Raw genomic sequence first — 137,787 nt, 5'->3', positions numbered from 1 at the left:
CCTAACACAGGGCTGAGAGGGCCACTGTGGGGCAGGGCCAGAGCCTGTCATGTTGTTATCCCAGGTACCAGAAGGAATGAGGGCTGAGGATTACGCAGATGAAGGGCAAGGGCATAAGAAGCTTCTGGAGCCCTGAGGAAGGAGACCAGTGGCTCCCAAGTCAATGCCCAAATTCCAAGTTTCTTTCCCAGGTAGACTGCAGGTATGGGTGGTGGGGCCAGTGGGCGGGGGACACTGGTCTCCCCATAGCAATTGCTCGGGTGAGGTACTCACACCTTATTAGGGACACAGGGGTGCCAACATCTGGCAACTAAAGGGGCTTCTGTGTCTGCTGAAGGAGACCAGGACAACCCCGTGGGGTTTGGAAACAGCTGGGTAACCGCCTTGGGATTGGAATCCAGGTGTTGGGGCCCAGGGTAAAGTTGTAGTTCAGCCCCGCTGAAAGGACCAAAAAGAAACCCCCAGAGTGAGGCTTCTTCCAGAGATGGAAACCCTGAGCACCTCAGGCTCCCCTCCTCCCAAATCCGAACAAACAAGGGCTCATCCCAAGTGACAGCAGAAGCGGGAATGGTGGCCGCTCATGGGCGAGGCTGTCCAGCGGGCAGTGTGAGATAACACTGGGAGAATGTGGCCCCCGGTGGCCTCAAACCATCCAGGGCCTGGTGTGAACACGCTCTGCTGATGACATGGAGGCCGAGGTATGCGCTGCTGTCCGTGCCACCAAAACAGGATATGGTCCTCGGGGCTCCAGACCGAGCTGCCGCCGGGGAGGCTGAGTCGCTAATTACCACATCAAACCCGGGAATGGCCGGCACCGGTTCAAGAGGGCAGGGTGGACACCTGTTGGAGATCTCTGCCAGGGCAGAGTCCCTTTCCGTCAGCCAAGGGCCAGCGATGACTTCATCTAACTCCTGTGAAGGAGTGACCCCAATGAGGGCTGCTGCACCAGGCCCCTCGTGTGGCCCTCGAAGAGCCCCAAGCCCTGCGGACTGGCGTGAAGCAGGCACCCGGCCAAGCGACAGGTAAACAGAGAGCAAACACAACACAGCCCGGCCTCAAAAGGGCACCTCTGGTCCCCGGGGACCAGCAGCCTGGAATGTGAGCTGCGAGGCTGGAGGAGCGAAGTCCCAGGACCTGCCTTTTCAGAACCACCTCACCTTCAGCCTCTTTCCCTTCTAGTTCATTCAAATAAAGTTTAAGGAACATCTTCGTTAAAAATAGCAGGTGAGGGAGTAAGTTCCCATTTTATAAAAGCAAGTCTACCTTCCATCTCTGAACAAAGAGAGGCGTCTCGTCTGTAATACTCGTCACCAAACGTGAATGGTTTTTTTTTTTTACTTAGTTGGAGGAAGTTTGGGTAATTTTCAACTTTCTTCTTTGTACTTTCTTTCATTGCTTGAATTATTTATGGGGATCTTGTTTTATTTTTGTAAGAACAAAAAAGCCATTCTTATAAAAAAAAAATAAAAGGCAGGCAGGCAGAAAAGGCAGCCTGGATGACAGCAGTCCTTTGCAGGGCAATCCTCTCTGCCGAGACAATCACTAGTCTCGAAATCAGGAAGCCTCCTCGTTTGCTTGGAATTATTTCCTAAAAATAGTATTCTCTGTCTCACTGTATCCATCTGTGTCCACACGCCTGCACGGCTTCTCGAAGACACGTGTATGCCCATGGACCTGCAGCGGCTCCCTGCATGTGCTGGCGTGCCTGCGTGGATGTATGTGTTTGTGTGTGCACGCACACAAGCTTGCACCTGCATATGCATCTGTTCAAGGAAAGGTGTTTCGAAAATGTGTTCTGAAGTCAGCTATTTGTGCAGATTGGTGCACATATCCTAAGAGTACAGGTGGATGAATTTCCACAGAGTGGAAACACCTGGTAACCAGCACTCAGGTCAGACACTCAGGTCAGACACTCACTGCCTTCCCCTGCCAAAGGTAACCCGTCTCCTGACTGCTCACAGCATAGATGATTCTGTCTGAGTAGTTTAAGGGCTCCTAACAAGTCTCTTAAGGGAAAGAATTTGGGGAAAATTGCATCTCATTCTCATTAACTGCTGAAATTTAGCATTTCCTTCCACGATGAATGGAGGCAGCAAAATGGAAGTTGTCGTGGAGATGACCAGTATTTCCTGTCCCATCACAGCTACTACAGGTGTGATGGGATGAACTCCGATATCATGATTTCCTCACCATTTCAAAACTGCAATACTTACCAACATCCGCCCCCTCCCCCAGACCTTCTCATTTAATACATTAATAAAGTAACCCTGACAATGGGGCCCTGGGTCCCAAAGAGGTCTTGTCCTGGCCGGTTTCCAGCCGTGCACCCAAACTGTTGGGGCTTGGTGGTTTCTGAAACCAGATTCCAGATGAGTCCCCAGCGCCCCAGCAGCTAGGCAGCCTCAGGTTCCAAAGTAAACTGGGCAGGAGGGCTCTTTGTCTCTGGGCCCCACAGGCGGCTCATGGCCGGTGGCAAGATCCCTTCCCTCCCTTGTTCTCCTGCTGCCTGCACCTGGTCTGGGCCCTGCCCTTCCTGCAGCAGCTCGGGGCCCACACCCTGCAGGGGATGAGAATGGCTGAGCCCTGCCTGCAAGGTATCTGGTGATGCTGGGGTAAGGAGGGTCAGGGGTAGCTGGAGGATACTATGGGCTCAGGCCCAGCCCATAACTCTCAGACCTAGAAGGTCAGGCCCCCAGGCTCCTCCGGAGGAGGCCCTTCCAGCTGGAGAAGGCAATAGGGGAAGTGGGGGGGGGGTGTCTTCCAGCACAAGGGGAAGCTCGACCTGACTTCACTCTAAGACCATCGCTGTCTAGATACTGGTGACTCCACTGGTCCCAGCTCCTGTATCCACAGCAGCCCACACCTGCTCCGGGAGGGGACAGCTTCTTCCCACTGTCCACTCTTGCCGGGCCAGTTCCCCTCACCTGTCAGCTTCACCTGAGCTCTAGGGACCCTCTTCTCCATCCTGTCCCAAGTTCAGCTCCAGTCACCAGGTGCCTCTCTCCCTAAGTTCCACTGGCTCCTGAGAGTCCACGTAAGCAAACTATGAACCTTCTTTTCAAATTGGGCCTCCTGCGATCCTTTGTGACACTGGCCATGATCCACCCCCACCAAACAGCGTGGCTTCCGTCCCAATGCACTGCTCCGGGACAGGCCTCCTCTCTCATCCACCCTGGCTGGGTCAGACAGGTCCCGCTGCCTTTCCCTCCCCTTTTCCTTCCACCCCAAATGCAGCTCCCACCCCTCCCTGGCTCAGACATTCTCAAACACTCCCCTGTGTCATGACAGAGCTACCCCTGCTCCTAAAGACCCTTCCTCCCCTAGACCCCTCCTCTGCCTGCCTGCCCACACTGACCGCCCTTCTCTGGGCCCAACCCCACCCTTCCTGGCCTCGTATGCTCTTCGACAGTCCGTGGGGTGAGTCTGGTCTCCCCAAACAACCTGAAAACCTCTTCCTAAGGCAGAGCTGGATACCCCTCCCCCTCCACTGTGTCAATGCCTATATGTGTGGGTATTCACATAAGGACAGAGATGGGGTGTGTGTGTGTGTGTGTGTGTGTGTGTGTGAGAGAGAGAGAGAGAGAGAGAGAGAGAGAGAGAGAGAGAAACTGCACCTCCTTTTGTCTCTTCAATTGGCCTTCCTGAAAGATTTTCCTGAACATACAGGCACACAGCTGGTGCTCAATCAAAGGTGGTTACGATGCCATGACACGGAGCACGACAGCCTGGCGCCCGGAGCGCAGTCGTGGGTACAGTTCCCGGCAGGGGAGCGATGCTCGGACTAAAATTCCTGCCTCCCGAGATATCCTTCAGTCCTGGAGGACGCTGGTCATGCCAGGGGCGGAGGGGTCCTACCTTTAGCCTAGTCCCTCCTTGAAGCCCCTTCCTGCCCACTTTGCACCCGATCCTAAGGCAGGCACACACCAGCGTCCTGAGTCATGTCTGGCATTTTGGTCGCCTTGGAATCGGAGCCTCTGGAACATAGCATGCAAAGAATATTCTTTGCCATGTAAATTTATGCAAAGCGCTCTGTGGAAGTGTTTCCCAGGCTTCCTAGAAAATCTCTGCTGGCTTCCTCTGCTCTGTGTTCCCATCTCCTGCGAGGTCGGGGATGACCTCAGCGGGTATACCCAGTGTCCTGGGTACTTGGTCACTTGTGCCCTGGCCCCATGGCACTTCCTTTCACTGCTCCTTGGACCTCTAGCAGGATGCTGAGGAGAGGGAGTGGGCCCCTGAAGCAGGGACTTGCGCCCCACATCTGGAGGTGAAGGCAGCAAGAACGACTGCATTTCTTCCTGGAGGACATGTGGGAAAAAATTAACACCTCAACTATAGACTCCCTGTACTAACTGAAAGACTCAGTGAACACTTAATCAGCACCCTCTGTGCACATGGTCCTACAGATGAAATAAGGTATTTTCCTCCCCAAGGTGATGGATCCCAAATCAACAGGTGAGCTTGGGAAAATGAGGGAAAGTCATCAGCAGAGACACTCCATGGTGGCTTGCAAGGAAATTTCCACTCAGTCTTGCTGAGACTGGCAGCGAGGAAATGCTCCGGGCCAGGGTGGCCAAGCTCTGCCTCCTCTCTGCCCTTTCGCCGTCCTCTCTAGAGTTCCTGTTCCTAAGTGGGGTGGGGACAAGGGCTTAGCGATGGCCTGTGTGGATCTGGGTCCTGGCCACTTACTTGTATGTGTTTTGGGGCAAGTTAGTTGATTTTTCTCTACCTCAGTTTTCCCATCTGTAAATTGGGATGAAGAACAGCACTTATTTCACAGGGCTGTTTTGAGACCTGAGTGTGTTAATACATGTGCATGCTTTGCACACAAAAGACCCTCAGTGAATGCCAGTTTTTATTATCTTTGTGGTTATTGTTGTCACTATTTTTCTCCTAAGAGATGCAGCTCAAAGGGAGCATGCCTCAAAGAGAGCCTTCTCTGAAAATCCTCCTTGCTGTCCATGCCAGTCCTCCTTACCCAGCTGGCTTTTCCTTTCTTCTCTGTGTCCCAGTGCACACTTCCACTTCTGCTTCCCCCTTCGCCTGTTTTCCTGACCCTCCCCGCCCCCCTCCGCACCCCAAGCACAGGCCAGCTCAGCAGCAGAGACCTCTAAGGGCCTGGTGCATGAAGGAATGAGCGAAAGAAGGAATTCGCCCCAGATGCACGTTCCTATTGCCCGTCACCACACTGCGACCCTGGGCAACATCATACAACATCCCTGGACCTCAGTTTTCTCACCCACGAGCTGGGGTGGAGCATGGCAGTAGCACCACACACTCCTTACAGGCCCCAGCCTACTAGAGTGCTCTGTGGACACCTCACTTCAATCCTGCCACAGTCCAAGGAAGGGGGAGGTTACTGTCCCTGTTTCCAGAGAGGAAATCTGATTCTTAGTAAGTAAGCCCACCTAGGCTATCAACAGGCAGGCCTGTGAGCCTCACCACTGCCCCACACTGCCCTCCACCTCTGAGGGTAGAGAGCTGGGAGGAAGGGCCAGGGCCTGCGGCCGGCCAGCTGGACTGAGCATGTCTGTGAGCCCCACTCCAAAGCTAAGAGTTGGCCACGTTGGCCTCCTCATGGCTGTCCGAAGCCTGGCCAGGCAGATCCCCTCCATGCACACAATGTCGGAGGCTCCCAGAGAAATCTCACCAGTTTCCACCCTAGACTAGAGAGGCAACAGTTTCCCCAAAAGAAATAATCCCCCAGCATTCTTTCTCTCCAGCTCAGGCACCACCCGGCTGTTCCAGAGGGGAGTCCCTCAGCACAGGCGGCAGGGGACATGGGGGATGTAGCTAGTGCTATATAGAAGTGTTGTAAATCCCACACTGGGTTTGGAGGCTTAGAATGATAAAGGATGTTATTATTTAAATTTTTTTAAAGTAAATGGTCTATCTTCTTCTTTTTTTTTTTTAAGATTTATTTCTTTATTTATACAAGTACTGGGTACAGTCAGAAGTGCGGGAGGGTGAGAGAATTCACCAGGGCCAGAGCAGGGAGCAGAACAGGCAGACTTGACGAAGCACACTGCTGAGCAGTAGGAGAGGTCTGCGCGCCACGTGGGACCTCACCCCGCGGCCGCAGGGGATGGAACCGGCGCTGCAAAGGCCGCGGGCAGCTTCGCAACCCAGCGCTCAACCGCTGCGCCACCGGGGAGGCTCTGTTATTATTTATATCTAATGAAATAGCTAATGAAAGATATCTCATTATTAACTTTTTAATATTGCTTACAGTCTAAAGTGATAATGTACTGGACATACTGGGAGATATAAAACATGTTCAACATCACCTATTTGTTTTTACTGTTGAAGATGTGGCCACTAGAACATGGAGAATGGCACAGGTAACTTGCATCTGCAGCTGGCATTATACCTGCGGGATGGGCTGCTTACAGAACTCCACCTGCTTTGGGGCTGGGCCTGAAGGCTGGCCTGGGGGGATGGGGTAGGGGTGGGAGGGAAGGGAGAGGGAAACAGAGGGGCAGGGAAGGTGGGGGATGGGTACAGAGAGCAGTCCCCAGCAGGCCACCACCCTGGTTCCTGGCAGAAGCTGTGGTGGCTGTGGAGGCTCAAGCCACAGGTTGGGGTAGTAGGGGGAAGGGAGAAGAGGGAGGGGTCGACAGCTTGTTTCAGGCCACCCCTCCCGCCCCTGCAATTATCTGCACAGTCCGGGCTGTCCCGGGTAAGGGCCCGGACAAAGGCTCGGCGGGGGTGCCAGCTGGTGCGTGGCCTGTGCATTCAGGTCCTTGCTCCCAGATCAAAGGCACATTGGCTTGTCCTTGCTTGGGCCTCCCCTCCGCTAACCAGCTCCCTGTAGGCTCCTCTCCTTTGAGGCTGTACCGCATTAACCCTGTCTAGTCCAGAGTCTGGTCCTCCAAGACGGGGGATCCAGAGGGGCTTTCATGCCCTAGTCCCCATCCCTACCCCCAGCAATCTGGGGAAGTCCTGCAGAATCACCCCCATCTCTTCCGCCCACCCCAGAAGCTGGGGATGCCCTAATTTGCATACATTTGCATCTCATTTATTCCAACACACTGTCTGCAGCGAGGCTAATTCAGCTGACAGGAAAACCCCATGCACTTGCTCTGCTGAAGTGATTTCCCAGACAGGGATGAAATGGGGGGTCCCTGAGACCAGCTCCCCTCCAGAGTGGGAGCTGAGGAAAGAGTCAGTTGGGGGGAGATTAAGTGCACCTTTGATCGGGCCCCTGGATTCAATCAAAGGGATGCCTCTGCTTTTTCCTTCCCCCTTCTCCACTGTGAGGTCAAGTTATGTTCATCAGTGTTTGGGTACCAGGCCAGGGGAGCTGCAAACTCCCCAGGTCCTTCAGGATACCCTCCACAGAGCACATGCACCCCCACCCTCTTCCCCTGGGTCTCTCCTCTCAGGTCCTTAACTGCTCCAGGCAGAGGAGAGCACTAATGTGCTAGAGTGCTAATGTGTGTCAGTCCAGGCCCAGTGCCTCCAGGGGGGGCCTCCATGGGGGAATACTCTGGGGCCAGAGTGCCCACACGGTCAAGAGCTGACTTGGTTGCTCTGGGGAACTTCTGCCTTGGACCTCGACTGTCTACCCACACCGAGCACACACAATCAAGTCAGAAAGGTGCCCATTGTGGCCCAGGAACACCCTCCTGGCACACAGGTACCTATGAAAAGCAATCAGCATCCTAAGTCTGTCTCTAGCCAGTTCCTTCCAATTTCATTTTATCTGGGCTGAGAAAAGGTTTTGCAGGGAAACTGTGCACCGATGCCATGGCAACGGAGGCATTTATGGGGCACCTACTGTGTACACTGAGGGAGACAGAAATGCCCCCAGAGAAACCAGGAGTCTACACTGTAGGGTGTGAGCCCCTGGAGGGAGATAAGTCACTCCACCAATACACAAAATCCATGCCACAAGGGTCCATGACACGTGAGGGACAATGTGCAGGCCTCTTCCCCTCATATTTTAAAATTGAGGTTTTACATATACAAGAAAATGCACAAATTTCAGGTGTACAGTTGGGTGAATTTTAAGTATATACCCGTGTAACCATCATCCCAATGAAGACATCAGTACCAGAAAGTTCCCTACTGTCCTCTCCAGTCAATTCTTCTGATTCCTATCGCAGCAGCTCAGTTTTGTCTGTCCTAGAACTTCGCCCATATGGGGAAGGGTGGGCTCTGGTGCCTCAGCTGCTCTTGCTCAACATAATGCTTTGGAGAGCTTGACTTTGTATCTGTTGGTAAGTGAGTGCCTTTCGCGTTGCCGCTGCAAAGCTCTGTGAACACGAGTGACCCATCTGGGGACATGTCCTTAATTCAATCATAAAAGGCCAGAGCTGGAAGGGACCCAAAGTCCAGCTATCTCTGGGGACAGTTGGCCCCCGGGGGTTCCTGAGGGAGGCTTTCCAACCCCCTCTTCTTCCCTCAGACATTTCCTGAAACGGAAACTCAGCAATTATATCTCTAACAAGCATCCTAGCCCAGCAAACAAGTGGGGGCTTCCCTGGGTTTCCAGTTTGGTTAGCAACTGGCTTGTCGCTTTATTTAACTGGCAGTCTGGACAGCATCCGACCCAGCGCGGTGACAGGGTGGGCACTGCCGATGGCTGGCTGTGCTCCCACGCCCTCTTCCGCTCTAGTCTGGCTGTGCCGGGCTGGCCTCTGTCCTTTGGCCTCCTGCACCCTAACACCAGTGGTGATCCCTTAGGTGGGGCCGGGGCCCTGCAGGGGATGAACCCAAGGGTGGCAACACCTCCCTGGAACAAGCCCAGAGGTAGGCAGGAGCACTGTGCAGCAGAGACGGGCCCCTGGGTTCTGAGGGGCTCTTTGGACCACTTTCCTGCTGTAGGCCCCGGTCAATGAGGCTGGGGCTTTGATGGCCATGCAGTTAGCATTGATTGGGCTGGGCTGGTTCCTCCCATGGCCTGATTTTTCCCTGTTTTTGATTGTCGTGAGCACCTCCCGGCCTGACTGGGATGGGGAGGAAGTTAGGCTAATGTAGCCTGAGAACTGATTTGGTGCCTCAAGCCAGATTACCTCTGCCAGCCCTGCTGTCCCTTTGAAAACCTCCTCTTAAGTCAGGCCCTTCCTTTACACAGGCCTTCGAGGAATCAATACCCGCCAGAAAGGCATTTTCAACCCTCCTGATGCCAGGAAGAGCCTCTCTACTGTTCAAGACCTATTCCCAGAAAGCATAGGGACTGCTTGGGCAAGGCCCAGCGCTTGGGGGCAAGGAGGCCCGGCCCTGGGCATAGCTCTGCCTACATGTCCCTGCGACCTCAGCCTAGGGGGTGACCAGCACCAGCCCTTGGCTTCTAGGGCCTTAAGGAGGGGAGAGAAAGCTCTGGGAGGGATCACCAAGAGGGCGAGGGACCTCCCGGGCCCACACAGACGCTGTAAGAGCAGCGGTGTCCTTCCACTAGGTTAATGCCCCTGTGGGGACTCGACTTTCCACTGCTTCCCTGGGAGATTTAACCAGGAGAAGAAACTGAAGAGGAGGGAAAGAGAAAGAACTCCAGCCTTAGAGCATCAACGTTCTCTTCCGACAATAGATCCAGAGACATGACCTGATCCCTTTTATCTCGACAAATTCTGTGACTTCCCTGACTGGATACCAATCCCCCCTCCTGCAGGCAGCTTCTCCTGGCTGCTCTGGGCTACACTGACTTCCCACGGGGGAGGTGGAGCTCCCAACTCAACCTTCCCTTCTCCCTGTCCTGGTATCCTCCAGGCCTATCTGGACTAGTAAACACAGCCAGAGATGGTCGAGAGTGATTAACTGTTCCAATGGACTCTGGCTTCACCCATTTCAGCTAAGTTTTCTGCTGGGCTTGGGGCACACTGATAGCCCCCAGGAAATGGAGGTGGAAGGCTGTGGCTGCAGCTGCCCGGCCCAAGGCTTGTGACTCTGCAGCAACGGGGTGAGGGCAGATCTGGTGGGGAGGTGACATAGTTTCAGAGTCCCTGAGTCAGATGGGCTCCTGCCTCTTCAAAGCATGGTCCTGTATTCCCTCCCCCATCTGAGGGTCCGAGGCCCCAGAAATTGACGTGGGGTCTCTATAAATAGCACCCATTCCATATTGATCATCTTAAAAAGACACGGTATGTTCTAGGCCCATGAAGAGGAGAGTTGTGTCTAAAAATAGCCTCATCCCCAGGAACCGCTGCCAGCCTGAGGTGAGTGGTGTAAGCTGCGCATAACGGAAGGGGCAGCCTGAAGGGACAGGCAACTGAGAGTGTGGGGGTTGGAAATGGAGGCTAGGGGTCTCTAAATTCCTACCCCATTCCTTCTGCTTCAGTCAGCAGCAAATCGTGCCTCAGGAGTCGGCCCCTGCCTCAGGGCCTTTGCACGTACAGTTTCCTCTTTAAATAGAGATATTCTTTCTCCAGATTTCCTAAGGATTGGTTCTTTCTTATTCAGTTCAATGTCTTCTTTCAAGAGGCCTTCCCTGATCAACCAGTCTAGAGTCACTTCTTTCCACCACAGTGTTGTTTTATCTCCTTCATCATAGCCCTACTGAAAGTTATCTTCTGTGTCTGTTTTTTAGTGATATCTAGTCTGTGGTTCCCTGATTGTATGGAAACTTAATAAGAGCAGCTATTGTAGCTGAGTCACACACCTTCTAGAATCTTCCATGGCCCAGAGTAGTGGCTGAATGTCCTAACTAGGTTGTCCTCCACCACCCCAGGCAGACCTCTGCCTCAGGCCAGGCTGAGCTGGCAGAAGGCAGAGGGTCTAGCCCCAGGATCTCTTCACATTCCCAGCACGCCTGTGACTGCACTGCTCCATGCAGCGTCTGGACTGGTCTTTGACAACAGGCTGCGGGCTGGCTATACTGTGTCCTCTCGCAGAAGTTAGCCACAGAACTTTTGCCCCAGTTCCTCTATTCCTGTATAGCTGCTCTAGACGACTTCATCTTGTCCCCAAATTCTGCTTGCTGGAACACTTTCTCTCCTCTCTCCGCTACCTCCTCTTTCTGCTCCCAGCAGGAACCACAGGTGATGCCATCCAAGTCTCTCCCAGATTCATAACAAGAGTCACTTCACCCCGGGCCTTCCTGACCAGCCCACTGGACAAACCAGAACAACTGAGACCCTGTGGGCACAATTTTAACTCACAAACCCCTGGTCCTCACTGTGGGGAAGGCATTTTCCCCCAGCAGGGACACACAGTGGTGCCCACTGCAGGTTCTCCTGACAACACTCCTTCGATCTCACCCCTCATAAGCTCCCTTGCATCTCTTCCTTCCTCAAACCATCAAACTCCTTGAAAAGTTGTCTACATGTGTCATCTCCATGTCCTCACCTCCTGCTCACTGCTCATCCCCCTCTAAACTGGTTTGCATTCTCACCAGTTCATTTATTCATTCACTCATTCATTCATACAAGGATGATCCAGCTATGCCGGGCACCACATTCTCCAGGTGCCGAGGGAAATTTCTGTTGTCAAGGTCACCAGCATCCTGACTGTTGCTCACTCTAATGGGCCCTAGTTTTTACATCATGCATTTTTAAAAACCCAGCCATAATTTTCTCAGAACGTATCTTCTTAGCTCTTTCGGCAGAAGGAAACAGGGGACTTCCCTTTCTTCCGGGAAGTGCACCCCCCCTTACTTTCTGTGACACCTCCCACTCCTGGCTCTCCTCCCACCATCCTACCCTGGCTGCTCTTTCCCAGCGTCCTCTGCAGACTTCCCCTGCCTTGACTATTGGACAGCCTCTGGGCTCCAGACTCAACCCTCTTCACCACATGAGGATCACCTGAGTGTTTTCAAAACTGCTGATTCCCAGGCCTCACTGGCAAGTCAAATGAGACCTAGGGATGCAGTAAGGACAGAGTTGTTTTTTTTTTTTTTTAAGCTTTCCAAGTGATGCCAACATCGCCATGACTGAGAACAACCGGTCTGTACCTTCCTGGACAATCTAACTCACAGCCATGAGCCTTGTGGCCAGCCTCCGCCTCCGCTGAATCCCACCTCCCGCCTACCTCTCTTCCCTGGACGCCGGGTCCTTCCGCTCCCCTGCAGCTCTCCTTGGAGCACTGAAACGTCTAGCTCTTCTCCTTTATTCTTCACCAAGCTCGCCAACCCAAACTTCACCTGCCCACTCCCCCCGTCACGGTGTGACAGGGTGCAGTGAACCTCACTCAGAGAGCAATCTGAGTGAGCCATAGCAGAGTGGCAGATCTCTTCACAGAGAAGGAAGGTGGGATGCCTGCGGTTCTATGCCCTATAGTAACCTGTCTGCCCCTGTCCTTTAGCAGAAAGACTTGACGGCACTGTGGTCTGCACTGGAGAGATGGTACAGCTCACAGCAGGTGTATTGACACCTGGGCTCAAATCCAAGTCCTGCTACTTATGGTACAATAGATGTGTGACAGAGAGCAAGTTACTTAACTTTTCGGAGCCTTCGATTTCACCATCTGCAAAATGGTCGTCATTATGGTCCCTACCTCCAGGGCTAATGCATGGAATCAGTGAGAAGAACTTTAATAAAGTGAGTGTTAGCACTGTGCCTGGCTGGCAAAAAACACTCTGTGAATGCTAGCTGTTTTCAGTACTGTTACTGAGGATAAACCCACAATTCCTACACAAGGACTCTTGTGACTGTGACTTGGGCTTTAACTTTGGCTCTTCCCTCTCTTATATCATGGGATCTGAAGGATCACTGAACAAATGTTGTGCTGTGTCACATTTCTGAGCCATCTCTGTGCTTTTGCGCATGCTGATCCCAATGGCTAACTGCATTTCCTTTATCTAAAAATCTTCTACTCATCCTTCAAAACCCAGGTGGAAGGTTATTTTTTTTGTGTGTAGTGTTCTTGAGTCTCCTGGTCAAAGGTAATCACTTTTCTTCCGAGTGGGTTTGGGGATACACTTCTATCATTGCACACCCTTCCAATAATTTTCCCAAGGGTCAGCAGGAATGAGCCTTCTGTGAGCAGAACAGACATTTACCACTATCTCAGGGTGCCCCAGGGCTCCCATCTCCTTGGGTTGCCTGGGCACCAGCCCCCTACCCCTGCCCCCAGCTCCCTACCTCCCAGCTGTCTCTGGGGCTTCCCACCACTCCTGGGCTCCATTCTCATGCTGAGTGAGTCAATCCTGGAATTTTTCCAGAGGAGCTTTGATCACCACACAGAGAAGGGGCCAAACACCCCCGAGACAGCAGCTGCCCACACCATGATGGGCTGAATGAAGGTGCGTATAGCCCAGGGCCTGTCCCCTTTCTGCTCAGATCCTCTTGGGTCAACCCTAGGCCAATCTGACCCCCAGGAAACTTCATCCAGAGTAATGTCTCAAATCCACTATCTAGATGACCTTGGATAAGTCCTTGACCAGCTCTTGGTCTCAGTTCCCCCCTGTGCAATGTGGTGGTGGTGATAGGGTTGGATTAAAAGTCCAACGAGGTGCATTCCAGCACAAGTGTGCACATTCTAGCATAAAATCTCTTCCATATTCTGTCCCCTGGTCTGGTGCGTCCCAGACGCCGGTGACCACAGCATGGCTTCTGCTACCAGCCCGTACCACCCTCATGACACCTTCCAGCTCCACTACCACCTATTCAAGGGCACCTGCCCACTCCTAAGGGGGAAGAGTTGAGGGCCTGGAGATGGAGTTGAGGGGAGCAGCAAGTGCCTAGACTGTTGGTGGCCTGGTTTGGCCCATGTTGCTCAGGGTCCTTCTTGATCCTGAGGGGAGGGGAGGGTGGAGACCAGGGAGAGGTATGAGCGGCAGTGGCATGGTGGCCTCATGTGGTGTGCCTGTCTGGAAGGTGCTGTCTAGGCTGAGACCCAAAGAAGGGCTTGGGGTCTCAGAAGGAGGTGGGGAGACAGCTGGGGGAAAGGAATGCCAGCCCAGTATCTCAGGAGGAGAGAAGGCCATCACCCTAGGCTGTTCTCAAGGCACCGAGGAGAAGAGAGTGGCGCCAGTCACAACCTCAGCCTGATTCAGCTCTGAGCTGGCCTCCAACAGGTGTCTGCAAGGCGGGCCCAAGGCCAGGGCCTAGTCCCCAGCGCAGCCCCCACCGCTCCCACCCTCCACACCTCCGGCCCCCACAAGCCTAGGCACCCCCACTTCCTCCCCGGGCGCCACTGACTCGGCTCAAATAACACAGCGAGGAGAACCACCTCCCGTCTGGGTGTGGGATCAGCCCGGGTCAGAGCCGGGGAGGCAGAGAACTCCCCCCAGTGCCAGCGCAGAGATCTCCCCGGCGGAGAGGACATGGAGATCTCGCTTCCAGGGAACGCAGAGACCAGACGCGGCGGGGCTCGGGCGTCAGCGGGCACGAGCGGCGGGCAGGACACACGGCTCGCACCCCGTCAGGGGACGGGGACCTGCCGGCGGTCGGGATGGGCAGAGACCTGGTCCCCCGGAGGGCGGCCCCAGCAGACGGCTCCGCAGGCCCGGAGAAAAGGGGTGCTTGGCCCCCTCCCCCACGGCCCTCCCGCCCGGCCCGCCCCCGCCCCTCACCGCGCGCCGGGTCGCCGCTCTGACCTTGGGGTCTCCGGTCTCCGGAATCCGGGTCCGAATCCCAGACCTCCCGAGTCTGCGCCGGGTCGACCGCGGAGCCGGGGCCGCAGCCCCCTCCCCGGCCTCGACAGCGCACGGGGGACCCGGAAGGGGAGGGGAGGGGAGGGGGCGCGCGGCGACGAGCGACGCCCCCCTCGGGGGATCCCTCCAGCGGGGCGCGCCCGCGCCCCTTCTCCCGCGCCCCTCCTCGGGGCAGCGGTGGGGGAGGGAGCTCCCGGGCGCAGCCGGGGCCGGGGAGGGGGTGCGCAGGGCTGGAGGCTCCGGCCCTCGGGGAGAAAAGTTGGGCGGCGGCGGGCGGAGGGGGCCCGGCCGGGCCGGGCTGCCCGGCGCCGGGGCGCGCGCTCACCTGCGGGTCCCGCGGCCGGGTCCCGGGATGGGCGCCTGCGGCCGGGCGCGGGCTCGGCTGGGCGCGGGGCTCCGGGCGGCGGGCTCGGGCTCAGCGGCCCCGGGGGCGCGATCCCCGCATCCCACGGGCGCCGCCGCCGCCGTCTCGGCTCCGCCGCGGGGCTGGGGCGCCGGGGCTCCGCGGGCGGCGCGGGCTCGGGCTGGGGGCGGGGTCGGGGGCGGGCCCCGCCTGGGCTCGGCCTGGGGCTCGGGGCCCCGGGCTGGCTCCGCCCCAGAGCGACGCGGCCCGGCCCCGCACGTGGCGCTGCGCCCGCCCTGGGGGTGAGCACCTCGGCGCCCGCCGGGGCGCACACCCCCACGCGCGCCCGGGGGCGCCCCGCCGCGGACAGCCGCCCACGCCGCCCCGGGCGGACGGATGCGCGCAGACACCCGCTCGCGCCGGGGTCCGCACGCCCGGCCCGGGGGCGCCTCGCCACGGAGAGCCACCCACGCGGACGCGGACGGGCACACGCCGGCACGCGCGGGCGCCCACCCCGGCACACTCCGGGGTACGCACACTCGCCGCACACACTTCCTCGCGCGCGGGGGACCGTCCCCCGAGCCCCCGCCCTGGGCACAGGGACTCAGTGACGATCGCACACAGACGCCCATGCCCGGACACACAGACTCGACATGCGCACACGCGCGTGGACGCAGACCCGTGCCTGCACACGGAGGGACACTCGCTGCCACACACCCCCACGCAGACACGGGCAGACACATCATTGACACATACCGACACCGAGGCAGGTATGAGAAACTCAGGGACACCCCCATGACGCTGACATACATCCTCTGACATAGTGACACACACACACACTCCCACAGAACCTTTCTCCTAACACACACACACACACAGGACAAGTCTACACTGGACACGGGACATACATGTGCTGGCAGAAACAGGACACAACCAAGCCCAGAGACACCCACCCTGAAACGGACACAGGTGCTCACATACCTGCACCCTGTTAGCCACAAGCTCCACCTTGACACACAGAGACTCTGACAGGCTGACACTGCGAGGGGCGGATGGACACTGTCTTTCACACGCCAGCACAGAGACCTGAACACTCACAAGCCCACTCACTCAAACACCCAATCTGACTTGTGGGGAGACCTACCCAGGAGCACACCTCCTTGTTTGGCATTCACTGGGGCATCCTAAAACAGACCGCTAGCTGTCTACAGGCCACTAACTTCATGAAAGGGACAGTATGCAGGGGAGTCCGTGCATGTACACACACACACACACACACACACACACACACGCACGCACATGCACACACACCCTGCCTTTGTCTTCTTTCCCAGCAGCATACTGCTTTTAGTCCTGACATTTTCAGGACTCCTAGAAGCAGGATTTGCTCGTGAAGGGCAAAAGGCTTGCTGGGGTCTCAGAGGGCACTGAGGGGCGGGTTTGGGAGCCCAGAGGCTGTGGCTTGTCTCTCTACTTTTGGAATCTCAGATTGGTTAGCAGGGGACCATCGTCCTTTGGGAGCAGGGTGTGGGGCTCCAGGTGTCACTGAAGGATGCAGCGGTGCTTGAAGGAGGGACCAGGCTGGAAGACACAGTAAGAAAGTCAGTCTGCGGGATGCCGGACCCTTTCTGACACGGTCTGGTAGAGTGGCTAGCGGCTGGTGAACCCAAGCAGCTCCTGCTCCCCGCCTCTAGCCCCCCACTGGCCTCAGGTTGGCCAGCATCTCCCACTAGTGTCCAGAGCAGGAAGTGCAGGCAATGTCAGGGGGTGGCCCAGAGCGTGGACCTCCTTCCCCTGAGCTTACACCTCCTAAAGGGAGACTCAGAAAGCAGAACTGCGCTCCTTTTTTGAGGTCTTCCACCCCTGCCTTCTGTGCCCAAGAATGAAGATTCAAACTTGCAAATGGACATTGCACCCAGCAGGACACAGCGCTAGCAAGAAGGCAGGGGTGGGCGTTAGAGCACCGCCCCCCTTCATTTACATCTCACAGAGGGGGCTCTTCGCATTCCTCCTTAGTGCTGAGGATTTGGATGTTATGGGCAGGAGAGGTGGGCTAGCCGTGTGATCCTACGTGAACCCTGATTTAAAGGAGGGCCAAGAACTCTTTGGGAAGGAGGGGCAGGAGGCCCGATGGGGGCAGACACAGCCAGCATCCCTGGCCGTCTGAAAGAAGCCACAGGTGCAGGAAGGGGCAAGGGACCCTTGCTAGCATCTGGGAAACTCCTTGCGTTGCGCCAGGCTCCACCGGATGAAAGCACAAGTCAGGCAGCAGTCAGACGGCAGTCAAAGGCTTTCAAAAAAACCGAATTTCCTTTATTCTACCCTTCCCGCCACCTCAGGTTCAAAGTTGGGTTAAGTATGTTTTCTTGGTGTATCCATTCAAGACTCATTTCTTATATTACTTAATTTTACTCTCCCCCTCACTGCCATTTTGGTGCCCACATGGGCGCCCTCACCAGATCCTTAAATATGTACACGGCTTAGTAAAATAGGTAATCTGTTTTTACAGCCTCGGATTTTTCCTTTTATGTTTTTCTTCTCCTGAACTATAACTTACTTAGGGAAAAGTGCCCAAACACTCAGAATTCAGCTGGAGGATTGTTACAAACTGAACAATTTGTAAATCCAGCTCACAGATCAAGAGAGGAAACATCACCAGCCCCCAGCAACCCTGTCCTGCCCTCTACCGGGCTCTACCACCTCTCCCCCAGGCCTAACACCCTAGTGACATCCAGGCCCCTACTGGTTTTGCCCTGGTTTTGATATTTAAGTGGAATCACAGAGTAGGGACAAGTATCTGGCTGCTTTTGATCAGCTTCAGGTTTGTGAGATGTGTCCATCTGCTTGTCGGCAGAGCTAGTTCTCATCTCTCTATAGAATTTCCACTGGAGGAATATGGCACAACTGACTTACCCATTCTACAGTTGATGGGGTCTGGTAGTGTCTCCTTTGGCCTGATGTGAACATTCCAGTACATGGGAATTGGTGAGTGCATATGTGCATTCCTGCCAGGTACATATTGGGAATGGAATTGCTGCGTCATGGGAAGGAAGGGGTTTACTTTAGAAGACACTGCCCACCCGTTTTCCATAGTGGTTCTACCACTTTGTACAATAGACATCCCACCAACAGTGAACGTATGAAAATTCTGGCTCATCTGCATCCTCCAGCACTTGATATTTTTATCTTTTTCATTTTAGCCACCTGAGTGGGTGTGCAGAGGTTTCACATTGTGGTTTTAATTGGCATTTCCTTGATGACTAATGAAATTGAGCACTTTTTCATGATTTATTGGCCACTGTGCGTATGTGCTTATCATTAGTAGGGATGGGCCTGGCTCTGACCTTCACTCTCTTCTGTTTCTTCCTCAACACTCTGCTTTTTGAGCTCTGCGCCAGTTGGGGTATAGGTAGCTAGTGCCCCGCTTCTGATGGCTATAGGGTGTTCCTGGTTATGAACCCATAGATCTTTCTTTACTCACTTCCCTAGAGATGGATGGTGGGTAGGACTGAATATGGTGCATGAATGACACATACTGACTGGCTTGAGTGTCCTTTTTCTTCCCTCTGCTAATGTCTGTGGTGGGGACAGGCAAAGATGCAAGCTGATTTGGGGCTCAGAACCCATCAACACTCAGGACGAAGCATCTTAGATGGCAGAGGTGTGGGATGGACCTGGCAACAGGAGGCCGGGGGAGAACTCACACGAAGGCCAGAGAATCCAGAGATGCCTCTCCCAGCCAGCTGTCCCTGGTCCAGCTGCCTGCATCTGGCTCTGGGAAGGGACATCTGGCCCAATGGAAGCAGGAAGGAGGACTCTTACGAAGGGTAAAGGGATCAAGTGAGGCCCCTGTCTCCCACACCTCTGCTAGGCACCAGAATTCTGGCAAGGGATTAGGGCATACCACGTGGAGAAAATGACTAGGCCAAGAGAAAAGATCCCCGATCCTGGGCACCCACCTAACCCCCGACTGTAGAGCCCACCTGTCTCCAGCACTCCTCTCTCAGTTCTCCCTGGGCACAGCCCTGGTACACGACTTGACAGTGGCCACGAGTCCTGAGCAAAGCTGATCAGGGGACAGGGTGGTTTCTGAGACAGCATCACAGGAGCCACTGGGTCAGCTTCTTCCCTTTCCCCCATTTTCCTGCCTTGAAGGCAGCTTGGCGCTTGGAGTCGCGGAGGCCATTGCACAGCCACGAAGGGCAGGCCAGGAGACTTGCAGATGCTGGCCCAGACGGCGGGGAGCCGCGGAACCCAATCTCCCCGCTGCTCTTCCACTCCTGTGTGAATGGATGAGACCGGGTTTGCTGTAGTTTGCAGGCATGTTGGGATGGTGGGCAGGCTCTGAAGCCTAGCTGCTCTTCACACATGCTGTTTGCCAGCCCGCTTGCCCTTTAGCCACACCCCGCTCCCCGCTTTCACAGGTATCCATCTAGTGCCTGAGTCCCAGAAACTCTGCTAAGTCAGTTCCCACTCACACTTCCCGAAAGCTGCCCTCAAATCTGCTATTGTTTCCTCATCCTTCCTTTTGGTCTTTATAGTGTTGATGCTTCTAGGACCGTTTCACTTTCATTTTAGGGAAATCTTAAGAGATGTCTTCAATCAAGTCCTCTGCGTCAGTTTTTACCCCAGATAAATGTAAGGAGTAATTCGATGTTAGTCTTGTGGGCTGCCCACACCCTCCTCTGAAGAGACTTTGCTTTATTTAGAAAACCTCAACAGTGGAGCCCCTCTGTCTCAGGAAGGGCAGAGAAAGGGGAAAATGCATTCATGGTCAAGGGCAAAGACATGACCTGCTCCAAAGGGATGGTGACCTGGTGCCACACTTTATACTGACACAATGGACAGGCAGCACTCTCATCTGCGGGACCATTGCCAGGTGGGGTCTGCCATCTCCCACATGTCCCCTAATCCTATTCAGATAACAAACCACCCCTCGCTCAGTGGGCTCCCCACTAGCCCAAATAATGTTTGACTCCAAAAGAGGAAGCGCTACCCCATCCTCAAGACGCCTGACTGCCATCTGCTGGAGAGTCGAGAGAAGAAGAGACAGGAAGCTGAGGACGAGGCGTGTGCATTGTGTCCCAGATCCTGTGAAGCACTGATCTGGCAGCATGCTCCTGCCTCCACCACGCCCATCTCCTCCTTACAAAATTCTCTCACGCCTCAGCCTGGCCATCGTAGTAATTAGAGACCAGGGCTTGGAGGGTTGGAAACTTAGATCCACTTTGTCACTGCTGTCATGGCCTTGGGTTAGACCATCACCTTTCCAGACATGACTCTGCTCCTATGTAAAATGGGATGACTGTGCCCGTCCCTCATTGTGTTATTGGGAGGATCAAATGAAATAACAGCTGGAAAAGTGTTTGAGAAATGGGACACTTCACTATCATACTAAAACCTATTCACCCTCAGGCCCTGGCCTTCAGTTGGGTTCTTCAGAGAAAGACTCTAAGATGGAGACTGGCACGCAGGGTGTGCACTGGGGAACAACATGGGTGAGGCTGTAAGGGCAGTGGGGCTGGGCAGAGAGAGTAGATGATTCCCAGTTGCAACGAAGGCCTCCGTCAAGGCTGCAGGAAGCTGTGGAGCTAGAGGACCCCGGAGCTGTCTGAAACCAAGGCCATGGGACAGTGAGCAAGCTTTTCTACTTTTCCCCTAGGCTGTCATCGGCGATGGCTCGGATCTGCCAAGGGGCCATGACCTTGGGCAGGCAGTACCCTTGAGGCCAGGGCAATGCTCAGAAGAGGGCATTGAGCCAAGGGGCTGTGCACCATCGGCAGCCACCCTGCAGGCAAGTGAAGGGACAATAGCACCACGTTCATTAGAGGGGTTCTGGGCAGCTCACCACAACACTCCCCTACCCTTGGTTGTGTATATCAGGGGAGGTGTTCTTGGTGGATGTGATGCGGGTATAAGAAAGACCCAAAGACTGATTCTGTACCCTGAAGAACCTTCCCGGTTTGAGGTTTTGTGGAGTAAGGAGCATCAGACGGCTGTGCCTGGTGCAGGGACTCCCAGACATTACCCCTTTCACTCAGCTGGCCTGACAGCTTTGCCTTCAGGAAACAGATTCCACAGACGTATCTCCAGTCCACACAGGGCAATCTGCTTCCCATGTTCACTGCACCCGTGGCCACCTGAGTCCTGTCACCTTCAAAGCCAGGTGGCAAGGTTATCCTGCCATAGCTCATAGCAGTGCAGAGCCGAGGAAGAGGTTTAACGCCAGAGATTGAGAGACTGCAAACCAGAGTTTCCTGCCTGAATGCAGCCCACAGATGTCAGTGTGTGTGTGGGGAGGGGGCAGGCACCATGGCCTGCAGCGTGTGACACTGTGACCGTCTTTAGCTGGGTATGTGCTCTCCAGTTTGGTTCCCATCGTCCTTTGTTGCATTATGTCCATTAACATTCCCTGCCTGGCCCTGCAGACATTTGAGGTTTTCTAGGTAGGATTAGGGCTGAGCAGCCCCATGAGGACTCAGGAGCGCCCAACGTGGTCACGTGAACTGGGGCCAGAATCAGAAGTAGGTAGGCGTACGTGGGAGGCCTGGGCATTCCGTGCTCTGGTCAGGCTGCGTGTGGTGAGCAAGCAGATCAGGGTAGAAATACATTGATTGCTGGGAGGGTGATGCTGGTTTTGGAGCTGGTGGTGAGCTGTGCCCAGGCCTGGAGACCCTGCGACACGGCATTGTCCCTGGGCCCTGAGTTTTCACTGGTTTTATTTTTAGACTTTTAGAAGCATTTTTATTGATACACATAACATGGATGAATCTCCAATGTGGTGTGCTGGGTGAAGGAAGCCAGTCTCAAAACATTACGCAGACGTTATCATTCCATTTATATGACATTCTGGAGAAAGCAAAATTAAAGGGACAGGAAACAGATCAGTGGTTGCCAGTGGGCGGGGGTGGAGGGATGTGCGGGGGTTTCTCCTGAAGGCGTGGCAGGAGGGAGGGCGGTGGAGCTGTTCTGTCTCAGCCGTGGTGCTGACCCTGCATTGTCAAAACTCGTGCACCTGCCCACCAAAAAGGACGCGTTTACCGAATATAAATTAAAATGTAAATAAATAATTTGAAAATGAAAAAGACGGCATCTTACCTTTTTTGAAGGGAAGTGGTGCTGCCTTCAGGAATGTGACTGTGTGGGTGTGCAAGAGGAGAGAAACAAGAGGTGTATGTGCTTCTGGAAGAGACTGTGGTCAGAGCTGCTAATCTGTGCCCCCACTAGCTAGAGCAGTCCGTGGACTTCAGGTATTCAAGCTCCCCTGCTCTGTCCATGAGCTTGAACTAGAGGTTCTTGTTGCCCAGAAACAGAGGCCAGAGACTCCGAGACAAGAGGCTGCTGACTGTGTTTTGGTTCTGCTGTGGGCAGATGTTTCCCCCCCTGCGGTGGTGGGAGAGGAGCCGGGAGAGCGCCCCGTGAAGGCGTCCCCGCCCCACACTCCGGGAGCCTCCTGGCCACACAAGCACCAACCCCTGCTCCTTCTTCTCAGCTTCCTAAAAACAAAGACATCATGGATACAGAAAGAGCCCGGATGTGGGGTCAGCAGCTCCGATGCATGGAGCCCTAGTTCTGGGCAGAGTAACTCAGTTTCCCCATCTCCAAGCGACAAGCTCGGGATCTGAAATCTCAGATCCTGAGATCTGCCTGCCATCACCATCCTGCCTGTGATGGTCGCAGTGGTGAATGCCATGGTAATGAAGGAAGGAAGCACCCCAATCTGCGCATACCCCAGGGGAACCCTGCCTGGGGCTAGTTCCCTCCTCTCTGTGGGCAAACACTGACACAAGTTCTGGGTGGCCCTGGATGCCAAACCCCGCTCCCTGCACGCTCCCGAGAGAGGCGGATGAACAAAGGTGCCAGACCTGACAAGAGGATTCAGAAGACTTTGTAGGAAAATTGTTTTTTTTTTTTTTTTCCCCATTGGAAGTCAGTGCTTCGGGCCAGAAAATGCTCAGAACTGGCAGCAACTGACAAAAGCTGCCTCTTGTCTGCAAGTGTATCAGCTTCTGAAGAGATAAGAGGCAGGGGCTGGAGTGCAGGCTTCTCAAGTGAACGCTGACAGGAGAACAGAAGAGCTGCCTCCCACTCCCTACAGTGCGGCGCATCCGGGCTGCCAGGGAGAGCCGGCAACCACTCCAGCCTCCTCACCGCTCTCATGGGGCTGGGGGCCCAGGCCAGGGCTGACCTGCCCAGGTCTGTGAGTGGCAGCGGCCATGGCCGGGGGAGCCTGGGGACCTGGCATCCCTGATATTCACCTAGGGGCTGCTGGGCAGGGGTTGGCTGCTGAATAGGGGCAGCCTGAGAGTCTCTGAGGGCTCAGAGAATAGGATCCCTAGGGCCTCAATGCTGGGAAGAGAGTGTTGGGAACTGGATCAACCACACTTCCAGGTAGTTTGGCTTCAGCCTGGCCAACACGAGGGTCACAATTTTATCAAGGGACTTTTTTCAGGGAAAGCTAAGGGTGAACAGTGGCAAGGCTTTTGTTCTTTCAGAAGTCTCCACTGCATGGCTTTCAGCCATTCCCAGGGTCTAGATATCAGCTATTTTTCCTTTACCTCCAATTCCCAGGTCCAAGCTGGGATAAACAGGCAGATAAACATCCTATAGGAATGCTTTCTTCTGTAATTGCATCTAGGTGTCTGGGAGTAGATGGCAGGGAGCTGGCCTCCATCAGCCTCCTGGCTCACTTGCCTGGTACACACCTGTTGGACCACACCAAAGAGCAAATTGCAGCTTCTTGATGCTTCTGATGCCATCAGGGGGCTCTAGCTGTAACGGTCACTGCTGTGATGGGCTCAGTGGGTCAGGCACTCAGTTGCCACCTTCACATCCTTCTAGTGCACCTTTCTGTACCAAGCCAGGTTAGCAGTAAGATTTCCCAGACTCCTTTGCAGATAGAGTTCTGGAGTAGATGTAGGTTCCACCAACTAGATGTGCTGGCATGAGATTTGAGCAGGAGAAACCATCTTCCTAATGCTTTGGCTGTTGCTCCTGGCAAGCGAGGTCAGGAGATATTGGGCTTTCCTCTAACAGCACTTCAGTGTCTTGTGACTAGATTTATGGGTATAAAAAAGCAATGTGCAGTCACTGCAGTGGCCTCCTGATTGTGGTGGATTAAAAATATCTGCAAATTCTTTGCAAAACCCCTTCAAGGGATGGAATATATTTTACTTCCTCTGACATCTGGGCTGCCTGTGACTCACTGGGATCCATGGGGTGATGCTTTGGCGCTCCACAGGGCTGTAATGTAAGAGGTCTGCAGCTTCTAACTTCATTTTTTGGGGAAGGCTCCCTGGGAAGCCAAGCACCATGTAAAAAGCCTGACCACCATGCTGCAAGGAAGCCCAGATCCTGACCCATAAACTCAGGAGCAAGTTGAACAGTAATTGTTTTACACCCATTATGTTTTGGGTACATTGTTACATACCCAAGATACATGGTTTTCAACGTACCTGTATGTATTTCATTCTACTTAGACCAAATATTTAACATTGCTGCTATTGTTAACTATTTAAAAATTTTTACCTTTCATTTCACTGAGTGCTTTGGAGGGAAGATCTCAACATTGCGGCAGATGCCTTGGAAACTTGATAGAGGTTACTTGCCCTTGCATTTTAATAAGTTTTATCTCCCAGCCTCTGGTTCACACCTTACTAAGGCAACTAAAGAACTTGCTATTTCTTACTCATCAGATCCAATCAGTGTAATATCTAGAGTGAAACGTGCTATGTAGAACATCAGCCTGATGAAGATTTGGTTGCAACAGAGTTTGTACACATAGCCCTGTGGCTAAACCATGCAGGCATATTGTTAGCCACGCCAGGTGAAAGTAAGCTGCTTCTGGGGATGTTTGCAAATTGATATGGAGGAAAAATATCTGAAAGGTCAATAACTATGTATGGGTATATGAGGCTATGATGGTTTTTGCCAGAAAAGAAACTATATCTGAAATACCAGCTGCAATTAGAGTCTCCACCTCATCAGGGTTGCAGAGCTTCATAGTCATTTTCTAATACACATCTGCCTCCCACATAGGTGAAACCAGGACTTCAGTGAATGTGCTAGAGTTCAGGGCCTCCGCATCTTTAAAGTCTTTGTTGGTGGGACCAGCTCTGGAATCCCCCCAGGTGTAGATACCGCTTTTAGTTATAGCTCCTGAAAAACCTAGCAAGTTCAAAAAGCTTCTACTTGGCCCTTTCCATAATAAGGGCCTGATTGCCACATGTTAGAGAGCCAATGTGGGGATTCCGCCTGTTGCCAAGTGAGCCATTGTGATTGCAGGGGTCAGCCAACGTTTTCTGTAAAAGGCCACACGCTAAATGTTTTAGGTTTTGTGGACCAAAGAACCTCACATTGGTCTTAATAAAATACCATCACAGTTAGTTGTTGTCTCACCCTTTTCCTTCTGCTCTTCCTCCTTCTGTACCCTTCAAAAAGGCAAAAGGCTACAAGAGAGTTAACTCATAAGTCATGGTTTGCCAACCTCTGGTCTAGAACAGCACTGTCTAATAAAACTTACAGTGATGATGACGGGAATTTAAATGTAACTAGACACATGTAGTTACTACTGACTATATTGTACTATGCAGGTCTAGCCTCAGTAACCACAGAGTGGTCAGTGGACCTATTGGTGCCACTATTACTTGAACTTGGACCAAGCTGCAAGAAAATATTACTAAATAAAATTTTTACATACCATTGCCAAGTGAGACTTATTCACCTGCACATCCCATACCTGCCTAAGAACCTCACATTGGTCTTAATAAAATACCATCACAAAGCTCTTTTTCTCCCTTAATCTTTACAAAGCATTTTTAAAGAAGATTTATTTATATGCATACAAGAACTGGGGTACAGGCCAGAGGTGCAAGGAGTGAGAGGATTCACCAGAGGCAGAGTGGGGAACAGAACAGGCAGATCTACCGAAATACACTGCTGCAGGGAGCAGTGGGAGAGACAGGAGAGGTCTGCTGTGCCATGTGGGTGACCCCCCTGGCCTGGGATGGAACTCATGCTGCAGGGGCTGGCAATAGCTTCATAGTGCTAAATAAGGGCAGGGAGCACTGGAGACTGGCTGGAGAAGGCAGAATAAATTGGGGTTACTTGGGGGCACTCAGGTGGAGGTGGCCAAGAGGTGTTGGAGACAGCAGCGAGGAAGGGTGACTTTGAAATCTAGGGGACACTTAACCCCTGTGCTTAACCCCTTGTGCCACCAGGGAGGCCCTCTGCCAAGCATTTTTATCTGTAGTAAACACCCTCCATGGGTTTGGCAGGGCAGGAAAGGGAAGGGCCCAGAGCAGTTGGGCTGTGTGAGTGACACAGGTCTGGAGTCCAATCAGAAGCTCCTGCTCTCCTCCAGAGCCAGGTGTCGAGCGCCAAACTGCTCAGCTGATGAGTGGAGTGTTTCCGTGTGGATCTTTGCTGACATGTTCAGCTCCCAAGTGATTCTGAAGCTCCCTGTTCTAGCTACAAGCAACCTCATCACTCAGCAGGCACGCACACTTGCCTTTATTGTGCTCTCTAATGTGATTATATCTGTAAGCAGGAGCAGCCCCGTTCCTACTAATCAATTAACTCAGATCTGGTCAGGAAGAAATAGGAGTCCTCTTCATGCACACCCTTTCGAATTTGTCATCTTTGCACAATGAATCCCCTTGACCAAGTTTTGATGTTGTGATTGGTTCTACTGTTAGAAATGGTGTTTTATGGCCTCCCCGGTGGTGAAGCGGTTGAGCGCTGGGTTGCAAAGCTGCCAGCAGCTTCTGCAGCACCAGTTCGATCCCGGCTGCTCCCCGGCCACCGGAGGGGGGGTCCCATATGGTGCGCAGACCTCTCCTGCCGCCCGCTGCTCCCCTCAGCAGTGTACTTCGTCAGTCTGCCTGTTCTGCTCCCCGCTCTGGCTCTGGTGAATCCTCTCACCCTCCCGTGCTTCTGACTGTACCCACCGCTTGTATAAATAAATAAAAAATAAATCTTTAAAAAAAAAATGGTGTTTTAAAGCATCAGCAGTAGACGTGAACTTTCTTGGTTCAGACTCGATGCCCACAGGCAATTCCTGCCTTTCTCTCCCTGAATCACTTGGATGCTGATTCATCTGGGGCTCCTGAGGAGAACACACGTCAAACATATTTCCACTTAGAGGAATATATGAGACAGGGTGTGGTGCAGATATTAGGGTCCTGGGGAGCATTTTTAGCAGGAGAAAGACTGGGATCTGTCATTGCACTGAAGACTGGAGCGGCATCCTAGTCCATTCTGGGGCAAGGGGTGTCTATCTGAGAAGACTTAGTTACTTTTAGTCGGTTTGCTTGACAGACTAAAAACACCCAAACTTCAGTTTCCCATTTGGCCCAATTTACTCCCTAATTTCTCTGCCCCCAAACTCAGTTTCTCCTTATTTGGTTATTGTGGCCAGAGGGAACTTCATAAAACATGAATCCAGCTGGAAACTTTTATCTCTTGTGCCCATCTAGCCTCCTCTTCCTTCTGGTAGCAGTGCCTGAACTTTTAAGGCAGAGTTGTTGGCGGTAGAAGGGGTGGGAGGTGGTACTTGACAGGGAGCTTGCTGAAGCTTTCAATCAAAATGCTCTTCCCATCCCTTGCTGGGGGTTGGCCAATCAAATGCCCTTTCTTTGCAGTTTGAAACCTGACTGCACACCCACAAAAAGTTGGAGAAAAGCTGGAACTGATTGGTTCAGGCTCCACAAAGAGCTTGTGTGTTGGTGCCTGTGGCCCAGGAACCTACCCAGCTTTGGCTGCTGCCTCACTGATTTACTTCTAGTCTGTGCTTCCCCACTGCCTTTCAGTAAATTCTTTTTTGTTGTTGAAACTGGTTTCTGATAGCTTGTAATCAACTCTGACTGACATTGAAATGGATACCTGGAGATGGATGTTACTATTAATAAAACTTGAAGTGTGGCTTTGGCCAGGTATGAGGTGGAGTGAGACCCTGACACTCTTCCCTCACCAGGTCTGAACCTGGAAATTTCTATTATGCTTTAGTTGTAGCCTGCGGCGCCTGGAGGCTCAGACACCTGCTTCTTGCAGCAGGAGTTTAAAGACCTTGATAGAAAAACTCAAGGATTTGGAAAGACGTGGGCTACTTCTTGCAGGTTTAATAAAGTCACACAAAGAAAGACAAACTTTGTCCAAATTGGCCCATATGAAAACAGAAAAGGGAGTCTGTTTCTGTGATCAGTAACCTGCAGTCTTACAATCTTGTGACTTAGAAGTTGGGGGAAGAAATCAAACTTTTGTCCCAAGCTAATATTGATGGAGAAAAGGCAGGGGGTTGGAAACAGTGGTGTGCTGGAGGCTGCTCAGACTGGTTCAAGTCATCTGTGCTCATTTCTTCCCAATTCTGCCTCCATTGGGCCATGTGGGATTATTTACACCAGATAAATCAGAAACAAACAAATCAGGGAATTTTTTTCCTCATAAAGAGCTAATTGTCAAATGTTTATCAGCACATCACTGATTGGAAACACATAGAAGGGGGTAGAATGGAAGCTGGAAGAAGCTTGCTGCCTAACTATGACCCCAAATACTCCCATGCTTTCCCCAAAACAGCCTGTCTCAGCACTTCTTGAGGGACAAAGGTGAGATCACTCCAATCGAAAGAGCTAGGGAAGCGGGTGGGGAGTGCAGTTTTATGTGGGCTAACTACGTTTGGAATTTTTGATAAGCCATGTCTGGAAAGAAGAGCGTGTGTGGCTATCAGGCAGCTCAGGGGCAGGAGGTGGGCAGCTGTTGTTTTAGTCTCTTCTTAGGATGTGTTTCCTCTTCTTATGATCACAGAACTTTTCTACTTGGGGACTGCTCTCAGCTTAGTTCCGGTTCTCAGGGTGAGCCCTGGTCCAGCAATGCCCAGGACTCCGTGATCTGTTACTTAGGGAACGGAATATGACATGGGTCCGTGGCACTCCCTGGGAATTTTACTGGAATTATTGGCAAAGAGTCATGTATCCCCTCTGAGATCACAGATGTAGAGGATTTGCAGTGTAATCTTTACCACCACACTGAGTGAGCCTGCCTGAGAATGGAGCCAATTCAGAGAAAGCAGAGCCAAGAGGGAGAGAGATGGGATCCCAATGGCGTCATTTGAGCTCTTGAATTCACTTAAGCCTGAATCCAGCAGCATCTCTGGGCTCCTGTTTAATAGATGAAAGTATTTTCTCTCCTTTTTCCCATGAAAGAATTTGGGTTGGATTTCTATCACTTGCAATCTGGACTAATACCAGGTGAGTATGTAGAGATACAGTGAAATATTTCTGTACCAATTGGTAAAGAGTGTTGCCTCAAGTGCTCTCCAACTTTGTGCCCCTCTAATCTCTCTTTTGGGACATTCCTCTCAATTTCTCCACAATCCAGTAACTAGAGGGTTAGCGCCCAGCACAGCGAGGAGCGTTCAGCAGCCTGCTGTAGCAACATGGTTAGTGCTGCTTGTTTCCTGTGCCTGGCAGGTTGTTAAATGCTTAGTTAGCATCCATGATACCATCCAGAGGAATCCAGAGGGATACAAACTTTGTCCCCTTTGTGATCACATTCTACTCACTCCCCCACTGCCTGCCAACTATTGCTTTACAATAGTTTGATTACATTTTCTCAAACTCTTTGCCCACTCGCTACCTACTGTGACTTTCACAGGTGATATTCCCTTTCTTTAGAATTTCCTTCTCAGTTGCCTGCATTGAACTTCTACTCCTCCGTTTCCAAGTTAGCTCAGGTCCTAGATATAAATGCTAAGGCACAGTTCAGAGTGGCAAATAGTAATTACTTGTGCAAAAGAGGAGAATCGAAGCTAAGTCATTGAAATTTTAAAAAATTCTATGTGCAACATACTGAAAAATGCATTAGACGTATATGTTGAACTCAACACTTAGGTACAAACACAACACTCAGAAGGAGAACCACCTGGGTGAGGAATTACAACATTGCCATAGACCCAGACACACATGCCTCCTCCCTACTGATAGCCTTTGTCCTGGTTATGATAACCAGCTCATGCATTCCTTAATAACATATTTAATTTTGCCTGTTTTAACCTCATGTAATCATGTAGTATATATTGTTTTGTGTTTGACTTCTTTCACTTAATATTATCCTTCTAAGATTCATCTTTAGACTTATATGAGGCTAAACAGCATCCATTCTCATTACTGCATAAAATTACATTAAAAAATACACTACATGTGGATGTAAATTTCTGAAGTTTTCCACTTTGGAAAACAGCATGGAAATTCCTCCAAAAATTAGAAATAAAACTACCCTCTGGTCCAGTAAATTTACTTCTGGGTATTTACCCAAAGAACATGAAAGCACTAATTAAAAAAGATATATGCACACCTATATTCATAGAGGCATGCCAAGTTATAGAAACAACCCCAGTGCCTGACAATGGATAAGTGGGCTAAGGTGATATCATATATATATATATACATAATAGAATATTACTTGGTCACAAAGAATGAAACCATTTTGGTAACATGGATGGACTTTTGCGGGATATGCTAAAAAAATAAGTCAGAAAGTAAAAGACAAATAACATGATTTCACTCATTGTGGAATATAAAGAAAAGCAAAAACCAACAAAAATGCAACAAAAACAAACCCTTAGACTTTGACAACAATGTGGTGGTTACGAGAAGGCAGAGGGGAAAGGGAGGTGGATGATGACTGGGTATTTAGTGGTGGTGGTGGTGAAATGTCATTGCTGAGGTGAGAAACTGCACCCCTGAAACCTACATAGAATTGTAAACTAATGTTACCTCAATTTTAAAAAAGTCACAGCACATATTATTAATACATTCTACAGCTGATGTTCATTGGGTTGCTTCTAGTTTGGGTCTATTATGAACAAAGTTGATAAGAATTCTTGTCCGTGTCTACTGGTCTGTGCACAGATTTCTCCAGACTTCACATCTGCGAGAGGAAAACCTGGCTCATGTGTGTTTGTGTCCCTAACTCTTCTAGTAAAGCTAGATTGTTTTCCAAAGTAGTTGTGCCTATTTGCATTCTCCAGCAGTGCACGAGATGCTGTTGCTCTACATTTTGCCAACATTTGTTATTTGTTAGACTCTGAAAGCTCTGTGGATCTGATAGGTGTGTAGTGGTCTTAGACTATGGTTTTAATTTGCATTTCACTTAGGTTTGTGCACCCTTTTCTATGTTGATTGGTTATTCAGATTTCCTCTTTTGCAAAGTGGCTTTTCAGGTCTCGTGCCATTTTTTTCTACTGTGCCCTCATTTTATATTGATTTGTAGAAGTTAATAAAGCTCTCCTTTGGAATATTGGACTTTAATTGGATGTAAATGCTTTACAAATTTGCTTCCACTCTATAGTTTGCCTTTTCACTCTATTAATGATATATTTTAATGAACTCATGTCCTAAATTTTAATATCATCAAATTTATCAGTCTTTATTCCATGACCTCATAGATACTTTCCTTAATTGTATTCTAAAGGACTTTAGATTTGCCTTTCACATTTAGAATTGCATTTCAAGTTTGGAATTGATTTTAAAGTATGGTTTTAGGGATGGGGGGGTCCCATTTAATTTCTTTCTCTTATGAAAACACAATTGTGGGCCTCCCCTGGTTGCGCAGCGGTTGAGTGCTGCCTGCGAAGTTGCCCGCAGCCTCTGCAGCACCGGTTAGATCCCTGGCCGCCGGCGAGGGTCCCACATGGCGCGCAGACCTCTCCTGCCACGGCCGCTGCTCCCCTCAGCAGTGTACTTCATCAGTCTGCCTGTTCTGTTCCCCCTACTGGCTCTGGTGAATTCTCTCACCCTCCCACGCTTCTGACTGTACCCAGTGCTTGTATAAATAAATAAATAAATCTTAAAAAAAAAAAAAACACAATTGTCCCAGCACCACTTGTCCCAATGTCATCTTCTCTTCTCTGCTGTGCTATGCATCTGTGCCATCTACAAGTGCCTGTGTATGCTTTGGTCTGTTATTTCTTGTTACTGATTCTCAGCTCAATTTTATTGTGCTCTGAAAACCTACATTATATGCTTTTAATCCTTTGAAAACTTTTTGAATTTTATATTATTGGGTGTGTGAACTATTTTTTGGAAATATTCTGTAAGTACTTGAAAAGAACACATATTTTGTAACTGCTTGATTTATATGGTGTATCTTTTTCTGTTCTTTCATTTTTTACCCATTTTCATAATCTTAAGTTGTAGGTCTGTCTCTGTATAACTATCTTGCACTTGTATTTAAAAATTCTGCCTGATAATCTTTATTTTTCAGATTACTTAGCCCACTTACATTTAATATAATTGTTGATATATTTGTGTTCAAATATATTACATTACTGTGTCTTTTCAGCTTGCTCTTCTTGTTATATATTTCACTTTCGTCCCCTTTATTACCTTACTTTTTTGATTGCTTAATTATTTGTTAGCATATTTTCCCTCTGGAAATTATAAACTGTTTGTGTAGTGGCAATACAAGTGATTAAGTCATGCATTCTTAACTTATTAAAATCTAATAATAATAAAAACTTTTACTTTCTTCCTGAATAAAAATATAGCTTTAGAATTCTTATCCTACCCACATCCTCCCAATTTTCATGTCAATGTTGTCTGGTATTTAGCCTATATTTTCATGTTTTTCAAAGGAAGGATGATGCAAATAACCTAGGCCATCAATGTTAGAAACCTGGGAATTACATCTTTTTAAACCTTTAGTCAGTGTTCAGAGGCAGACTGAGGATTTGCCTTATTAATTTTACATCCCCAGGACTTAGGAAAGAGACTTTACCTTTGTCTTAAGCATATCAAAGCTTTATTTCCAAATAAAAGCACATTTACAGATGCCTGGTTAGGACTTCAGTATATCTCTTTTGGGGAGGGGGAGATACAATTTGATTCAAAACAAGGAGAAAATATCATAAGAATATCATCTACTTTATAAAACTAGTCTGATGTTTGGCCATGTTTATTTCTTCCCGATAACAGTGTAAAAGTACTTTAAATATTAGTTTCCACTCTATAGTTTGCCTTTTCACTCTGTTAATGATAAACCAGTCTCCTAAAATTCTCTCTTGCCCCAGTTGTCTTATAAGCACTTGGGCTGGCATTCTCTCAGACGGCATTTTCATTGACTACATGGAATTTAGATGTTGAAGAAACTGTGCAGTCAGTAGCTACTTCATGGGGCTTGGGTGGAAAAGTCTAACTCGTCTTTAAGACACAAACCAGGCATCCAGAGAACAGCTGATTTGTACTGGGATAGCCTGTGCCCTCAGAAATCCCATCATTGTCTTATTCTCTACATTTGTGGGTGTTGGCAACCCCCAACAAGTTTCTTATAAGACTCTTTGATCTCTGATGAGTCAACAGTGACAGAAAAAGGATAGTAAGATCCCAGAAAATCTGTATCATAAGGCATAGAAAGGGGACTAGCCTCTAGGTCTTATAGTTGTTTAAATGGAAAATCTGACAAAATGATCAAATAGGTATCAACAAACTTACCTTATCATTGTGATTATAGGAGGGACAGTCCCAAGAGTTAATAGAAGATCATGAGTAGGGCCTCCCTGGTGGCGCAGGCAGTTGAGTCCTGCACTGTGAAGCTGTCCGCAGCCTCTGCAGCGCGGGTTCCATCCCAGCCGGCCGGCAAGAATCCCACAAGGCGAAGCAGACCTCTCCTGTCCCGCCCGCTGCTCCCCTCAGCAGTGTATTTCATCAGTCTGCCTATTCTGTTCCTGGCTCTGTCTCTGGTGACTCCTTTCACCCTCCCATGCATCTAGCCTGTACCCCAGTTCTTGTATAAATAAATCTTAAAAAAAAAAAGATCATGACTGACATTAGGATTGTACTATGTCTCACCAAATATGCCCTATGTTGTCATACAAACTCCTCCACTGTAAGACCTGCCACATGTCTTTGGTTTAAAATTTTTCCTCTGACAACCTTTACTTCATTACATAAATCCAATTAACCCTTTGGGGCTTAACTCCCATTATCTCTTGGGCTTAGAGCGGTGCCTATTGTAAAATAGATACCTAATAACGGTTGTTATTAGGTATGAATTAAATAAAGTATTGTTCACAACTTCCATCTTTCAGATCATCTTTCTCAAAATATCCCTTTTCTTTTGATTATATTAATTTTAGAGTCCTGGTCCAAGGGGGAATGCGAAAACCTTTGTCCTTAAAGATTATGAAATGTGAAAAAGTATCTGGAATGTATCCAAAAGCTGTCTCTTTAGCGGCACAGAAAAAAGGTCTGGCCATTGCAGCTTCAAAAGGCAAGGTATCCCTCCTCTAAACTGGGATATGGCACCATTGAGTTCTGCAAGAGATGCAAGGGCTTTAGAGAGAATATGTATATCCCCCACCCTCTTGCCCCATGCGCCCCCACCAACTTTACAAGTAGAGACACCAAGGTTCAGAGGGCAAAGAGCTTGGCCAAAGTCAGCTAGTCAATCAGTAGGATTTAGGATCAGAACAAGCTCCAAGACAGTGCTCTTCCCTGCGCCTCTCAGCCTCAGACTCAAACTTGAAAATGTCAGCAATCCTGAAAGTGAAGGAGAAGTGATTTGAAATATGTGTTAATATCATATAATTAAAAAAAAATGATGCTTTAAGATATAACATTGGTCTGGACATAACTTTAAAAATATTAATTTTAATGAATACCTCAAAGGTCTTGCATGACACAGACCATAGGCGTGACCCCAGAATGGAGCAATTATCTGGCAGCTCTCAACATGCAGTCATGCAAAATCCTAAGTAACACTGCCAGTCTATGTGGCATTTCACAGAGGACTACCTTGAACCTTTAGCAACATCCTTGCTGTATATCTTTGGAAGTTCTAGTGCTGAGAGGTTCGTCTTGGTAAATGTAAGGTCTGGTCTAGGTCAAAATTAAAGGGCCAGGGACATTTTCTGGAGGTAAGGGGAACTGTCAACTGATACTGGAAAGCAAAAGGGAAGTCACAGTGGAGATGCCCTTGGATTCTGACTCCTGTTAGTGTGTGGGGCTTCTTCAAAGGTGGGCACCAGTGATGCTCCCTGCCCAGTTCCATGGTGACCAGTGGCATGCATTGATGAGGTGGTAGCTGGTTGCCACCTGTAGTGGGAAAGAGTTATTATGGGGTAGAAGGTTACATCAGAACTGGATATGTCCATGCTGAAATATCCTCACTGGGACCCAGGCGTAGCTACTTTCTTATTGGTATCTTCATCCTGGTTCTGCATCGAGCTAGAGGTGCTCATGTTGACTTGATCACTAAGGCCTCTTGTGACACTGTCATAAGATGGGGGGAAAGATGTAGCAGAAGCAGTTACAGATTTTCCTGGCAGCACACCATTTTCATTTGCCATAAATGCAACAAAGGTTTCATCTGTGGGTGATATGGCCTCCTCCTCAGCCCTGGGAATGCCTGGGGGGTTGGAGGCCGTTATGGAGCGGTGCAGCACGTAGCTCCGATAGGCTTTTTGAATGACAGTGGCTGAAATGTCTTCTTGTTTCCATCGAAGCGTGGTTGCTATTGGCTCATAGGATGCTTTTGAAAGATTCGTTGCCATAAACTTCTCTTCCATATTTGCCTTCAGAGAATCCAATTCCCCAGATTCTCCCAGAACATTCTTGGTAAAGGCAAAAAGGATGTCCAAACAGTGAATCTTATCTCCAGGGACCAAGGGCAGGTCCATTTGGATCAATATATTCTGATTGGGTTTTGGGATTCGCAGGGGACCGGTGAGGGTGTCTGCAAAGTCTGAGAGAGCAGAAAAGGTAATAAATTGGGTGGCTTCTGGGTCAAACTTCTCCCAGGTCTCATAGAACATGTCAAAATCATCCTCACTCAGAGGTTCAGTGCTCTCCTCTGTGGCCACATTGAAGTTCTCCAGAATCACTGCAATGTACATGTTGACCACGATGAGGAAGGAGATAATGATATAGGTGGTGAAGAAGATGATGCCCACAGCTGGGTTCCCGCAGTTCCCTTTGGTGCTAGTGCTGTTGGGCATATAGGGATCACAGTAGGGGGGCCCCGTGTTGAGGATGGGGCTGAGGAGGCCATCCCAGCCCGCTGACGTGGTGATCTGGAAGAGACACAGCATGCTGTTGGCAAAGGTCTGGAAGTTGAACATGTCGTCAATGCCAGCCTCCTCCCTTACGTGGGCAAAGCTGGCCATGCCGAAGATGGAGTAGATGAACATGACGAGGAAGAGCAGCAGCCCGATGTTGAAGAGGGCCGGCAGGGACATCATGAGGGCGAAGAGCAGCGTGCGGATCCCCTTGGCCGCTCGGATCAGTCTGAGGATGCGGCCGATGCGGGCCAGGCGGATGACTCTGAAGAGCGTTGGGGAGAAGTAATTTTCAAGTGACTTAAGGATTGCAGAAAACACCAGGCCTAAAAAGAGGGGGAAACGATCTAATTAGAGCTTGCAACCATGAGCCCTGACAAGTTGGCTGTGATCACACTCCCTCATCTCTGCTGTGAATGAACCTCCTCATGAGCATCTGTATTCACGGGCCCCGGGCCCTCTGAGGCGGGCAGGGTGGTTGGCACAAAGTAGGGGCTCAGTAAGCATTAACTGCATAAATCCTTTCCCCTTTAAGTAAGTCTCACCCTTGCCACCATGTTCTTACCTTGCCCTCCACCTGGAATATTTTCTCCTTGGTCAGCCTCCATGGTTAAAACCCTTCCTCCTGCTGTCCAGTGCATCTGGAAGTGACCGCACTGCAGCCCACCTTGCCCAGGCCTTAACTGTTTCCTTCACAACACAGTCCCTGCTCCTCCCTGGGAATTCAGCATTTGGGCTGTGCCTTCTCCTCCATCCTGGTCTTGGGCTCTGTGAAGGCCAGGACCCCCTGTGATTCATCTCCCTATCTCCTGCTGTGAAGATTGACTCAGTTCCTGGCACATGGTCCTGTGGATAATTGTACAGAGCCTGGTATTAATTATAAGGGGGGCTGAGGAGTTGGGCAACTTGCTGACAGCTAAAGCAGAATGGCTTTGAATGGCCAGCTGTCTGCATAATGGCTTCTATTTGTTTCTTTCGTTTCAAGCTGTGCTTGAACTCAATGTTAGGGCCTGTAGATAGGCTTGTTTGGGGCCATTTAGAGCGCTCCGGCCCAACTATGAGCAAGGTTAGAGAGATGGAGTGTGTATGTGTCTCCCTATAGGATCTCTAACTTGAGGATTTGTGGAGCTTGGTCACCGTTGTTGTGGAGGCCTGTTGGGACCACCAGAGATGAGGTAAGATGGGACTCGCGGGGCAGTGGTGAGGAGTGTGGTGGCAAGTCCTCCTTGTCATGCTTCCCTTGGTTTTCTTGCCCTTCTTATCTTTTGTCACATGAATATGGGCGGTCACAGTATTGTGTTGGGAGGAGGACGGAAATGGGAAGAAACTTAGGAAATCGTTACAATTTTGGATTACAAAATCTTTATGAAAGTCCCTTTCTCATATATAACTGGGACATTTTATACTGTGGGGGTACATTATGTGTCCTTATAATTTACTAAGATCATGCCAGCCAACCAGTCCACTTCAAGGAGAATGAGCTTTTATACTTATAACAATTAATACTCAATTGCTGGTGGGAGGAAAGAGAGGGGGAGAGGGAGGAAGGACAGAAGGAGGGACAGGTGGGTTCTTCTCCTGTCTAGCTATCCCAGTGGGTGACTTCTCCCCAGTGGTGCTGTACAGGAACTAGTAGATAAAATATCTCCTTTGTGAAACTGAGTATGTTGAGCATATTTTATTTCTAGGGTACTGATATGGGAAGTCACAAAAGCAAGATCTCTTCTCTAATAGAGCATCAAAATGGCCTTGAGAGTATCTCATTTTGGAAGGCAGACAAACAATGCAAACTGCCCACAAACAAACAAACAAACAAACACCAGCAGCAACAGGAAAATAAAACAAAACAAAAATAAATTTAAACCCTCCAAATTAACACAATCCAAGTCTGGGTTGCAGCAGCAGGGTGGAGTGATTGATTAAGTGCTGCCAAGTTGTATTTAGATGCTATTAGCTCTTGATGGTAAATCAATGGAAAATTAAATTTATAGCTATGCCTTGACATGAAAAGCAAGCATGTCATCATATAACAGTTCAGGATATATTTATAATGCAAAGCAAAGCTGGTGCACTGGGATTTGGCCTTTATAGGGCCAAACTTTGGCTAAACCACAGAACACCAAGGAGAGTCCAGTGGATGTTGGTGGGAGGAAGTTCAGCAGGAGAACACTAGCCTGGTCTAAACTCAGCTCTTTCCTTTACAAACTGTGTGACCTTGCATAACTTTCTTAATCTCTAGGACTAAATTTGGAAGTATAAAGTGAGCAACACTCCTTCACAAGGTTATTGGGAAGGTCCATGCAGCCCAGCCCAGTGCTCAGAACTCAGCAAGCACTAGACTATGGTAGTCCATTCCCACTTTAGCCTGAGTCTCTTTATTTTCTCTGAACACCATTGATCCCCAGACACTGGGTCCATTATTAACTTACACCCAGACTAGGCCATTACAGCACTGATCTCTTGGTGTTGACCCCTTGACTTCTCTATTACTTGTATTCTCGAAGTGGACAGTAGGGAGATTTTATTCTAGACTCCTGATTTAAGAATCTCCTTTGAATAGTCTCGTCCTAGTCTTTTTTTCACTGTTTCCAGGAAGTATCTTATGATTCATCTCACAATGCCCCCCTCACCCTCCGCTTAGAAGAGCAGGCCCATGGGGAGCTTTATCATCTTAGGTTCTGTGGAGGAGTGATCATTCCCTCTTAGCCCCAGAGTTTTGGTGATGGGCTGTGCACACAGTAGGCACCTGAAAACACTTTGCAAGAGCAACTAGAAGGCCCACAGGACCTCTCCATTTCACTGAAAGGCCTAGGAGTATTGAAAGCCTGCCATTCTTTGAAGGCAGTAAATATGGGCCTCCTCTAATGTATAACATGTGTCTAAGACAATTTGTAGCTGTCCTGGTTTTGAGAAGAGAAGCCAAAAGAACCCCAAGCAGAACTGGGCCCTCCCAGTTGCAATGCCACTTACTCCCAATGGAGAGGATCACGACAATGAAGTCAAACACGTTCCAGCCATTGGTGAAATAGTAATGCCTCAAGGCGAACATCTTCAGGACACACTCAGCTGTGAAGACGGCCACAAAGAACTGGTTGATTCTGTTAAGGACTCTTGTCTTTTCTTCACTCTGCACATCAGTTTCCACCATCATGGTGACCATGTTGAGGCAAATGAGAACCATGATAACAACATCGAAAGCTTGTCTGGTCACTATGTCGAAGACGAAGCCCTGGTACTTGTTCTGAGAAAACAAGAAATGATAGCATCAGAGTCTCTTCAGGCCAGCATAAACCAGGCATCTGGAGGGGCTGTGTTCTCCATAGATTATTTTTTCAAAGTCTGTCTCTTTTGTCTCCCTCACATTCCACATTCAAGCAGAAAGCAAGTCCTGTCCTTACTCCTTCCAAAATCAGTCTTAGTTGTTTCTACCTCACTTCCTCATTGCCTCTTTAGTTCCTTAAAATCACCAGGCACCTTGTCCTTGTCCCTGCTCTCCCTTCTATTTGCAATACCCTTCCAGTCCCACATCTTGGCTATCTATACCCCAAGGGTTTTGAGTGATCTTTAAGCTCTCTCTTCAAGCTCCACTTCCTCCAGAGAGTTTTCCTTCATCACATCACATCAGATCACTTCACACTGCTCTGTCCTTTGGCTTCCCACAGTCTTTCAGTCTTGAGTTTGAGCATTTTATTTATGGTTTTCTTCTTTACTACTAGTCAATTAGCTCCCTGAAGACAGGGGTCATGCCTTTTTAAACTTTGTTTCCCTCTAGTGCCCTGAATAGACCAAGACTTCAAGAAATTCTTGCAAAATGTTTGATGCAAGGGTAAAGTTAAGAATATTGGTGCAACTTATTCCTGCAAATGTCCTCTCTATTCCCGGGGCTGCAGAGATATATTCAAAATCAGGTACAGGCTATGGGTCCAGGTCTTGATTGTTTGGTTCTTGGAGGCAAGCAGAGTAGCCTGGATAGTTAAGAGATCATTTCTATTTGGCTTTTTAGTGTTTTTTTTTTAAAGTTCCTGGTAGGACTTTGCAGAGCTAGAGGGTAGATTTGAGGTCCTTCTTATTCCTTATTGTCACTTCCAAAGTTTGATTCTCCTGTGTCTTATAAAACCCTTCCTCCTTTGAAGCTGTGTTACCTAGTTAGCCATCTTTACCTCTTCTTCATTGCTGCCACTTATCAACCTCATGGTCCCTCTGCTGCATTACTGATGAGTGGGGCTCTTGGCCACACTTGGCCACTCTAAGCTATTATCTCTCAGGTCCTGAGCTAAATCTCTATAATGACCTAGTTTTCCCTAACTTAAAGAACAATCTTCCTGAACCACCTCCTACCTCCCTCCAGCTACCATCCTTTCTCCCCACTTTCACAGCTAAATTTCTTGACTGAGTTTGTGTGCAATCACTGTTTCGACCCACTCCAATATAGTCTCTTTCCCAGCCTGCCATTGAAATGGTTCTTATGAAGCTCATGAATGGCCTCTGTGAGGTTTCACCTTGAAGCTCTCCTTTTTTGGTCTCCATCATGACTTGCTTTCCTGGCTCTTTCCTTGCCTTTCTGGCTGTTCTTTCTTGATTCTTCTTTACCCAGCCTTTAACTGTCAGATCTCCTCAAGGTTCAGTCCTAGGCACCTTTGCTCTTCAGCCCATTCTTGCCCCCTTGGCAATGTCTCGAGCCTATGAACTAATATGCACATGATACTTGCTAGTGGTTTTTCCTGGGTCGCTGGACAGCAGTCTCTGTGAGGGCAGGCATTTGGTGCATCTTGCTCACTGCTCTATCCCATGTCTACATAGTGCCACACATGCCATCAATGCTAAGTAAGTAGATGGATAAATGGGTGCATATTTATATTCAAATAAAATTATGAAACCACTGCCCCAGGTTTGATTAAATTTAATTCTGTGTAACAGGAACTTGCTGCGTGTATACCATGTGGGTGAGTGGCTGTGAGGCAGATGAGAGGAATCAGTCCCAGCAGCCACAGAGCAGACAGAGGAGAGAAGGGTTATGATTGAGGCTGCTTTTTGCTCCATGGTGGGAGCAGCAGGCTATCTGTGAGGTTAAAGCAAATATTCAGACTCAAATGGTCTGGGACTAGGCAGAACTGATGGTTCATGTCTTTTCTGAGTGGGAGGGGGATTCCATTTCATCCCTGAAAATGCTGAAATACATAGAGACCCATTTATGGTCATGTGGCTTCTAATTAACCGGAGCCGGCAACAACATTGCTAAGTTCTGGGCATTGAGTTTGCGGTGAATATTCAGATGCTGGGGAATGGAGCAGCTGACTCGCTGCTCCTGGCTTAGCCTGTGGCCAGGGATCAATCCTTTACAACCCTCAGTGCTCTCAGAGATGATGAAGTGGGTGACTGATGATGTGATATTCTCAAGCCTATTATTATCCTATAAAGTCAAGTATGTGAAACCTGCTTTCAGTGATTTCTGTAGCAGGGAATGTTATAGAATAAAACTTCCCAGTCTTCTGGTAGTGTCAGCTTTATGGATGAAGCATAAGATTTAGAACTTGGGTTTCACCAGCCTCAAGAAGTAGTATATATATGTCCCGACATGGTCACAGGTTGGTACAGCCATGAAATGGCACCCAAGTACCTATGGGACAGAATTCCCAGCGCTCTGCTTATCTGATCAGCTTGACCTCCTGAGACTCATCAGGGATGAAGGTGAGCTCTCCGGCACCAATAATTCAGCGGCTAGGACACGAGACCTGCAAAGGTGAGTCTTAGGTGGGAGTAGGAATCTTTGTTTTCCCTTGGGTTTTTCTTGGCTCTGGACTTTGAGGAGGGCAAATGATCAGACTTGTGTCACTGGGCAGTGGGTGCCAAGTTGCTGCCTGACACATAGATGCCAGCCAGGATCTAGGCGGGCCACATGGGTGCTGGCCAGAAGCTAGGAAGGGCCACGTGGACAGCAGCCAAGAGCTAGGAAGGCACAGGCCATGGGCCAGGGAGGGCAGCCTTCTGCAGGTGCTGCTTGGGTTCTGCTCTGACACCTTCCTTCTCAGCATCCCTCAGGCTTCAAAGTCTTGTTCAAGTGTTCCCTTGTTCCCCTTAGGAACAAGGGAAAGGGTATTTGCCATGCTTGGATCAGAATATTAACAAGGGAGCTATGTTCCTCCACTAAGATTAATATAGTGTGATAGTTGATTAGTAACTACCCCCTATCCATCCAAAAACCTCAGGAGCACAATTTATGGTGACTCTTAGGAACACAGTTGGGCTTTGAGGTCACACTGTGCAGGGCCTCCCCGGTGCCGACCTTGGACAATCTTGGTTATGGTTTAATTAGGAAAAATTATGACTTGTCATTGGTCTTTCTGCCTAATCATTGACTTCTACTCCTCATGTAGTGTCTGGAATTCCAACATTAGAGTTCTACCCTGTACTGAGAGAATGTCCTTTTGAATTACAGTTCACCCCGTCACAGGGAAACTGCCTTCCTTGAGAGGAGGAAGTTGTGGTGCCTGGGGGTTGGCTGATGAGAGGGGAGAAGCTGAGCTGCTATAGGGCGATTGAACAGTACATGAGGGGAGGTACCAAAAAGCACCATGATTTTGCCCAATGTTACCCCTTGGTGTCTACTTCAAATGTGGATTCAATATTAGTCGAGGCCCTGATAATGGCCATCAGGGATCTAACTGCTTGTTTCTCAATAAGTCAAAGGATCTTTCTCCCATAGCCCCCTGACTTGACTGGCCCTGCCTTTTACCTACATCTTTTTATTTAATTTTGAGCCTGTTCCTGCTCATCAGACTGGTGGACAGAGGGATGGTCCCCGAGGCTTAGGGACTTTCCGTCAGGCTCATTCAACCCCAGTTATCTGGATCTCATGGGGGATTTGGAAGGAAATCTCTGTTCCTCCAGGCCATCTTATCACTCCTCCCTGTAACACTTCTTATCACAATTGAGAATAGCAGTGCATTTATGGCCACTACTTCCAAGTAAAACATGTCAAAAGTCATCATATTTTTTCTCCTATAAATGTTTTCAAGAATCTGTGCTCATGAAAATTTTAGTAACTTATGCAAACCCCATGCCTTGATTTAGAGGTCCTAATGCCTTGGCTGATAGAATGTATGTCTCCTGATTCATTTAGGGAAAGGCCTGCTCCTTTGTTAAAGGTCCTGAGGCTTTGGCCTTATGCGGGGAAGGGCTAATGGTGTGTCATGGACTGTACCTGTAGTTGTCCTCATAAATGATGCATCTTAACCACAGAAAGTTCATGTAAAGGTACAAAATGCTAATTCCATTCACTAGAGTGGATGGCACTGACATTTGCTGAACAGGTTTAGCTGTACATTGCTAACATGGTAATGTTCTCACTTCCAACCTGCTTATCCACTCCCAAAAGGGACCCACCAGAGGTCTGCTTCCATCTTGTGGCAGAAGGCTGAGAAGAACTTAAGTGGTATCGTGTGTGATGTGGGTATTGTACTTAGTGGGGGAATGAGAGGGCATGTGTCTTAGGGTCTTTGCAAATTAGGAGTCAAGGTGGAGTATAACTTGAGTTCTGATCAATCCTAAACACTAGTGTAGGATTTTTTAGTTCTTAGTGTGCCACCTTATCAAGACTATGATTGAGTCCCAGACTGCAGGGGTGTGGGGCTTGGGCCATTTCCTCTGTGTTTACTGATAGGTCTCGAGTGGAATCTAGGGTGAGGCTGGGCATCCACTGCAACCTAGATCATGATGCACAGTCACATAAACGTTTCATAGTATGGCTCTAACTGCCCTTACTATCACTGAGCGTAATCTGCCCCAAACCTGTGCTGGAATTTTCCTACAGAGTATATTTGGAACATCTTAGAAGGTATGTTCATGCCAGAAGACCAGAGCTGCTTCTTTTTCACCCCATATTCCTTCAGCCTGGGAACTCTCATTCCCCAAATCAACCCAGATCTCCTCCTCCACGGGGAGCACTGGCCGGGTCCCTGGCCCACACAGGCATAGGCTGTTGGGTCGGCTTTCTGGGCATGCCTGTTAGAGGGAAGCTTGGGCTCACCAGGGGGCGTGGGATGGGCTTCTGGGGCTTCTTGGAGCCCAGCTTCTTCATGGCATTGTAGTACTTCTTTTGCTCCTCCGTCATGAAGATGTCTTGGCCCCCTAAGTGCAGAAGAGGATAACGAACTGTTGTTATTAAAACACCAGGAACCCCTAAGGATACTCAAATCAGACCATGCTAGAGGCAAAGGACATCCCAGCCATCTCTCTTCTCTGAAAGGGCCTTCTTCCCTATCCCAAGGAGACCTGGATTCTACCAATTTGGGTTCTTAGCCTTCCTAAGCTATCCTGGCTTAGTGCTCCGGGGTCAGGGGCCCAGACATCGACAGCAAATGTACAGCCTTTCTTTCCCTGTTGGCATTTCCCAAGGGGCCCCCTGGTTGACACCCAACACACCCAAGGAGACTGTCACCTTGGGAAAAAGGATGGGGACTCTGGATAGGGTGCTGTTGACACAGAGCCATGAAGCTCTTCCAGCAGCAGCCTCAGACACCAGGATTGCCATCAGTGGTAAAGGTGGGTGTGGGTATTAAAGGTCAAGACTGGGTGTGGTCAGGCACGGAGCCCTATGAAGGTGCTGGCTTTGGTCAGGAGGCGAGGGGAAGGCAGTGTAAGAGTCGTCACAACTGCAGAAACACCCGGGCCCCACTTATCTTTTTTTTCTGCTGATTGAAGTTGTCGATGATGACCCCAACAAAGAGGTTCAATGTGAAGAAGCCTCCGAAAATGATGAAGATGACAAAGTACAAGTACATGTACACGTTGTCCTCCCACTTGGGCTGCAAGTCCACCTGCTACCAGAAAAGGTGGAGCACAGGGAGGAGGGGGGATGTCTTAATTTGGGTTCACCCCAAAAGCCATCCCTGAGACAAAACCCTGGTGTAGGTCACTTATTTGGAAGGTGATTCCAGGAAGCAAGATTGAAGGTGAGGGAGGGAAGCGGGAGCTGAAGAAAAGTGAACGAAGGTGATGTTGCTAAGAGGCCATCACTGTGGCATCTGGTGCTCCATCCTGTAGGGGGTCCCTAAGGAGCTGTGTGGAACACACCTCAAGATAGTATCACAAAGGGACAGGGAAGCTGGAGCCTTTAGCTACAGACTCCCAAGACTTATCTGTGAGGGTTGCCCCTATGGACATTAAGTCCCTGCTTTTAGGGGGGAGGGCTGCTGAGTAAGCTCCAAAGCAGTGAAAGAAATTCAAGTGTCAGACAGAGAGTAAGAAGCTCAGCATGGCAGTGGACTCAGAGGTGAGCTGAGGGGAGATGGGGTAGGGACTTGACAGTGTCTACCACAGCAAGAGAGGGTCTTTCCCCATCAGCTACCATCTCCTCCACCTGACAGCCATGACAGACCTGAAATTCCATCTCATGCCTTCATGTACTCTTTTGTTCTAGCATTTGCACAGGAAGTTTCTCCTTTATCTGATACTTTTCTCAATGGTGAGCAGAGGAAGAGCTTGAGAGATCTGGGGAATTAGGTATGGCAGGGGAACAGGAGAGGTGGGCTTAAATATCCAAGAGAGGGCCAACTGGATACTGCTTTAGGAGGAGGGTGCTGGGCTGCTGGATGATGGCCTCTCCCAGTACCAGGGCCACCATCATTCTGCTTCACATAGACTGGTGTGGGTGGGCTGCACAGAGGGGAAGGCAGTGGCCATTGTGGGCTGAGACTTACCTTTCGGGAATCAACAGCTGCATACATGATCTCCATCCAGCCTTTAAAGGTTGCCTAGAAACAAAGAGCAGAAAATACTCAGTGCCTCCCTATCCATCTATACTGGAATCTGTGCTTTGATTTACCTATTTGTCTGTGTTTCTCATAGAACATTGGCCCCTGCATTCAGCACTGTCTGTGTATCCAGGGATTGAGCATAGTGCCTAGTGCAACACAGTTACGCAGGGATTATTTGTTGAATGAATGAATGAACAAATGGTGGAATGCAGGAACTTGTGGATATAAGATGTATAAGAAACAGCATCAACACATGAATGAATGGCAGACTGAATGAGTGGATGAAGGCAAGGGGTGAATGAATGAATGTATGAATGTGTTTGTCATCATCACTAGCATTTTCTAGCATTTTCATTACAATTGACATGGAACACAATTTATTACCCTCTAGGAGATGAGGTGCAGTAGAAGACTGAGTATGTGGCTGCATCATGTCTATTTTGTACAGGTGGTGTGTGCTAAGTCATCACCCCACACCACCCCACATAATTCCCACTCCTCTATTCTATTCTAATAGCCCGTGTTGTTCCAACTGCACCATGAAGATCACGATTTCTGGCAAGGTCATCTAGCCCCACGGGGTAGTCTCTAGGACTAGGGAACGACCTCGGCTCACACTGCTACCCCTTGCAAAATATCTACATAGCTTCTTCTGGGAGACCCAACCCCTTCCTTTTACCAGCAGCCAAAGGAAGAGACAGGATTGATCTCAGGACTCACCACCTGCAGAAGGGCCAGGTAACCCATTGCAACATTATCAAAGTTGACCTTCACATTGACCCAGAAGAAGTCGCCGGTGTTGTTATTGTTTGAACATTCGGACTTGTTGTCCACGATAAGCCAAGGCACAAGAGCGAAGTCTCCATTGGTGTTGTTGATGCACTTCCAAAACTTCCCCGCGAAGAGGTTCACGCCCATGATGCTGAAGATCAGCCAGAAGATGAGGCAGACCAGGAGGACGTTCATGATGGACGGGATGGCGCCCACCAGCGCGTCTACCACCACCTGGGGGGAAGCGCAAAGGACTGGAACCCCACAAATGCCTACCCCTGCTTGCTGGATCCCACTTCTTTCTACGTGCACTTAGGCTGCTTCATGACCCAGTGGCCTTTGGAAGAAGCAGAAGCTGTGGGTCATTGAGTTTAACCTCAGAAACAACTGAAGACTGAAGAGATGGGTGAGTTCTTAAGTCATGTGCTCAGGTAGGTGTGTGAATGTCCCACTGCCCTTACAGACTTCTAGAACTGTGCTTTCCTTAAATGCAACACATAAAATAAAAGTGTAAACACATTTACATGAAAGTGTAAAGTGTGCTTTGCTCAAGAATTAGTGAAAACCTAAATACATATTCACCAAATTGCTTCTTTGTAAATCAGCAACATGGAGATACAATAAAACAAAATAATCACACTCTTTCAATTGTGATAGTGCAGTACAATAGCACTAGAGGTTCATTTCAATGGTAGGGTTTGTAAAGGCACGGGTTGATGTTAAAAGTTCATTTTTTGGGGGGGCGATAGGAAGTCTTATTTGAGTCAATGGTAGAGGAACAAAATAAAACTTCACTTTCCATACCAAGAATTCTTGTCATTATGAGGAAGGGGAGGGAGAACAATCAGCAGTTCCTTGTCTCCCCATAAGAATGGGCCAGACTTGTGGGCATTCCATCCTGAGGAAGAGCATGAAGGCAAGGTGGAGGTTGGTAGAGATGGATAGAAAAGGGATCTAGGAAAAGACAAGGTCTACAAGACCGGATGGCCACTGTAGGGAGGAGAGAAGTCACATTCCAATGGGCGGTGGCCAAGTTGCTGAGCAGACGACATCACTACATTTAATGGAGAGTTAAAGTTCATTTGTCACGGGAAGTTCAACAGCTTGGGATGTTCTCGAGATATCTGGTAATTAAGGCAGGGCTGGAAGATTGAAGTAAGAGATGCCAGTGGAGCTGTGAAGTAGGATCATTTCACTTAGAACAGGAGAGAGTGGGGTTTCCGCCCTGGAGATGTGATATTTAAGGTGCGAAGGGAAGAGGGGATGGCAAAGGGACTCAAGCGGGGATGAGGGGATTTAGGACACTGAAGCACAACAGCCTCTGAGCAGGAGGTGAGGACCCAGAGCCCACCTGTGGGACCGGAAGCTCAGCTCAGTGGTGAGCCGGGCATAGAGGTGGGAAGGATGCCACAGGCTGCAGGCCAGAGCAGCTTAGAGAGAGGTCTTACCCGCATGCCTTCAAATCGAGACAGAGCCCGCAGTGGCCTCAGCGCACGGAGGGTCCGAAGGGCTTTGATGGATTCCATGTCAGAGTACTGCAGGATTCTTGCTACGAGGCTTGTCAGTGAGATCTGAGTGCAGGCAGAGAGCAAAAGAGTCACCCTAGTGTTCCAGAAAGGAAATCCTGGCGAAAGGAGACAGGAAATCATTCCCACCACTCCTCAGTCTGAGCCATGGTCCTGGCTCCCTCCTTATGAGAGGCTGAGAGAGAATCCAGTCCCTTTCCTTTCATTAAGGATTTCATTCATCACTTATCTGAAACGCTGGTGTAGAGGTGGCCAAGCTCCCTGTGTATTAAATCAGCCTTCCCTTTCCCCTCAAAGGGGCACAGCCAGATCCCAATAGCCCCGAAACTTTGGTTGATTTTCAGAGACTTGGGAAGATGATGTCCCTTTTATGGAGGTTATACTTAAAGTCTCTTTTGAGGAATATAAAGAGAGTCTCAAGTGTATTTGCTCAGAGAAGTGGGGTGCAAAGAGTCCTAGTCTGGATGGAATCTAGTTCCCTCTTGACCTTTGTACCAGCTGCAGCAATCAGAGGTGAGGACTCCAAACCCCACATGAGCCACTCACATTCACGATGAGGAAGTCCAGCCAGCACCAAGCATTTGTGAAGTAACTTTTGAAGCCATAGGCCACCCACTTGAGCAACATCTCGAAGACAAAGACAAATGTGAACACCCGGTCAGTGTATTCCAGCAAGGCCTTCACTGTGGGCTTCTGGTCAAGGTAACAGTCTTCAAACGCCTGGAAAAAAGAGAGCAGAAAGGCAGGCGGTGTGGACCCACAGCTCTGGTGGTAGGAGGGTTGTCAGCAGCTGGCGTCATTTTGTTTGCTCTTCTCTGGGGAGGTCAGATGGGATAGTGGGGAAGCTGTGACTTCCTCTGAGCCCATGGGGACAAAGCCCTGCTTCTGCTTTGCAGGGGAGCTGGATGCAAGTGAGAAAGGACACCTTCTCAAATTGGATTTTGGAAGTGAACCAAAGGGATGCTAACAGCGACTAGGTTTAAAAATAAAAGCATCAAAGGATGTTCACAGGCAGTTCACAACAATGAAAGCAAGAATTGCCATGAACCTCCGAAAAAGAATATTCTAGCTCCATGGTAATCAAGGAAAATCAAGCAAAAAGAAGATGCCATCTTCCTTTTATTAGGTTGGTGAAGATGAAAAAGAATGGCCAAGGTGCGGGGACTCCAGTGTTGAGAAACTGTGGGGTAGGGTTACTCTCAGACATGGCGGGTGGCAGTGGAAACCAGTCTTTTGTGAAGTCAGTTGGTAATAGGAAGCTGAAGCAGTTCTGCCTTCAGGAGTTTATCCTGCAGGTTGTTGGTTCCCCCAAACCCCCACCGGTCCTGATCCAGGCGCCAGTGCTCCCTCCCAGCTGCTGTGAATGTCGGCTGCAAAGAGCTCTTGCATGCCCCCTTTCCTGAAGACTTCGCGGGCTGAAGGGGACTGCTTCCAACTTGGGAAACACCTTGGAGGTCATACCCCACCCTGGGGGCAGCCAGAAGCCAGTGACTGACTGAGTTTAAAAGGCTGACCCAACGGAAAAAGAAAAATATGGATGGTTTCACTTATAGGTGGAATATGGGGAAACCAAACAAAGTGCCAGGAAAAAGGCAAAACTTGCAGGCAAACCCTGAGGCAGGGGAGGCGGAAGGTGGGGATCAACACAGGGCAGGGAAAAGCACAAGGGACCATGGTGATGGGTCACGGGTTCTGTGGTGGTGGGAGACTTGTGGGAACGACACCTGAGGGGAGAGATCAGATATTGTACCAAAGTGAACAATGATATATCAAAATTAAGGGGAAAAAAGGTAAAATTTAAAAAATAAATAAATGAATAAAAGGTTGACCTTTGCCTCAAGGGGAACAAGGCTCCCTTGGCACCAGGCTGAGGCTGGAAGACAGGGAGCCATGTGTCTCCCTCTCTGTTCTGTCCTGCTTCCCTCACAGGCTCCACCTCAGAGCACCCCCTTCACAAACTGCTCCCACAAGAATCTCCGCTTCCGGTTCTGTTTCTAAGACTGGAACTAAGACAGAAATAAGTCAACCTCTCCAAAAAGCATACATAAAGATATTCAGTGCACATTAGAAGTAAGCACAGGGGTTGATAAAATAAACTGTGGCGCATTCCTGTGAAGCAACACACTGCAGCCATGAAGTGCCGTCGGATGAGCCGTGCAATGAGAAATCGCAGCACACAGAAAGGCGGCTTCATCTTTGTAATATTTACATATTACATGCACAGGAAAGGTGGGAAGGAAGTGTTCCAAAATGTTTTCAACGTGAGATTCTCTTTGAGTGATAGGAAAATGGGCGATATTTCTTCTTTGCATTTCCTCATCATTTTCAAGTTGTTGCTTTTTTCTTGCACTTTACTTTGTCAGATGAAAACTCATGCTATTTTTTAAAAAGTACTCTAAGTAAAAGCATAAGGAAGACTAAATTTGGTGCCAGCCTGTTCAGTCCCTTGGGAAGGAGATGGGGAGGTGAGGGGCTGGGGTGGGACCAGCAGCTGGGCAGGATCTGGCTCCCTGTTGGAGGGAGGGGGGCAGCTGGGGAGTCTGGAGAAGCTGGGCCAGAGGTTGGGGGGTGGGGAGGAGGGGGGGCGGAGAAGGGGAGGGACAGCGGAGAAGAAAAAGTGGAAAGAAGCCCTGTGGGAAGCCAGAAGCCAGGAGCTCATGAGGAAAACCCTTAGGCCAATGTGCTTATTATATTCATCAGGGTAGACAGAAAGGAGGGAAGGACAGGCCTGGAGAACATGCCAGCCAGCCTGCCCTTGCCCTGCAACATGACCTCTGTGCCCAGCACTGTATTGGGACTGCTGGCTCCATAGACAGTTCTACCCGGTGCCAGGACAATGGGCAGCTTCAGAAGCTGCCTGTCCCTCCCACTCACCCACCCTGGCAGGACAGTCCCTGCTCCTTGCTTTGTGCCAGGGGTGGCCTCCATTTCCTCCTACCGCTCAGGTCAGGCCTTCCCATTTGCCTTTGTCTCTCCCTAAGGCTGCAGCCACATGCTAAAGTGTTTGGGCACCCTTCCTGGGAAAGCTGGCATTTCAGCATTTGCCTAGGTATTCGGTATGTTTCCTTGACACATGGCCTCTGGGGAGCAAGACACATGGAAACCCTTGAGTCAGGAGAGTGGGGCTCCTGTCCCCTCTTGCGAATTGGCCTGGATCCCAGGCAGGTCGTTGCCTTCACATCTTTGGGCTTCTACTTCCTGATGTGCTCAGTGCGACAGCTGAGGATGAGGGGCGCCCTCCTGTGCCTGTGTCTGCTGTGGCTTCTCAGGAAGCATAGTTGCCATCGTGCAGGGAGGCTGAGCCATGGTGCAGAGACTCATCCTTCCTTGCTGCACAGCTGAACATTCGGCAAGGGACTTAGGAAGTGTCACCTAACTCAGAACCTTGACACCAGTAAGGCCTTATTATCCAAAGAGTGGCACAAGGGCCAGCACCATCAGCATCACCTGGGAGCTCACGGGAAATGCAGATTCTCAGGCCCTGCCCATGACCTATGGAATCAGAATCTGTATTTTTACAAACTCCCCAGGTGATTAAATTTTGAGAAGTATCCTTGTAACAACTGGCTGTGAGTTTTGAACTTGTGCTAGCAGTAACACTAAGTGGCTTGAGAAGACAGGGAAACTCGGTTCTCTATGTCCTGGGCCTTCAGAGAAATCCAGTGTGTTTTGGGGGTTACAGAGTGGAAAGTCAGGGACTTTGGGATCAAAAGAGGACCAAGTTAGGTTTCATTACTGACAAAATGGGTAATTTTGGACGCAGCCCTTAAACCCTTGAAGCGTCCATTGCCCCATCTATAAAATGGGATGTATCTGCTCATGCTCGAAAGATTTACAGCTAGGCTCAGCCTGAGGAGAAGCCCTCGTGCTGGCCTGCAGTTCCTCCAGTCAACCAGTTGGGGACCTTTGAGCCCAGGAGTCAGGCACTGAGGCAGTTCCAGGGCCTTTGTGGGGCATCTCTTCTGGGGGACTTGGGGGCAGGACCCTGCCTCTTCTTACCAGGGACCCACTGCTGAGCAGGATCATGAAGATGATGAAGCTCTCAAACCAGCTGTGCTCCACAATGCGGTAGCAGACCTTGCGCACCTGCCAGCCCGTGGCCCATGGGAACTTGGTGGTGTTCACTTTGCACCAGGGACAGTGGCGAACGCAGCCTGGGGGGAGAGGTGACTGATGGTGAGCCATGTCCCCTGGGGAGGGAGGACCACTCTGCTGGGAAACCCCCTCACCACTCCTCTGCAGAGGAATTCTTTCCTGGAAAAGGAAAGAAGTCTCTCAACCCTGCCCTTCAGGTGTTCTTTTCCACCATCGAGTTGCCCACTATGTTGTCCTCCCCAACCATCTGCCTTCCTACTGATGATGATGAGACCAGAGGCCCCTGTCCTTAGCCCTGCCTGTCTCTGCAGGCCTGAGAGCTGTGGCCATGGGCCTGGAGTGTCTGATGGGTGAGGCCCTGAGCCTGTGCTCTACTAAGAAGCTGCCGCATGGCTGGGAGGAGCTCAGGGCCAGATGGAAGTGGAAACTCAGTCAAGTGGTTTCTCTTAATTTCTGAGGGCCAAATTGTCTTTGTGGTATAAACTATATATAGATTCATTTATTGCACAATTTTCTCTTGTGCCTGCTGTTGTAAACATTGAGGAAGAGTAAAGAGCAGGTTCTACCTTTAAAAGTTACAGAAAAGACTGAGGGACAAGGATGCAACGTGGCTTCCTATGGCTTCTTTATTTCCCAAATCAAAAGCGTTTATGGTGGCGACTAGCTTTTTCCTTTTCAACCTCAGGAAAGCTAGGTTATACCTCAGTGAGGTGTTGTCGAGGGTGACGAGGGAGGCACAGCACGCATGTGCATGTTTGACTCGGCCTGAGAGGCAGATACCTACCTCCACCAGACTATGAGGGGTTTTTAATGCTGGCCCCTCAGGCCGGGAGTGAGGCAGTGATGGGCCGCGTTGGTCTGTCTCCTGTGGGCCCCAGTTCAGGGCCTTAGACACAGAGGTGCCCAGAGGAGTGTTTGTAGAACTGGATTTTGGCCCTAACTACTGCTAACACATGGAGGCCCTTGACAGCCACGTTACCTTCTGCGAAGCAGTCATCTGGTTCATCAAGGTCATCTGCCAGCTCGGGGATCTTCTTCAGGATCTCCTCGGGGTCCAGGCAGTCCACTGTGCTGCCTTCGGAGGAGCTTGTGTCATCCACTCCCTGCAGGGCAGAAGTCCAGGGCAGTGAACCCCATTCTCTGAGGGGTCCAGCAAACCTGCATATTGTCACTGTAGGTCAGACAGGCTGAGAGTTCTGAGGTGCAGGGAAAGCACCTCAGGCCTCGGGACTGGCTGCTGGGACCCACAATGGTGTCCCTTGTGTGTTTGGTGCCTTGTCAGCTGAGGCTCAGAACAGCGATGCTCTCTGTGGAGCCCCAGGGGTTTGGTGTGCGAGGCTTTAAAACTCCAGGCCCCTGATGGAGTGCTGGCAATGACCCGAGACACCGTAATTACACCCATAAAGACTCTCAGCATTCACTGGGCTTGAATATTTAATCACGGAGCAATGCTGCGGGGCCCTGCTGCCCTCCTGGCAGCTCCAGCCCTATAATGTCTCCAGATGAATTCAATTAGGAGTTGAAGCTGCTGTCATATTAGTAAACCTGATAGCTCGGCTAATGGACCCAAATGGTGGGGTGGGTCCCCATCTGTCATTGTCAGGCCCCTCCCTGCCTGACCAAGGTCATGGAGTAAAAACAAAAACACAAACAAAAACAATCCCCAGTAGTTTTGTACTGAAAACATCAAGTCGAGAAGACTCTCCAGGGGAGTCCTTAGAAGTGTAGCAGAAACAGAACATCTGCATGGAGAAGGTGGCCACTCTTGCTTAGGCCCAGCCAGAGCAAAGTGCTTCTGTCTCCAGGGCCTCCAGATCCCATCCACCCTCTTATCTCCCATGCTGTGGTCAGCTTGGCCCAAAGGCACACAGCCAGAGGCTCACATTCCTCAAGCTGAAGAGCTTGATAACTTTGGGGATGAATTTTGTCTTCCTTATCTTTGCCCAGCTCAGGGCCTGTCCCAGCGTCAGCACTCAATGGCTACGAGTAGAGTTAAATTCTTGAATTTAATGTAATGGCATTAAACACACTAAATCCTTATGGATTGCTCTTTCCCTATATTGTTTTTTCAAAGATTTGCCATGACCAGAAGGTTTATTTTCACCTCATACAAGGCATTCCTAAACCCTGATTCTTCCTCCTGCTCAGTCTCTGTAAGACTGTTAGTACACTACTCACCTCCAGACAGCAGCTCCCCTGAAACAGCCTGTTTTTGGTTAGAGAAGATGATGTGGACAAAAGAGGTGTGGGGTGCGGGTGTGGGGGAGTCACAGGAAGGCCTTCCTCACCCGTCTGTGAGCAGCTCTGACTGTTATCTGCTGGCTCTGAGGATATTTAACTTTCTTTGGGCTTTGTCTTTTGTTTTCCTTTTTTTTTTTTCCTTGGCTGTCATTTTCTGGGCACTTACTCCATCTGAGGCAGGAGCTAAACACTTGACAAGCAGCATCTCCTTTCAGCATCACAAGAATCCCACACTGTAGGCATTACCATTCAGTTTCATAGATGGAGACAGGAGGTGCAGAGAGGTCGAGGAACTGGTCCTCGTGCCTCCTAGCTCACAGAAGCTCACTCTTCTGTGGGCCTCATGTAGATTAGTCCATAGGTAAGGAAGGATTTTAAAACTTCCCAAGATTATAAATGAGGTTACACTTTCGAGTATAATCTAGAATACTCCATCCAGCCCTATCCTCTAGCCCCCATGACCCTGCTGGGCAGTGTCCCACAGGTGCCTCAATCTCTCCGGCAAACTCACATACCTACCTCTGCAGGGGCCTGAGCAGCAGGCTCATCTTTCCACTTCTCAACCAGATATGGTGCCAGGTCCTCAGAGGATGTTCTGGAGCTGGGGCTTCTGGGCCCCAGGTGGTCCTCACACTGCTGGACTTGCTGCAGCTTCTCCTGCTAGTGAGATAGGACCCTGGCTGAATACCTGGGCCCACACTCAGCTGCCCATTTCTAAATTTGAAGATATCTTGCACAATGTAGTCTGTTGGGCCAACTATGTATGCAAGTGACATACATGCTTACATGCACACACACTCACACATATGCACACACTTGTGTGAAATGAACATACACACTCTATTACCAATAGATCTGTGTTTTAATCTCGGCTCCATTACCTACAAGCTGTGTGACCTTAGGCAGCTTATGGAATCTCTTTGATCATTTTCCCATTTGTAAAATTGAGAAGGTAAGATCTATGTCATTTGTTTATGTTGATGACTAAATATGTTATGCTTATGAAACATTTTGCACAAATTCCTGGGCTCAATAACTGTAAGCCACGATCATTATTACTTGTCCAATGGTCAGAATGGTAGTGAACGTACCATCTGGAATCCCTTCAGAACTTACCTCAAAGTAAGTGAAATTTCTCTGAGTAGAGACAGTCATCTCAGAGTTCATGTCCTTTTACTCTGGGGATGGTGACACCCTGCCCTCGGCTGTCACTCAGACAAAGGCATGTAAAATATGGCAGCTGATAACAGCAGCCACTGGAACACAAGACAAGTGACAGTGGCAGGGAAGAAGGCTATGGAAGAGCTGCAGACTCAAAGCATAGCTGTCTGAGGCCACTCAGTGGCCTGGGCAGCAGCCCTGCATGTCCCCAGGTCCCATAAGGATCCCTCCCTTCCCCTGCAGTGACAACACCCCAAGTCTCTGAGAAGGGGCTAGCAAGGCTTGAGGTGGCTAGAAATTATGCAGAGTGCTTAAAAAAATATATGTTACCAACAGCTTAAATATACTTCAAATTCTTTGGCTACAAAAGGAACCAGTGTCATTTCCCAGCGACATCCCTTGTCATGATAAACTGGACTCCTTAGGCTGCTGGCGAATATTTGACAAGCCTTGCTCTTGGACAACATCCGGTTCAGAGGAACTCTCACTAGCATCTCGTGCACAGAGCCTGGGTTGGGCAGGGTATGCGGCAGAGTGAGAGACAATCCTCTATCATCTGAGTGAGGACTAGGGCTCAAGCAATCCCTGCCTTCATGCTTGCATGGGGGGTTTTGACCCTTTCTTCCAGACCCTGCTCACATGCCACCCCCTCTGGAAAGCTGGCCAAGGTTGGTACTGGCTTACATCAGGGACTCTTCCAGTCTGTGCCAGCCCTGCCACTGGAAAATCTCTTTATCAAATTTCCCCTCTGTCTTGGATCACTCAAGCCCTGAGGCCTTTCCCTGCTTTCTGTGGCTGTTCTTTTGAGAACACTCACCTGCCCTGGGGGGTTCACTTCCTGTTTGGAGCCCTGAGCATCTTCTTCCCCATCCTCCTCCAAGTCATCCAGGTCAGATTCGCCCTCTGCGATGGGCACAGAGACCCAGACATTAGGATTGGTGATGAAGTCAGTGTGGTCTTCCCTGGGGCCTTTGGGGGCCAGGAAATGTCCGGGGCTCCCTGCTGTCACGTCGACAGCAATGTGGTTCTCCGCTTTGGCGTTGGAGAGGGGGAGCTTCACCACCAGCTGGGGCTCCTCCTTGGGCCGGGGAAGAAGGCAGGGCCTGCCGAAGAAGTTGTGAAAGGCCTTCTTGAAGCGACAGCCAAATGCCTGAATCCTGGCCAGAGCCACCTGCAGGTTGTTCACCTCCCCATCGTCCTCTGGGGCTGTGAGGTTGTCGGCACTGAAGGAATTCAGCAGCAGGGCAATGAACAGGTTGAGCACCTGAAGAGAAGGACCGGGTGGGGAGGTGCCTCAGTCAAGGAGCTGAGCCCCGCCATGACCCACCAGGTGGGCAGCTGGAAGGCAGGACCACCACATGTGGGACTCTCCCTGTCCACACATGAGGGAGTGGGCATCCTGAGTGCATCCGAGGGGAGCCTTGGGGATGTCCCAGAATGGCTTGCCTTGTGAGGACAAAGCTTGGAAGCACATTCTCTGAGGAGAGGAGAATCACCCCTGCTGAGCAAAGGGGACACTCAGGGACAACAGAGAGGAAAGGCATGTGCCTGCCCAGGACCACCACCACCTGCCGATGCCCTGGGTTCCAGTCCTCACTCCAGAATCCTTGGCACATCTTGCTGCTTCCAACTTCATGTTCTTCACCTGTAGGTAGGGAGTGGGGACTCCTTACCTCCCAGAGTGAACATATAAAAGTGTTCAGAGAGGCAAGCTTTCTGGGTGAGGGTTAGGGACACCTGTGGTACTGCAGGATGGTGCACTCAGACTGAAAGAAAGACTTTTGGGCCAAGCCCCCCCTGCACGTGGGAATGTGGGCAGAAGGAATCTCTGGCTCAGGGAATAGGGTAGGGAAGACTTGGAAGACTTTAGATGTATTACTTCATGTTCCCTCTTGGTTTAGTTTCCTCCTGTCTGTAAAGTGCTTATGGGTAAAGAATCCAAGTTGGTTGACTTCCAGGGCAAAGAAAGGGGCTCCTGGAAATACACACTGTCCCCCAACCCCACCCCAGCCAGCAAGAGCACCCAGAATTAGAGACCGAGGGTAAGGAGCCAGAATGGACCCGAGAAGGGGTTCAGAGGCCAATTGGGAAGGAGGCCCCCAGAGGGGCTCCCCCAAATGTGGGAATGGATTTTGTCATAATCAGTGTGACATTGGATGTTGTCCATGACCCAAATGTTCACTTTCATCCAGTCCTGTGAGCTTGCCTCTTGCTCCTAGCTTGGACCTGTGTAGTTTGGAGAAATCAGTCATTTCTACTGCTGAAGAAAAATATCTACTGAGACCCTCTAGAACAGGAAAGGACTTTTTCTTTCTTTTCTACAACTAACAGCTCCCACTTATTGAGTTTCTGCCATGGCCCAGCCACTGCACGAAGCAATTTGCGTATGTCATCTCCTGCAATTTAATTCTCTCAATAAGCCTATGAGTAAGCACTATTTGCTTGATTTTGAGGAAATTGAAGTGTGGGGAGGTTGCTTCTTGTGCTGGGTCACCCAGTTTTACTAGTGGTGGAGTCAGGGTGCTAACTCAGGTCTCCTCCATCACATGGCTTATCCTTGCAAGTCAGGCTGCCTCCCTTGGGACAATTCTTTTATTGTATCCCACATGACTGAAAAGCTTGACGACTATTTGATCAGGGAGGTAGAATGTGGGCATAAAAATGTGCAATGTCAAAGCTTTTTGGGATGACCCAGACATCTCCTCCATTGCCCACAAGCCAGGGCCCCCAGGGGGCTCAGCACTCACCACCAGATTCCCCAGCACCATCACTGTCAAGAAAAGGATGAGGCATATGGATTTCTGGCCCACTTGCATGCAGACCCACATGTTCTCAATCCACTCTCCACAGAGGATCCGGAAGATGACAAGGAAGGAGTGGAAGAAGTCGTGCATGTGCCAGCGGGGGCAGCCTTCCTTGGGAATGGACATGTTGGTGGTAAGGCACCGTTCCTGCAGGTAACTTTCCCCGAGGAGCTGCTTGCCAACCAGAGCGAAGATAAAGACAATGATGGCTAGGATGAAGGTCAGGTTCCCCAGCGCCCCCACGGAGTTTCCGATGATCTTGATGAGTGTGTTTAAGGTTGGCCAGGATTTGGCCAGCTTGAAAACCCGCAGCTGCAGAGAGAAAGAGACTGTTAGGTTCTGGCAGCTTTTCTCATCACCCTTCATCAAGTGAAGGTCTGGGAAGAGCACAGAGCAATTCAATCCATTAAGACAGGTGCTCCTGGGATGCTGCTTTCAGAGACATTTGTTCCTGTTATTCAAACACATCACTGATTGTGGAAAAGTCAGGGGTCTACCACTGGGCTGGTGGTCTTGCCTCCTTTACCCTGTTCTGAAGCCTCAGTCCTCTAGAACAGGAACCTTTTGTAAGGGGGTAGAGTGTGGTGTGATGGAGCTCACAAATAAGTAAGAACAGGCCCACTCTTGACTTGAACAGAAGCTAGTCTTTCATGGCCCACTGCTTTCAACAGGTATCGCCCAATCATCTCTCAGGGCATTTCTCATCTTGGTGCCCTGGGCAACACCTGTTGCCCCCACTAGCTCTGAAATTGCAAGTGCCTATGATTTCATGGAGACCAATTCATAGAGTTATTTAACTGATCGACCAGATGCCCACCTGATTGAATGCCAGTAGTGTGTGGAGGGAGGTCTGTGGGCTGCTGCTCTCAGGAAACAAGTAGGCAAGTTACAGAGAACAGGCAAAGCCTGAGAAAGTCTTCACCGTGAACCCAGTTGGACTAAGTCCTCCAGGGGAGCAGAAGCACCGTGCATGGAGATGTGTAAACACTTAAAAAAAAAATTAAAAATGTGTGTGGTTCTCTAATTTGTTAGGAAGAAATATCTGGGTTCAGCTGTCATTGGATGTTTATAGAGCATCTGCACAGATCTAGGCTCTGGCCTAGGGGTGAAGCTGGGGTGCTGAACAGAACAGTGCAGCAACACTTTGTTCACCCAAACAGCAGTGAGGAGGTCCCGAGGGAGGAGCATTAATGCTTTTACACAGGAAGGGCTAGATCTGTGTCTCTACATGGTTGCAGAGGTAGGTTGGTGCAGGGGGAGGGGAGATGGGGGGATGGAAGGTAGGAAGGGTGGTGGCAGTTATATTCTCTTTATACTTAATCTGCAAGTTATTTCCCTTACACTGGAAACAGCCTTAAAACACCAGTTCTATTTACTGGACAAAGAGGCATCTGACAAGCAAAAGTAAAACTGAGCATTAGTAACTAGGAACCCTTTTGTGGAGGATATGGGGAAAATGCTGTTTCCTTAGCAACACAATTGATAGAAGTCTACATTCTCTCAGTAAACTCTGGGCAAGAGCAAAAGCAGAGGCTGTCATTGGGCCTTGACACTGGATAACAGGACCTACCACGTCACAAAACCGGGGGGGTCACCACCAGAGAGCACTGCCACGCTCACTGACACCTGAGCAAAATGACCAGCATTGACTTTTGCCTTAATTGCACCTGGCTAATGGTTTCCATCAGTTCCTTGGTAGAGGGAAGGAGTTTTAGAAATGAATATTAGAATCCCCTTAGATAGCAGTTTGCAGTCCATAATTAAGCTTACACTAAACTATATGCAGATTGTATATAATTGTCGTTTTAGGACACAAATTGATTCATCCTCTATTTGTTTGTTGTCTTTTGTAAGGAGAAAGAAAATAGGATCCCTTCACTTGCTATCCCAGAAATATCTGAACTTGGGGTTCCTAACATTAGCCAGTCAGTCAGCATATATTTGAGGGCCTGCTGGGGGGCAGTGGTTCGGCATGAGCCAGCTGGCTCTTGCTGAAGCCTAGAATGGGTGGTCCAGGGAGCATCCCCTCACCCCTTGCATCCAGGTTCCCCAGGCCCTCACCTTTCCCCCATCCCATCGCTTTCTGTCATCTTTACCCAACTTAGATTACATCAAAAATATGTTCCTGGGCCTCCCCAGTGGCGCAGCAGTTGAGCGCTGGGCTGCGAAGCCGCCTGCAGCCTCTGCAGCGCCAGTTGGCCGCCGGCGAGGGTCCCACATGATGCGACAGATCTCTCCTGCCAGGCCTGCTGCTCCCCTCAGCAGTGTACTTCGCTCCTTCTGCCTGTTCTGCTCCCCACTCTTTCTCTGGTGAATTCTCTCACCCTCCTGCGCTTCTGACTGTACCCAGTGCTTGTATAAATAAATTAATTTAAAAAAATAAATAAAAACTTACCAGAAAAAAAAATTTCTTTGCATTATTGTAGAAAATTTATAAACTATTGCTTTCAGCAGCTGCTGAATATTCCTTCATATTTAACTCACCAAGTTTCTAGTTAATCTCACAACTAATATACAAACTTTGATTGAGTGGGATACAGACTAGAGGGAAATAAACCAAATTGGTAACATGGATATATTTGTAGAGAAATATAATCAAATATTTCTAATCTTTGAGTTAAATTTGTATATATTTTTCAACTCACTTTAATGAGAATGCTTTACTCTTAGAACAGAATGAAAAGTGAGTCTAATATTTGTTCTTCTCCTGGGGAGGCCCCTTGGTGATGAAATGGGCCTTGTTTTTGTGAAAAATATCAGCAGAAGACAGGGTCCTATTGTAGATTATATGGTGTCCCCCTTGGATTCTTCTTTCCATCAAAAAATTTCTAAAAATCATGGATACTACAATCTTAAGAGCATTGTGATCTATGAACAGAATAAGCTATGCTGCAGCTAGAAAATAAATAAACAGGGGGATTCAGAGATAGAAATAGATTGCTGAAGCCAACCTTTTCTCTGAAGATGTCTGCAAAATTGAGTGAATCTGGGTTTAGGTTTTAATGGTGTCATGAGATATGGGAGCAGGAGACAGCCCTGGGTTTGCCTATGGTAGCCAGTCTAATGGGGATTTCTCCAATCCACCAAGACCAGATCCCAAAGGGTTTGCCCCTCGACGAAAGGACAAGCCAGAAATTAACCTAAAATGTCAGGTGTCAGATGCCAGGTTGAGGGTGGGGGACCAGGTGGAATTGACAGTGAGAATTTGGAGCCACGAAGTGTTGTTCACACAGCGTTTTAGCTGAATTCACTCTACCTGTTTCAGCTGAGGATTTAATTTAGAGCAATCCTGCAAGATATCTTGCAGAAGTGAATCAAATACATTATGAAGGAACCAAATTCTAGAAGCATTCCCCTCCTCCTCTGCCCCTACAAAAGTGTCTGAATTATAGTAACAAGCAAACAACAGGGCATCGGGAGTGGGTGAGATTCAGGAGAAGCCACAGATGTGAAAAGGGCCATTCATATTTCTGACCACATTGGTGGAAGTAGAAGAGATTATGTTAAGTGAAATAAGTCAGAAGGAAGCAGACAAACACCTGATGGTTTCACGCACATGTGGAATATGGGGGAGGAGTTGAGGGAAGGAACAAAGGAACTGACAAAACTAAACCAAAACAAACCTTACAAATATGTTGCAGAATTGAGGCTGCTAGAAGGGGAGGGTGGGCAGGGGTGAGAACAGAGGGAGGAGTAGGCTCAATGGCCTGGGGTAAACAGTTATGAGTGTTTGGTGGTGGGGGAGGTGTGGTAACAGACATCTGAGGAGGTGTGAACCTGTTCCTCTAAATCTTATACATTGAGGTAAATGACATTACCTCAATAAAACAAAACTATAAGAAGAAATGAAAATGGCCATTCAATATCTTCTGGTAAGAAAATTATAAGCCAGAGATGGGCTGCATAACTAGATATAGAATGCTTAAAGGAAAAGGAAAACTTGAAGGTATGAGCAGAGAGTAAGGAGCTATAAATAATCACCAAGGATTTTGAGAAATAAATGGAACTTCTGGAAATGAAAAGTGTAACACAACGTTAAAAGCTCTGTGGAGGAGTTTCACATCAGATTCGATCCGGTTCAGAAGAGAAAAAGTGAGTGGAAGATAAAGCAGAAGAAATTATCCAGAATGCCACCAGAGAGACTTAGAAGCCCTATAAGTTTTGGAGGAATTGTATTGCAAATGAAACCATGAGCCTCACTAAAAAGCCTGATTCTTTAGAACTTGAATCGAGCCTCAGCCTCCCTCCCATCTTGCCACAAATAGGAGGCCAGCTTTGAAGGTTGTACAGGCTTTTTCAGATGTGGTGACGTCACTTTTAGAAGGACTCACACCTGGAGGGGTCTGACTGGCACCAGACTATGACACGAGTGAGGAATAAAACATCATTGGGCTAAGCTACTGAAATTTGAGGTTTGTTTGCACAATGACTAGAATTGTTGGTCACTGATTAAGTCACATAGCTTTTCATTTATTTATTTTTTAAATTTTATTATTATTTTATATATTTTTTTACATCATTCTTCATTTTTATACAATGTATGCTTTCACATAGCTTTTTAAAAGCAAGATAAAATTAAATATTTAACGGTAAGTTGGGAGGGAGTAACTGGAATGAAGATAAAGGTTTTAGCTACTCGACTTTCGGTTAACTATTAATGCTGCAATTTCTAAGGATAAAACAAAGGAAAAAAAAGAGTATTTTCTTTCCAAACGAAAGGAAAGGGGGAAATGGATAAGGGAATCTAGAGAAAACAAAAAATCAAAAAAGAAAGAGGGGAGAGGTAGGAGAAGGAATTGAGAGGCGGAGGGAGAATACTAGAGCAAGCGACGCAAATAGAAAACCCAGAAAAATGATAGACACATATACAAATAGATCAGCATTCACAATAAAATAAATGGATTAAACACTTGGGTTAAAAACAAAGATTAGATTGTAAGAACTGAATAAGTATCTAAAAGATGACCTAAAATGCTATTTGCAGGAGACAGAGAAAAGCCCTAAGGATACAAAAAGACTAGAAGTAAAAGGCTGAATAAAAATATATCAGGCAAATTCTAAACCAAAAGAAAACAGGGGTATTTAATTAATATCAGACAAAAAAGGTTGTTAAGGCAAAAAGCATTTCTAGAAATAAAGGTCAATTCTTAATCATAAAAGTTTTTCTTTACTGTGAAGATATGACAACTTAAAATATATATCCATTTAATAACACAGCCTCCAGAGAGGAGAAGCAGACCATGCCATAATTACTGTGGGAGATTTTTTTTATATACCACCATGTCAATAATTGCTAGAACAAGCAGACAAAAATAAGCAGGGATATAGACTATTTGTACCACGCAATAATTTTCTCTACCTAACGTGTGTGTGTGTGTGTGTGTGCATAGTATCACACCTACGGCTACAGAAGACATATTCTTTTCAAGTGCATAAAGAACATTTTCAATACACTGAGCTAAAGGGAAATTAGCAATAAATTTCAAAGCATTAAGATCATAAGTATATGTTCTCTGACTATAATACCATTAAGCTAGATCTTAGTGGAAAAATGCTAACTAGCAATACTGTGCATGTTTCAAAACTAAGAGTCGCTCTTCCAATTAACCTCTAAGCCAAAGAATTAATCAAATCTGAAATTAGGAAATATTTAGAATCAAACAATAAGGAAAACTCTTTATATTAAGACAGATCTTAGAAGGAAATGAAGTCCTAAATGAATCTATTGGAAAATAGGTTGATCCATTTTAAGTAGTTAGAAAAGAATAAAATATGTAAAATGGAGGATATAATTAAGATAAGATGCAGGATTAACTGGAATAGGAAACCTTAGTGAACGAGAGAGGATCAACAAGGTGAAAGTTGTTTCTTTGAAAGGACTAATTAAATTGGTGACCTTTAGCAAGATTAATACAAAAAGGTGAGAGACCACACCTAAGGCGAGAAATCCTATACTGTCAAAAAATTAACAAGGATGTAATACAATGGTACTTCATTAAAAACTAATAATTAAAAAAAATGAGAGAAAGTACAAATCACTATTTTTAAAGACAGAAAAAGATAGTGTAGGTGATCTAGACCCTTAAAAGATAATAGCAAGGCATACACAATAAACGCGAAATTTTAAATTCAAAAGGATAATTCTTAGAAAAATATAACTTACCAAAACCAATTTGAAAGATAGAAAACCTGACCATTAAGAAATTAAATCAGTAATGAAAAATCTTGAACTTCGGATATCTTTACTAGTGAATTCTATCAAACCTATAAGGGTTCAAATACAGACTGCTAATTTCCCTTTAGCTCAGTGTATTGAAAATGTTCCCTAGGCACCTGAAAAGAATGTGTCTTCTGTAGCAGTAGGTGTGATACTACACACACACACACACACACACACACACATTAGGTAGAGAAAATTAGGTAGGTTGAATAAGGGGACTATTCTTCACCTCTTTTCATAGAGATCATGAAAACCCCACTCCCTGATTTTGGGGGAAGGGAGAGAGACTGGAGATGCCTCAATACGAAAACCTGGCAAGAACGATGCAAGTAAATAAAATGACAGGTCAAATCAATATAGATGCAAAAATCTAAAACAAATTATTAGCACACTGAATCTTCCAATGCACAAAAAGAATTCAAGATCAAGTTGGGATTATCCCAGGAATGCAAAGTTGATTTAACACTAGCAAATCAATTAACATAATTCACCATTTAACAATTAAAGAAGAAAATCATGTGATTATCTTTAATACATGCGGAACAATTGTCTAACAAAATTAGACATTCATTCATTCATGATAAATATTTTTAATTAAAAAAAAAAACTTCCTCAGCTGAAAAAGGTATTTTTTAATCTTTAAAATTCCTGCTACCAGTATCATACTTAGTGAAATATTGAAAGTGTTCCCTTTAAGATCAGGGAAAAAAAAAAACAAGAACGTCTGTGATTAACACTTCTTTTCAACAGCGTACTGGGTATCCTCAACCAGCACAATAATATGAAAAAATGAACCAAATTGTTAAAGGTTAGAAAAGAAGACAAAACTTATTGTTTGCGCATATGATACGATTATGTTAAAATTTTTTGAAGGTAATATTGATAAATCTATGGGGATAATATGAGAGATTTCTGGATACAAAAATGTTAAATAGCAAAATGCTAGCAAAATAAATGAGAAAAGGACATTTAAAAAGAGGTTTCTTTGAGGATAGCATACTGAATTAGGGAATATTTAGGAACAAATCAAATAAAAGATATGGAGAAAGTGAGGAAATTTGTTGGAAAAATTATATTGAAAGATTGAGATAAATGGAGATAAAATATACTACTTTCATGAATCAAAATACCACCTAAAGGTTACATTCGTTCCCAAGTTGTTCCTTAGATTATTCCAGTTCCAAGAGAAAAAAGAAAAAAAAAACAAAAACAATTGGATGTGTGTGTTTGTATGGATCTGGCAAGTTCATTCTAAATGAATAAGGTTTTTTGTGGTTCCGTATGAATTACATCAGTATTTGTTCTATTTCTTTGAAGAATGTCATTAAGATTTTGATTGGAATAGCATTGAATCTGTATATTGCTTTTGGGAGGATGGCCATTTTAATAATGTTAATTCTTCCAATCCATGGAATAAGTGTAGGGGCCAAGATACGTTTGAAGTAAGACACAGACATAGTCATAGGCATGGGGACGGACCCAATGGACTAATGGAGCAAGACTTGAAACGATGGGAAGAAATGTGATGTTACTTAGACAGAGAGGAAGAAGCAAGAATGAAGACCCAGAAGATTCCCTTCTCTCTCCCTCTCTCCCTTCCTTCTGTCCTCTTTCCGTCCATCAACAATATTTATAAAGTTCCCCTATGTGCTGGACCTTGGCTAGGCTCCTAGGATGAAATGGTGGAAAAGAAGATCCTTTTTCTTTTCCTCATGGAATATCAGAGAAATTACAAAGTGTGAAAAACAGGTTGATTCGATGAGGGACATGTGGTGGGGAGGACCTATCTGGGCAGGTGACGTGTGAGCTGAGCCTGCAAAGATGAGAATGAATGAATGAGTTCAATAAAAAAATAAGGGGAAAGCGTTACAGGCAGAAGGAAGATGTAGGCAAAGTCCCAGGGCCAGGAGCCATTCTGTTATGTGTGAGCTCAAGAAGCAATAGCTGCTATGATCATCGTTATCGTTTGATAACAGAACAGGCAGATTCTGGGAAGACCCCTCTTGGTGCAGATGAAGACACAGCCCTCCTTTGAGGAAGCAGGAAGAACCAACTCTTCAAACTCCCAGGAACCAGGTTCTACCTCACTGCTGCAGGGTCCAGAGAGGAAGGGCGATCTGGCTGGTGGTACCCCCAAAGGACAGTGTCCTCAGGGGTAAGCATCCCTAAGTGTGGGGGTTCCCCAAATCATCTAGAGAAAACCTTACCAAGCGGAAGGTCCGCAGCACTGAGAGGCTGGACGTGCCCTTCCTGGACATCCCCAGCTCCACCAGGCTCACAGTGACGATGATGCAGTCAAAGATATTCCACTTCTTCTGGAAGTAATAGTAGGGGTCGAAGGCAATGATTTTGAAAACCATTTCAGCAGTAAAAAACACAGTAAAGACCTGTGGATGGAAACAAGAGTTCACCTCAGCAGGGTCTGTGGGGTCAGGTGCAGTATCAAATTAGAGAGCAGGAAAATGTCTTGTTTGTAAAACAGCAGATCCTTTTATCTTCTTTATACTCATTTTCTATATTTTTATATGCTCTTGAAGGATTGGGAATGGGAATACTCAAAGTGGCAGCAGAGAGACAGTTCTGACCAGTGCTTAGAGAATAGGCATTAGAACTCATGCTTCAATTTTTCCATATGAATGATGATTTTTAAAAGCGGAAAGTCATTAGGATAATTATTATTATATAATTATGTAAATGAGAAGTCAATCTGGTTCATTAGTTTAAAAGCATGGGTTGTGGGGCAATACTGACCCAGATAAAAATCCCAGCTCAGGCATTCCCTAGTGAGTATGAAAGCGTGACCAACAATGCATTCTCTCCATACCTCAGCTTCCTCATCTGTATAATGGGCATAAAAATGAGATAATGCATGTGCATATCTTAGCAAAGGTTCTGGCAGATAGTAACTCATGAATAAATAATAACTATTAGCAAGAAGCTATTAGCAATACATTGTCTCTAAGATTCTCTGCAGCTCTCAGTGTCCTTAATTGTCTTAAGCAGTTTAGAATTTTGACTTTGAGAGAGGCCAAGAGCAGGCTGGAGTCACGCAACAAACACCAGGAGAAAGATAAGGAAGAAAGCAACGACCATGTCAGGTGCTTTTCTCTCACTGGCACTCACCAATGCTTCTCCCTAGCCTGGGAAGCAGGTAATTTCTTTCACAGAAAAGGAAGCAGACTTAGAGGATCAGCAACTTCCCTAATGCCACCAAACTGCAAGGGTGGAATTCAAAGAGTGCCTACTGAGTGTCCTCTGTGGGTGAGTCAGTGTGCTGTTGTGGGGAATGGGTTGAGGTCCCGTGTCCTAGAGCAACTTGGGTCAACTTTGGCTCCACCTTTACCAGCTGTGCCATTTCTGGCAGGAAACCCAACTTCTCTGAGTCTTCATGCTCTCCTGGGATGTAAGGGTTATGGTAACCTCATAGGATTTTTGTGGCGCTGAGTGAGATTTACAAAGTACCCGTCTCATTGTAGGCACCAAACAATGACTCTCTCTCATTGTGTCACATTACTCAGCAAGTAGAGAAATCCAGTACGGATCTTATCTTATTAAAAGCAAATAATACTAAAAAATTATGGAGGAAATTTTCAAGTAACATCATGTCTAAACCAGACACGAAAGTTCTGACTCCCTGGTGCTTTTGTTATAACAGTAAACATGTCGCCATGGCCCTCCCTTTCACTAACATCTCATTCCCCCCCAACTCTTTCTGTCCTTAAATGATAACACTGAAAAACCATAATCACTGTTTTTTTGCAGTTGTAGAAGCAATAAAACTAGAAAGAATATTGCAAGCCCACACTTTAGAGGGGAAAGCAATAGTTATCCTCATTTCAAAGTAGAGGCAGCTGAGAGTCAGAAAATTCAAAGTGCTGTCCTAACATCTGCAAAGGGGGAGCTAGCTTCCTTCTAGATCGGGACTATCTTGGTCCACTTTCGTGCGGTTGCTGATGCTAATGCAATTCCCTCCAGTTCTCCGTCTTTCACTCTGTGTCCACACCAGAGTATTCAGCCAGCTAGATCAACACTCCAAAGAATGTGGGCGTGCTGCCACCCACCTACCCGCCCCCTGCCAGCCACGGCAGCATGGGCAGTGGCCGCCAGTGCACTTACAATGTTGCCTGTCTGAAGCATGGTATCGAAGGTGCAGCTCATTCCATGGTGTTCCATGGCCATGAAGAGTGTGTTCACCACGATGCACAAAGTGATGGTGAGCTCTGCAAAGGGGTCTGTCACAATCCCAAAGAAAATGGTCTTGAGCTTCATCCAAGTGGGGCTGCACTCCCAGATCAGATACTTCTGAGCCAAGTTGGTCAAGCAGGGAGGGCACCTCTGTTCAGACTCCTCGAGTTCTGTATCACAGGTGTGGTCAGTGTCAGTGTCAGCCATGTGTCACCTCAGAACCTCTTTGTGGGTTCTTCCCCTAGACCTTGTCATTACTAATAATGATGACCTCCCTCTCTCTGCTATCCATTTCCTACTTTTTTGAGCTCCTTCAGTCCAGCAACTTCCATTCAATCTCTGTCTCCATTCAGTCCTCCAAACCATGGACCCTACACCTTTTCACTGCCTATCACCTGTGCTACATCCTCATGTCCCACCTGCTTCGTTTAGACTTCATGTCCACCCCTCTAGTCTATCTACTAACCCCCCATTTTGTACTTGCCTGGCAAAACCTCAATCCCAAACAAACTCAACTTGCAGACTTTTCTGCATCCACACCCAACCAGTTGAACCTGGTTGGAAAGAAATACACAGCCATAGTATTGGGGATTTGTGTGTTTTAACTTATCACTGCTTAGAAATCCTAACACATTTCTCAGTCAATCCACACTTTTATTCTTCTAGACTATTTCTCATTTCCTCCTTTCTTCCAAGTTCCAAAACCCTCTCTCCACTCCTCACTACTGAGAAGCTTCCTTTGATTTTCCTCAGAGTATAGAATCACTCACAAAATAACTTCCTCTCTTCCTATTAAGTTTCCAGGGAATCTGCAAATCCACCCACCCTGTCCTGCCTTGAGCCCAGCACTGGCACTGGGTGTGAGCTCACTCTACTCCCCCCACTTGTGTTGGGACTTTCCTTTATATCCACTCAAGGTCGGTGCCATCCCCTGCTCTTCCTTTGGACCATTGCCATCAGCATGTAAACATCTCCACTTTGAAAAAGGTCTCCCTGGACCCCATGTTCTCCTTTGTCTACTGTCCCCTTAACGGCAAAAATTTTGGAAACAGATTTCTAGACCTAACCTTCTCCACATTTAACTTCCCTCCTCATCCCTAGAATCAGGCTTTTACCCTTTCCAAATTCAAGACATTGGTTTCCTGTCCTTACCTTACTCCCCTCACAGCATTGGATAGAATTCATAATTATTTCCTCTTGAAACTCTCTGACCATCTGGCTTCCAGGTTTCCAGGTTTCCAGTCTCTTGGTTTTCTCCCACTTTAGGGACTGCTTCATAGTTTCTGCCCCTGCCTCCCTCTTCCTTTCCTGCCTCTACCTGCTGGAGGTAGAGATGATGGATCGCTAGAGATCATTGATCTCTCAAGAGATCATTGATCTCTCTCTTTTTCCTTTTCTCAAGGTAACCTTACTGAAACCTGTAGCCTTCAAAATCATCTCTATGCCAACTGTGTCTAAATTATATCTACCTCCAAATTATATGTCCAGTTTCTAAATTCTTCCTAAACACCAGGCTCATCTCTCTAACTGCTCCCATTAAATCTCCACTTGAATGTGCAGCAAGGGCTGCCTCCATGAGGGGTAGCCATATAGCTTCAGGTATATCTGTTAATTCCACTGCCAGAAAGATATACATTGGGGATATGCCAGTCCATATGCAGAGAAAAAAGTGTCCATGGTTTATTATAACAATATTAAAAAAAGAAAAAGCTGGTAAAGTACATTATGAAAAATGGTGAGACAGTTATTTGTGGAGGTAAAAAAGACTCTATATATATGTGTGTAAACTGTGTATGTATGTGTATTCTTATAGATACATAGAATATTGTGTGAAGGATACAAGAGACACTGGGTGGGGGGCTTCATCAGGAGGCTGGGGAGCTGGGAGGGAGGAAGACAGTTTTCACTGCGTGTTTGAATTATTTTTACTGTATATATGTTTTCAAATAAATTAGTTTATAAGTGGTAGGATACAATCAATATACAAAAATGTGTTGCATTTTTTAGACAAATAATTCATTATAGAAAAGAGAAATAAAGACAATAATCCCATTTATAATTGCCGTTTATATCCAAGAAAGAATAAAATACTTAGGATATCAAAGAGAGATTTGAATTCCCATGTTCATTGCAGCAATATTCACAATGGTACAGTCATAGAAACACCTTAAATGTCCATCCATGAATGGATGGATAACTAAAGATGAGAATATTATACAATCATGAGAAAGGAAACCCTGCAATTTACCCTCAACCTTGAGAGCATTATACTAAGTGAAATAGGCCAGACAAAGAAAGACAAATACCAATAAGGCATGGTATCCCTTATAAATGAAATCTGAAAAAAAAAAAAAAAAAGGCAAACTCATAGAAACAGAAAACAGAAAAGTAGGGTAAGGGAAATAGGAAGAGCTTGGTAAAATCTTTCAGTTATAAGATGAATAAGATCTGAAGATCTAATGTGTAACACAGTGACTACAGATGATATTACTTTACTGTATTTTAAATTTGTTAAGAGAGTAGAACTTGTATTCTCACTCAAAAGAATGGAAAAAGAGAAAAATGGGAAAAAGTAAATATGTGAGATAATGTATGTGTAATGAATTAGATGGGGGAATCCTTTCACAATTATGTGTATATTAAATCACAATGTACATTTTAAATATCTTACATATTTTGTCAATTATACCCCAATACAGCTAAAAAAGACAGGCCTTTCCAGAGGAAAAACAAAAGCCCTTGTTTTACTCCCAGAAACAAGCAAAAGACACAAGGAGACCAAGAAATAGACATACATGCTGTTTTGATCAAACTAGGAGATGTCTGTAAACTCAAATCATAAGTTATGTGCAAAGGCTGTCACAGGTAGCACAGGTCAGAGTGCAGCAGGACGCTCTGAAGGGACGCTTCAACCACAGAAACTGGCAAAGTACACTTCTCTAAATACTCAGCACATCCTGGGGGGTAAAAATCAATGATCTTTAGTTGGAACAAAAATAGGAGTTTTCCTAGACCCAATTTGGCCCTAAACAGAAGGACAGGAAGTAGTTTTGAATGAGGAAATTGCAGATACACCATTATGGCAGGAAACAGCCTGTTTGAGAGGCAGGACAGGAAAAGAGACCCAAGCTTCTAAACAACTTTACCAAAGCTGATCTTGATTCCCCGGGGAGATGTGGATGCTGAAAGAATCAGGCACTTGCTGACTTGCAGCACAATCACAAGCATGCTTCCTTCCCAGAAGACTTTCCTGCAAAAAGCTAACCCAGAAAGGACTTTCCTCCTGTTACAATTAAAGAGGTGTCCCTACACCTATTAAAGGCGAATTTCTTCACTTGTGCATCTTTTCCTGCCACATCAGCAATCTGCTGAGGATTTCTTCTCTTTCCTTTATATTCAGTCTCCCACATCCCCATTAGCATGAAAATATCCTCAAAACCACCATTTAAGAAAACCAACCAGAGAAGGTCATAGGTCATACAGTCTTCTGCTCAAAAAACTTTGACTTCTCTGACCTAACTTTAGGTCATCTTTACCCAGAGTTTCTTAAAAATGTCATTGTTTCTTCTTCCTTTCCATCTATTTTGACATCTTTCTTGGGGGGGAAGTCTGTCCTACATCAGGATAACTGACCATTCCTTATTCTCTCCCTGATCATAGTTCAGGTCATTATAAATTAGTACCATTCCCCAAATATCAGCCTTGTATATCACCTCATTCACTATTAATTCAACTACTATTTTATTGAGTGCTTGCTATGTGCCATTCATTGCTTTTCTAGGGACTGGACATCTGGCTGTGAGCAAAAGAGATACATCTCTGCCCTCGTGGGAATTTACAACCACGCGCTAGGCATGCTTATCCTAACTCAATCCTCAGAAAGTATTACAAGTGTATCTTCACTGTTTCACATTTGAAAAAACAGAGACAGTTAAGTTGAAAAAGCAGAGTAGTTAAGGAGGTCCAGGGTTGCACAGCCTATCACAGATGGCAGAACCGAGATGCAAGGCCAGGCTGTTGGGCTTGGGGTCTGTGTTCTTAATCACAACCTTTGGTTGTCTTCATTTACCCCGAGACCACCTTTTTTCTTGCCTAAATTGGGGTGTGTTTAGGACATACAACTTATTCATTCTTTCTCAGTCCTTCAATGTGCATTGCATTTGCTATTCATCTGTCTGGAACTCTCTCAAGGCTCACAAGGTTGATTCTCTTATTTCATTACTATTACTGATTCCCTTAAAGCAAATGGCCTTCCATTCCCACCGCATCTAAAGTAACCCTTTCTGCAAGCCCCTGTTCTGCATCTCCTTCCCTACTTTATCTTTTCTCCTACTCTTCATCACTATCTCAATATCTATTTGTGTTTAGCATCTGTACACGCCAGCCTCCAGGATGCAGATTCCAGGAACACAGACTTCTATCATGTTGATCTCTGAGTACCCAGCATCTGGAGCAATGCCAGACATACAGCAGCTGTTCAACAAATGTGTGTTGATGGGTGAATAAATGAAAAAAGAGAGAAGGAAGAAGCTGATCATTCTGGGGAATAAATAAAAGAGTAAGCTATCTCTATGGAACATTTATATTGCTTGATGGCTAACAGCAAAAAAGAAAAAGAGAAAAATTTCCAAGCAACCCACCTAGCCAACAAAAAAAAATCATAGATATAGCAACAGGGAAAAATTCAATGCAGTTAAGCATTGTTCCAATGAACAGTGATAGGTAAATTATTATCAATGAGGGAAAATGATATGAGAGTCTGCACACACCATTATTACTGGAATGTAATAAACATTTCTCAAAACACAAACTCAGGTATTCAAGAAATGTAACAGAAGGGGGTTTCCCCACCATAACTGAATTCTATTTATACTTTAAATCCCCAGAGTGGAACTTTGTCTTGGTTAATTCAGTGTCTGTGACTGCATGGGTGGTAGACCTCATTGTGTTTGAGTTCTTCGTGGAGGGGGCTCATGGTTGACAGAGACGGCTGAGCTTCTCCTTAGTCACAGCCAAGTGTACTCTCCTTGAGCCATCCTGGTTCCTGCCTGGTCTCCAATGGGAAAATCTTTGAAGACTGTTCCCTCTTGGACTGTCATTGATATCCTTCAGTAGCCTGTGGGGACTAGGTGTTCAGGCAGCTACATCCTGTCCTGCTGGGGCTGCGGATCACTCTGAGGTTGCCTCAAGTCAGGTACATTGCCAGCCAGGTCTACCCTGCCGTCTCTGTGCCATCCGGGGTATGTGGGTCTCTCTCTAAGAGCCTGCTACCTCTCTAAGGGCTTGCCATTTACTTTATCTAGAGAGTAAGACACATTTTGACTATGTTTTCAAGTCTCTCAAACATTTTTCTTAGTTTCTATCACCCACTATGCCCTCCCCAGTGCTAGACTCCAGCCCAGGGTGGGAGGCGAGCATGTGGGGCCCCTTTTCAGGAACACAGCAGAATCTCAGCTCCTTTCTCTTCCCTCCACCCCAGGACATTTTAAATTTGGCTGGGACTACATCAAATTAAAGAGCTTCTGCACAGCAAAAGAGACAATAACAAAAACAAAGAGAAACCCCACCAACTGGGAGAACATTTTTGCACCCAACACTAATGATAAAGGACTGATCACAAAAATCTGCAAAGAGCTGATGAGACTCAACAACAACAAAGAAAATAATCCAGTCAAAAAATGGGCAGAAGAGCTAAAAAGAAACTTCTCTGAAGAGGAAATGCAAATGGCCAACAGGCATATGAAAAAATGTTCAACATCACTTGTCATCAGGGAAATGCAAATCAAAACTACCATGAGATACCATCTTACACCAGTGAGAATGGCACATATTAAAAAAACTAGCAACAACAAATGCTGGCGAGGGTGTGGAGAAAAAGGAACTCTCCTGCACTGTTGGTGGGAGTGCAAACTGGTCCAACCACTGTGGAGAGCTGTGTGGAGATTTCTGGACCTACTAAACATAGAGCTTCCATATGATCCAGCAATTCCACTCCTAGGTATTTACCCAAAGGACACAGAAACATCCATTCCAAAGAACACCTGCACCCCTATGTTTATAGCAGCACTATTTACAATAGCTAAGCTTTGGAAACAGCCCAAATGCCCAAAAATAGATGACTGGATCAAGAAGATGTGGTACATATATACCATGGAATATTACTCAGCGTTCAAAAAAGATAAACACATGCAATTTGCAGCAACATGGATGGCGCTGGAAGGGATCATGCTCAGCGAAATAAGCCAAAAAGAAAAAGAAAAATACCGGATGGTCTCACTCATAGCAGGAATCTAGAAAACTTAAATAAGGGACCAGGAAAATGAATAACTATAAGAAAGTGAAAATCAAAATCAACAAAAAACTATGAACCAGAGACACTTTTAGGGGGGCGGGGGCGGGAGGGGAGGGATTGGGGTCAGAATGGGGGGGGCTGCAATTGTATGGGGAATATAACAATAAAATTTATTATTTAAAAAAAATAAATTTGTCTAGGGATGATAAATGGTCAGATAGGAATGTTTTCCATAACTTCAAGCAAAATAAGAGCTGAATAAGGAGCTAGGCTGGCCGGGGGAGGATGAAACAGCCATGCTCACTGGGCATCCATGGCCGTGACACAGAGCCCTCTCTCTTCCACGCCTTGGCTTGGTGCAAGCAGCTGGAAGTTAGACCATGCCTGGGGCTGAGTGGGTTCCCAGTTGATTGATGGAACCCAGAGTTAACAATGATTTAGTTAAATTGTCTGATTCATTTCCTTAAATTGTCTACCGAAGATCAGCATAATGGGGGCTTGAGACAGAAATTAAGTTTTAACTGTAAAAGTTACAGTCAGGAAAAACATTAGGATAATTTTGCATTGTTAGAAAATTAAAGACTGTTACTGTTCTTACATACCCGAGAGGTAGCTTGAAATTCTCTGGTGCCTGCAAAAAAATCCCTTTTAAAATCTACTCTGGTGAGTATATTGGGAGCAGATGTAAATTTGAACAGGAGAGGAACTAAGGCATTTCACTTAAGGGAGTCTTTGGTTTTTGAAAAATTACTCACATAAAAACCCACATTGATAGAGTTATGGAACCCAGGGCACAAAAAAGAGGAGCACGTGGGGTCCCAGGACACAGGGGTAGGTGTCCTTTGACACAGGTTTAGGGCATCCCCTTTGCAGCTCACCCGGAAACTCTCATGACACACAAGACTGACGTCCCCTGCGCAGCGCTTACCCTCAAGGACGGAGGTCATGATGCTGACCACACTCATCGCCCGTCTGATTTGGAAAGGCTCATTCAAGTATTCTGCTGATAAGAAAGTCCTCTTCTGTCCTGCGTCAAACGGCTGCTGGGACACAAACAGAGTCAGGGCACCGGCACCTGAAGTCTTCAGGGGCAAATGAAGCTCACTCAGCAGCATGTTGGCCAGTCCCCGGTGGCTGGCAGCCCCCAGTGAATCAGGCATCCAGTGGTGTTTGGAGAAATGGAGCTGCTGCTTGAATTTGGGGTAAGAACTCAGGCACAGCACCAAGACACAGAATTAGGGGATCACTGGAGCCCTGGTTTGACCTGATGATGTGATCAGGGCTCACTAGAGACTCTGCAATGTGAGGGTAGGGTGGGAGTGGTTGACAGTAATGTCCAAATGATACTTCCATGGGTGACTCTTAGGGCGTCTTGGCTCAAAGCCTTCAGGAGGGCAACCTAAGAGAGTCTGGAATATTGACAAACTCACCGACACTTCGATGGCTCCAGAGCCAAGCTCACTAGTTGGCAATGCGGAGTGTCCATTTTCTCCATATCCTAAGCCAGGGTTGGGGGGTTGAAGCAGTGGACTTCTAGGGAGGGGGCCTTGCTGGCCAGCACTTCCACCCAGCAGCAGGGAGCTCCGATGGTTTTCATGGTCTCCAGGACCAACTCCATCATCTGTGACCCCATCAGGGAAGGAGACATCTCGGCCAGGGGCCCGGAAAAGGAACACGCTGCCATGGCTAGCCCGCCGTCTGCCAGAGGTAAGGCCTAGGAAAGACTGGGCATTGCCACAGGGGAGCAGGAAAGGAGGTTGAAAGCACATCCTGCAGGTAAATCTGAGGCTCAAAGTTCCTTCCACCCACTCCCATTTCCCTGCCCTCATTCTCTTGACCTCCCAGGAACAATTTCAAAATACTAATCTAAGTTAGTATTATTCTAGGTATACATGGGGAGAGAAGAAAGGAAAAAACTTATTCTTGTCAGAGTCTGAGAAAAGGCTAAGACATCTGAGAAATTGAAGGACCCTTAAGATCAGCAAAGAGGTCGTCATGGCCAAGGACAGGCCAGAGGACAATCTTGTCACCGGAACATGTTAGGTGGTTGCTAATCTCTGGCCATAGGGTCCAATAGAGTCATCTTAAGTTTCTTGCTCCACATGCAAAGTTGTGCCCTAAGAACCTATTACACACACCCATACTGGAACACGTGCACTTTATTGTCTAAAAATTAAGCTCTACAATTCATTAGATCTAACCTACATGGATGTGAGAGTTTGTGTTGCAAAGGAGGAAACAAGAGCTTTATAATGTAATGAGCTTCGAGGTTCCCTTGAGAAAAACCTTGAATCGTCAACAATGAGGAGACTGAAGGGGGAGTTGCAGCCTAATTTCCTGGAAGAAAAATGCCATTCTTCCAAATCAATAAACATTTCCCATCAAAATCTCCTTCTAAGGGAACCATGTGGCTTACAGTTGCCAGAGGAAAGGAGCTAAATCATAAGTTCAGAGACCTTCGAGAGTTACTACCCTAGGTCAGCTAGTTCCTCTGCGCACCGTGGGAATCTAACCCTAAAAGGTTATCAATTCTGTCCTCGGATCATACAAAGAATGTATTTATAAAATATAATCATTGACTCTGCTCATACTCCTGATTTTTTCCCTCTTTCCTTAAGACCTTTTGACATCTTGTCAATTACAGTCCTTCTAACATACCCCCCTGGTTTTCTTTCTTGATAATTTTGAGCACAACTCTGTTCAGCAACCATCAATGCAATTTTGGTGTTATTTTTTAAAGATTTATTTATTTATGCATACAAAGAATTGGGGTGTAGATCAGAGGTGAGGGAAGTGAGAAGATTCATCAGAGACAGAGTGGGGAGCAATACAAGCAGATCCACTGAAATACACTGCTGAGTGGAGCAGCAGGAGAAACAGGAGAGGTCTGCTGCACCATGTGGTTTACTCCCTGGCCAGCCAGGGATCAAACTCGTGCTGCAGTGGCTTGTGATCGCCCGACTGCACTGTGTCTTTAACTCCTGTGCCACCAGGGAAGCCCTGCAATTTTGGTGTTATTAACAGAGCATTCTACCTAGAACATATATCCAAGGACTAGGAACTCAAACCTTCCCATTTTTGAACCAAAGAAACAGAATTGGCAATTTTTTGTTTAAAAAAAGGGATGACTGAGTCATTTGCACTTTGGGCACTAGCAAATAGGCATTGCCTCTTCTGGCCACCAGGTAATATTTCAGAATTGACCTATTTGACAAATGGTGGGCAGTGGTCTCTGAATCTAAGAATTAGGCTTGCATCATTCAAGCAAACTAATTGGTCTCCTGTGTATCCCCAGGACACCTGCTGTCTTAGCTCCCCTAGATGCTACCACCAACCTGGGTCTCATTGCTCTTGGTCTGAAAACAGTTTTTATGAAAAGGCTGTCTGTGGCCTATTTACCATGCAAACATACCCAGGAAAAGAGGGAGATACCTTCTTAAACAGATTCCAGTCAATCAGTTAGTATTAAAGAATTACACAAGTGGTGCCTCCCTGTCTTTGCATGTACATGTTTTTTTTTTTCTGCCTGGATGTACTGCTCCCCAAATCCTTCACATCCTCAATTACCAGAGGAACACACACTCACTATTTATTACTCCAATTATCCCTTCCTTTGTGGAAGCTTTCCTATACACCCGAAGCTCCTATTAGTGGATATTTCCTCTTTTATTGCCTAAATACCACACATGTCTCCTAACATAATATGTAACATATAGATGTTTTATATCTGCCTCCTCAGCCCCAGTGGAAGTCCTGGACTATATTTCAGTCATTGTTTTATTTCAGCACCTAGTGTTGTTGAATTAACAAGATATAGTTCCTCCGTTTCCCTCTGAAAATAGGTTCAGCTGGAGAAACAAGCATGTGCACACACACACACACACCAAACAATTATTGGACATCCAGGTGTTGATTTATGTGGGACTGACAGAATTGGCAAAATTAAAGTCTGATGCAGAGTGTCACTGACATTTTCATGGAAGCTGTGATTCATCCTGTTCAATGACTGTCAGAGCCTTGATGAACCCCTCTTTGAGACATCTTCTGAACTGTGCCCTCTGCGTGCCAGGTGCTGCCTAAAAGGCAGACCAAGGGAGGGAAGAGCACAGATGGTGACAAATGGTGAAGCGTAGATGTCACTGAGCTGGTGTACATGTGAGCCTCTCTCTCTCTCTCTCTCTCTCTGTGTGTGTGTGTGTGTGTGTGTGTAAACTTAAGTTTGGGGGTTGTAGAGATGGTATTCCAAAAAGTAGATCATCCTTCACATGAGCACAAGAAAGGGGAAGTGAGAAACAGGAGGCCTGAAAAATAGCCATGTTGATGTCCTTTTCCATATTACTAGTGTCTAAACTACTCTCTCACAAAGGGGCTACTATCTCTCAGGCCTGTGAAAGACACATTTGGTGTACATAGGACTTTCAAGGGCAATGGAGGTACGGGGAGGAAACTTGGTGAGTACAGGGGATCTTGGAGTCAGAGGTAGAAGGTTTTGATGAGAGCAAAATTTGCTTCAGGGTCTGAAGTGAGGCACTGAAGCCATTCCTAGGCCACATTATGCCAAAGATGGGTGCTAGGATTTTCTGTGCCAACAGGTGAGAGTTTGAACCACGGCGCTTGAGGCATGAGATCAAAAAAGAGGGTGTAAATGACTTCAGCAGCACGGACAGAGAAATAACTGCCTTCCAGAATTGCTTATCAGTGTGTCAGAAGGAAGTTGATCCTTGATGTTCACAGACTCCTCAAGGGGCAGAATGTCCAATATGGGCTCACTCTCTTCCCTCAAACCTGGGTTCTTGCTCTAGTGCCCCTGTCTTAGAATTAGTGCACACATCTGATTGCCAATCCTGAAACCAGGGAGCCACATGGATTGCCTCTCTCCTTTTCCACATTCCACATTCCCAGCTTCATGTCTACCCCAACCCCACCTCACAAAAGTCTTTATAATCTACCCCTTCTTCACATCCATAATACTCCTGTACTAGTTTACGCCATCTCTGGGTTACTAAAACATCTTCCTACTCTGTGCCTCCTAATCTCCCTGCTACAACCTGTCCAACTTCAACCTGTTGTCCATGGCAAACTGCAAGGGTGGGTAATCTTTAGCACACAAACCTGAGCCCTTACCATCCTGCGCTGATTATAAGGCTCAGACTGGGGTGATTTGTTGTCATCTGTGGAGCCCTCTGACACCTTTGGCTTCATCTTGTGCCTTCTCTCACTGGCAGTTTTAAAGACTGGAGGTGACCCATTGTGGGAGTGGAGAGAAGCTGTATCAATCCCCAGTGCTTCCAGCATCTGAAGAGAGAGAACAGCAGCTGTAGCCAACAGTATCTGGTTGAGCTTAGCATAACTGCATCCCCCAGACGTGGGCTGTCACAGAGACAAGGGCATCTGAAACAGAGGAGATCAGGATTATAACCTGGGTGGTTGTGGGACTGAGAGCTATCAGAAGAGCCACCTGTGGTCACCTCCCTCATTCACACCTTCATCACACTCTGCTGGTGGCCTGCCCAGATTCCCCTACCAGGTCAGAATACTCAACTCCAGCTGTTTGAGTGTTACCTGCAAATGGCTCACAGCTGCAGAATTCTGCAGAGAATTACCTTGGACTATACATTTGGTTGGGGCAGAAATGGAGGTGCAAATACCCAATCCTCTTGCCTCAAGGTGGGGCTAACTCTGAGCTCCCCATGAGATCAAAATCAAGGTAGTCTCTGGCTCGGGCCATTTTCTTAATTAAATCTACCCTATTCCATCCTGTTTCCTTCCTTCTCCTTCTCCTGCCTGTTTATTCTCCCTCTCCCTCCATAAGTCACTTGCGCAAATCTTCACTCAGGTTCTTTTCTGAGAAAACCTGACCTCAGATGAATCTTCCCATTGTTCCCTAGAATGACAGGTTTAATCTATGTGGCTGGTGCAGACCAAATATAGCCTGCAACGACTTCACAAAGCTTCCACTGCTCACAGACCTCCTGCTCCTTCTGGAGCATCTCAAGGGCTTCTTGGAACTTCTTCTCCTTTGCTTCAATTTCGTTAATGGTTGCCTGGTTCTGTTCTTCATATGCCATGGTGACCACAGCCAAGATCAAATTGACCAGGTAGAAAGATCCCAGGAAGATGACAAGCACGAAAAAGACCATATAGATTTTTCCAGAAGCCCTCAGGGTCTGCAGATTCAAGAGAAAGAAGGGAGGCATATACCTAGGGCACATGGGCCTCTGATGTCAGAATCCTGCCAGGAAAATGTAGTTATGCAGCTGACCCACCAGCCTCCATCCAAGTCGGTATGGGGACATGCAGATGGATACCTGCTGGTAGAGGCGTTCCCAGGAATCCTGTGTCATGAGGCGGAACAGTGAGAGGAAAGCCCAAGAGAAGGAATCAAAGCTGGTGTAGTTAAAATCCGGGTTGTCAAATGTTTTCAAGCAGAAATAACCTTTAGGGCAGTGGCTGCAGCAAGAACAAAGAAGGTCATCCATTGCATAGCCCCTTCCTTTTTGGGGCAAAACAGTCCACAGGATTCAAAATCAGAGATTGGAGTTCAAGGCCTGGCCCACTGTTTATCAGCTGGCTGACTGGGCCCTTTGTCTCTTTAGGACTCAGTTTCTTTTGTCCATAAAATGGGCATGATAACACTTACACTTCAGAGATTCATGCAGAAGGTAGTGGCCTAGAAAAGGCCAGCTGACTGCCCAGACATGACCCTATAAGGTGGCAAGCTCTTTGAACGTTCACATGCAAAGGGAGAGTCAGTATCAATAATGCAGACTTAAAACCCTCAACCTGGCCAGTTGGCATCACCTGCAGAGTTGTCTATCAAAGGAGGACAACATTAGCCAAGTTCACTGACCAATTATATGTAATAATGAAAACAACACTTCCCACTTACTGAGCACTTACTCCCCCCCCCATTCTAAGTGCTTTACAAATGCTATAATTTAATCCTCTCAACAATTTTTTTTATAGATTTGGAAGCTGGGGTTCAGAGAGAAGAAGTCAGGTCTTAAAACCACACAGATGGCAACATACTTATTTGAAAAGAGAAGTATAATTGCCAATTAGCCTATGAAGACTGATCTATGAAGGAAGGGCAAATCAAAGATGACTACTTTGTGAGTATTGGTGTGGAGAGTGCTGGACTCCTCTCTATCATAAGAAGGGGGTAGATTGATATCAAAAAGTATTTCTAAGCCCAGGGTATGTGAAATGCTTTTATCTTTGCCAGTGGGATGTCCTGGCTGAAGAAACAGTAATGCCTTGTTGGTAGTCTGGGATTCTATTACTCCAGGATTCTTCCTCCAAGCCCAACCTTCTGGTCTGTCTTTTTTCCAGATATCAATGGAAACACACAATCCTGGCACCCATGCAAATGATTCGGAGTCCTGCAAATTAATTATAAACTATTCTATTTCTACCCCCAGTTTTGGTTCAGAGACTGTTGAACCGCATTTAAACACAGTCTCTTCACGTCTGGAGGCATGAGGGGCGCCAGTGCTGTCTGAAGACCAGCCTCAGCACAGGGGACGAGCGTGAGGCCAGGTGTCCAGGAGGGCGGTAAGGAGCTCCAGGAGCTGGACATCGCAGTTCCTGGCAGCCGTGAAGCCCTGCTCACTGCTGAACTCTCTGTTCAATTCACTATAAAAAGTCAGCTGGAAATGAAATGCGGAGGCAGTATCTTTAGGGTATTATTCCCCACCCCCATCTTCCATATTGCCAGCTGTCTTATTAAAGCACACCTTAAAGATTCAAAAATTAAAATCAAATTAAATTAATAAACTGTCTCTTTATTTTGTCTCCCAAGGAACTAGTTAATTCCAAGGGCAGACTTATTTCTATGTCATCTGTAGAACCCCACCATAGCTCGTATAACTCAATAGCTAACTGCTCAATAGATCAACAGTTAACTCTCTGAAAATTTAATGAGAACATGGTGGAAAGCTTCTTGCACTGTGCCTTCAGCATAGTAAATATAATATGTAAAATGAAAATTGAAATTCTTGTTTTTAACCTGAGACATTATCAAAAGGACAGCTTAGAATATGTGAAGGAATGCTGAAAATCATCAGATATTTCCTAGTACTTGCTCTTTACCCAGACTTTCTTTTAGGCCCGAGTGGAGGTCCACTCGGGCCTGGCTTCTCTGCAGCCCAGTGCAGGACCCAGGTTTAGTGCTTACAACATGCTCCTTTCGGGCTTACTCTGCCCATCGCCCTGAGCTGGCCTCTCTTTACCATCCCAACTCTATCCACCCCTTCTCCCCCTGACCAGGACCTGTAAGCAGAAGATCTGACCTCTCTTGGAACTGGGGGGGGGGGTTCATGAACAGATGCCATAGCTTTACTATGCACGTGCTTGGACTGCTGTGGTGCCAGCACCTTGAGAAATGCCATCATCCAGACAGGAAATGGGCATTGGCAGGGAGGCCCCTCTGTTTAAACTTAAGATAAAGGCCAGTGAATATGGACATCAGAACAACTCTTCCCCTGAGTCAAAGAACTAAATGGCAAGTGCATTTGTGAATAAAAAGACCAATGAGCCTATGCTGATCATATTCTCCCATTTGACCCCACCCTCAGGTCTATCTGAGATGGTTTTCCAAGTGGGCTGTTTAAGGCAAAATTCCATATGGGTTCCATACAGCTCCACTTGGACAACATGGGACTTTCAGTCACTCAGGGTGTGGGCCCATGAGAGATCAGATCTTCCATGTCCCCTCCCATGGAGGTGGGAGTTCCGTTACTTGAACTCTTTCTGCTCACATCTGCTCCAGTGGTCAAAGCTCTTTGTCTTACATTCTATGCTGCCAACTTGGGATGATCTCCATCCAAACCATCTCCTGTTTACCCAGCCTGGAGACATCGTGCCTGCCCTTCAAGGCTCACCTCGACTACCACATCCAGGAAAGTTCCCTTAACCTTCCTCATTACCTCTCTGTGTTTCTGTAGCTCATAGGGCCTCTAGCACAGCAATGGTTCTCCAGCATGTAGCACCTTTATGTATCTGCATCAGAGTTCATAAACTGGCTACTTGCAGGCTGAATGCTTGGAAAGCTAATTTGTTTGGCTCACAATATATAGACAGCTTCTGAAATTGGTAGCCAATGTTTATAGTTGGGATATGTCAAAGAAATACCTAAACTTTCTGTCTCTTCTTTTAAAATTTGGAATAATTGGAAGTAGTGGATCCATATTTCCACATGCCAAATGGAAGCTGGATAGAGCTGTTCCTCCTGCTTTTAAATAGGTCATCCAGCTTTATTGCCATGGCTCTTATATGACACACTCTTCTCATTGGTGGTTGTGTGTGACCTCTTTAAGAACTTGAAATTGCAAGTCTGATGTATGCTGCTTCTTCTCTTATGGGGACAATGAGGCCCACATGATGAAGTTGTAATGATTACATGTAGGTCATCTGACTCAAAACATAGTTAATAAATATTAGTTCATTTTTAGGATAGTTTGCTTGCACAAATGGCCACCATTGATCTTTTCCCTGTATCTACATCCTGTGCAATATGATGTTTCCGTTCCCCCATCAAGGGGCAGAATCTGGAATGGAATAGTCTCTGACTTACTTTAGTCAACAGAATGCAACAGAAGTGACATTGGGATAGTTCTAAGCCTAGGCCTCAATACACGTTGCATGCTTCTACTTTTTCTCTAGGATTCATGCATCTGTCATGAGAACAAGCTCAAGCTAGCCTCTGGGGGCTGAGACACCACATGGAGCAGAGACAAGTCACCCTAGTTGAGGCTATCCTAGATCAGCTGGTCTCTTCATAAATTCTGAGATGGTGGAAGCCATGACTTATTAATTTCTAGATCTTACTCAGGACCTGTGACCTTGTCTCTGTTCAGAAAATGCTGATAAGAAGAAGAAAGGACTGTTAGACTCTGTGATTGGTTGGGCACTCACCCTGAATCAGATCCATTACCGCACAGTAGTGGATCAGTAGTGCCTGGCTTTATGTAGAATTCTGCAAAATAAAGGAAGAGATGAAAGCTGCACATATAGTTATGAACCCTTTAATTCAAGTCTTGCAAGGTGGAGCAATACTTCCTTATCCTCTACTTGAGCAAAGCAAGTTTCCTCGGCTACATGCACCCTCTGGACTCATTGGGACACTTGCAAGGGGAAAAGTCCCATATGGGAAGAGCAAAGCTGAGCAGTGACTACAGCTGTAAACCACCCCCAGCAAAGGTGGAATGACTTGCCCTAGATTTATAGCTTATTTCCTTATAAAAGAGATATTGACAACAGAAAATAGAACCAAAAGTAAAACATAACTCAGGAGAAGTGTTTCAACAGAAGAGAGATATGAAAAATGTATATCTGTGCAGGTATGCAGGGATTCATACCCTTTCCTGACCCACCTTTGTCCTTATGGCAGAAATTCCACTCGAATGTTTCATTAGAGAAATTGGCTGTCTCGTTTAGGGCCGTGCAATTCCGGACACATTTGTTCTTGAGGTTGCCCTTGAAGAGCTGCAGTCCCACCAAGGCAAACACACTCAGGCAGAAGACAGTGAGGATGGTCACGTCGGCTAGCTTCCTCACCGAGTGGATCAGGGCCCCCACAATGACCTTCAGACCTGTGGGAAGAGAGCAGCGATGCTCCCACATGGATAAGGCACCACACTCAGAGCACACGCCTGTGCCTGCCATGCTTGCTTCTTAGCTGTCATACCCTCCTACTACATACAGGTGGGAAGTTACTATAAACTTTAGGGCTGTTTTAAGCCGGATCCTCATCTCAACTTTGTAATAACCCTGGGAGGCCAGCAGGCAGAGACGATTGTCCTATTGTAAATATGAGGCAATCAAGACCCAAACAAGGAATTTCTTATCATCTTAAGGCTAATAAATTCCTGATGATAGCAATTTTATTAGAAAAATAATGGTTGGATACCTACTATATTCCAGATATCTTGCTAGGCATAAGGAGACTAATCTCACTCAAGTCACTTGGCATTTGTTTTTCTGCATGCACCTCAGTTTTGGGAGGTAACTCAATACTGGGGACACAGGAACCTCAGTCTCTGTGTGTGTGTGTGTGTGTGTGTAAAGGGGAGGGGGAGGCAACATAGCAATACAGTGAGAACATGAGAGACACTGAGGTACAAACAGTATCTGAGAAAGAGCTATTTCAGAGTCAATCACAGTTGGCAACAGATATGGAGTCCCTGCATGTTTAAGGAGGGGTGGTTTGTTACTCTGCCAAAAGTTATCACCTTCTTTGGAAGCACAGCTTCACAGGTAGCAGAAAGAACCCTGGCCAGGGAAGCAGTCTGGAGTATACATTTGTCCTGTCCTTTTAACCAACAGAGAACCACTGTGCACAACGTGTGTGAGTCTCTGCATGAGGAACTGAGTGATGGTTAAGGCATGAAGAGTGTGTGGGGAAGTGTCTGACAATTGAGGAGAAACTCCACAGCACTATAGAATAGACGGACACACAGAGTCTGGAGGTGGGGATGGAGTAGTGTGGATGGTGGGGAAGTTGGGGAAGAGCAAGGAGTCTCTCTGAGGTGTCAAACACTGGTCAAGCCCTGAGGACAGAGTGTGAGCTGAGTAGAGAGAAGGAAGGATTCTCCTGATAGAAGCAGCAGCATGGCTGAAGGCTGGGAGGTGAGCAAAGGCATGCCATATTTGTGAAGCCACAAATATGTGAGGTGGACAGAAGAGAGAAATGAGACAGGAGAGGGTATGTGAACAGACCAGGGCAGACCCAGGGTCTTCCTGGCTAAGAGTGGTTGAGAGAGATACCATGTGGTAGAACCAACTACATATGGCATTGGCTATCCTCATGGAGAAGTTTGTCCAGTGACAGTTGGCAAAGACTTTCCAATTTTCCCCTACAAAACCAGTCATAGAGTGGTATAAATGGGCTCCCCTCTTGCATGAGTGTCTCTATTTTCCTGATGAGGGAACAGGCTCTCAGGAGTGAGGGAGAGGAGATACTCTGTCAAATCACAAGGGGAAAGTGTGGAGTCTAGTCTCAGTGGGCTATCTGGTGACCTCACCAGCTCCTCCAACAACCCAGTGGGGAGTGAGGAGTTCACCAGTCTCCTGGCGATGACAGAGACCTTGGAGGTCAGTAAGATGAGCTCTGGTGGGCTGGTTTTGTTCCTAAATCCTTTGTAACAAAGAATTGCCTGGTTCTTTGCTACTTTGGGAGTCCAAAGACAGGACTGAGCCTCAAATTTCCAGATCTCTGGAAATGGGAAAGACACTCACCAGAGTCTGGGGCTATCTTCTTCCTTCTTCCCTATCTCCAAGTTTATATCTTTAGTTTAAGGTACAAATGAGAATCCAACTGGAGTCTTGCCTGAACCCTACACCAAGAACATAAAATGAGGACATAATCTTCTTGGTATTTATCAGCAGCATGACCATGAGGTACTGTGGGCAGAGCACTGGCACAGGAAGTAAGATATTAGGTTTCCAGGTTATATTTTGCCTCTTACTAGTGATGAGGCTTTGAGCTTGTATATTCTACATTCTGGTCCCTAGTTTCTGTCTCATAAGTGGAGAAAAGAATCCTTACCCAGGAACCTCATAGGGCTCTATATGTAAAAATCCAAAGGAGGATATTAGGTCATGGAAACCCACATGTGTTCTGTGAATAAATGTGCTGGTTAAAGCAGCTCACCAGGGATCACAGAAACTGTTTTTAAAGCTCTGAGAACTCTGAACGTCCGCAGGCCTGAGATCCCTCGGAGAGCTTTTGCTTCACCAACGTATCTGTAGAATAAGAAGTTAATCAGCATCTCTGCAAGGAGAGGGCCCAGACAATGCATGCAGCACAAATAAGGACAATTTTCAGTAACATGGGCCTACGAAGGACCCAGAACAGACACTGAATTTAGTAGCACTTTTACATATAAACTGACACAAATGCTACTGTAATTATTATTGTATCTTTCAGAATGGCCCCTTTGCATTATGATCAAGGTGGCCTGGTGTGCCACATGATGGAGAGATATTCAAGCATGTAGGCTTGACTAACCATTCTCCTCAGACATTGGTTCCTCAAGGGAAGACCTTCACGTTGGGTAGGTTCAAGGCTGAGCTTTGTCTGATCCACTTTGAAAACCAGTTATCAGCTCAGACTTGGGGTCTCCAATTTCTCCCTGAGGATGTAGGGCTGACCCTAGAAAGTGACTCCCAATGCAACACTCCATGGCAAGAAGACCCCACATCGTGCAGTTCCAAAAGAGGAAGCTACATTGAGTTAAGGAAATACTTCAGACTGTGAACCTGGACGTATCCACAATCCTCACAAGCCCGAGGGGGACACACAGACACAACAGGGGGAGAAATACTTACGCCAGTGTAATGACACTGAAATCCAGCCAATTCCAAGGATCTCGCAGGTAAGTGAACTCATTCAGGCAAAATCCTCTTGCCAGTATCTTTATCAGGGCTTCAAAGGTGTAAATGCCAGTGAAGACATACCTGGGGGAGGAAGATGGAAAGGAGTATTGATGATGCCATGGAGAGAGCACAGAGGAGGACTGCTGTGGTTGTTCCAAAGGAAAAAGTGCAGACAACCTCAGCACAGTGGAGAAGGGGAGACAGTAAGGAGGCCAGAGGTAGACAGAGGAACTCACAGGAGTGATACAGGAGTGTGGGTGGGGAGGGATGCATGTGTCTGAGATGGCTGGTGTGTCTGCTCCTCTGAAGGCAGGCAGAGGGTAATGTCAGCCGAAGAACTACAACACGGTTCAGAACAAGGATCTTCCTGTTCCGTGTGGGCAAGGATCTTCCCTGCCCTGAAGGGGAGTTGGAGGCCTTTCTCCCAACCTGTTACGGCTGAAGATGTGGAAGGGGGTGAAGTTCTGCTACATCCCTCCTCTCCAAACTCCTCTACTTCTGTCTTGTCTTCTAGTACCAGCCTGCTGTGCTGGTGGGTGGATCTGACCTCAGTGATGCCAGTTTAAGAGCCATGTAAGGCAGGAATCAACTATCTGTCATGGAAGAAAAGAGCATCTAAATCCGCAAACATTTTCTCAGGAAGACGGATTCTGTTACAGGAGTCACTCGATGCAGCCCTTTTATTCTGCTGGGTATGTTGTAGGTTTTGACTTGAAGAGAGGGATTTGGAGCTGAAGTTAAAAGTAGGGTAGTATTGCGCCCGTGTTTACAATACCTCACTCACCCACAACAGTAGTTCCTGAACTCTCACAGGCTTCTGAACCAGCTGGAGGTCTTATTTAAACAGATTTGTGGACTTTGCCCCCAGGGTTACTGATTCATATACCTGGTACAGCCCAAGTGTTCACATTTCTAGCAAATGCCCAGCTGATACTAAAGTTGTTGGTTTGTATAAGTACCCTTTGAGAACCACTGACAAAGGGAATTAAGATTCACACAAAATCACACATAATTTTGAACACATTAGTTAAAAATTAAAAATGGCAGGACTTTTGATTAAAAATGGTAGATTGAACATACGTATTTACTGCCATCTTTTCTGGACTCCTTAAATGATAATAAAAGGATTTTTTTTTAAGACAAAGATAATGGAGAATGCAACAAGAGCATTTTGGAATCAGAGAGCAGATGGATGAGTGGTAACTGACAGAACAAACCCAACAAAACTTAAAGTTAAGCTGAAAGTGGGAAGTTCCCCTTAATGTAGAACTGCCCAGGACTTAGTAATGCTAAATACTTCCGAAAGCCAGGTTTGGGGAGATGTTGCCAAGTGTGGCTGGAAGGATAGGTTGAGAGTATTTATAAGAAGCAGTTGGATTTTCTAGATCCCACTTGCACCACCCAATCAGTAAGACTTTCCTGTATACTCTGCAAATAGATTGGACAGTCATTCTCTTAGGAGTTGAACAAAAGGAAGTGCATTGCATCCTGAGACAGACGTACAAAGGAAAAACATCATACTGAAAAGCAGACAACTTCCCCTGACACTCTATACCTCGAAGCCCCTCTGTTTCCTAGAAGCCCACGATGAGGGTGCATCTAATGCCAAAGACTAAATCAACCAAACAGGCAAAAGGAAAGAAAAAGAGATAATGTCAGGAACAGAATAAAGGTGAGGGAAAAAAAACTATCATTAATATTTTCAGAGAGTATTAAGACTTGAAAAGATAAAACAGAAAGCTAAAATAAGACCAACTAAAAGAAAAGAAAGTTGGAAAATAAAGATGTGATAGCAAAAGTAAAACATTAAAAGGAGAGCTGGAAATACTGTTGAGGAAATCTCACAAAAAGTGAAACAAAAGACTGGAATGGATAAGAGGTGTCAAAGAGTATGAAAAATAGAGAATCAGAACAATAGTATAATTCTGACTTATTAGAGATCTAGAAAGAAACATAGAAATAGACTGGAGGAAATGATCAAAGAAATAATTCAAGAAAATGCCCACAAACTGAAGGATCTTAGTAGTCAGCTGAAAATACCCAAAAGTGTTCAGGAAAATTAATAAAAAGGATCATATCAAGACATAAGATCACAAAACTTCAGACCATTATTCACAAAGAGAGGAGTTTAAGGTTTTTAAAAAATTTTTAGGGAGTGCACAACAGGCCACCTATAAAGGATTAAGAATCAAAATATCAGATTTCTCCATTGCATTGTTAGAGGTTTGAAGACAATGAAACATAGCTTTCAAATTTGGAGAAAAACAATTTCCAATCTAGAATTTCTTTTCTAGTTAAACTGTTAAGAGGAGGGTAGAATAAAGACAAGTACAGTTATGTTAAGTCTCAGAAAATTTACTTTCCATCTACTCTTCTAAGAAAGTAATTACAGGACGTGCTCCACCAAAATAAAGAAGAAACCAATAAAGGGCCTCCCTGGTGGCACAGGTGGCTGAGCGCCACACTGTGAAGCTATCCGCAGCCTCTGCGGTGCGGGTTCGATTCCCGCCGGCTGGCCAGCGAGAATCCCACATGGCGCAGAAGACCTCTCCTGTCGCGCCCACTGCTCCCTTCAGCAGTGTATTCAGTCAGTCTGCCTGTTCTGTTCCCCGCTCTGTCTCTGGTGAATCCTCTCACCTTCCCACGCATCTGGCCTGTACATCGGTTCTTGTATAAAGAAATAAATCTTTAAAAAAAAAAAAAAAGAAGAAACCAATAAAAAAGAAGGCATGGGATGCAGGGAACAGACAAATGGGAGCCAAAGGAAGTTAAAGAAGGAAAAAGCTCCACAAAAGAACTATGCTTCCGGCCTAGAGAACATCTAAACCAGATTGAGGCAGTAGAGGAAGACTCTTGAAGTGCTTTCCCCAAGAAAAACTGTAGCCAACAGATAAGCTGATGTATTTTAATAATTTAAGCAATAATCAATTCTCTGGGGAAGATTTTGGGAACAAATTATTGACATAGAAAATTGAGCAAATGAAGAAATAAAATCATTAACTATGGAAAAAACAAATAAGTTGTGCAAAAAGGAAATGTAATCAAAATATATGGCACAACACCGCTGTAATTACTATGTGCTTAGTAGCAACACTATTATTATATAATCACATGTGCAGTTAGACTGTGTACATATTGTCTGCTTTTTAAGCCAAAAATCATGACATAACTATAATGAGAAGATGCAGGTCATAGGAAATGAGTGTGTATAAGTGGACTCACTTCTTCTTCTTCTCCATATCAGGAAGCTAATAGAATATCAAAAGTGGGGAAAAAATAGTACTATGAGTATATTATTAGAGATAGGGAGATATCAGAAGAAAGAGGTAAAACAGCTAAAAGTGATTGCCTCTGGAAATACGGGATTAGGGGTGAGGAGATGAGAAATAGGAAATTGCTGTTTTTGTTAGAATCGCTATAGAACAGTGTGACCTTTTAAACCATGAACCTGTATATCTTAAGTGAAAGTAAAAATCAAATTAAAAAGTGAATAACAGTGATATTTTTTCATATCTGTGAGAGAAGAAAAAGTGCTTGAAATCACTCATGAAGAAATCTATATCTGGCTGGATAGCTGCTTGAGCTGTCAGCTTCCCTATCTTGGTTTCCCCCCACTCTTTATGTTTTCTAAATTAGAAAATCTTAACTCAGAATTACAGGTTGTTGGCAAGCTTTGATGGATCCTTCTGACTTTTCAGATCAAAAACAGACCAGAAATTATGAAGAGAATTCTTTGAAAAGGGTACTTTCAGCAGAGCACCCGTGGGAGCACGCTGAAAGCTCAAGGTGGAGGGTCTCGACTTGGGAGGCAGTTGCTGATGGTATCAGAGCCACTCTGGTGTCATTTGGCTCAGAAGGCATTTCCACATGTTCAGTTGCAGCATTTGGAGGTGATTTTTTAAAACGGCAAAGGCAAATCCTAAATGTTTTTCCTGATGCATAAAGAAAATCATTAGGGGTTGCGAAAAGTCAAACTCTCCAACTCTGAACCTCTTGCACTGCCATTCAGCTTTAAGAAATTCTGGAGTCTAGTCATTCAAAAATCCTACTATTTAGGCACTCAAGTCAAAGAGCCACACTATTCAAAATCCTGACTGTATTGCTGAGACACACCTCTGCAAAGTCTGTGTGCTTGTATTCAAAGAACAGGTGCTTAAAAAAATTCCTTTCTCTTTGTAAAACACTGAAGCCTTTCTTTTTGTTTGTTGGTTTGTTTGCCAGTCAATAATCAGTGTGGGAATGCAATCTCCACAGAGGTACAGAAGTACAAGAATAACCTTGTACTCACTTTTTGTTTCAGCCCTGTAGGCTAAGAAGACATGCACTAAGTGGCCACGATCAGTTTGTATTCATAACTTCCCCTCTGTCTCTCAGTGGTCATTCCAGCCGAGGGCAAGCTATGTCTTCTCTGCTGTTTACCCGGGAAAAGGTCTGTACTGCATTGGAAGCTTTAATTTGTATAGTGAGGCCTTTCCCTGCTGACTATGGGACAGGAACTGCTTCAGTATCAATTCAATTTTTTTTTTCAATTGTGGTAAAATTTATGTAACAAAATTTGCCACTTGAATCATTGTTAATTATATGATTTAGAGGCACAAAGTAATGCACAATATTATGTCACCACAACCACTGTCCATCTCCAGAACTTTTTCATCATCCCAAACAGAAGTTCTGCACTCATTAAAAAAACCAATCTCCATTTCTCCCTCTCCTAACCCTGGCAAGCCTTAGTCTACCCTCTGTCTCCATGAATTTGCCTATTGTGGGTACCTCATAGAAGTGGAATCCCACAGTATTCATCCTTTTATGTCTGACTTAACTTACCAAGATAATGTTTTAAAGGTTCATTCACTTGTTTAGGAAGTTTGCCAGATACCAAATTAATATCATTGATATATCTTAGCAATAAAAATAAACATTTAAAAGGGCAAACCAAATGAAAATGTGGAGGGATAAAATTTGTAAGAACTTTACAGAAGACATTATAACATGTTATGGAAGAGTATGAAAGAAGGCCTATATAAATCCCACCATGTTGATGTGTAGGAAGTCTCCATATTATAAATGTGAGTCGTCTTGTGAAGTGTAAAGAAACAGGAAGAACTAAGATAACTTTCAAGAAGACAAAAAAGGAGAGACATTATGATCAACCAGGTCAGATCTTAGAAAGCATTAAGACCAGTGTGGAGTTGACTCAGAGAGGGACAGGTAGGTAGATTATTGGGCAAAAAGACTTCAGTATGTTTGGGAATCTGGTGCAGGAAAGAGGTACTAGAAGGAATCACGTGGAAAATGATCTATTTAAAATTTTGCTGGGATAATCCACATGGAAATATATTAGAAGCCTATCTCATATCAGGCATATGCATAAACACACACACTTTACACACACACACAAGCAACATCTCAGAAAATGAAGTATCTAAATGTAGAAAGAAAAATTATGACTATTAGAAGGAAATACAGGAGAATATCTTTATGGAATACTACATAGCAATAAAAAATGAATGAACTAGATCTACATGTATCCATTTAGACAAATCTCAAAAACACAATATTGCTTTTTTAAAACATCAATTAAAATATGCATATAATATGGCATAATAAAAAAAATTGAATAGCGACAGAATAACATTTTCCACATGCAGTGCCAGACATTCATTCCTCTATTTGCCATAGGTACAACAGTATTTCAGCTGTTCTTTTCCAGCTAAAAAAAAAAAAAAACAGTTATCTTTCCTATGTGCCTTTTCCTGCAACCAAACTGCTGTATCTGGTCAAATGCATCCCCAGAATCTCAGCATACTTAGTGATGTATGTCCAAGGGCCATCAAAGCACCCTTTCAATAATGCTCTGAGGATGCAGGTAATAGGGAAGTTCTATTCTGGTCACTTAATATTTTTTGCATGGCTGAACTTTCCCTCTTCTGCTGGGGCCCACTCTGGCATATTGCTCCCCACTTCCTCCCTCACTTGCAATAATTTAATTTTTACTCAAAAATACACAGCATGATCTATGTGGCCCCAGTTTATCCAAGGACATTTGCTCTTCTTCTGGGCTCCCAGCAACATAGTAAACAACCAGTGACTGTTATCAGTTTGCCTTTCAAAAATAAAAATTGGAGTCTAGTAATTCCCATGAAGCTGAGGATGCTGAGCATCACCGGATGCCTGTCACATAAAAACATTTCTAGGATGAGGCCCAGACAGATAAATTTTTCTCTTTAATATTTTTTCAAAGTGTGTTTAGAAAGGAAACAGTATCCACAATTATCACAAAATCTGATAAAGAATGGATTTAATAATTAGTAGGAATTAAATGGGTAAAGCTTTGGGAAACAATTTGGTAATGTCTCAAAAATTAAAATTGTGCACATCCTTTTTATCCAGCAATTTCACTTCTAGCAATTCAGCTACACATTTCTCCACAGTATGTTTATAAAGATATGCATGTATGATAGTCACAGAAGAACTATGATGACAAAATATGGGGATGATGTTGATTAGGAGCAACATAAGTGTTTGTCAATAGAATAATAGTTTAATAAATTTTGTTTCATCCATGTGAATATAATCTATTGAATCATTTTTACAAGACATGTTCTTGGAATATTTATCAAATCTCTAGATTTATTTGGCTAGCACTAACATTTTAACAATAGTAAATCTTCTAATCCATTAACACTAGATATCCTTAAATTTAAGAGACTTTAAAATTTCTCTCAATAACATTTAATCATTTTTCAACATAAAGGTCTTGTCCATAGCTTTTATAACAGCTTTTGGGTTTATTAATTCTACTGTTTTTCTATACTTATATTTTTCCTTTTAAATGATTAATTTCTTCTTTCTGTTCTTATTTCATTTGTTTTACTGTTCTTTCTTTAGCTTCTTGTTAGGCCCTTAAAGAATTCTTTTCATTTTCTGCTGACAAAAATGTTTTATACTTTGATGCTATGAATTATCCCCCGAGCACGTCTTCAACTGCACCCTCTAGGTTCTGATTAAAATGTTGTTTTTTGTTTTTTTTTATTTTTCATTCCTAGAAAATCTTTTAGCTTGAATTTTTGAAAAGGGGTTTTTGAAATTACCAAATGGAAAAGTCTCTCTTCTCTTTCTGATTTTGTTATTATTTGTTGCTATATTTTCTTATTTCATTGCAATGTGATCAGAGAATGTTTTCTCCCTTATTTTGACTTTTTTGGGCTTATGGAGGCTTTGTTGTGGTTTAATATTTAGTCAATTTTATGGTCATTTGAAAAGACAGTTTTGTTTACTGCTATCCTCGATTTTTCAGGGACTATAGTTTGACATATACATATTAGATATAGCTTATTAATTATGTTATTGAGGTCATCTATCTCTCTGTATACACTTTGATGTATTTGATCTATCATAGGTTAAAAGATGATATATTTTCCTAATCCTACAATGTTTTTGTCTATCTTTATACTCCCAATTTTTGATCTGTGAATATTATTTGTTGCAAAGATATACATTATTGTTAATGGATTGTCTAGCATGATGAAGAGTCATTTTCTCCCATCTAATGATTTTTGGCTTAAATACTAACTTCTCTGATAAGAGTGTGGTTCCTATTCTCCTCTTTACCTTTGCTTAAAACTACTCTTTAATTTTTGCCTTTCGGTATCACTTTGAACATTACACTGTATTTTTTTTATTCAACATAGTTTTGGATATTGCATTTTTATATAATAAACATTTTAAAAAATAAGTGAGTCTAACCCTTTTTTATTGACATATTTCTTTGGTCTTACTTTGCTTATATTACTTTATGTTCTGAATTGAATCATTTTAAAAATATTTCATTACTGGTATGTCTTATTTGCTTTATATTTTGTGTACAATTCTGAATTCAGAAGAGCTTGTATTTTATTTCTCGTAGTTGCCTTTTTTAAGTATAAATGTATAGTTACAATGAAGATTATGCAATACATTGCCCTTAGTGCAGTTTCTTTAAACAATATCTCATTTCCATTTGACAATTCTCCTTTCATTCCCCTCTCTTTTATCCATCATCTGATTGTACTTAATAATCGTGCTTACCTTTGTACTGTTAAGTATAATTGTTTTCCATTCCTTGATTTATCAACTTTAAAGAACACTCAACCTTTTGCGATCGCAGAAGCAGCAATAAGTGAGCATACTCTGCTCCCACATTCTTTTCTCTTTCTGCTCCCAATTTTTGCTACTTGTATTATGACAACATTTTCACGGCCTCTGGGATTTTAAGGGGTAAGTCTCTGATCCACTTTTAAAATTCCTCTCTGCACACACAGTGGTTTAACAAGCCAGGATCTGCTGAGTCATTCACGGTCCTCCACCCACCTAAGGTCCTCTGAAATTGTTTTGACATCTTTTGTCCTCTGAGCTCGCCTTTCTTCTTCTCTTTGTTCTTGTGTGTTTATACTCTTCTTATTCCCATGCTGTCATTTTATTGGCATTTTGAGAGGGTATGGATAAAACATATGCATGCTATCTTCATTTTTAACAAGAACCCCCGAATAACTCTTTATTTTGAGGGAAAATGATTTGCAGTGAAAGTTCAAAAGAAGGATGAAAATTTTACATGTTATATGATCTCAGTCATCTTGATGGAGACTAAGAGTAGAAAATTTAGGATGGAGGTGTCACAAGACCAGAAACTGGAGGTGGAGGTAGAAATGATTAATATGGCTATTAAACCAGCTATAGAAATGAAAACTCCTTAGGCCCAACTGCTATGTATATAGCTGGTACCAAGTATCACATGCTATAGAAAGTATCTGGAGGCACAGACCAAAGGTGGGGATCCAGAGTTTGAGGGCCATTATAGAGAATCACTGGTCCTTACACATCGACCTAGTCATGCTCTAGAAATAATTAATTTAACAATAGATAACAATTCTACAAAAGACCCATCCCCAAAAGAACACTATGTCAGAACAATTTCTGTGCTGGAAAAAGGCAGCTGTCCTGCTCCGGACACTTTGCAATTCCTCTTTTCCTAATAATCCTGTCCTTTTAAAATGTGACCTTTGCTTGCCTGTGTCTGTGCAAACGTCTCCCAGGTAAACCTGCCATGTGCCCCTGAAAGGGGAATTCTGCTGGAACTTGTCAGAGGCGACCCAAGGAGCCCGCTCACTAAACCCAAAACCTCATCAAATTAAAGACATCATTCTTATAGGTAAACCTTTTTCCTTCTAAAAACGATGTCTTTTTTTTTTTTCACAAAGAAACTTAGATCTTAATCCACTTAGAAGTGATTCTTGTATGTACAATCTAATTTTTCTTTTGGGGTTCTTTATTCTGCAACATCGTTATTGAAGACAGTCCTCGCCCCACTATTCCACAGTGCTACCTAATGTCTGTATGTGTATCAGTCAGGCTATGAGCTGACTATTCCCCCATATCCCACCCTACCATCGATTGGACTAATCATACATCAGTGGCACCTAGTTTCCATTATTGGAGTTTTATAGCAAATCTGATGTCCTATAGAGCAAGTTCTTTTTTCTCACCTCATATTTTTTCTTTAAAAATGTCTTGGCTGTAATTTGCTTTTTCCATTTTCATATAAGTTTTAAAGTCATTTTGTCAAGCAGCAGTTTTTAAAAAACCTGTTGGGGGTTTTGATTGGAATCACATTCAATTTATTACTCATTTTGGGGAGGAATATGCTTTCCTCCCCAAAGATCATCACTTGTTGGGTTTCCTTTAATACTATTCAATATTAAAAAAATTCTTCTTAGAGAACTTATTCAACTATGATAATCTTATTTATAGATACTGGATATTTTAAGATACAGTGCAAATGGTAGATTAAAATTTTTCCTATTATGTTCATTGCTAGTTTATAGATATACAGTTAATTTATGTATGTTAATTTGTGTCTAGTTACCATGTATTATACTCTTATTAATTCTAATCATTTAATTACATTGGTTATAATATATACAACCATGATATCTATAAATCATGGCATCTTTGGTGCTTCTTCTCTTATTCTGGCACCTTTTCTTTCTTTCCCTTGCCTTACCACACTGGTTAGAATCTCCTTTACGAATTGATAGAACTCATGAAACAGCCTTTTTTCTTCTGAGCTCAAAGAGAAAGCTTTTCATATTTCACAATTAAGCATGATACTGGCTACTTTCTTTAAAGTGGGTATCCATTATTAGAGTAAAGCAATTGCCTTTTATTCCCACTTTTCTAAGTGTTTAAAATCATAAATAGATATTAAACTCTTTGATTTTTCTGCATCAATTAAAATGATAACATGATTTCCTTCTTCATTGACAGAAAGAACATTTCCTTCTGTGGCATTTATTATTGTCATAGACAGCAAAAAATAATAATAAATACATACATGAAGTTAGAAAAAGAGAACATTCTACACAGCTCCTGATATTTTAGTAAAGGCATAACAGGCTTGAGCTGGGGCCGAGGCACCTCTCCCAGATGAACTAGTGCAGGATGTTTTTGGAAAAGGCCCTAAATTCTGAAACTATAAAACAGGGAAAATCATCTCAGGAATATTAAGATCACTTTGAAGTATATGAGCCATGATTAAACAGTTTTATTCATGGCTAATTTTTGGAATATGTCCCAGAACTACTTGTTCTTAATTCTTTCCCAATTTTGCTCCTGCTGCTCTTTCAGAGCAGGCCTTCCTGAAACTTCATTCATGTGTGTGACCAGCAGGTGAATGTGTGTTTATGAAGGAGAGGGAAGCCCATCTGTCCAGGCCACCACAGACCAATGAAATCACACCCTCTGGGGCTGAGACCCAGGCATCAGCATTTTTTAAAAAAAGTCTCCCTAGGGGATTCCAATGCTCAGGCAAGGTTGGGAACCACCGATCTATAGCTCTTCAAAGTTGAAAGTCATATGTGCTTTTATGAAATAAATCCACAGAGAAGATAACTAAATAGCACAAAGTCAGATAGATAATAGGATTCAGAATTATCCAAATGGAGACCTGAGAAAATAAATTAGTCTACCAAGTGAAGGAAGAAAATAGAAAAAGTGAAGACACAAGAATAACAACAGAGCTACTCACTCGATTCTCCCTGCACTCTCACTCTGTGTCATGTACACACAATTGATCAAAATAGTGACTGTAATAAATACACTGAACCATCTGAGAGGCCTGTGTTAAGGAAAAGCTGAGCATCATCGTGTCATCTAGGATCACCTGGATGGTTGATTGAATGATTGAACGATTAAATTCATAATTCTTAGTCATATAACAACCACTAACATTTACTACGTGCCTACCCTGGGCTGACTACTTCATCTACATTATTTCTAATGCAACCGATCTACAGGTGGATATTACATCTGGAGTAGAGAAAACAGGCTGACAGAGTTTAAATCACTTTTCCAAGTTCATCGAGCTAGTCAGCCATGGTGCTGAGACATGAACTTACCTCTCTTTCTGCTCTGAAGTCTTCACTTCACTATGCAATTTGGCTGGGAGTTTCGTTCAGCAAATGTCTCTTTTATTCACAAAGGCAAGGTTCAGGGAAGGACTACAGCTTTCATGGGAGTTAGTTATAGTGTTTTCCTAACTTGGTTGAAAGCAGTCACAGGGAGGAAATAGACTCTGGCTAAGAGTGATAGGAACGGAGGACACAAGAAAGGGAACCCTCCCTCAGGGAAAAATCCCAAATAGAATTAGGCTGTAGCGAAGGACAAAGAAAAGCCATAGAGGAAAGGCTGAGAGGAGAGGTTGGGGAAGGGGATTTCCAGAAGGGGAAGGAGACACTGAGGAGGAAGGCCAGTGGAGAAGGGGGAATTGATGGGAAGAGCTGTTGGTGTGGATAGTCTAAAGATAAATTTCTCCCACTGGACATTTTTCTCAGGACTAACCGGTTCCCTAACAATCACTTTCTGAAGAAAAACAAAGCCTGACAATAAGCTTGACCTGCAGAGAGACAGTGAACTGCTCATCTTTCATATTTTCAGTTGGAGCCCAAGTATTTAAATCTATTTTAGTTTTCTGTAAAATGCCTTTAATGTGCCCCATTGTACAGTTACTTAGAAACACATCTATTTTAAAAAGGGAAATTCTACTAATTAAGCCACATTTTCCTGTTGATTTGCAATTAAATTAAGAAACGTGTTCACATGGGGGGAAATGTTAACCCAAGGATTAAATTAAAATCATATCTCCAATTGCACAAACCTTTAAAATAATATGACATATTAGGTACGAGATCACATGTGGAAACATCCATAGAACATTTAGTTAGAATTATAATTTTGGTGAAATATTAATAACAACACTGACAATTTCATCCCATGAAGAGTATCTTTGAGGGGTTAAATCTACCTAGTTCATGAGATTTAAATACATAAATGCAGACTTTTGTGAGGAGAGCTTCAAAAGCTTTCCTAATTGTGACTCCACCAAGCAATTATTTACCCATCAACTCTCAAGATGAAAAGGATATTATTCACTGGTCACTTTTTTAAAAGGGAATTTTATATCTAATTAGCTGTTTCTTACTAATCTAGATATAATCCAATGAGGATGCATGGAAAGAAGTTTGTATATTTTCTTATTTTCTTTATTTAAAATTTTTATGTAATTGTATATATTAGATAACCTACTGAGAGAATAAATTACCCTAATTCATTTCCTTTTAGCTGCCTGCTTCCTTATTGTTGATACTGCTCTGCAGAAAGTGCAGGCTCCACCACTTATCAAACTGTGTGCTATTGGACAATTTATTTAATGTTTCTCAGTGTCAGTCTCATCATCTATAAAATGCACATGCTAATCCTTTCTTCAAGGGTTCCTCTACCTTCATCAGTGTTGATGCTTATTTAGCATTTGGTATTTAGCAAATGGGAGTCTGCTATTTCATTAAATATCTTTCTGTAGAATCAGAAAAGCCAAGACTGATTTAAGAAAATATAATTCCCCAGTGGGAATTGGCCATAAAGAATTAATATGTAAGGGGGGAATGTAATGTAACTTCATTAAGCAGGACATTTTCATGCTGAGAAGTCTGTGTCAGGGCTACCAGCTCACTGGGAGCTGTCCAGCAATCCAATAACATCCCAGCTTTGGGGAGGGAGCTCCTTTTACTAGAGTCTCCTAAGAAGGGGTTGGATACCATCTGTCAGGCAGCTGAGGCAAAGCTTTGCTTTCAAATCAACCTCTGAAAGCCAGGGCTGAATTTGTCATTGGGATAGTCACCAAGTAAGATCTTTGGAAACCAAGCCAAAGTATCTTTATTGTATTAGTTTGTCTTGCTTTGGAAAAAAAAAAAAAAACAAACGAAAAACTAAAGGTAGCTTCTGAAACTACCTGAAGTAGTTAATACATATAGGCATTTGACCAAGGTGCCTTTAATGCAATTGCATGAATTCAGGTTACTGACATTTTTAACCTGCTTGCAGTTTGGGGATACCTGGTGGTGTTGGCAGTGCCTTGTGATGAATACGGTCCCATTGTGATGATCTACATTCCTCCCACTGTAGCTGCTCTCACTGTCTTCTGGGAGGTGCTGTCCTGTTGCTCAATAAATAGCCCCTCTTCCACATGGCTAGGGCACAGAGTATCAAACCTTGTCTAGCTCATCTGGCCAAAGAACCTTAGGGGCCTCTTACCAGTTTTTATATTATACAGTCCACATTCCATGGTGAGAATGTACACAGGTGCATCAGCAAACTCCCCTTATAAAGAGGACATTTTTCAAATTGTGCACCCATGGGTATATCCAGACTAGTCTGGGTAAACCCAAATCCACTTGTGAGGCCTCCTCTGTCTTGGAATAGTAAAGTCACAACCACTTTTCCCCCCATTTAATGGCCTTAATGTTTCAGGCTTCAATTGAAGGAAGGCTTTTGCTAACCTCTAAAGAAGGTACTGGACACAGTGGACAAAGGCCTGATTCTGACATATGGAAGAGACAACTGTACAAAGGATATGAATGGACTGATACTTTGATGGCTGTTCTTCTGATCGGGTTGAAAGGACTTAACAACCACAGGGCCCGAGTAGCACTGAACCGGGAAATGGTCCTCCCTTTGTTCAGCACCATGAATGTCTAAAACAAAACAAAGCAAAACAGAAGGACCTCCAGTGAGAAGCGTGTATCTCACACAGACATATTTTTGAGCATGAGCGGCATCATCAGCTCATGAGCTGTGACGGCCAAATGGAAGGGCAGAGAGAGAAGACTGGGGACCAAAAGCCATATCCCCACCTTCCCAGCACAACCCGCAGCCCGTGTCTGACTGTGCATTAAGATGAGCCCACTGAGAGTGCCTGATGGACAGAAGTATGTGCATATATGTGTGTGTCTAGATGCATATCTGTGTGTCTATATTATTAAAGATCAAAATCAAGAAAATGAAACACATAGGAATGTACAAGCATACAATTTAGTAGCCTGCTATACTGATGTTATCCTTACCAATAACCTTGACTTTCACTATTGTATATTTGCAAGAGAATGTGAGAAAGATAAATGACATCTAAGAATATTATGGTATAATTTTGACCTCTTGAACCCACTGAAAGGGTTTTGAGGACCCCTCTGAGGACCACTGGCTTAAATCATCCTGATTTCTGTCCCACCTATCCCACCTACCCCTAGCTTCAAGTTCCATGCTCCCCACTTGCAAACAGAGCACATACATGAAGGTCGTAGGCTGGAGCTCATTCAAGGGAATAGCCACTTCACCCAAAGCACTCCAAGACAAAAGCAATCATGCTTTTAGGATTTGGATTTAATTAACCTCTACTATTAATACCATACAGATGAGTGTCAAAGATGTGAGTTAAGTCTATTGTTCATTAACTGAGTCTAGCTCATGGCAATATCACCCAGGGTGCCGTAGGACTCTCTGGGCTGGGTGGGACAAAAGACTTCCTCTCCCAGAGCTGAGAGCAATGTTCCAGCCAGGAGGCCTTACCCGGTATGTGCTGTAGAAGGGGTCCAGGTCCTCCAGGGGCTCCCCAACCAGTTCTGCTGGGAGCTCACCATAGAACTTGGGCAGCTGGTTGCAGGCTTTCAAGTCCAGTTGGGGCCGAGGTTTCTCTTCTTTGCTCTTTAGCTGCCTGAACTTCTGCTTGACTTTGCTCTGCTTGTTCTTTGTTCCCTGCTTGGCAGCAATTCGCTTTTCAATCTCCAACAGGGACTCGGGAGTGAATCGACGGAAGTTGGTAGTTTCCAGGGACCCAAAGGGGAATTCCATCTTCTCATTCTTCTTCAGAAAGAATTCTTAGGAGAGTGAACATAACCACAGAGAGGTAACAGCCTGCCCCTGGCCCTCTCCCTCCCATTCCTCACATCTGGCTTGCTAGAACAGCTCCCCCAACACCCCTTCTGTTCCTTCCTTAACTCAACTCCTCCCAGAGTCCCACCCTTTCTGCAGTATTGTCAAGGGTGGCTATTTATTCCATGCTGTCCAGTACCTCTTCATGAACTTCTAAGTCATTGCTCTTTCATCTTTCACCATTTTCATTTCATCATTTTGTAACATACCAGCCCCACCACCACACTGAGCTATACTGCCCTCTCTCCTCATTTCAAACACTACTGAGCTCCAGGCACTCTCCTGTACTCACCTAAGACTTTGGTTCCTGGTCTACTTTATCTTGAGTTTCATCCCACTTTCTGACCACAGCCTTTTATTTATTGATATATTCCAACATTTCTTCTCTTACTGAACTCCATTTGGATCTCCAGGCTAATTCTCATTGTCCATATCTGAATATTCCTCTTGATATCCAGATCAGATACCCAGAGTCCACCATTTTGACCACACCCTTGCCCTTATCTTTATCTCCATCCTCATCCTAAATACCAAATATAGACCAATATAGATGAATCTAATTCATCTTTCTCTGAATCTGGGTTCCTGATGGGGTGATGAAGAACATCAGTACTGCCAAGAATCATGGTTTCTGAGCCAGTGGTTTCTTCTAGTCTAATATCTTTTCTGTCTTTTCCCTATTACCCCTTGCAGTAAGCCAGTGACCATTTCCCTTGTTCCTGGAAAAAACACAATTTCTTCAACTTCATGCCTCCAAACCTCTGACTTACCTGCATCTGCACCTTCTTTTCCTCTCTCCTTGCTGACAGTAGGGAGGATATTATCTCTCATTCTGCTAAGAACATTCTTTCCCTCTGCTTTGGGTCTTATCTCCTCATGACGTCACTCTGCTATCCTATTTGTTTACTCTTTCTTATTATCATTTTCAGATTCTCAAATCTCCTTCAACTTAAAACACTTTTACTTGATACACAGCACATCCAGATCTTCCTTCTTCTCTCCCAATCTCTACTGAGTTTCATGAAGAGCTCTCGTCTCTCTCCCTAGTAACTCTTTAGGATGAACACCTTGTCTTCTCTGTCTACTATCTCAAAAGAAAATCCTCCTTGTGAGAACAACAGAGACCTTCTTGTGCTCATTTGAGGGGAAACTTCTCAGTTCTTATCTTGACTGTCTTAATGTCCATTTTGGCCACTTCTTCCTGGAAACACACATTCTCTTTTCTATTGCTGTGATACATTCTCTTGGACTAACTAATTTCCTCTCTCTCAATATCCTATTCCTTATTTTCTCCCATATATAGTGGTGAATCTTGGCACCCTATGGTCTTTTCTTATATTTTTTGAATAAATGACAGTAACAATAACATAAGCAGTACTTATAACAGTCCACGTAAAGCCTGGCTTCTTAACTTGGATTTCTAAATCTCAATGACTGAGCAGTTTCTAAGAGGGTATAAAAATTAACTAAATATATAAAACAGATAACAATTTGTAATTTCTCAGGCTACATAAATAACTTTGATATGTCATTGATTAAGATATGTGGTGTACAAAGGCCATAAGACTCAGGGCTGCTAAATGGAAAGAAATGTGAATAAAGATGCAGATAATAGGCTGAAGGTCCTTTCTCCCAGCTGTTCTCAGTAGGAAAAATATTTCTTTGATCATGCAACAGACTGAGGTGATCAGAGATGGCCAAGGCTCATGAGAAGAATTATTTAAATCATCAATGCACAGAAACATCAACAGTGGGCATAATTATATTTAATTCCCATAGAAACCCTGAAAGTAGATAGAAGGTATTTTCTTACCTACAAGAGAACCAAGAACCAATGAGGGACTGTGCTTCCTATAGGTTATAAATATTCTAACTGGGCTGAATGTCTTGTCTCTGATTCTTTTGATTCCATATCTGACTGACTAGAACAGTTCTGAGACATGCTGAGTGAGGCATCATTAGAGAGTCCTGGGACTCAAGAAAGCCAGAGACTGGTCTGAACGCATTCAGATTTGGTGAAGTTTCAAGGGTCTTCAGAGAAGAGTCTTTTTGTCTTCTATACTCATTGAGTATATATGCGAGTGTATAACGCACTGAGACTCTAAGGAGTCCAATAGAGACTTTCCCCCACTAATGTAACATTTGGTTCTGTATGGCAGATACGATGTTGGCAAGTGTGTAATTATAGCTTTTCCAGAGCCTGATCAGTAGGGAAAAAAGTGTCAGCCACCGTCCCTTGTAGAGCTGCATCTTCTGGTGCTCTCATGCAGGCTCTCATCTACTTATATACAATTCAAATTACCATCTGGACACTTCAGAACTCGAATACACTAATCCACTGCCTTTGGACACATTCCCTTAAATTCTCTATCGACACACCTAAAAATCATTGTCTCCCATATTTCTTTATCTTCTCTCCACCTCAACTCCTCTTCCTCCTGTGTTCCCTATCTCAATAAATTGAATATCCATATTTCTAAGATAGAAACCTAGAGGTTCTCTCTCAAGCCTTCCTCCCTAATGTCGGATACTGTTTCAGACTCTGGGAATATAGCAGTAAACACACTATAGATCCACAATCTTTGGAAGCTGAAATGTAACACTGGGCCTCAGCCAACTTTTCTGGCCACTTTCCCAGACAGACACTTTCCACAGGAGAAAAAAAAGACCACAGCTATGAAGACAACATGGATAATCTGGAGTCACATTTGAAACATAAACCTAAATTTATATCTCCAGCCTCGACCTTACACCGACATTCAAATTCTTACAGTCAACTGTCTACCTATTACCCCATAGATGGATGTTTGAGAGATGTATAAGGCTCAGCAGTTGATATTTTTACCCCAACTGTGATCTTCCCTCGTCTTTATTCCAATAAATCAAAACTTCATCCTTCTAGTGGCTCAGGTCCCAAGACTTGAAACTTAGGAATTACCCAATCCTTTGCTCTGTCAAGTCTCCTTTTCAATTTCTCAGAAACTTCAAAAGGCCCTGCTTCTGAAGAAGAACTAGCTACTTGTCATCAGAGCCACTTCTATCCCCACAGTGCAAACCACGGCAACCCACTTCCACTGACACTGCCTTGGTCTATTTTACCATCATCTTTATCTTGGACTTTCATTGTATCTTCTTAACATGTCTCGCTGCTAGCATTCTCACAAATCCTTACTACCAATACTTTTGCTACAGAGTGACTCCTTAAAAACATGCCCTGATTTGCGTTCTAATAAACTTCATATCTGAATAAACTTCATATCTGAGTTCATCTCACCTCCTTCTCTCCCCTGTTCACTGGAACCCAGACTAATTAAGTGACCTTGTTCTTTCGTGGGCATGCCAAGCACACTCATACATTAAGGCTGAACTTGCTATTATTTCTGCCCACTTATAACCACATGGCTCATTCAAATATCACCATATTAGTGAAACTTCCCCTAATCATCTTTTCCAAAATAGCAGGCCTTGACCACTCTTAATCCCTTTATCTCTCTTCATTTTTCTTCATAGCACTTTTAATCAACTAGTATTTTAATTTGTTTGCTATCTATATCCTTCATCTAGACTTTGTGCTCCCTGAAAACATGGATTTTAGTCTGTTTGATTAACTGCTGAATCCTTAGTCCTAAGAAGAGTACTTGGCACAAAGAAGGTGATCAGCAACTATTTGTGGAATAGATGATTGAATAAAAGGAATGAACTGGAGAGATCTTGAATGGATGTGTATTAGCATACTGTAGAGCGTTTCATCTGCCACCAAGATTGAGTTTGGGGAAAATGGTGAAGAGAGAGTAAGAACACCTGAATGGTGAAACCGACCATGTCCTTTGTTACTCGGAAAAAATTTATCTTTTGTTTAATAATAAATTAAGTTGATTTATGGTTCCTAAAATCCACTCTGATTTGGATAAAAGCTGTTCTCTAGGATGGGAAGAGAACAATAGGACTGAACTTGGAGGGCTGTGGGGGTGGAGAGATATTATGGAGATGCTGTGGCCAAAAAGGAAGAACAAGGATATGCCAGTGTCACAGAAGCAGGAGGAAGAAAAGTTTTAAGAACTGCTGAGCCCTGTTCTAGTTGTGGGAATGGTTTTAGTCACAGGGCTTAGGGGGAGTGTGAATAAGTACCGGGGAATACAGAGGATGTGACTAGATTGCTCAAGTTGCTGAAAAAGGATGGTAGGGATATTGGTGTAACTGAAAACATGGCTAAATTATAGGGGGTAGCCCTTATAATTACAAGGGGTACCCAAAGAGCAGGGTGATGATAATGAGATGTTTTAGATTCTGCTGCCATGACTCGGCTGCCTGGCAGAACAGGCAGCATGTTGTCAGGATGTCACAGGCCTGCAAGTGTGGTAGGGCATCCACAACTCTGGATTGAGTGACTGAATTGGTCCTGAGAAAAGTAACCAATCCCTGGGTATAGCTGAGTGATACTGAGTTATACATGGTGCTGAGAGAATGATTAGGCTCTCTAGTTCATGGAATGTGCTGCCAAGTTAGCTTTATCAATGGGATGCTAATGGAAGAGTAGAATAAAATGTTCTGATTTGGGGGGGTGTGTGGTCAGACTAGTCAAAACTTACAGAAGTCCCAGAGATGTCAGCATTTTAGATAGTGATATTGACATGAGTCTAGTTGAGCTGTCCATTCTCCTGAAAATTTCAATCATTAGGCCTCTGATTGGAGCAACAGGGCACTAAGCATGTGAGTAAGATGTCCAGGGAAGAGAGGACTTTGAAATAGCTATGCTATTGGGAAAGTGTAACGAGCTGTTAGAGGTGGTGAAAGTGAGATCACATTATCCATGGTCCCACCCAGTAGTCAGCTATCTGTAGCACCAGAAAAGTGTCACAGAACCATCTTTGAAATTGAATAGTGCTGAGTTGTCACTGGTAGTAAAGCAATGGAGATATGAGAGTTCTTGCTGAAGAAAAATTACTGACGAATGATCCAGAAAAATTAGCCATTAAATCTGGCCAGAGCTGGAATAAAACCAAAGTACTGACTGTGGAGGAAAGTGCATTGTTTATGGTTCTGAAAGAGGTAGGCAGTGTCTGGTCTGGCCTTGAACTGTCCACAGTGATGAACAGAAATGTTCCAATGGGTGAAAGCTGAGTGTGCCAGGAAGAAAATGGAAGAAAGAAGTACTTCAAAAAAGAAAGAAATATGAGAGTTTGGGGGAGAAAGTAACTAAAAAAATCTCTATCCACAGATCAAAATGAAGTTGAAGAGGAGGAAGACATTTTTTTCTCAAAAATCTTCCCCAACACTTTGATAATGGGATCAGAAGAAAAGATTTTGTCATCAGGGAGGAAAATAAATTGCTCACACAAGATCTGGTAGTGTTGTAACTCAGAAACAAAGGATAGGGGATTGAGTTAGCGCCAAAGACTTCGGATTCTAGTCATTCAAATAAACAAACAAAAAATCCAGGTAGTGTACAAGGTTTGGAAATAGGAAACTTGAGTTCTGACAACTAGATCTTTTGAGTTCTTTGACCCTCATTGCTAAGATTTATAAACTGGAGATGACAACATCTGTTCTGCTTATCTGACACTGTTGTGGGTGAATCAAATAATGTATGTGAAAGCATTTTGTAAGCTAAGTGCTGTACAATAGCATAATAAACACTTTAATATTTCCCATTTCACATGTGATTTAATCACCAGTAGCCTCTTAGTCTATATCAATTCTACACCATTAACTCTAAGCATATAAGCTAAATAAACATATGAGATCATTTACAATTAAACACAATGCATAAAACACATGATGTTTGCACTTTATTTCTCCATTACCCCACCTTTATTGTGTGTATTCTTTTGACTATGGCTTAGCTACCCAAAATAAGTGTTGATTTAGTGAGGCAATTCAAAATCCAATAGATTCAATAATTTGAAAAGGGTTCATGCTGTGCATAAGTTGTTTTTAAAATATACAGAATTTTAAAACATATAGAATTGACTTCCTTTCTTTCTATTCCTAATACCCTCCTCCAAAAGAATCCCTATCCTATTCAACAGGACCCTGTCAGATATGTCACTAATAAACCTTCAGAATTCCTGAAGTGAGTTCTTAGAATTTTTTAAGCTGTGACTTAACATGCCCAGGTATATTTATGTAAGCCAAATTTTTTTTAAAGGATAAATGGTAAGCTTGATTCAACAAGAATATTAAAGTCATTATATAGACAATTCTTGACCATTTCTAAAGTTATAAGTGATTAAGGTTTTTTATAACTGATGAAGGTTTTTTAAGGATGCTGAGGTCACAGATGCATCTAAGTGACATAATAACACAAAGGACACGCATGACAAATGCATCCTTTAATGCATGTCATCATTACTCAACTCACTCTAGCACGTCTTTCCCAGTGCCTTTCACCAAAGATTTTACTAAGTTGCAAATGACCTCTGGGGTGCCAAATCCAAAGTTTTAGAGCTGGATTTACTTGACTTCTCAACAGGAACTGACAGTTAGCCACTCTATTTTTCTCGAAACCCTCTCTCTTTGTTCCAACTGAGACTTCATGGAAAGCTTCTTTTCTACCTGGCCATTAAATATTGGAGCTTCTTGGGGGTTCTTTCCCAACCCTCTTCTACATCCTGCCTCATGGAAATCTAATCTTCTCCCATGGTTTTAATTTCAAACCTTTCTTCTGTGCTAGACCTGACCACCTGCCTGCTCTTTTTAGATGCCTCCTCTGTCTAAATTGGCTTCTTTCCTGCTCTCTTTTTTGTTAAATGGAACCATCAAGCACCCAGTTGCTCACATCATAAACCCATAGACTCTCTCTTTCCCTCACTCTCTCCATATGTGCGCCAACCACCACATCCCAGCCAATTCTTACCTGGCCTCTGCTTGCTTATTACTTGGTCTCTCTGCATACTGTTTTGCCTACATCCATAGCAACCACCATCATCGTTTTAAAATGTAGATTTGATCATATCATTCCTCTGGTTGTACCATTCAAAGGTTTCTCAGATTTATCAGACAATGTCTAAATTCATTCACCTGACACATAAGACCTGGAGGGGCCTGGTCCCAGCCCATCACTTTCTTCTACATCACTCTCCCTGGCTTTCTTCCCAGGGGTTACTCTGTTTGTTTGTTTTTTTACCCCAGTTACTCAAATTCACCAAGTTGCTTTCTGCTTTAGTAGCTTCACACTTCCTTTTTTTTCCTCTCAATAATACTTTTTCCATCCAGTCACTCTATCTGGCTTCTATTTTTCCTTCAGTTTGGCTTAAATATAACTTCTTCAGAGTAGCCTTTTCTGACCCTCGAGTCATTTGCACAGCATCTTATATCTTCGGAGCAGGAATTTGTCTCAGTAATTATCTATTCAGAGTCTGCTTCCATGCTGGCAAGTAAGCTCCCTGATGCCAAGGACCATGTCCATTTTTCCCCCTGCACCAAGGACAATGTGACAGATACATGTGTCTGTCAAATGTTATTGAGTAAACAAATGATGGTGACTGTCCAAGACAGGCTATTTTAGAGGAGCATCATGAGTGTGACCCAGGATTGTTTGTTCAGTTTAAAGTCACAGTTGTCAGTGAACCTGATTTGATCAGAGTGAAAGACCTTGTTCCACTCCTCAAAGCTGATGAATATAATGGGTTTCTCTGGTATAACAAGAGGAACCTGGAGTTGTACCTGGAAGCAAAAAGAGTGAAATGAGGGAGAATATGCCTGAAGGAGAATTCAGCAACATATACTAAGACATCCTCATTGCCATGTGATGAAAAACCCCATGATTGGGAGTGGGAAGACCTCAGTTCAGTCCTGAAACTGCTGCTGACTTGATTTCTGATGTTAATTATATTTTTTTGTCCATGAAAAGCAGTGCACAAGAACATAAGGAAATGCTCTGAAGCTTCTTATTTTGGGGGTGCTCTGGTGCCTAATAAATCTAGAAGTAATGCTTTAGCTTTGACTCATTCTGATCCTGATCTCATGAGGAAACTGAAGTTTGATCAAATTAAGTGTTGGATCAGTTCTGCAAAGACAGGTTGACTTTGCAAAAGCAAACATCAGGCCTGACTGCGCTGGTTCTGCATCTGACAGAAGTATTTTTCCCTAATACAACTAGTCTGTTCAGTTGCTTTCTGGATGCAATTCCTGAAGGAATAAGAGAATTTCTTTCACATATATTTTGGTTCTTAGCTTTCTAGGGAGTGAGATCTCTATTCTCGTGACTTTAGTCAAATGTGAATATGGTTTTATGTCTCTAAAGTTCAGGGGTTTTGCTCTTGAAATTGCCATAGGCTAGAAGTACCCAGCTGACTTGTTGGAGGTTGTAGCGTAAGTCCCCACTCCGTCAAATATTCAGATTTTGGTTCATTTTTCTGTAATTGTTGAAGGTTTACTGTGCATTTAGCATGATTAGGTGCTGTGGAAGATAGTGTGATGTGGAGGAAAGGGCATTGGGCTAGAAGTTAGAAGAAAGGCATCTCAGCTGCAGTTCTGTAATAAGCCCAGTTCGGGTTTTGGGTATATTCTCTCCGCATTTCAGTTTTCTCATCTAGACAATGAGAGGACCAGTATGGGTGTATACTGAGGCTCTTCCATCTTGACAAAAAAATCATGATTTTTGTTTTGGAAGTTTTTGAATCTTCTTAGGGAGAAATGAAACCCTAACAGGTAGGCAATATTTAGAAAAATAAACGAGGGCTAAATTATGTGGTTCTGACCATGGAGTTTTAAGTAATAAAGGCAAGTGCCTCAAAGTAATTGAAGGCAGGACTAACACAGATGGGAAAAGCTGGCAAAGGCTTTTCACTGGAGGAAGCTGATTGTAGAGTGTTTTTTGACTGTGTGTGTCACAATATACACCTACACTACCTGGGCGAGGCACGAGTGCAGTCTGGATTCTAAGACGCTAAAGAATGTAGAAATGCATGTCCAGGCTGAAGGCCCCTTCTCTGAGTCTGGCTTTGGTTGAAGCCAAAAGCTGGGGCACCTATAGGGGGCCCCTTTCTATGAGGCAATTCTATGACTGTTAATCTCCTTCTTACACATTAATTATTTTAGAGCCAAAATGTTTCCCTTGAACAATAATCCTCCTTTTCTTTGCTAAGTCTCTAAAGAAAAAATATGCAAATTCTGACAGGTAGAAATGGGTTTTGGACAAGGTTCTAAGCCAAGAGCACTGTGACTATTATGTAAATGCCAACCAATATAAAGCAGCCCATCAGTTTATTTCAGAGAAGCAAAGGAGACTCAAAAAAATCCTGTGCTGCTACATAGATCCTGACATTGAAGGAATCTGTCTTTTGTCCACAAGTCACACTCTGATTTAATCCTCAAATTCTGCTGCCAACTGGCAAAATCTGACAAAAATGGTGTATCTCCTTTTAGGCTTCTGCTTAAATGTCACTTCCTCGGAGAGGCCCTCCTTGATCTTGCCTTTCTAAATTAGATGACTTCAAGATGATCATTCAAAGAATCCTGTTCTTTTCTGAAACTAATCACAGTTTATATTATAATTACATCTACTTGTGTGTATGCCTTGGATCTGTCTGCCTCCACATACTGTAGGTTCTGTGTGGGCAGAAACAAAATTTATTTTGTCCACAGCTCTGTGTCCCTAGCGCCTGGCACAGGGCACAGCATGAAATATTGCCATTAGGTAAAAATGGGTCTCAGTGAATCAGTCACAGTTTAAAAACTATGTAGCCTATGCTTAGAGGTTCAGATCTTTGAAAATGCGTTGTGTGGTTACATCTAATATTTGAGTCCTCTAAATTTTTTATACACTTAATATTTATCACATCTCTCTGCCCATACAATAAGGTATTTTCTATTGGTTAAGTAGCCAATATGTAGAAAGGCAGCACAGTGTAATGGTTAAGGTCTTGGATTCTGGAGCCAGACTGTCTGGGTTTAAAGTCCCCACTCTACAAATTTCTAGCCAAGAGACATTGGGAAGTTTACTTAACTTCTCTGTCCTCAGTCTGCTCATCTATAAAACAGACATAATAATAGTATGATGAGATAATTGTGAGAATAAAATGTGTGTTTAGAACAAGAACTAGACAACAGGATGCATTTGTATTGATTTTGCTGTTAATATTGTTATTCCCTAAGGGAAAAACAATTTTTAAGTAGTTGGTCCAGAAGTACTACACAGTCTGTCTGATTTCACATCAAACTATACAGTCTCCCTGAAGGACAACGATCTCTAATCGGCAGATGGAAAAATCTGAGACCTAGGCATATAATCAGTCTTGCCCAAGGATTCTAGCTAAAAGAAAGTGCCCGGATTCTCCAGTGCTCTTTATACTTGGTCCAATTCTTCAGTTTCCCCAGGATTCCCTTTCTGCTGCCCTCACAGATTTCCCACAGTGCTCTGATTCCCACAGAGCCAGAACTGGAAAAGGTTGAAGGGGGAGATACAGTATCATATGTAGATGAGAACTGACTGAGCCAGTGAACCAACCAGGACCTCTGAACTCTGCTCTCCTCACTTGGTTACAGCCAGGCACTGAGCCAAGAATCCAGTGAATACTCTCTGAATGCCCTGATGTGCCCCTGCCTGCCTGCTGACCAGTCTGGGGCAGCCAGCAGCCTCTGAATGCTGTTGACCCTTGCTTGGCCTATGAGCATACACTGAGCCAGCCAAGACTTTATTTCTTAATTCATCATAAGTTGATTTGTTTAAAAACTGAACAACAAAAGAGATGATTGTCTTACTAGTAAAGATGTCTCCTTATTTGTTTTCTATATGCTGCACATAGAGCAAGGCATTTTACACATAGTTCATTTACTCCTCACAGGATCTGAGGAAGCTGACCCTGATATTAACCCATTTCTGCAGGTAAGACATGAATGCCTAGAGGTTGGCTTAGCCAAGGTCATAGCTGGTAGGAGATCTAGGTCATTGTAATTCTCTCTTCTGCCCAGAGGGTAACTAATAAACATATTAGCACTGATTATTCTTAGGAAATGGTACTACTGGTAATTTTTTTTTCAAACAGGGGGATAATGCACATATCAGAGTGCATAAAGTGCACTGTTAAATTTACAATTTGATGCTTTTTAAAAAACATCACAAACACCTGTATAACCAGTATATAGATAACCAAGATTAACCAAGATTAAGGCCAAGATGTAAAACTTTTCCTGTACCCCAGACAACTCCCCATGACTCTTCTCAGTGGCTCCCTGCCCCCATGTGGAGATAATCACTATTCTGATTTCTATCATCAAAGTCAGCGCTTTCTAGTTGTCTCTGATCTTTGCTTCTATCATCACATCTGGTGGCTTCTCCCTCTTCTCTATCCATCTAAAACACATCCACTATTCAAGGCCTCCTCATTTCCAATCTCCCTGAAGCATACTCTGCTTTGTCTAGCTGGTCAGCATTGTGAGCATCTCAAATAACAACATCTATTATAATTATAATTAATTATATTATATTATATGAATACATTAATATTATTTGTATATTATTAATATATTAACATTTATCATATATTTATTTATATATTTATCATTTATATATTATATAATTAATAATATGTTATTATAATTATATTATTATATTGTATTAATTATAATTATATTATAATTATAATATCACCTGAGTTATAATAATATAACTAGCTGCTTTCCCCCTAGGACTGTGTCTAATGTCAAATCCATACCTACCGATTCATTCACTCTGGGCTTTGAATGCTTCAGCCCTTCCCCAGAGTGGAAACAAAGTCTCCAACAGGGAACCCCGTGTCCCCTGGGAACCAGTCGGTGTCCCAGTGTCCCACAGCCCTGGGGGATAGCCTCACAGGGTGGGCAGTGCATGTGGGTCCCTATTCTTTGTGCCAGCAACCAACTATGTGACCTTGAATAAGTCATTGAAATGGAAACTTTAGGGCTCAGAGTTTCATATCTGTAAAATGAGGGCATCAGACTAATAATAGGAATAGCAGCTAACAGGCAGGACTCAACCTTTTAAACATTCCCCTATTTAAACCTTGTAATTGTCTTGTAACATTGGTGTTATGATGGCTAATCCTGAAGAAACAAAAGGATGAGGGGAGAGTTGCCTAACATGCTAAATAGTAAAATCACAAAGCTGGAATGCTCACCAAGATCCAACTCAGTCCCCTGGCTGCTCTTGCAAGCAATGTTTTCTATACCTGTCCATGGTCACTGTGACCTGCTCTTTCAAACAGGTTCTTAAAACATGGCTCCAGTTCTCTTTGGGGATTCAGTGAAAAGCATGAGAATAAATAGCAAGGCAAAAAGAGTGTCCATGAGCTCTGGTAGCAGAATGCGCCAGAGCAACATCCTCCCAATGAAGCCTCTTAGAACTGATGCCATCAGGCAAGGGAAACAACCCAGTTGTCCTAAAGGGCCAGGGGTGAGGGGGAAGGAGAAGTCACTGTCATATTTGAATCCTCTTCGCACATGATCCGGACACCAAGCCATGGTTTTTATTTAAGAACCACTATTGAGCTACTCATGTGTACATTAAAAGGGATATAAAAATCAAGAAGTTAGACTGGCTGCTTATAAACTCATTCTGTTGGGGGAGAGACAAATGGAAGCGCCCTCAAATAAGAGACCTGTGCCATGCAAATAAGCATCCACGAAGAGATGGGGCAGCAGCAGGGAAAGGGAGCCAGGGCACAGGCTTTGTAGAAGGAGGTATAATCAGAACTTTGAAGGACAGGAAGCAATTAAGCAGAAAGGGCTGAGCCCAGAGCACAAGAATGTATGAGAAAGGGCACAAGGATACTAGAGGGGAGGGGATCGTGTTTCTCTCATAGGTTCAGGAAGGATGGACTCCAAGTTCATGGTATTGCTCTGTATGGGGGACCCTAGGACTCATTACTCTAAGCCTGAGAGAGGGGGTGCTGAGGAGCAGCCTGGGCTGCTGCTCACAAATGAAGCTGAGGTCTCTGGGGTCTTCTTGACTTGATTGTGCTCTAACACAGGCCCTGCCCAGGTCAGTGATGACTGTTCTTTCTCTTCCTAGAATAGCTCTGTCTTGGCAATATTTATTTATGAAAGACTTTTTTATCCACCATCTGCCATTATAGAACATTCCTTTTGTTTTTTCCCATTTTCCTTCTGATACCGTATTTTCCAAACCATCCTCACAGATACATGCTCTTTCATAAGCCTGGGGCTAAAACAATGCTGGTGTTTCACTTTAAATGCTTGTTTGTTATTATTTTGATTGCCACCATCATTTGACTGCTAAGTGAGTGGACAGGGAACCAGTAAATTACTTTTTAAGGCCACTCTAAAATCCTCCTAACATTTCAAACCATCTTTATGCCTTTTCAAAACAAATTCTTCCATCAGACTAAAAGCAATTCATTTCTGTGTCATTTCCACCTTCCTCCCACACACATGGCTAGAGAGGCCAGCCTTTTGGCTTCTGTTACTCAAAATACATATGTGTGGTTGTATCTACCTGCTTCATTTTGCAAGTCTAGTAAAACTGACTCAAACTACATTTTAAAACCACAGAAGAGTCTTACCTCTTTTTCTGGCACCGTCTTATAACTCTAAGACCAAATCCTGATCAAGAATCGAATTTATACAACATGTACTTGGGCTATTGGCGGGGGGGAGGGGAGATCCAAACAAAGCCAGAACCAGAGAACTTTCAGAATGAGTCATCCTTCTGAATTGCAGATTTGGGGCTAAAAGCAAAGTATATAGAGATGATATCTGCTGTCACCTTCTACTTCAGCTGGAAAAAACTCCTGGGTTTGTCATTTTTTATCACAATATATTAAAACAGGGGTTATACAACCTTGTTTCCCTTCAGAATTTTTGGAAAACATTGGGGAATACCTAATTTCCTGGCCTTTGATCCTAGACATGCAGATTCAGTAAGCCTAGAGTCGGGTCCAGGAGCCTGTTTTAAAAAGTTCTCCAGTTTATTCTGATGTGTGTCCAAGAGTGAAAATTACTGCTTTCAGTCTTACCCATTTCTCCAAACAAAAGAACATGTTGCCTTGGGTTTGAGGCAAAACTTAACTCTAAAGGAAGCTCAGAGAGCAGTTGATACACTCCCCCTTCCTTCTATGTCCATACTTATTTAGTTTTAACATTTTCATCAGCACTCCTAGGCTAGTTGACCTCTGTTAGCACATCTTTGGTAAAATTTATAAAATCACACCTGTTAATAAAAGATCTCTTTACATCAACGTGATTCTTTGAAGAGTGTAAAATTGACATGGGGGTGGCATGTAGAAATTGATGGCCTGGGCATTTAACTGTATTTCCCCCCTTATCTTTCAGAGGAAGGAAAACAATGGATGTTTTCTATGTAAGTAGATTAACAGTTACTGTTTTTCTAAGAGTTAAGGGTGTTTGGGGGAAGTCACACATTCAAACAGCCTAAAAACTGTACTTCCTCTTTGGTTGATGGATAAAACCTGCAGTTCTTCCCATTTTCACCCCAAGCATGTATCTTTACACCATTAGCCATAGACTGGCCCCCAGGTCCCACAGCCAAACCTTTGCCGCTCAATCTCACTTGTCTTCTAGATAAGAGGTCGTCTCTTCTATTCCAAATGGCCTCCACTGGAAACCATGAGTTCCTGGAACATAGGTTCAACTTAGCATTCAAGAATGGTGAGAAGAAGAAACTCCTTCCGAGGTCTGTTCTGCCAAGAGTCTAGCAAGCAGCCGTGGTAGTGGAAGCGAGTCCAAAGACCCCCAGGTTTGCAAAGACTTACACTTGCTTGTCCTGCCCAGTGACGCTGGCCTGGTCTGCCGGATGGATACCTTGCTGCTGTTCATAGAACTGCAAGGAACCGTGCCTTCTTGGGTGCCATTTCCATTTCCCGTCACGAGTTCCACCCGGGCTGCTGGTGCTCCAGAAAGTGCGCTCCTTGGATAGAAGGGGGGTGGGGAAGCGTGGGGAGAAGCTTATGTGTGATTAGATGGTAAAGTAACAAATGTGATTTTAAATCATCTCATGGGAAATGCTGAAACCTGAGGAAGCGTAGAGGCTGCACTTAGATAGCAAAGCCTCTGGCATGCACAACAGACTCCGAGCCTGGGGTAGTGGCACTGACTGCTTCCTGCCGCTGACCCGAGAGAGCAGAGCCGCACCCCTTCACACGGTGCCTTCCTCGCCTCTAAGTCCTTGAGCCACAACAAAAGCTTGACTTCATTAAAATGTTGCTATTCCCCTTCCCCAACTGGAACCTGCCCATTTTATTTTTTTGCATTTTGGAAAAATTTAATTGAAAAAGGTTTTGAGTAATTTTCATATTCTTCATACATTCTCAAGAGCAGATCAGGTCTTCTTAAGCAACAGTTTGAAATGAAAACACAAAAAAGGTTTCCAATCAAACATCAGATTCAGTAGAAGGGAGCAGGACCATGGGATTGAGAGAGGGGTGAGGTAATGCACTGGGGACACTGTCTGTCCTGGCTCCCCTGTGGCTGCCTGGTGCCCTCGGGGCTGGAGTGGGAGCTGCCCTTCCTTGCCAGTTTACATTGCAGGGAACTGGCTAGAATACTTGATTGCATTACAACCCCAGTTATTCAAATCCTCCCACATCAAACAAAAAGCAGCTTCTTCAGGTAGGATTCAGTTCTCATGAAATGTTGTCCTCTCCTTGAAGGAACCACAACTTTCATTTTTTTTTAAGATTTATTTATTATTTATACAAGTATTGGGTACAGTCAGAAGCGCGGGAGGGTGAGAGAATTCACCAGAGCCAGAGCAGGGAACAGAACAGGCAGACTGAAGAAATACACTGCTGAGGGGAGCAGTGGGCACGGTAGGAGAGGTCTGTCGTGCCATGTGGGACCCTTGCCCCGAAGCCAGGGATCTATCGAACCGGCGCTGCAGAGGCTGCGGGCAGCTTCGCAGCCCAGTGCTCAACTGCTGCACCACCAGGGGAGGCCCGGAACCACAACTTTCAAAGAGACAGTTCAAGAAGGGCTTAAAACCCTGCTCCAAGGAAGAGCTCAGTAGCATTTCCCAGGATCTCTGCCCTGCCAGTCCTGGATTGGTAAGAGAGGAGACTCTTGGAGTACTGACTGGGAGAAGGGATTCCTTTCATTCAAGGGTGTTGCCTGAGCACGCCTGGGGTGTACCTGCAGCCCTATCATCATCACTCCAAAGAATCTGTAGCTACAAAAGAGCTGCTCTCTGTTTCTAAAAGCTACCTTTCCATTTTCTCTCTCCCCTTACAGCTCACAACCTGGCTTCAGAGTTCTCAGAGGCATGACTGGTGAGAAACAGCCCCAGGGTTGATGTCAGAGAGGATCGTCTCTGCTGCTGCTAAGTTTTATGTCTTTGGACAAATTCCATGATTTCTCTGGGCCTTGTTTTTGCCACCATGGAGAAAGTAAGAGTCAGGCCAAGAGACCTCTTATCCCCCATCTAGCTCTATAATTCTGTTTGAACACAGAAATACCATAAAGCTCATTAGCCATCTCTTTGCTTGCAGCTGCTCAGAAGTCCCCACACACTATAGGTACGGTGGGATCTTTCCTCTCCTGTAACTAACTACTACTTGCAGATTGATATTTCAGGAGGAGTTACCATTTTTAAACATGGCTATTTCTGCAGCAGTTGGAAATGCCTTTGCTTTTGGGCATGCAAAGTCTGTGTCAACACCTGCACTATTTGAGGTGGGCGGATGTTGAGGATACAAAGGGTAAAGGCACATGGGGTAAGTCACCAACTGGAACTGCATTTCAACACCCACTATTCACCCCCTCATGCTTGTTGTTTGGTCTAGTTAACGGTGTAAAGAGTCATCCCTGAGACTTTCTCTGTCATCAGGAGCAGACTCTCCTAGCTCACACTGACTAGTGAACTGTGGAATTGCTTAAGCTTCTTTTTGGTGATTTCATTCTTTTCCATGGTTTTCATTGCCTTCCACTAGACATGGCACTTGAATCTTTATCCCCAATACAATTCTTTCCTCTGTATTCCAGACTCATACATCCACTTATATAACAGAATTCCAAATCTCCACTCACATATACCTCACAGGTATTTCAGATTGAACATGTATGAAACTGAGCTAATCATTTCTGTCTCAATACCCTGCCTCCCCAAAAAAGTCTTCCCCAGAGTTCCCTGTTCAATAGTATCACCATCTACCTGGACACTTAAGTCAGAAATCTAAATATTTACCCAGGAGTCTTTTCTTTCCCTCATTCCTCATATCCATCATCTACCAAGATTTTTTAGCTTGACCTGGAATTCCTCTGATTCCTTGATTTCACTCCATCTCCTTGGCCACCATCATGTCAAGGTCACTGTCTCCAGATATCTTCAGTGACCTCCGAACAGTCCTCATTATCACTCTACTACTCTCCTCTACCATCTTCATACAACAGCTCGAACGCTCTTAATAAAAAAACCTCTGACCAGAAAACACCTCTGCTGAAAACCTCTAATTATCTGCCCATTGCTGTTGCAACAAAGCCCCAGCTCCCAGAAGTAGCTTACGAGATTTCCAAGATTTCTTGACTCAGTGGTGATAATGCCCCACCCTACTGCATTTCCACGCCTTGGTGAGACAGTTACCTTTAGATACTTGAAGATACCATACTCTCTTCCAATTCAGAACCCTTGCAGACATTGTTTTTTTTTTTTCTTATGTTTTATTTCTTCTTCCCTCCTCACTTACTAATTTTCAGTTATCCTTTACTCCTCAGACTAAACATTGGTCCTTTGAAAATATATTCCATGACCATCCCAAGCAGGATAGATACTCATGTGATATCCTCTCATGAATTCATTTATTCATTCATTCAACACATATTTATCAACTACCATCTAGGTGCCAAGAGCCCACAGCCTAGTGTGGGAGATGATACTGAACAAATAATTTTGAAAATGACAATTATAATTGTGATGACAGATCCCACAATAGCGCACATTGAGACAGAGAGCAATTGGCAACCGGCCCTCCTCCTTGGCAGCTGGCTCACCCGGGTCACTTCATGAGCCTGATGATAATGTGACACACATTCTACACCACTGGGCTTTGGGGTTCTACTTGAGGAATTATGGCAGGATTATGTATGTATGACCAATTGCAATAAGAAAAATAAAGGTAATCAAGTGCTTATATCACTGAGGATATAAAGCACTTCTTCAAGTCACTTGTTTAATGCCTTTATTTATTTAGCTAGTGCTTAATAAGCACCTACTATGTGTATATGCTGAGCACTGAATCTGCATACATGGAAAGACAAAGCTCTGCTCTCTTAGAGCTGATATTCTAGAAAAGGTCATAAAAAATAAGCAGTGAAATAATTCATGTGTAAGGAAAGGAATTATTTTCCAGAAAGCATATTTTGCTAAGATTTCTTCTGCCCCAGACAATCAGAGAAATTGATGACACAGACAAGTTGTTGTTCCCTTTGACTCAACCGCCTCTTTCATGGCTACATCCCAGGAACCCACCTGTCCCAAAAAAAGACATGTATAAACACCTTCTTCTCCAATAAACTACAACCTTCTGTCTGCATTTCATGGGTAGATATATTCATCTCTCTAACAAGTTTTCTCTGTGCTCCTTAAGAAAAGTGTCTTAAGGACACACAGAATGGCTATTCTGGATGTTTCACAGTGCTAGTTGCACAGTAGGTCTACACAGAACTCTCTGGAGTGAGCCCCTCCAGGGCAGGGTTTATGACTTATTCCTGGATCTCCAGCCCCAGACACCATGCTTTCTAGACCAAGAAGTGTTGAGCAGAGACTTATTGAAGGAATTAAGGGAATTGTTCCTTTTAATTCATCATCAATTTGTTGCACACACGTTATCTAAATCTTTTGACTACATAGCATGTGTTTAGCCTGCTACACTAACGATCTCATCTGAGTGTTTTATAACTTGTACTTTACCTTTGAATAATGACACTTATTGATGGATATCTGGAGGATAAATGGTCCTTATTTTATATGTGGGGAAACTGGGTTTAGATAGGTTGAGAGGCTTCCCCAATGAATAACACTCAGCTATGAAGCATGAGGACAAGGAGAACTCGAAATTTCCTACTTCAAGGCTCTTGACACCACAGATTTCCCAGTTGTGACCTCGCCTTCTTTGGTTACTGTTCTTTAGGCATAACAATTGCTTTCTGGCAGTCACTGTCACCAGGAAGCACAGCAGTGGTCAGATAAGGTGGAAGGGAGGCAATTGCCACCCATTTCTTGGTCCCTCTGCTTTCCCTGTTCCTCGGATCCCCTGCTGCCCAGCTCTGTGCCAGTCATGTACCCTGGACACAGGTAAGGAGGAGCAGGAGCAGGACTTGGCCTCCCTGTCAGAACTCCAAGCACCATGGAAAGGCAAGCAGCTTGGTTTCCATGGCAACCTGCCCACCCAGTCCCTGCAGCTGCAGCCCCTTTCTGACCCCTGAGGCGGAGGCTGCGGGTGGCCTGAGCCAGCCTGTGCCCACGTCAGCCCCCGCCGGGCTCAGGCTAGAGGCAGGCTGCTCACTCTGAGTTGGAGCATAGCCTGACATGGTTCCCATGGGGACGGCTGTGGGCACACGCTGCCTGCAGTCAGATCTCCTGATCCCAACTGCCCTGTAACTCAGGCAGCTCCTCCCGGGCTCAGAGCCTTTGAAAGAAAGACTGAGTTTCAGGTGCCCTAGGTCCCCACTCCACCCCCAACCAAAGGTAGCTTTAAGATCTTGGGGTTGTGGGGCTTTCTATGTCATGTGTAGGGCACCCTTCTGTGTGAGGGCCTAGGGACCCCAAGATGACAAGGCACCCCTAAGGAGGGGCCAGGAAGACAGCCCATGGAGCTGATTGTGACACTGCAGTGTGGTCCAGCAACAGTGGAACAGGAAAAAAAAGAGATTGACCAATCTGGGAAGGTTTCATGAGAGGTGGAGGGAGGCATTCCAGGCAGAGGGAAATTATGAAAACAGGTATCAATTATGCCTCTAAAACAATTGCCATTTAAAAGAATGTGAATTTATTTCAAAGATAATGTGCGCAATGGTGCATCTCTATGTGCTATGAAAGTTTGGGGTGAAATAAGAAAGTTTGGGGTGCTGTGGAATAGGGGAAGGAGATGAAGCCGAAGGGATGGGCAGAAGCCCCAAACTGAGCTGCCTTCTGTGGAAGGTTGTGGAGCTCTGCCGGAGTCTTAGAAGGAAGGAGGGGTCATTTTACACAGGAAAGCTCTGTGGCTGCATCAGTGATTTAACAAGGTCGTAGGGGAGGCTGCGAAGGGACCAGTTTAAGGAGAAGTAGCTTAAAGTGTTGGGGGCAGTGAGGTGGCTTACAGAAGTTCTGGGGAGGAAACTGGTGAGTGATCTTTCAGAGTCAGGGACCTCTCTCCCTTGGGTATGGCAAGGGCCTTGATTGTGTGCATTTCTGTGGAAATGGCAAGAACAAGGAGCGAGGAGATCTGGCTGTCAGCTGACAGATGCTTCACCCACCTGCTATCCCAGGTCAGGTTAGACAGGGAGCATAGCCTGCAGAGGATTATTAGGGAGAGCCTTAAGACCACAGTTGTGAAGGGAGGGGGCGGGAGCTGCATGTCTGCCAGAGTCTTGACCGGCCCCATGGGCAGGCCTGGAGCTAAGGCCTGTCTGAGTCCACCTGCCCTGGGTGGAATGACTAGGCCTATATGCCCCCTCCTCAAGCACGAGCCCTCTCCCTAAGTATGGCTGCTGCTGACTCGTGCAGAAGATGTGGGGTCCCTCTTGCTCCAGGAGCCCTGATTGGGAGTGAAGTCCAGTGGGTATGTGCTGTTTGTGTCAGCTTTACAGATAATAAGCTTGGAACTCAGAGAGGTATCCCAGAGGTTACGCAGTTATTTAGTTCCAGAAGATTAGCCCTTGAACTTACCTGAGACTCATGGAGAGGAAGCCCACCTGCTTGGGGAACTCGGGTGAGACCCTGCAGGACCCTGAATGTCCATTGTTCTGAAGGAAGATATAACAAGATATTTGCTGGGGAGGGCTGGGGCTCTGCAGGTGAGGTTCATTAAACCACATCCCATCCCAAACTCCTCAGACAGTAATATCCTGGGATGAAAGAGAGACTCTGCACAGGGATCAAGAAGCCATCTAGTAGGAAAGATTGATACCAAGATGTTCCCCTTTAGGGTTCCCACTTACCAGGACATGGACAGACCAAGTCTAGTGGACACACCATAAGGATTTTTGCACTTTTCGTGAGCAGACAGCATTAGGGAAGAAAAACGCCCTCACAATGAACAGAATGAAGCTTGAAGTTATATGAATTTGAATATTAAAAGAAATGTGATTTTATTTTGTACCCCGAGCTCCTTAGGGACAATAGGATTGGGAGGGGGTGGCGCTGGCAGGAGAGATGCACTATTGCACACATTATCTTTGAAATAAATTCACATTCTTTTAAATGGCAATTGTTTTAGAGTCATAATTGATACCTGTTTTCATAATTTCAAAGTAAGAGAAAAAATGTAGGAAAAAAAAATGCCGAAATCAGCAATGGGAGTGAATTCTGAAGGCGCCATCCTGAGACAATAAGCGTTTTATTTTACAGAGCACTGTACAAAGGAAAACACATTGTTTCATGTGTAGAAGTTGAAGAGATTTTTATAAGAAAAAAAAAAACAACATTTGGGATCTCAAACCTCTTAGCCTGAGGCTGGAGGGAAAACTTAAGAGATGGGCTGAAAGAAGCAGGGTGTGTACTAAGAGCTATGCCGTGCCCTGGAGAATCGGGAGCTCGGAATACAACTTAATCTAAATGGACAAAGGAAATACAGAATGGATGTTAATGGATATCTCAATCCAAGATGAAATACGAGTCTAAGGAGCATTTCAATATAATATATATTTAATTGAAATGAACTACATATCTTAAATCAAAAATGCTGTTAGCAATTCCATGCAGAGTGAGAATTGTTCTGTGACCTTTATTTTTCTCCTTCTCTAGTGCTTATTATGGGCGGGGGGGGGACTTTTAAATCAAGGAATTACTGAATGAACACTGGAATGAAGGAGGGAATGAAGTTACAGAGGAGATTTTTGAAAATCGGCAGTGGGAGTAATTTTAATAATGCAGTTGATTTTATGTGTTTTCCAGGTTTCTGACCATGAAAAGATAATACTTTGATGATTAGAATAAAATTAAAAGTGCATGGGTTAGCAGTCTATTCTCTTGGGGCAGTGAGATGCCCTCTCTCCCATGCTAGAGATGGTGTCCCCTGATGTGTGAGCCAGCCACAGGTGAAAGATAAAGGCAGATTCTGGTTAGCAAGATGGGGGTTAGCAAGTGAGGCAGCTGGGACCAAGTCTCTTTGTATGAGGAGCTGTGCACAGAGGTGGCATTCCAGGGGAGGATGCTCAGATGGCATCTCCTTCGACAAGCCACAGTTTGGCTCTGAAGGTTCATGCACTTGGAACATGAAATCCCAGAACACCTGCCTGTGCTTATGGTCAGTAAAGATGATGACACCAGAGCGGAGCAGAAGTGGATAGGTGGACAGGGTGTCTATTGAGAAACCACGTGGTTGCACAGGAGAAACGCGCATTCTGGCCCACGACTACTCTCACCAGTCAGAGCCTGGGACATGGCAAACCATCTCAGATCGCCTAATGTCTGTTTCCTGGCACTAAGAGTAGAAAATCCATCCCAGGATTTCATTGATGTCAGGGTGGGCTGGGGCATTCTGGGAAGGGTTGGGGCTATATCTGGGTCCCTGGGGTGGGGTTAAGAGGTGAGAAAGACCCAGCAATGGGATGGTTAAGAGGACATACAAATGTCATCAGTGGAAGTATTTTGTCTAACAGTATCTGTCAAACATAAGGAATTACCTCAGGTGGTCCTAAAATACATATTTCAAATCCTAGAGATTTTGGGGGGTGGGTTTGGGGTTGATTCCAAGAACCTGTACTTTTTACAAGGACTCTGGATGGTCTGCTGCAGTGGATCAAGCATTTACACTTCGCATTCTGTATTAACTTGTCATAACGAAACACTACGGGCTGCGTGACTTAACCAATATAAGTGCGTTTTCTCACAATTCTAGAGGCTAGAACATCCCAGATCAAGTTCAGCAGAGTTCAATTTCTGGTGAGGTAAGGGCTCTCCTCCTGCTTTGTAGATGGCCACTTTCTTGCTGCAGACATGCTGTCTCTCCTCTGTGTGCATATAGAGGATACTAGTCCTGTTGGAATGGGCCCAATTAACCTTAATTCTCTTCTTAGTTATCATCAATTCCCAAATATAATCCCTTTGGATTAAGGGTTCAGCTATGTATTTAGGGGAGACAGTTCAGTTCACAGTGGAGGCTCCTCCTGGAGGAGTGTGGGACCTGAACAGCAGCAGAGGATGGTGAGGGATGTTCAGTGACAGGGCTCAGCTTCGGGTGCAGGGTCTCGTGCACTGAGATGATGCCAATACTGCCACTTGTTTGAGGCTCAGCATGTAGCTAACAGGAATCGCTGTGCTACCATGCTCAGTGTGAGCCATGCTACCTTGTTAGGGTTTTTTAAAGTTAAATGATGTGACTCTTGATTGAAAACTCAATCTCAGTCAATTATGGGGTTCTTTCTCTCTCCACCTGCTTTCAGGGGTGAGTAAAGCTCACCAGGCCTTCCTTACAAAGTCTGGAACACGTGGGAAAGTGGTCTGCCCTTTACCCACATGGGTCACAGTGGTGTGTTCATTGTCAAAATTTGCATGATTTCCTGAAGGTGGTAGATTATCCCTTGGTGTCCTGCTTGGCAAGAAATCTTTGGCCAGGGACCGGAACACCCAGGGCTAGAATGCAGCTTCCTTTAACCTCAAGATGAGTTTTCTCTGTTTTTATCATTTCCCTGAATACTCCCTCTATTCCTAATGCAAAATTTTCCCCAACTCTAATAGAGTACACAAAATATTGAGGGCTTTGGCACTCAAGAAAATTCCTTTCCTAGTCCAGGGAATGTCCATTTCGTCCTTGGACCTGGACAGTTGACCCTGCACCGTTCCATATTGTCCTGCTCCGGGAGGGGGCCCCAGAGTTTGAGCCCAGTAGGCCCATGACTGCATAGTGCTGTCACTTCTTCCGGGACTGGGGCTGCGGGAAGAACAGGTAAAAGATAGGACTTTGGTGCCTACTGATGCTTCCTAACCACTGCCCTGCAGAGTTTAATGATCTATCCCTATCAGGTCCCACGGAGTGATCAGATCTCTGGAATCTTGGGTGAAATATGCTGTGTATCCCAGCCCTGAGAAGCAGGAAGAGCCAGGGGAGTATATTTTTTAATATCTGAAAAGCAGTGATATCTAATGACACCCAGAGTGTCTCTACAAGGGTGAGTAAGGGGGAGTACAGACAGGCCACAGAGATAAGAGGCAGCCCTGCTTTCACTGCCCTGCTGAAGACTGACTCACTACTTGGACAAGAGTGCTCTTGCCATAGTTATTCAGGCAGCTCTCCCTCCTTCCTCTCTTCCAGGTGCATCCTCAGGAGGGTTACCCCATTTCTCTATCACCAACCCTCCAGATCAGCACATGGGGCTGGCAGAATGACCCCCATCAGCCAGAGGAGTATAGAGATCAGAGTGGGGGTGGGGCGGCGACCAGCGGGTGGACTCAATGATGGGAGATGGACACCCCTGGGTGACAGTATGCCCATCTCTTCACTTACAAGCCTCACTGAGCTCTGCAGTGGCCCTGAGGGGCCAGCAGTTTTCTCTCTCCCATTTTAATGCCAAGGTTAGGGACAAAACTTTCCAAGTCAGAAAGATACTGAGGCAAGACACTGAGGCAGTCAGTTCCCTGAAGACCATCAGGTGCCCTGGAGCAGCCCCATTAGAACTCACCCTCCAGTCCCCCTGGGGACCCCTCCTGTGCCACCTGGAGACTGGCAAGGCTGTTCTTAGGCAGCATCGGAAAGACCAGCTAGCAACCAAAGGCACGAAACGACTCTCTTCAAAGAATGGAGGGTCCAGGCTGTGCCTTTGTCATCCTGGTACCGCCATCCTGGCTCTTCGAAATCTAGCAAATATGCGTAAATATTTAATAAGTAGTAATAATAATCAATATGAATTGAGCCATATCTCATTAAGAATCACAATTACCTCGTGGAGTAGGTATTGTCATTTTTGGCTCCATTTTTTAGATGACTAGAGCCTCCGAGAGACTGAGGGATGGCTTTAAGGTCGCAGGCTGCTCTGCGGTAGCTCAGTTGAGGGACTCGAGGAGCCGACAGAGTCTGCCACGTTTTTAGCTCAGAGAGCCACGGCGAGCCCTGCAGGGAGGACATGCAGGGCCGGGGGCAGGCTGTGCCTCAGACCCAGCGGCACCCTCACTAGCTCACCCCACCCAAATGTGTCCATTTCTGGTCATTTTAAATCCAATTTAAATTCCATTATTTCATTCTGGGAAAGGGATACATAGAAAATGTGTCACCCCTCAAGGCTGATGACAGATCCATTGTATCAGTTAGAAATTCCCCACAAGTGCTTGAAACAGACTCACTGAAGAGCGGCTTAGAGAACGCGTGGATCGCTTTCTCTCCAACACGATGTGCAGGAGTAGCTCACAGCTTAGTGGGGCAGATCCATGACTCGAGCAGGCCGCACCTCTTTCATCTTCCTGATTTGCCATCCTTTGGGGGAGGTTTCTGTTCTTTAGTGTTTCTCGTGGTCCCAAGGTGGCCAGTGGAGCTCCCCTACCCCATCACACCTGTACTCTAGGCAGGAAGGATGAAAAGCATGTATCACTGATTTATCCCCTTCTTTTAAGGAGCTTTCCCAGAAGCCCCATTCAGCAATAAGCACATTGGTAACTCATTGGTCAGAACTGAGTGCAAATCTACTCTCAGCTTCAAGGGAGGTTTGAAATCATACCTAAAGGTGGGTACCTGAACGCAGCTAATAAAATGAGATTTCTTTTTCTGAGAAAAAAGGAAAGTGGATATTGGGTGAGTCCATCACCATCGCTGCCACAATTTCAGTCTGCCTTTGGCCCCAGGGGTCAAGGACAGCCCCAGGGAGCATATTCATAGACACTAAGCTGCAACTGGCTTGACCATCAGAAGCTGACGTGGGTCTGCCTCTGCACTAAACTCTCCAATAGTAGCCTCAACTGCACAGCCTGTCCTTGAGTTGGCCTCTGTTAGGAAAGCACCTTCACTAAAATGGTTGGGAGAAATACCTTTGCCTTGGGTTTGTCCCAAGAATGCTGTTGTGAGCCTCAGGGGAGCGAATGCCTGTAACAGCACCCCATCAGCTACTGCGTACTGCACTGCCCAGGATCTCCCTACTCACCTGGGCCCAACCAACAACATGGGCACCACCTGGGCATTTGCCAGAAACGAACATTCTCAATCCTGCTGCAGTGCTACTGAATCAGATTCTGCATTTGCACAAGGTCCCAGGTGATTCAAGCACATTAAACTGAAAAGTTCTTCCCTAAAGATGCGGACTTATGTCCTAAGTGAGACCAAGTGACAGGAGACATCTACTCATTCAAGGCACTTCCTCCAGTCTGATTAAGCATCTTGGGAAAGTCACTCCCCCAGCCCCAGCCCAGGGTCCGTCTTCCCACTTGTCATGGGAGGGGTATCCACCAAGGGAAAGGACTGTTGCTTCAAGAAGGCTGGTCTTGAACTGGCAGCATCGGCATCACCCTGTTAGAAATGCAGGCTCTGAGACCCCACTTCAGAATGACTGAATAACAGGCTGCATTTTACAAGCTTCCTCAGTGATGCAGCTGAACTTCAAGTGTGAGAAACCCTGCACTAGATGCTCTATGTGCCCTGAAATGACAGAAACAAAAATAACTTAGGTAACTGGTATCTGCTTGTGGATGGCAGGAGGCCACTGATTCCTGAAGCTCTGCGGGTTGGGTTGAGTGGAGACAAACTTTCTTTGAAGCTTAGCGGCTGGCAGAGTGTCTGGTCCTGCAGAAGCCTGGGCTAGGTCTGGAGCAGGGATGAGGTCTGGGGTGGGGAATTTCCTCATCTAGCATCTCTCTGAGCTGTATAGATACCTGGAGACAGAAGGAGGAACTGCAACCTGGGCCCTGGGCATAGATCTGGCCATACCTCCCCTCCCCTTTCTCCAGCGCAGGTGGAAACTCCTGAGGTGCCTGGGTGAGGAAAGAGCACCCAGTAGAGTCAGTGCAGCCAGCTTTCAGCCGCAGAAGGAAGCAGAACCTACCTCTCCTGTCCTCTTGCCATTGAATGCTTCGTTATTAAAAAGAATCCTTTAAGACCATTTGATGATTTGGACTAAATAAAGCCATGCTCCCACTCCAATTGAGCTTATAATGGAGTCTAATTTTATAAAGAAGCCAATTAATGGCTTTGTAAATATAAAAGAAAGAATCCCTGCTTTTTTTTTTTCTTGACCAAAAGGCCCCAGAAGTTAGTCCTGTAAAAATGTCAAGTCTTGCTTTAAAGAATGGCAGGAGTTTTTAGAGGAGAATAACAGGAAATGACTCACGGAGGGCACCCTGAGGCCGCCCAGCTATACAAAGGGGCCCCCTGCGCAGTAATGCCAGGCTGCTGGCCAACTGCAGGGAGGAAAGCGCCCCGCCCACGGGGAGGGGGGCTGTCTTCTCCAGGCTGGGGCTTTCTCTGTGGGGCCCAGGAACTGCTGGCATGCTGGCTTGCAGGGATCCAACAGCGTGGCGAGGTTGAGAGGTGCCCAGAGGCAAGATCTGGTGCCTCCAGGAACACGCACCTAGAAACCATGCCAAATTAACTGCATAAACTGCTAGGCGAGGGACTTATCCGGACCTGATTTTCTGTGGGTCTCCCCTTGATCCCATCAGATGAGCAGGTGGAAACCTGGAAGATGCCTCTCCTGGCTTCCTGTGGAGGAACTTAGTCCTAGATCTCTAGTTCTGCCAGCTAGCTTCCTCTCTCCCGCCCCTTCACTTCCCTTTGCCCCTCTGCCCGCTCTTCTCCCCCTTGTCCTTTGGCCTCCCTAGTTCCTAGACTTGCCCTGCCCAAGGGCATCTCAAAGCCCGGGGCTCTACTCCAGAATCCCAATCTTCAGGTGGTGGATGGGTCGAGCTGTTCACATGGAACCCCCAAGCAGAGTGGGACAAGTGAATTCTGTCTAGAAAGGGGAAACCAATGGTTCACCATTGTTCTACATTTCCAAAGCAGCCTCAACCAGGAGCAAAAGTGGGCTCTTGTGTCCCATGAGGAAGGGCTCCCCTGGCTCAAAAGAGCTGCCTTTTTGGATTTGGAACAACTCTCTCAGGGGCCACAGCGTTTAATTGTGATTTGTCATGTGACATAGGACCCCAGAAGTGGGAATGAAGCAGGGTATGGTTTTGGGGCAGCAGAGAAAGCCCACGTTCCCACACAGAGCCTCCTCTCCACCTGTGTCCAAGCTGTTCTCCGTGCTGGGATAGGAGCCACAGAGTTTGAGGGAGGGCAGGAATCTTCTAAGTCATCTTGGAGTGACGTTAAGCAGAGAAGCTTTCTGAGGTGGAATCCAAAGCTGCTCTGGGAAAGGTGACAAGAAGGGGAGGGTCATTCCAGTGGAGGGGCTGGGAGGGAAGATGATGTGGGGGCAGGAACCACCGGGATTATGCCAAGAGCAGCCGGAGGGCTGGCAGGGTCTGGCTGGGAAGGAGCAAGTGGGTGGATTAGCGGTAAATGTCCATTATGCACTGAAAGACAATGGCTCTCTCATTCTCTGTCTCTCCTGGGCCAGCCTGAGCATTTAACCCATGCCTGAGACCAGCTGTGGTGCAACTGGGGTCAGCTGATGAAAGGTCTGGAGTGGTGGGCGGAGCTGGGCACCATACAAGAAAGGTAGCCAGATGGCTCTAGCCTGGATGGTGCTTTGCATAATTCTTTGAATTTAATTATACAGTATTTACCCTCTAAACCAACAGAATTCCTCCCTCTTTTCAACACCTGTTTTCTTTTTGGCATTTCTGCTCCTAACATCCCCCAACAGACCCTCAACCTGGATGTGTCCCTGTTCTGATCATCTAGAGATGAGGAACAGTGAGGATGAACCAGCTAAACACATGCCTCTGGGAACACCCAGAGGCTGCCCTTCCATTTGATGAGTGTCAAAATTACACCCATACAGGGGAGGTGCCTCTCTAGAGGTCACACAGCCAGTTGGTGGCCCAGTAGACATCAGGTTCCCGCTACACAGTGAGGAAGGCAGGGAAGTTTTCTCAGCAGCGGGTAGGAGCGGGAATGCAGCTGCAGGCCCCAGTGGCTCTGAGAAAAGGCTGCTGTGGGGCTCATCAGAGCATTCTTAAGTGTAATTGACTTTCAGGCATTAAACTTTTACCAGAATGAGCTCACAAAGTCTGTAGGGAGAAGGAAAGTGCCTGGCATTTCCTGCCTCTAGGGGCCATGTCTGGGGTGCAGAAAGCCCATCCTCCAGGCTGTAGGCTGAAGCCCTCCCCTGGGAGGGAGAGGAGGGTCGAGGCCCCAGAAGAGAATGCAGGTTAGGACAAAGTGTATTCAGAGGCCAACTGGATCTCACTAATTAGGGGCAACGAGGAGGGTGGGAGGGAGCTAAGACCACTCACCCAATAGCCCTCAGCAATCATGCCCTGCGCAGAATGACTACTACAAGGATAAGGGAGAAGAGACAGAGAACTCAGACCCCGCCCATAGGGAGCACTCCTGAGTCCCTAACCATGTTTACTTCCTGTTTTGTCCCTAAGCCCACCCTACCATCAATCATGGACCTGTTTACGTCATTACCAATCTTTGGGCATCTGTTTCCTTATCTGTATAACAAGAAGATGGACAAGATGATGTCTTGAGATTTTTTGAGCTTTGTCATTCCCTAAGGAAGGAGTTATCACAATTATACCAAGGGCTTTTTCCAAATTCCAATTCTATTCCCACCCCCCCAGACAGGATGTCATCTTTGCTTGATGTGTCTCCCCAAATAGATGGGCAGGTGCTGAGGCTTAGCAGTCCCTCCCTTTAGACATTAAAAGTAAAATATGAGATGAACAAGCTAATTGAGACTTCCACTTAAAGCCAAAAATTTAAGGGCTGGGCATATATATATACTTATTGAAGTAAAACTGACATACCAAAAATTGAACATAAGTAAAGTATACTTTTTAACATTTGATAGATTTTTGACATATATCATTCACTTGTAAGTCCATAATCAAATCAAGAGAGTGAACATATCAATCATCCCCAAAAGTTTTCTCATGCCCTATTATCCCCCTTTCTTTCTTTTTTTTTTTTAAGATTTATTTATTTATACAAGCATTGGGTACAGTCAGAAGCGTGGGAGGGTGAGAGAATTCACCAGAGCCAGAGCGGGGAACAGAACAAGCAGACCGACATAATACACTGCTGAGGGGAGAAGCAGGCACAGCAGGAGAGGTCTGCATGCCATGTGGGACCCTCGCCAGTGACCAGGGATCGAACCGGCACTGCAGAGGCTGCAGGCAGCTTTGCAGGCCAGCGCTCAACCGCTGCACCACCAGGGGAGGCCCTATCCTCCTTTCTTCCTAAATCTTCCCCATCCCCAGGGTCTCTACCAGGGTTTCTATGACTATTGTTTAGTTACATTCTCTGGGGCTTTATATAAATGGAAATATACAGTATATACTTGTTTTATTTAGTTTCTTTACCTAGCATAATTCTTTTGAGAGTCATTTGTGTCACTGTATGTATCAATTATTCATTTCTTTTACTGGGTAGATATACCAAATTTATTACCCTATTTACCTGTTGATGGATATTTGGGGTGTTCAAAGTTTAGAACCATTCAAATAAAGGGGCTATTCAACAGCCACTATTGATAAAAACACTAAAAATGGGGGTAAATAAAACATACCAACATCATAAAGGCCATAAATCACAAACCCACAGCTGACATCTCAATGGTGAAAAATTGCAAGATTTCCTGCTAAGATCTGGTACAAAACAAGGATGTCCACTTTTACCATTACTATTCAACACAGTATTGGAATTCCTAGCTACAGCAATTAGGTAAGAGGAGGACATAAAAGGAATCCAAATTGGGAAAGAAGAAGTAAAACTATCACTATTTGCGGATGACATGATAATGTACATGGAGAACCCTAAAGACTCCACTAAAAAAACTAATTAAAACAATCTATCAGTTCAGCAAAGTGGTAGGTTACAAACTCAATATACAAAAATCAGTTTGTTCTTATATGCAAATAAGCTAGAAGAGAAAGAAATCAAGAAAACAATACCATTTGCAACAGCATCAAAAAGAAGTAAATACTTAGGAGTAAACTTAGAAAAGGAAGTGCAGGACCTCTACAACGAAAATTATCAGACATTGTTAAAAAAAAATAGAAGACACAAAGAAATGGAAAGATACTCCCTCCTCATGGATTAAATGAACATCATTAAAATGGCCATCTTACCTAAAGCAATATATTGATTTGATGCAATCCCTATCAAAGTTTCAATGGCATGCTTCAAAGAAATAGAACAAACATTACTGAAATTCATATGGAACTACAAGAGACCCTGTATAGCCAAAGCCACCCTGACAAAAAAAAAAGAGAATGAATGGTGGTATCACATGTCCAGACTTCAAACTATACTACAAAGCTATAATAATCAAAACTGTATGGTAGGACCAAAAACAGACACATGGACCAACTGGATTAGAACTGAGAGCCCAGAAAAGACAATTAAATGGATAGTTAATCTATGACCAAGGAGCCAATCTATCACCAAGAGTATACACTAGAGAAAGCAAAGTCTTCTCAATAAATGGTGTTAGGAAAACTGGACAGCCACATGAGAGGGTGAAACTAGACCACTCTCATACCATACACAAAAGTTAATGCAAAATGGGTAAAAGACTTGGGTATAAGACCTACTTATTTTGGTTACAATTTACACATTTTTTTTTCTCTAGGAGAAGCTGTCCATTTGAAAAAAGATGAAATCCTGCCATTTGCAACAACATGGATGGACATAGAGAGTATAATGCTAAGTGAAATAAATTAGATAAATAAAGAAAAAACGAGTTGACTTCACTCATGTGGGACATAAGGAAACCAAAACACATGAACAAAAAAAAATAAAACAGACTCTTAGAATATAAGAACAATGTAGTGGTTACCAGAAGAGAAGAGAGAAGTGTAAATCAGTTTAAAAGAAAAAAGGGAGGGGTAGTTAATTGTATGGTAAAGGATGGAAACTAAATTTTTGGTGGCAAACATAAACAATATATTTACAGATGTTAATTTATAATGTTGTACACCTGAAACCTATATAATATTACAAACCTACATTACTTGAATGAAAGTTTTTGTTTTTGTTTTTGTTTTTAAAAGAGAAACATGTAGTTTCTATCTCTAGTGGAAGCTGAAGTCACTGACTTGGGGACTCTTTTTCTTGAAATAAGTTTAAGTGCCATACATTTTCCTCTAAAAACTACTTTAGTTATATCCTACACATTTTCATATATTGTGTTTTTATTTCCAGTATACTTTCTAATTTCCCCCTTTGATTTCTTAGAAGTTACTTGACTACATTATTAGTCTTTCTTTCTTTTGCTAACTTTAGGCTTAGTGTTTTCATCTAGCTTTCTGAAGTACAAAGTTGAATTGTTAATTTGCAATTATTTTTTCTTAAATTTGGCATTTACCATAAACTCTCTTGCATCCCATACTGTGCATCATTTACCTCATGATTTTTTTTTTAATTTCCCTTTTGGTGTTTTCTTTGAGCTATTGGTTGTTCAGCAGTGTATTGTTCAATTTCCATGTATCTATGAATTTTCCAACTTTCCTCCTTTTTTCTAGTTTTATGCCATTATAGTTAGAAAAGATACTTTATACAATTTCAATATTCTTAATTTTTAAAGACTTGCATTTTAGCCTGTGTCTAAAGCTTCCTGGTTGTAGGACCATCCAGAAATAAATGAAGAAAAGATATAAAAACATCAGAAAATCAGTAAAATTAATAGTTATTTTCTTGGAAAATAAAATTGACCAATCCTTTAGCTAGACTAATCAAGAAAAAAAAAAAGGCGAGAGGACTCAGATAAATAAACTTAATAAAAGAGGAGACACAGGACCTCCCTGGTGGGTGAAACAAAGGGTTAAGTACCGCACAATGAAGCTGTCCACTGCTTCTGCAGCATGAGTTTAATCCCCCGCCATCCAGGATGCTACTCACATGGCACATCAGACCTCTCCTGTCTCTCCCACTGCTCCCCTCAGCAGTGTATTTCAGTCAGTCTGCCTGTTCTGCTCCCCACTCTGTCTCTGGTGAATCCTTTGACCCCCCGCATCTCTGGCCTGTACCACAGTTCTTGTATGCATCAATAAATAAATCTTTAAAAGAAAAAAGAGGAGACTTAGCAAATTAAATAACTTAGAAAAAATGTGTAAGTTTCTAGAAACTTAATCATGAAGGGTTAGGGTTAGAGTTAAGCCTGGTTTACTCCAGAAGTGATTTTAAAATATAGAAAGAGCTTAGAGTATGGAGAGGAAATAAGGCGACTTGAAGTTGATTGGCATGGGTCCAAGTTTGTTTTTAACCTTATGCTTGTCCAGAGTGACTTGGGTTGGGGAACTGATGGAGATGAAGGGAAACTAAATTGGCACCTCTATAATACCTCTTGGTTATCACCACTCTCTGACTAGCACACTTTTTTTTTTTTTTAGAGGCATGTTTTATTTATTTATTTGTTTGTTTGTTTGTCTGTTTGTTTTTTGTTTATGCATGCACTGGGTACAGTCAGAAGCGCGGGAGGGTGAGAGAATTCACCAGAGCCAGAGCAGGGAGCAGAGCAGGCAGAAGGACCGAAGTACACTGCTGAGGGGAGCAGCGGGCGGCAGGAGAGCTCTGCGCGCCATGTGGGACCCTCCTCCGGTGGCCGGGGAGCAGCCGGGGATCGAACCGGTGTCGCAGAGGCTGCGGGCAGCTTCGCAACCCATCGCTGAACCGCTGCGCCACTGGGGAAGCCCTGACTAGCACACTTTTAATATACATTAGTAGAAGTATATTTTCCAAAAGGAGAAGGCAATACCATCTTGCCTCCTGGGTATCAAGTGTTAGAGGAAATAGATAAGCCAGAATTTCCCTGGAGAAGGAGGGAGAGAATTGCAAAAGAATAGAAACTATGTCAGAACATTATGGGCCTGAGTACCTTGATAGAACTGAGATGTTAAATTTGGAGAAAGAGCACACTGTCTCCCTAATGCAGGTTTCTACATTGTAAGAACTTTGAAAAC

The 137,787-nt window shown here is 45.3% G+C and overlaps 1 protein-coding gene across 1 annotated transcript; it reads right to left on the bottom strand.

Moving 5' to 3' along the window:
• Positions 1-35,031: 35,031 nt before the first annotated feature.
• SCN10A (sodium voltage-gated channel alpha subunit 10) lies at positions 35,032-103,565 on the bottom strand (the record flags this gene model as incomplete). The annotated part of the gene is made up of 27 exons (XM_084247801.1): positions 35,032-36,248; positions 38,893-39,163; positions 43,949-44,049; positions 44,597-44,738; positions 45,621-45,674; positions 46,398-46,682; positions 47,897-48,019; positions 48,521-48,694; positions 51,974-52,128; positions 53,049-53,172; positions 54,830-54,970; positions 56,289-56,735; positions 58,219-58,587; positions 66,703-66,882; positions 68,612-68,850; positions 75,901-76,012; positions 76,403-76,696; positions 80,097-80,267; positions 80,942-81,139; positions 81,281-81,422; positions 84,888-84,948; positions 85,346-85,564; positions 87,625-87,716; positions 88,302-88,430; positions 99,412-99,492; positions 102,285-102,412; positions 103,284-103,565. The coding sequence occupies 27 exons, from the start codon at positions 103,563-103,565 to the stop codon at positions 35,032-35,034; spliced, it is 5,931 nt and encodes a 1,976-aa protein (XP_084103927.1).
• Positions 103,566-137,787: the final 34,222 nt, after the last annotated feature.

The sequence above is a fragment of the Talpa europaea genome (genome assembly GCF_964194135.1).
Source record: "Talpa europaea genome assembly, chromosome: 11".
Classification (NCBI taxonomy): Eukaryota; Metazoa; Chordata; class Mammalia; order Eulipotyphla; family Talpidae; genus Talpa; species Talpa europaea.
The sequence above is the reverse complement of the archived record's forward strand: the minus strand, read 5'-3'. Positions and strand labels throughout refer to the sequence as shown.